The 144,179-nt window shown below is 35.9% G+C and overlaps 2 long non-coding RNA genes and 1 pseudogene across 2 annotated transcripts in view; 1 reads left to right on the top strand and 2 right to left on the bottom strand.

Annotated features, from left to right (window-relative positions):
• Window positions 1-2,602, bottom strand: part of LOC116471815 (uncharacterized) — a 28,648-nt gene extending 26,046 nt beyond the window's left edge. The window contains exons 1-2 of the long non-coding RNA XR_004248880.1: window positions 2,547-2,602; window positions 1-57 (exon numbers count right to left, since the gene is read on the bottom strand). The exon at window positions 1-57 is cut by the window's left edge and continues 7 nt beyond it. This is a non-coding gene — a long non-coding RNA (uncharacterized LOC116471815). The remainder of the gene's footprint in view (window positions 58-2,546) is intronic.
• Window positions 2,603-5,478: 2,876 nt separating this feature from the next.
• Window positions 5,479-71,660, top strand: LOC116471816 (uncharacterized). Its single transcript, XR_004248881.1, has 4 exons — window positions 5,479-5,668; window positions 22,595-22,663; window positions 70,750-70,936; window positions 71,522-71,660. It is a non-coding gene; the product is annotated as an uncharacterized LOC116471816 (long non-coding RNA).
• Window positions 71,661-129,573: 57,913 nt separating this feature from the next.
• LOC116471814 (small ribosomal subunit protein uS19-like) lies at window positions 129,574-130,039 on the bottom strand (annotated as a pseudogene).
• Between the last annotated feature and the right edge of the window lie 14,140 nt (window positions 130,040-144,179).

Below are 144,179 nucleotides of genomic sequence, written 5' to 3' on the forward strand. Positions count from 1 at the left end.
CTCATTAATTCCTCAGTGTTCAAGCCCTCACCAATATCTTCTGTTAAAGTAAAATTCCTGAAAAACAAACAATAAAAACACATTGTGTTTATAATAGAAGAATTCTATCAAAACTGATCATGGTATTAAAAAATGCCATTAGGGAGAAAATATAGCACACTAGATGGAAATATGGACTCTTGACATTTAATAGACATGGATAAATACCCCATCTACTAATTTAATAGGTGTCTTGTATCCCAATCTAATCTAATTCAAGATCCAACTCTAGTGCTTTCTTATCCATGAAGCTCTCATACAGAACACTACAGACCAACTTCTTCCCCAGATAAGTTTTTCTCTTTTCATTTTTATTTCATACATAATATTCATCTCTATAGAATATATAATTACATATATAATTTAAGTTTAGGCTTCCCATCTAGACTATGAGCAACTTGATGCAAAAGGGGTGATATTCCCCACAGTGGTGCCTGGCACAGTGCCTTGCACAAAGTTTGTATTCATAAATATTTCCTTCCCATGTTGCTAAAAAACAGCCATCTAGGTTCAAGATAGAAGATTAAAATTTTGATCTCATAAGTTTATGAGCAGCAGAACAAAATGTAAGTTTTTAATCAAAAACAATTTTAACATTTGTTTTCATGATTGCTAAAAACAGTATTTAAATCACATTCAAAAATAAGCAAGTTTACCAAAAAAGCAAATAAATGGAACAGAGGAAGGAAAAGGAGATGAAGTTTACATAAGAGCTACATTAATCAACATAGGAGTGGTTATTTAATCTAGATCAAATAATCCTAACTATGTGTGTTTAATTTTAAGACCAAATCTATTTCTACCCAGGACTTTAGATGTATAAGTTATCTTTCTTTTGTCTCCAGGTAGAAAGAAAAAAAGAAGTACTATTTTCAGGCAGAGAAACATACAATTTTAAAAATGGTCTAGCATTTTCAAATTATTTATACCCTACCTACTTATATTGCTTGTGCCAGATGTACAGATTTTACATCTGAATAATAAAACCATGTGTTCTTGTCTGTGAAGCTGAAATTTTACTTCAGCAGTAGGAATTTGAGACCATTAGTGACCACTACAAATGTATCTTGCACATTTCAAATAAACTCACAAGCTAGAATATTCTGTTCTCCCTACTGCCCAGGGATTTGTACATGCTACTTCTTTAGCCTAGATGCTTCTTCCTTACGCAGTCCACAACACGTACCTGCCTTTTGCCTCAGCAGCATTTATTTGTTTTTCAGCTCCCTTTAAATCTCACTTAATCAGAATAAAACCTTCCTCAATTTCCTCTACTCCTAGGCCAGCATCATTTATGATGAACTCTCCTAGTGATTGCTTCTGATTTGGAATTCTTATCTAGCTGTTAAATGTAGGGGTCATTGTGTGATAATTTCATTTACTCCTTGCTTCCTCTATTAGACTGAAAGCTAGAGAGGTGATGATCAGTCGTAGATGCTTTTATTCACAGTGTCAGATACACAGTAAGGTAGGTACCCTTATTAAATAATAAACTGGAATTATTTACTTGAAAATATCAATTCATTTTTAATGTACTGTGCAGCCTCTTCACTTCAGTGTGGCATGAATACCAATTATTTTGGGATCAAATTATATTAATAGAATTTTTAAAAATTGTCTACAGCAATGATTTATTTAATGCATTTGGTCTTTTTTCACTTACTCACCTCAGATTATGGTGTGCTCTTCACAAATCACCTATTATCAGGATGATGGAGTCTCACTCTGTCACCCAGGCTGGAGTGACATGACATGATCTCGGCTGCCCGCAACCTTCACCTCCTGGGTTCAAGCAATTCTCCTGCCTCAGCCTTCCGAGTAGCTGGGACTACCGGCGCGAGCCACTATACCCAGCTAATTTTTCTATTTTTAGTAGAGACGGGGTTTCAACATGTTGGCGAGGTTGGTCTCTTAACTCCTGACCTCAAGTGATCCAACCACATTGGCCCCCCAAAGTGCTGAGATTACAGGCGTGAGCCACTGCACCCCGCCCAGATAACTGTATTCTTATTTCTTCCTGTCTTCTCAAAACTACATTTTTGCCCAAAGCTTCCAATAGACCTTTCTCTCCCGCTATTTTTAGCACTGATTTTATCGAGGCCAGTCTCTTTCGGAGTCAAGAGCTTGTGGACACTATCCCTGCTTCAGTTGGTCACCGAAAATACTCAGTACCCTCAACATCCCCTCTTCCTCATTTAGCCAGGTTCTGCTTATTTTAAACATTCAACTTCCATCCCTCCTTCCCGCTGACTACCCACCACACTCTGTTCATTCGCTTCAACTCTCGATTGCTATTGTACTTTTATGTTGTTCCATGCAATTTAGCACTTACTCATAAGATGTCTTGTATTATTAATGGATATTTTACACATTCTAGCTTGCATCCCCCAACTAAAACACAAGCTTGCAGAGTCAGGAATTGTACAAAAACACTTCTGTATCCCAAGGCAGTTCCAAACACATCATGGCCAGAGTCCAAATCTCCATCAGGGCTGATCGCCATTCACCTATCAAGTCTGGGTTTCAAATACATTCGTGAAGCCTTCATCTTCTCTCAGTACCTGGCACATACCTGTATTATGGTCATTTCAGCCCATTGTGTTGTCGTCTTTTTCTGCTTTTCTTTTGTCTCCCCACTAGGAGCAGAGCCTGTGAGGTAAAGGATTATGTATCTTATCACTACTATATCCTTAGTATTTAGCACAATGCCTAGTGGAGGATAGGGGCTCGCTATGTATTTGCTAAATGAATAAGTCAGTAATCTTGGTCTCCTTTCATTTATGCAGGCATAAGATATTTTTCCTTTATAAGAAGATTCAGAAAATCTGGATAAACTTTGAAAAAATTACCTTCTTAGATCTTTAAAACCTAGGTAAAACCAAGTAAAATTTCTTATTGACATTTTGTTCTGTGCACAGAGTGTAATATAGTGGTTAAATAGACTTGAGCTTTGCAATCAAACTTGTCTGCATTCTGATTCTGCATGACCTTGAGGAAGTTCCATAGCCTTCATAAGTCTCAGTGACCTCATAAAAAAGTGAGAATTGACTGACTACCTCACAGTGTTGTAAAAATTAAGTAGTGTAATGCATGTAGAACTCCTGGCAAATTGACTAGCACAGAACGAGCCTTCAGATCATTTTAATCAATTATTCTTTGTTAAGGCAATTTAATAGGAGAAAAGACTAAATGTTATTCCTTGTGCTTCACAGATGTATTCCAGATGAATATACATTTAAAAATATACAAAGCATAAACACAGACAAGTAGAATACCTTTGATTACACAGCTACAAAAATCTGACCACCTTGAAATACTATGTCAGGGTTAGCAAACTTTCTCTATAAGGCCAAATAGTAAAAGTCTCAGGCTTTGTGAACTATATGATTTCTGCCACAACTCTTGAACTCTGTCATAAAAGTAGCATAAAAGTAGCCACAGACAACACATACACAAATGAGCATAGCTATGACCCAATAAAATATTATTTACTAAAACAGATAGTGGGCTACATTTGCCAATTATTATACTATATAGATACACTTTCTCTCACAAGAGAATTCTACCATAGGTAATAATTTTATATTTGTATATTTGTGCAATGATGCCAAAACTTAAATGAACAGAAATGTTTTAAAAACATGATGTTTTTTAAACATTGTTAAAAAAAACAAGACCAAAACATAATGTTTAAGAAGCATGAATGTATATTTCCATCTTTAAAGGCATTTGAATACAGTACATGAAATTCGTAACCTCAGTTGTGGATTCACTATTTACCAATGACAAGGTTTAAGTTCTTCAGTGGCCATGAGTAAGTTAAGTTTGTCATCACTTTTTGCCCTGGTGTAGTATTTTCCAAATAGTAAATGCTCAATTCACATATACATTAAAGCAAATACTAAGAAAACCCTCACATGTAACTAGACACAATTCTACTCATGTATCTTTGAAATCAACTGGAGACATTATCAATTAATGCAAAGATCTTGGGCTTTCAATCCAAATGAGCTTACCTCTCTGCTCCAGATGCTCATCTTGCTGGCTGTGTGTCTCTCCAGGTAAGTTCTGTAATGGAGCAGAAATAATAATATTTGTCCTAAAGCAATGGTTGTCAGCCAGAGTGCAGTTTTTCCCCCAGGGCACATTTGCAATGTCCGAAGACATTTTCATTTTTTTTTTTTTTTTTTTTTTTTTTTGAGACAGAGTCTTGCCCTGTTGCCCAGGCTGCAATGCAAGTGTGCAGTCTCGGCTCACTGCAACCTCTGCCTCCCAGGCTCAAGAGATCCTCCCACCTCAGCCTCCTAAGTAACTGGGACTACAGGTGTGCACCACCACACCCAGCTAATTCTTATATTTCTTGTAGAGATGGGCTTTTGTCATTTTGTCCAGGCTGGTCTCCAACTCCTGGGCTCAAGTGATCCTCCTGCCTCAGCCTTCCAAAGTGCTGGGATTACAGGTGTGAGCCACCGCACTCTGTCTCATTTTCACCATTTGGGATGAGAGACATTACTGGTTTCTAATGAGTAGAGGCCAGAAATTGTGCTTAATATCTTACAATACCCAGGACAATCCCTACCCTGAAAGAATTATCCAGCCCAAAATGTCAATAGTTCCAAGTTGGGCAAACTCTGCTCTAAGGTTTTTGTGAGGATTAATTCACATAGTGCTCTAAAGGTTTAGCAGAATGCTGGGCTCAATAAATCTTAACTGTTAATAAGACTGATTTCCATCGACTGGTAGGAAGTATACCTTTATGCAAATTTCGAGTGAACACAAACGTATAAAAATAAATGAACTCTCTATTTTGGGGACTAGAAGCTTATTGAAGCATTTATTTAGATTAAATAATAAAATTAATACCTAGTCATGTATGTATTGACATCTAGAATCCATATGCTCTTTGTGAGCCTTGAAAGGTTTTGAATGATACTTGACTATTCTGTCATTGCCATGGTAAATGTTTTATCTTGTTGTTAATATCTGACTTATTTAAAATTCATGTGGGAAATCTGAAAGTTCTATTTCCTATCTTAAAAATCAATGACAACTTAATCAATGCTGCTAAAACAAGCCCCAGTTCTTATTTAGTGGAAAAGTAAATAAGCTGGAGAATTAAAAGTGACAGAATCTTCACATCAAGGACAGAGAGCATATTTCTATCTCATTCTTCTATGTCTGCAGCCTGAAATATTCCATCTGCTTGCCTCTTTCCTCGGGGAATTGAAGCACCTTGAAAAGGATAAGAAAACTTCAACATTACAACAATGTTTCATATCATTAGGCTCAGATTAAGTAAATAACAGAATCCTAAGCTGATGACACATCCTGAGTTTGCACTAATCATAATTTGCAATCTCCATCATTGTCATCAGAACCTGTTTGCCTAGCAACATCCCTGCTACTGCTTCTGTTCCGACCCTCTGGGTGCAACTGAAGGAGGAGGCAGTCAAAAGGAAAAACACAAATACCCCCAAGATGGCACTTACAAAAAGCAACAACAATGACAAAGTATAAACACAAACACACACCTTGAAATTTATGTTCTTACTCAAATGCAAGCATCAACAATGGCCTACTGTCAGCAAGTTAAATGGCTGGGGTTGTGTCAGTCTCCCATTACATGAAGGTATGCAAACTCATGCTAATACCTATCAGTTGGTACCAAATGAGCGAGTGAGTCAGGAGTGATGAGTGAAGTGTGAGGGAAATTGCACTGTTCCTGTGCCATCTAAAAGGGTAATGGATATTCAGTTCTGCTTATTTTTGGTCACTGCATATGAGTGCAGAGTGGTTAAGTCTTCCAATTTTTTTCTAAGACAGAATTCTGGAAAGGTTGACATAATTCCGTCAAGGAATGAAATTGAAATAAATATATAAACAATTAAAAAGTAATGTAAAATAGTACAACCACTCTGGAAAACTGGCATTTTCTAATGAAGTTAAATGTATACCTACCATAGGACAATTCTACTTCTAGATATTTACCTTAGATAAATGGAAACATATGTCCATGAAAATGATTTATATAAAAAATTCACAGCGGCTGTTTTATCATAATAGCCCCAAACCGGAAACAACTACCACTTCTCTTCCAGCCATTATTCAGATGACATGCTTCCCCACACTTTGATTACTCTCCTTTGAATACATTTCCATTTGTCTGCCTTCTATTCATAATGTAAGATTTTCAGTGTTGTTAGACAGTACAGAGCACAGTGAAGCTGGTCTCTGCTTTATATTACTTTCCATATTTTCACAGACGTAGTCAAAGAAAATGCTAGGTATTTTGTTACATGTTTTCATTGATTTATGTTTTTTAATAGATTCGTATTGAATATAGTTACTTACATGGTTCAAACACTTATATATCTGCCTCTAATTATCTGCCTTTTTTATTCTATTCCTGTGTAAAAACATTACTTGTTCTCTTATACTTTTGCTCAAATGGCATATTGCAATTCATTTTAATCTTGTTTGATTTGATTTATCCATTTCTGTAAGCTATTTAACTTTATTGAAATGCTCTCTGGTTGTGAGAGGCAGTTTTATTTGGAACACCAGCATTGTAACTATCTCCATCCTGATGGGCATATACTATATGCTAGGTGCATTTATGTTAGTTATCCCACATCATTCATACAATGGGTAGATGGCCTTTCCAAATTATAGTTTTATAGACGAGGAAATTGAGGTTTAGCATAGTAAAATCACTTGACCAAAGCTACACATCTGATAAATGGCGAAGCCAGAACTCTCTTCCGGGTCTAACAATTTCAAAATCCATATGCCTAATCATTATGATTTTATTTATCTGTAATTTGAAAATAATTTCTTCTGATCATTCTATCCTTTGCTAAAATTTATAGTAAGACTTGGGTCAAAGTTCTAATGCTTTAAAAACATGATTCTTGAGTAACACACACATTTCTCACTTAGCTCAAGTAAGATAACAACCAACTAAATTTACAAAAATTCATTTCACCCACCCTGTTTCTAAAACCTAGTCCAAAAGGATATAATTAAAGGCTTGAATGAACGCACCTGGACTTCAGCATAACGATCATGTTTATTCATAGTTTCCAATCTTGTTCTAGTCAACTCATGCGTGTTTAGCCTAAGACACTTCTCTTGCTTGTACACACTGTCTTATTTCTGAAACCAGATTGCTTCTAAAAATTGATATATATATATTTAATGCAACAGCATTTCTAAGAGTGATGTCCCATTGAGGAGCTAGGGTAACCTCTTGTGAATCTTTTGAATGCTGAAGGTTATGTTCCAGTCTATAGCTATCAATATTCTTCTTTTGAAAATGAGATCTACCTTTTTCTTCTCAACTTTCTTGTGCCTCTCCTATTGGTCCTTTATTCTCTTTGATTAACTCAACATCAAGTTTTCAATCTCATTGGTAAGTTTTCTCACTTTGGAACTTAGACACCCAAAGCCTGGCCACAAAGCCATTTATTCAGGGCAGAATGGTTCTCCCCAACCACTTTACCTGCATGGTACCTCAACCACTTCTCTCAAGTGTTTGTTCCACTCTTGAGATGCTATGCTTTTGGATGGATAAAAAACGTGGCTTGTTAACCACAAGCACTTTTTTGTTTTCTTCTTGTAAATGTAAAAACCTTGAAAGATGTTTTGTTTGTCCTTGTGTCCTTATAAACATCAGGTCTTTGAATTTCAGCTTTCCTGAATTTATTTGTAACTCAAAACTTCTATTTGTCTTTGTTCTTTATATGCATGCTTTAAAAAATCTAAGGTTAATATAGATTTCCTTATTCAACAATGTTTAAGAAAAATAAAACCTAGAATTTTAGAGTATTTATGAATTAGACATTCTAACTGTCTTACAAACTTACCTAATATAAATCTTCTAAAAATTGTAAACAGTTACCTCCATTTGACAGATACTGAAATTGAGGCTCAGAGAGTTTAATTTGCTCAAGTGACATAGCCATAAAATTGTAGAACTAATCCATTTAATTTTAAACCCCATGCTCTTAACTAACATTCTTGACAAAAGTCTCACCTTCTGTCAAGTCCTGTATTCTTTTCTTACCATCTTGCTTTCCATCATTCTCATCATTGCCACAGAACAATGCCTACTTTTTCTCTCAACATTTAAAATTATTTCTAAAGACTTTAGAATTATATCTTCCTGGGCTGGGTGTGGTGGCTCACACCTGTAATCTCAGCACTTTGGGAGGCCGAGGCGGGCGGGTCACAAAGTCAGGAGATCGAGACCATTCTGGCTAACACTGTGAAACCCCGTCTCTACTAAAAATACAAAAAATTAGCTGGGCTTGGTGGCGGGCATCTGTAGTCCCAGCTTCTCAGAGGCTGAAGCAGGAGAATGGCGTGAACCCAGGAGGCAGAGCTTGCAGTGAGCTGAGATCAGGCCACTGCACTCCAACCTGGGCGATAGAGCAAGACTCCGTCCCCCCCCCCGGCCCCCCCCCCCCCTCCAAAAAGAATTATATCTTCCTTATTTATCCAGGTCATATTTGTCATAAGGAAAAATTCAATCTAGCAGAATGATACTTAATAAATATAGGAAAGTTTATGCAAAATGTAGGATTTACACATACTTTTTACCATTCCTCTACTACATTGATCTGATTTACGTACTTTGGAATAAGTCAGACATATATTACAAAGAAATAGGATACAAAGTGGAATATTATAGTTTACATAAGAGATACATGTTCAAATAAGAGTTGGCAGGAGGGAAGCATGACTTCCCTCAGGGGAGACATGGAGGAACCAGACTCTTCACTCTGTAGCACGTATCAGTTTTCTACTAAAACCCGTTACCTTCTTCCCTGTGGTAATAGGATTTTGCTGGATACCTGATTAGAGTACGTTTCCCAGGCTCCCTTGCAGTTTTTTGGGGGCACTGGGGGGACTATGTAACAGAGTTTTCTCCAAGGGAATGTAAGTAAAAATGAAGTAACCTCCAAGCAACTTTTTAAAAATCAAATGAGTCTCTTGAACATTCTCTTTTTCCTTCTACTCTCTGGATTTGAATTAGAAGGGCCTGGTACTATAACAGAGCCAGGAGGTGGTAGGCAGCAGGGTCCTTGAATCAGTATGGATGAGAGTTACCAGTAGACCAGAAACACCAGCCTTGTATTATAAATGATCAAGAGATAACCTTCTATTATGGTAACCCACTGGTATTTGGAGAAAGGAGTCTGTAATGGCAGTTTCTCTTACTTTATAACATATTTTCCAAACATCTAACAAAATATATCTACCACCTTTCACAATTTTGCACCTGGAAGGGTTAGGGAAAAGTATATCCTGGGGCCTCAGGGAAAAAAAAAAGGAAAGAAAAAAATTACAAATGGCTTAACACAATAATTCTGTAGAAGATATAGTCAATGAAAGCACACATGAAGGGGTAATCAGTTCTGCCTAAGAGAGTGTTTAAAAGATTCATAGGGGAGGAAACTTGAAGAATGAAGATATGTCTTCAGATAAGTTGGAAAATAACATAGGAAGTGAGAACAGCATGAACAAAATTTAGGGATTAAAGAATGAACACTGGCCACTTCATGGGAAATTTAGTTTAGCCGAAACACTTGACACAAAAGAAGTGAGAATAGACTCTGGAAGGGGCTCAAGGATGGAAAGTAAAACTAGGCCAGATCTTGAAGCCCTTTGGATACCTTGTGTAGTCAGCAGAATAATGACTTCCCTAAATATGTAAGTACGATAGGCTACAAGGCAAAGGGAATTAGGGTTGTGGATGGAATTACAGTTGCTAATAAGCTGACCCAAAGACATTAAGATAGGGAGACGATTTTGGATTACCTCAGTGGGCTCAACGTAATCACAAGGGTTTTTAAAAGGGTTAGAGAAAGATGTGACTATGAAAAACCAGGGAGATGGCAACAGGACAGGAGTTGGCCTGATAATGTCGGCTTTGAACACAGAGGAAGGGGCCACGAGCCAAGGCAAGCAGGTGGCCACTAAAAACTGGAAAAGGCAAGGTAATGTGTTCCTCCCACAGCTCCTGAAGGTAATCCAACTCTACTAATATTTTGATCTTAGCTCAGTGAGATCCAAGTCAGGCTTTTGAGCTACAGAAAATATGTTTGTATTCTTTAAGCCGCTCGGTTTGTGGTTATTTATCGTAGCAGCAATAGGAAACTAATTCTTCTTGCTAAACCTGACCTTGGGGAACAGATGAATATTGGGATCAGAATTGCCCCCAAGAGGGTCCACCTGGGAGCAGTGTGCAAAATGGGTTAATTGGGCAGGACCAGAAAAAGAAAAATAGTCAGAGACCTATTTTTAACAGATTAGACCTCCAATAAGACGTTGGAAGGCAACTAATGAAGCAGAAGTAAGGAAGCCAAGAGAAAGAATATGCTATGCAGTGAGAATAAGCTTGTTTGCTGAGTCTGTGCTATCCAGAAAATTGGGGATTAGGGCGGATGTGATGTATTGTGAAAGCAATGTATTCTGTGAACTTATATAGATATAGGAGAATAATTCCAGTTTCATGATACATTTCAAGACATTATTACAAATATTGAAAACAAAACCAAGGTTTTTTGCTCCTTTTCATATTTCTGAAACATTTGTAAATCTTGATGCTTTTCCCCTCGCATACTATTTGATTCACAATGCCGATGTAGCCTTACCCTGCAAATGCAGGCCTGTGTAAAAGTGACATCTTGTGTTGCCTTGATGCATTGCATTTCTTGTTCTCCCTGTCACGATTCCTCTGTTTTGGAAATTCTTTTACTTTTATTTTGCTAAAGAGCAAAGAAAGACTAAACTAAAATTATTGCAACATAAAGCGTATGACTCATGGTATTAAAAAATTACATTGTTCTCTACGTTATTTATAAATTATACAATAGTGACAGGTAAATCATTCCAATGACAGAATTTATATCTGCCCTAGTACTGGATTATAAACCTGAGAGAGAAGAGTTTGATTTTTTTAATTAAATTTAGTAGTTATCATTGAAATGCCTTAGAACAAAAGAAATCCACTGATTTGAAATGTCTAGAAACTAGCCTGTTTTCTATTTTCAGGAAATGTTACTTTTCATGGCTGATGAGGTCCTTGTGGTTTCAGGTGTGAGTATATTATCCTATCTCTTGCTATAGATTCACTTCACTGCTAAGTTTAAGGTTCAATGGCAATTATATCAAAACTTGCCAATTCATTTTAGGCCACAGATAGGATACTCACACACTTGAGTAAATAAAAAGGTATGCAAAATTCTGGAAAAATATCTATGTGATCAATAAAATTAATTATGAGGATGTCAATTGTTCCCTTCTTCCCCATGGTTAACAGGCTGGTATCAGAAATACTAGAGATGGAAAATCTTTCCAGCAGGTTAGTAAGGATTAAGGTGGTATGATGCAATCTAGAATAATGGGGAACAGAAAAGAATATGTGGTTGAACACGAAAAAGAAAACTAAATGAAAGAAACAGCATGCCATATGACCACCACAGATAGAGAGAGAGAGAAAAGCCCAAAGCTTAAAGCTAAAAGAGAAAGGAAGGTCTAAAATCTCGAATAATAAAACTAGGGGACTGCTGGGAAGAAACACTCTGGAGAAGAAAGAAAAGGTGCCTAGATCAAAGATAGATGAGACAGAATCTTAAACGAAGAGGAATAAATGGTTGTCAAAGGCAGAGAAAACCACAGAAACTAGAAGCCGGCTGTTGGAGAACATGATTACAGATCTCACCCTTAGATGGGAATGAGACCGAAGGGTATAAGGGAAGGACATAGTTTCACTTGTATCATTAAACGGTAAGTTGCAGCTGGTACAAACTCATCATTCATTCAAAGTTTACAGCCCCCGCAAAATGAAGTGAAATAACAACTGGTAGATGTGGTAAAGACAAAGTGGTTTGTCAAATCAGACACCTAGGTTTGAAACTTGGATTTCATTTTTTTTTTTTAAACTTTGCAAGTTCCCTAACTATTCATCTTGTTTCCTCATCTGTAAAGTGAGGCCAACTGCAGCTTTTTCCTGAAGCTATTGTGAGGGAGAAGTGAGATAAGAAACCCTCCTTGGACCTAGTTGCCAGGAATCAGTAGACACTAAAACTTCAATTAATAATTGGTTGAGAGATTGGCTTTAGCTCTTTCTTTCCTAGGTAAATCATAATGATACACACACACACATGATCAGTAAGAGAAATAGACTTCTAAAATTGTTTTTGTATTACATGTGCAGATGAGGAAGACAATTACTCCCCTTTCTTGGTAAAAAATAAAAATAAAAAAAAATAAAGAATGAATCAGAGACAACAGAGAAGTTTGGGGCAGGCCACTTGTCAAAGGTAGAAGTTTTAATCTCTTTGCATATTGTTTCCCACATTAGCATATAGAAGTTGTGGTGGGAAGAATGCTATACAGTTGATCTTTGAATAATGCAGGGGTTAGGGGTGCCGACCTCCATGCAGTTGAAAAATTTATGCATAACTTTTAACTCCTCCAAAATTTAACTATTAATAGCCTACTGAGAAAGCAAGAGAAAAGACAGTGGTATTGAGAAAATCAGTATCATTTAAAGAGTCAGAATAGAAAATATATTTACTATTCACTAAGTGGAAGTTGATTATCATAAAGGTCTTCAACCTCATCTTCAACATTGAGTAAGCTGAAAAGGAGGAGGAAGAGGAGGGGTTGGTCTTGAGGGGTTGGCCTTGCTGTCTCAGGAGTGGCAGCGGGTGAAGAAAATCTGTGTGCAGGTGGACCCCCGAAGTTCAAATTTGTGTTGTTAAAGGGTCAGCTATACAGTTGGTTTTGTTTTATCCCCATAAGATCAAGGATAATTTACCTGGGATAAAGTATGGTCTGTGGGCTGCCTGCAACATTACCCACCATGATGCCTGTTCAAACTGCAAAGTCCTGGAGTCATACCCAGACTTTCCAAAACACATCTCTAGGAGTGGAGCTCAATGACCTAATGTTTGTAGCAAGATCCCTGGGTAATTCTGGAGTACCCCAAAGTTTGAGACACTTTGCTAAGAGAGCTTGCAGCACCAGTTTACATGGAAATTATCATCTTTTTTAGTGTGATTAACATACCAAATATTTTCTAGTTGATGAAAAACAATCTTTAATTTCTCAGAAACTTTCCCAAATTATTCCATTGATAGCATCTTCCTTTTCCTGAGCATTATTTTGAAGTTCAGTTAGCAATTTTAAGTTTATCAAGCTGCATTCATTGACTTTCTGAAACATTTAATATTTTAGGAGGAGTAGGTTTCAATGGTGATTGGGTGGTAGTTTTTTAAAACAGGGAAGTTGGGTTGACCTTGTGCCACTTGATGATTTATCTCCCAGTGATTCTGATAACTGTACTGCCTCTGTCCTGGCTGAGAACATTGTTTTCAGCAGCCCTTACATCCTATAGCAGCAAACTGGATTTGGGTTCTTGGCACGTTTCCTCAACTCATGCAATTATGTAAGTTGGTAGAGGAGGATCTACTTCAGCACAGTCCAAATACCTGTTTGATGTGGCTTATTATGGCACTTCCTATTGGAAATAATGCAACTACTACAGAGCACAGGGCAACCAGGGTGAGTCTATAGAACAGTGGCGAGGCCTACGTGAATGAATTGGGTAAACTGTAGTGTGGAAACGCAGTCAACAGTAGGAGAATCTGGATAGAGGATCTGTGAAAACTTTATGCAGCATTCAGAAAACTAAAGAGAAGTAAGAAATAGAGTTTGTTTTACCAGCTTCAATTTTGCCAGCTGCATTAAGATCAATTCAAATAAGTTGGTTAAATGGAAAGAACTAAACATCTACCATGTCTGTAAAATCTCCTACCCATCTCTTAAGCATTTTACTTAATTGTCTCTAATCATTCTAATATCTTTACTCACCACACTAGGCCCAGAGACGATCATTTATTTCTTCAACCCATCACTGTGACTTGTAAATACCTCCAGTATAACATCTGCTGTGTTATTCTACAACCATGTCTTTAAGTGTTTGTTTAATGCCCTGGAAAACGATGACCTACTTAAGACAGAGGCTAGGTCTCCTTTAGCTTTATACCCCCAGTACTTAGCACAGGGCCTGGCACATGATAGGAGACAAATATATATGTGTTTCATAACTGAAGTTATAGTAAGTGGTTGAATTTGTTTTTCCAGGCTTTAAGGAGGACCATTTTAGTAAGAAGGTAAAGGCAAGCATACAAATTACTATGTTGTAAGGTAGAGTAAGGTTAGAGTCATCAGAGATTTCATCTAATTAAGAGGATTTCAAAAGGCTTCGCAGAAAAGATGGTGCTCAAGATAGGACTTAAGGAATTAATAGATTTTCAACAAATGGAGTGTGTTTGGAGGAAAGTAGCTTTTTCAGATAAATGAAACAGCACGAACAAAGATAGAGGCAAAATCTCAGGGAATATTGAGTGAACAAAGCGAAGGCCATCCTGAATAGAATTCATTGTAAGAATGGCAATTAGATTTTATCTCATAGGCCATATATGACAACTTGTAGAAGCTGCCTGTATTGAAGATCATTCCTGGGCCCAGTCTGAGTTCAGCATGCAAGAATGTCATAATCAAAAAAATTGTGGCAATGGATGCAGGAGAATACTATCTCTGATTTAAGGCCCTCAGAACCCACCATTTCTATATAAATGGAAGAATCCTAATGTTTTTCCAAACATTTATTTTGGCAGATACTACATTGACTATGTGCCAAACTCCAAACTGGATGCTGAACCAATATAACAGTAGCAAAGGCAATGATGACACCTAAAAAGATTAAGCTTCCGTAGGAAATACAGTCATTAAATATTTTCACAAATAATTGTAAAATTACAATTGTGATTATCATCATGAAGATCAATTATCAGGTGCTATATCTTTGCAAGGGAGACTGTCCTGATAAAAGGGCCCAAGAAAACTGCCCTGGCAAAGGGATCTGTAAGCTGCTACTGGGAAGATCCCTCTCCCTAGGTGGGATATAGGGAAATCAGTGCTCCTTGATATCTGTTGGATGTTTCAAGTTTTGAGAGTCTCACATTTTTCCTTATTAATATAGCATTCTCACAATTAGTTAAAACATCTTAGAGAAGTGGACAAAAGAGGAGCATATTTTCTTAAATTAGTAGTTCTCATACTGTGGGCCCTGGACCAGCAACATCATCCTCACCTGGAAAATTGTTAGGAATGTATATTCTTGGATCTTACATCACACCTACTGAATCAGAAGTTCTAGAGGTGGAACCTAGCAAGATGTGTTTTAGCAGGCCTTCCTGGTGATTCTAATGCACACTAAGGTTTGATAACCACTGCCCTAAACTAAAATGCACACTTTCAAACAGAAGGAGGTTTTCAGGAAAGGGAGAAGTTTCTTTTAAAGAGTTTCTTTCTCGGTAACAACAACAAAAAAAAACTTACAGATATAAATGAAATTCCTTACTGAACACTTACAAGGCACAAAGAGTTTGATATCAAGACATTTAGATATTTTGATATTCTAAGAAGGGACATAACAATTTGTTGGTGTCTGGTGATCCATTTACTTCTTGTAGGATCCTAGGAAATATGATTTGTGTTTAGGAAAAATTGATCGTGACTGCTGTCTGTAAGATGAAATAGCCTTTTTCCTTCCCAAGGAGGAAACATGTAGTATGTTTGTGTATGCTCACTTTCACAAAAGTCTCAATGTGGATTAAAGAACAAACATATTTGAAGAACTTCTGACACAGTGGAACAGAATGAATCACCACATTGCCCTGGACTGAGCCTCCAAAATGCTTTGGTCAAATGGCAAACTAAGACAAAAAAATTACAAATATCTTACAATTTACAATTATAAATAGAGAAGACAGTGAAAACTCCTGAAAACATCTTTCCAGCTTGGAAAGCTGTATTTTAGGAAATCTGTATTTTAGGAATGTAGAAAGAGAGATTTCTGTTTTTACTGTGGTATGCTGGTCCAACTGAAGGTGCAATTTATGAGTAGAAAACTCTGGTGTCTAGAAAATCTGTGAGAGTTGCAATTATTAAAGACATCATGTTACAGTTACTCTTGGATTATCAATGTCATCTAAACGCTTGCTACTCAAAGTAGCATCAGCATCACCAGGAAGCTTGTTAAAAATGTAGAATCTCAGACCCCACCTCACATCCACCAAATCACAATCTGTGGATTACCGTGATCTGCCAGTGTATTAGTTCACTCTCAGGCTGCCAATAAAGACATACCTAAGACTGGGTAATTTATAAAAGACAGAGGTTTAATGGACTCACCATTACACATGGCTAGGGAGGCCTCACAATCTTGGTGGAAGACGAAGAAAGAGCAAGGGACGTATTACGTGATGGCAGGCAGGAGAGAGCATGTGCAGGGGGACTCTCCTTTATAAAACTATCAGATCCCGTGAGATTTATTCCCTATCACAAGAACAGCACAGGAAAGACCTGCCCCCATGATTCAATTACTTCCCACCTGGTCCCTCCCACAACAGGTGAGAATTATGGAAGCTACAATTCAAGATGAGATTTGGGTAGGGACACAGCAACACCATTATTCAGATACCCATTAAAGTTTGAGAAGTACTGATGAGCTTACATCATCCAAGTTTGAGAAGTACTGACAGACTTACATCATTCTTGAGTTGATGCCAGATTTCCATCACCTATAGGAAAATTTTCCTGTTGGAAATTTTCCTGTATGGAATTCTGGCATCAGCTCAAGAATCTGTTATTGCATGCTAATCTAAAAATGGTTAATTGCAAATACTGGCAATAGAAGATACTCTGAGTTTCAACATAAAATAATGAAGAAAAAAATTTTAAAAGCCAAATCAATATAAATAAAGGTATTTGAAAATTGTTTATTGAGGAAGAGTAAGTGAAAACCAATTGGTCTATAATATTGCAATAGCTCAGTGATAAGGTCTATTTTTTATGACACTTCCCAAGAGATTCCATTAGAGCAGAAGTCAAAGAAAATCCCTTTTGCTAAAAAGAAAAGCCTTAGAGGAAGATAAAAGATAATTAATTATACCTGAAACCTGCACAATGAACTGAGAGTAATATACCATTGAAAACCAAAGGATTATTGCAGCCTATTAACGGTAAGAATGTCTACTGTACTAGAAAAAAAAACCTTAATTTTTATAGTTTATGACTATGTTAATTCCCCAAACAGACACCTGGGCGACATTTATGGTAACTCTGGAAAATTTTCCCTCACTTTAAACACTGAAATTTGCACTTTCTAATGTCACATACATGGTAAAACATTGTCATGGAGGGAGTAAGTTATTCAGAAGTAGATTTACCCTACAATAATATCAACACTTTCATTTCCAAGCTCATTGATTTTTTTTTTTTCACCTTAATGAGTACTGGAATTAGTAGAGTACAAAAAGCCCTATATCGGTTGAAAATCTTCTCACAACTCAATTTAATTTAATTTGAAAATAGCTGTTTTACTGTCTCTCAAACTAAATTTAAGAAATCAAACAGAGCATTAACATGTTAATTAATAAGAGGTTCAGTGGGAAGGTAGGAAATGATTAGTTGCATTACGATTCCTTCAGAATTTCTCTAGGAAACTCATTAAAGGGCTCTTCAGAAGTGCTTTCCTGAAAAGATGACAAACACATGGCACATGTTCTTCAGGAATCTCGAGGTGCATGTAAAGCCTGTGTCTGGCTTCTCTCCACAGTGTGGAGGCTCACAGCTGTGTTCAAAAGGGGACACTCACCACAGTGGCATTTAATGAGTGACACACAGCATGTCCTAGGTCAGACATATGCACCAATTTGGAAGGCAAGAGGTCAAACTCAATGTTTCCAATGCAAAGGGGAGCAGTTTTCTTTGGGTTGGCCAAGGAAGACATGTTCTATGTTTTTCTTCTAGGAATCAGAGATGAGATGAAGAATTCTCTAATTAATCTACATTTTATAGCTCTTTACATTTAAATTTTTCATAAATATTAACTCATTTTATCTCAGCCACTCTGATAATTAGATATGGTGGGCATAATTCCCAGAGGAAGCAAAGTATTGTTAAACTCACTTTAGGTGCCCTGTTCCAGGCGTTTAATAAGCTTCTCTTTCTGTCTCTGCCTCATTACCTTTCTTTCCACATCTAAGCAGACAACTTTCCAAAAAAGTATTTTAGATGCTTAAATGAATATATGCAATTTCAGATAAAATATGATTTAGGTATCAGTATAAAAAGGTGGAGGTTATGAAACTAGTACTGATCATACAAAGTCTTATATTCTTGCTAGAGGAAAACCCCAGGATTGGATCTCACCCTTGTGCCAGCCAGTGGAAGTAAAAAACCAAATGTCCTTTTAGCAGTGGTTCTCCAAAGTATGGTTCCCAACCCACAGTATCAGCATCACTTTGGAACTTGTCAGAAATGCACATGTTGTGGCTCCACTCCAGACCTACTAAATTAGAAACTCTAGATGTGGGCACTCGTCCTCTCTAATTTAACAAGTCCTGCAGGTTATCTGATACATGCTCAAATTTGAGAACTACTATATTATGGAATTAGCCATAAGAGAAAAGTTGAATAGTTGCTTATGAGAGGATTATCTTCATGAGATGGGGTCTTTTCTATTTTGTTCTCCTTTGCATTTTTACCACAGAAACCATCGTATAGCACACATTATATAATTTCTTGAATCAATACGCCATTCCTCAAAATATGTTCCGAAAGTTCTTTTAGAGTATGTACCGTTTAATGTAGCAAACAAATTTTTAATAATAAACACAGCAGCACAGTTCACAGGATTTTTATAATAATGATAAATGTAGTCATGACTTAAACTAATTGCATAAGTAGCCAGTACTACATAAGCTAAAATGGCTGTTCTCAAACTTAGCTATTCAGACCTGGCCTGATCATCAGAATTACCTGGGGTGGTCCCAATAATTCTGATACCTTCAGTAGGTCTAAAGTGGACCCAGAAATTGGAATTTTAAAATGATGCTCTCTAAATCCTTTTATGGGCATATGTGTGTAAACACATACGCTCCCATATACCTATATAACTGTTTTCAAGAATTTTGTTACTGTTTCAATTAAACATATAATTAAATATACACACACACATTTTATTGGAAAAGTGGTGCTTGCTCATTTGAAAGCAAGCACAGAAATTTATAAAAGTGAAACTCCCTCTGTCCCATCTCACTCTTCAGGAAGAACCACAATTTATAGTCTGGTAGCTTTTTCTGAGCACAAATTTTTGTCTGTGTTAACTCAAATTAGATGTGTTTTCTTTGCAGAAAATGAATAAGAGAATTATTCTACTGTCTATCAACTTGCAGTTTTCATTTAATGTATTTTGGACAACATTACATGCTGATACAAAGAGGGCTAATTTATTTGTTTTAATGACTGCACAATATTCTAAAACATAAAGTAAGTGTACTTAGTCATTTGTGGACAGTGAAAACTACAAATAACATTACAATAAATATCATTTAGAATTTTTTACTGGAGAAATCTTAGAGATGGAATTTGGAAGTGAAGGAAACAAGTATGCACATTTAATTTAAAAATAAAATGAATTGAATTTAAATGATTTTAAGTGAAGGTATATTAATGAGAACGACTCAGAAAATAAACGACCTAAGAACCACAATGTTTCTGCAGTTGGCCCAGGAGGGTAAAGGGAAGGTAAGTTTTCTGGAGGTTGATCATGAGTGATTTCCTCCCATCTCAGTTTTACCCACGCTGTGAGCCGCTGTGTTGCAGAATCTACCTGCATAACCTTTTTTAACATCCAAAATCCCCATTCAACATAAATGTAAAGGCAGTATGCTTACATTTATTTTGAGATAACTAAAAATTTTACACAATAAGTTTTAATATTATAAAGTCTTGTGTTGACTCTTCTATTTTCTATTTGTGTATAACAAGACAGAAAAAAACAATGAAAGAGAAAAGCAGAAATAGAATCTGGCAATCCTTGAGAAGCAAGAAACTAGATTACTCGAGTTATTTCACCCAACATTTTCATAATTTGATTTATAAAATTTCTTCTTACATCTTAATACTATGTATTTTGTGATTTTTTTCTGTAAATTTAATAAAAATTAGTTTAATGTTCATAAACTGTGTCACTTTACAGATTTAAACTTACTGTAATAATTCATTTTTAATAAAACACAGAATCCTCAATGTCTTTGTGTAGGGTAGTTTAGACAATCAATTTAGAATTAATTTTAGTGTACCTTTTTGTGTTCTTAAAAAGTCAATAATTGATATGTTCTTTTATTGTTCTTTGAACCATGGTTTAGATAATTTTTTCAATTTAATTATCTCTATCAGAGAGACACATATACAGTTATAAAGACTGGCAGAGTTTGATCATAAATATTTATGTCTCACTTTTACAACTATAGATCATACTAATAACAAGACATGGCCTTTCTCAAAGTTTTGAGATTGAGCTAGACAAATGTCTACAAGATAGAGTTACAGTAAATTGATTACACACATCTTTGGTGTTATTTATTAGATTATGTAAATAAATTCCTTTAATTTTTAGGGACTTACATAGTACTAATTCTGTGCCATGCTCTTTCAAAAGAGATTAATCAGTCAATGTGTTCCTCCTAACAACACCATAAAATAGATGCTATTATTAATCCCACTTTATCAATGAGAAAACAAAGAAAATATGTTAGGAACATTGTTGTTGAGCAAATATCAAATCTTGATATTTTAAAAACATATTAGAAAAAAAATTCTCAACAGATTACCTAAATGGTTAAAGGGATAAGAAATAGGGAGGAAGGAAGAAACCCCAAAGAGATTGGAGCAATTTTGCCCAGGAAAAAATGTGATAATCTACATAAAAAGGCATAGCACAGAATAAATAAGATCCGATGAATGGTTTAATGACCCATAATCACAGCATAATCCCACAGTTTGAGGGAAGATTTATAAAGATGACTTGGTTAGAATCAACAATGTTAAAAGTTTCTTTTAGCTCCATGTTTTATGAATGGTTTACATGTAATAAACTAGATTAGCCCTTGTTGCGAAACACATTCTTTTTCCACCTTCTTTGGGGATGCCATGACATCAACTGCAAAACATATCATGCAAATTTGGAATATAAACAAAACACTCCTTTTTGACAAATTTAATTTCTCCTGTTTATATAAGTAGGAAAACCAGCAAGAGCTGACTTTTCTGCCATTATCTTCCACCACATGTTAGAAAGCTTTGTCCATTTTGCTAAGGAAGTTTCAGCCATCTATCCTCTGAAAGTATGAAATTACTGAGTTCAAAGTGGAGAACAGTGTTCAAAGCAAACATCATGGTGTTAACTATTTTCTACCTAATAACCTGGAACAAACTTCAAGCTTGAGGTTTACCTAGTTTGGAAGGTGTTTATCAATATCTTGAAGTTTTAAAATAAAATATTTCCCCACAAACTGACAAGCTTTCCATTTATAAACAGCCCAATAAGATAGGCTGCTCTTTCCTGTTTATCCAAACCGGCAATTTTGGTGTAAAACTTTCACTTGCCACGAATGATTGGATTAAGGACAGGTTTAAAACCTCCTTTCTCCAGAAACTGTAGTTGGCTCAAATAGAACAATTTGATGCTATCTTATCAAGAGGGAAACGTCAGAAATTAGGCCTAAGGGGTAAAGACAAGTGAGTATGTGGGCAAATAGAAGCTTTCTGAAAACCTTGCCTTGTATAACCTGTATTGGTAAATAGTGTGCCACACTCCAAAAAGGAGGACATGGGTTTCATCATTTTACACAGATGCAAAATTATGAACACCGATCAAGGGACACTTTCAAGTATTAGATAGTAAATTAGTACCTTTCACGTTTTGACCAAGCAGCACAACATGATGCAGCTGATCACTCTCTCCTCCTTGAAACTCCTCCTTCACCTAACTTCCAAGGCATCACATGCTCCCAGACCTCACTGGCATTACCTTCTTCATCTCCTGGGCTGCTCACTCCTGATTCCCCCAACTTCTACAGGTTGGAGTTCCCCAGCCCTCAGTCTTCTCATCTTTCCTCTTATAAACCTAGCTTAAAACCAGTCACACTAGTATTACATGTATTCTAGTTTCTGCCTTTTATTCTACCATGATTTCAGAAATGTATGTGAAAGTTAGTTAACTTGCCTTATGTATTAGGAGACATGAAACCTTTAGTAGATAACACTTTAGACAATCAATTATAATTTCAAATAAGAATTTATTATCCGAATTATATATCAGACTCTGTACTAGGCACATAACATACATTGTTTTATTTAACATCAGAGCAATCTTTTAGGTAGTGAATGTTGTCCCCATTTAACTGATGAGCAATGGTTCCAAGGTCACGTACCCAGGCATACAACAGTGCCTACTCTGTGCTCTCTGCTACCTTAGCTTCCTAACTTTCCCAATAATCCTATGAGGTAGCTAGTATGATTTTACAAGTGAGAAAACTGGTTTAGAAGGATGCCAAAACTAATAGGTAGAATATTTACAGTTTAATTTTTTAAACTCGGAAGTTACTATCTCTTCATGTCAGCACAGTGTCTTCTGGAGAGGGGAAGAAGAAACCATGTCTAGACAAGGTGCTGGAAAGACCCAGGGAAGACACAGGTGAGCTAAGAAAGCAGTAGAAACTGGGTAATTAAAAGTCAACATAATGGCTGGAAACTTGTTCAAGGAGATGTAAAAAGAAAGAAAAACCAAAAGAGAGACTGTGTAGATGAACTTTGTCTATTTACAATTTTGTCTAAGGCCAAATCTGTAGGCTGGTCCCACCGCATGTTATCTAAGTTGTTCGTATACCAATACTAAGAGCTACTGAAATTCTTCCATAAAAATGAAAATCATTTCCCTTTTGATTTGCTAGTTTTTCCTCTTGGTAAATAAAGATTCATTTTTTAGTAATAACTGACCTGCCCTAAGGGTTCACCGCTTTCCTCTGATTTCAAATCTTGTGCTAGGTCTTTAGGTTACAATTCATGAAACTAAAAAATAAACAAAAAAAATTCTCTTACTGTGGTTTCTACTTTTCTCTTTTAAAGATATATTTTTAAGGTCTAATAATATTAACATGATGAGCTTAGCTAACTGTATAAGATTGATTCTAAAAATTGTACACTGAAATTATCTTTTAGACATCTAAGAAAGCTCAAGTTCTAATTTCTTCATTTAGTCATTTTATTAGTCCACTCTCATGCTGCTATAAAGAACTACCTGAGACTGGGTAATTTATAAAGGAAGAGATTTCATTGATTCACAGCTCTGTATGGCTGGGAAAGCCTCAGGAAACTTACAATCATAGTGGAAGGGGAAGCGGGCATATCTTACATGGCAGTGTAGGGGGAGGGGGGAGAGAGAGAGAGAGAGAGAGAGATTGAGAGAGAAGCAAACGGGAAAGAGTCCCTTATAAAACTGTTAGATCTCATGAGAATTCACTCGCTCTCAGGAGAACAGCATGGGGGAAACTGCTGCCAAGATTCAGTCACCTCCTTTCCTCAACACACAGGCATTACAGATCCTTCACTCGACACATGAGGATTACAATTTAAGATGAGATTTGAGTGGGGACACAGAGCCAAAACATATCAGTCATTAAATGTTTATCAAACACCTATATGACTGACTCTGACCTAGATACAAAGATTTTCAACATCTGATTTCCTGGTTTAGAAGTCCATGGCCAAACCATAAAGGACACAGATAAATAAGAAACTCTGAACCAATATATAACACACACACACACAAACACACACACACAAAAGAAAACTAACAGAAAAACATAAGGAAATTTATAATTTCTCATGAAATGAAGTCCAGGATAACAAGTTTAAATGCTGGTTGAATCAGCAGTTACAAGATGTTGCTCATTAGAAGGGCAACAGACTTCAACACTCATGCTTGGAAATAAACTTTACTGGTAGGATGAGACAACAATTCTAGGTGAAAGGAAAAGTGATGGTCGAGAGACAGGACACGGATTGTAGCCAACTGGTCACAAGCAGCCAAAGACTTTGGGCATGAGTCACTGGTTTTCACAAAGATAAATATGACTCTTTAATTTAAAAAGCCTGTTAGGGGACTTCAGATAAGAGAGTGGATACTGTCCAAGAGATCATTCAGGCAGCTTTTGTAGAGCAGAAAGAATACAGGCCTGGGAAAAGACTCATTTAGGTACATTAATATGTAAGGGGCAAATCAATAGGTGATGGACGTGAAGTAAAAGGCTATTATGAGACAACTGGAGGTATAAAAGGTAAATCAGGAACAAACACTGCCCTTGAAGGTAGAGAGCAATGCTTCAAAAAGGAAGAGGTGCTCAGCATTGTTTAAAAAATCATTTAGCACTTTGGGAGGCCGAGGCGGGCGGATCAGGAGGTCAGGAGATCGAGACCATCCTGGCTAACACGGTGAAACCCCGTCTCTACTAAAAATACAAAAAATTAGCCGGGCGAGGTGGCAGGCCCCTGTAGTCCCAGCTACTCGGGAGTCTGAGGCCGGAGAATGGCGTGAACTCGGGAGGCGGAGCTTGCAGTGAGCCGAGATCGCGCCACTGCACTCCAGCCTGGGCGACAGCGAGACTCTGTCTCAAAAAAAAAAAAAAAAAAAAAAAAAAAATCATTTAGATAGCAAGAAGATGTAAATAAATAAATAAACAAACCCTTGGATTTGTCAGAAGGCCAGAGGTAAACTGTTTGAGAGGCCATAGGTCATAGCAGTGACAGCAGGGCCACTAGAGCTAGATTTCTTGAATTAAAATGCTGGCACCACTACTCGCTAACTGTGTGGCCTGAGGCAAGATGATTTAATCTTTCTGTGTCTTGTGTTTAGCATCTATAAGAGACTCCGATTCAAAAAAAAAAAAGGTGTAACATAGTACTTACTTCAAAGGATTATTGTGAAAAATAAGACAATATTAAAGCTCTTAAGACACTGATGGAAGACTTAGCAAGTGGTCGTTAGGGTTCGATAATAAATACAGCACATATTTAATGTTGAATGATGGTAGCAGAAACCAATTGGCAGTGAGTTGAAAAGTGAGTAAGAGATACAGAATAGGAGAACAGAAGACAATGGAGCTTCAGGAAGTTTTTCAGTGAAGGGTAAGGAAGAAAAGACAGCAGTCTGACAAGACAGAGGCTTACAAGAAGTATGAGCTTTTGTTGTTTGTTTTTGTTTATTAAGGATGACAAAGATTTGGTCATTAAAAAAGATCCTAGCCCTCCACAGGCTCACACCCAAACCCCTGCTTGTGGAAGAGGCCCCTGCTAGAACATGGACCCTTCCATGCCAATGTGACCGGGTTGCCCGCCTGGACAGAGGGCTAAGATCATTGTGGGGTGCCTGGGCATGTGAGTGGGGATGTCAGGCAAGGCCAGAGTTCTAGGGGGAAGACATGGATTACCAAGAGCATAACCCAGAGATTCACACGCACATGAGCTGAAGCTTCAAGCCTCCAGGCACAAGTCCCATCCTCCCATTGAATTTCTTAAGAAATAGTTTCAAAGGTAAAAGTGTTAAGAATCTCAAGGCAGCCATCACAGAGCATGGAACCCCAAATATTGGGCCTTTATGAATAGAGGGCCCTGTGCTACTGCTTTGGTGCCATGGCTGTGAAGCCTGCCTGCCCTGGCAGGTAAGTATATTAATTGCCCTCCTCCCTTTCACTATTGGTGCCATAAATAAAGTGGTAACCAGCTCTACACTGAGCCAGGAGTACCACAGTGTGCTTAGTATGGGGCCTCTCACTCACACCTGAACTGGGTACCAAGTGGGTCCAGTCATGGAGATTCAAGACCTTGAAGGTTGACTCTCATCCTTGGGTTGGGGCAATGGCTTCCTTGGAATGGGAGATTGATTTTCCTGCCCCCAGCTGGGGGCTCACATTTTTATTTTGAACTGGGCTATGAAAATTCTGTAACTGGCCCCATGTTAAAGGCTGGGCGAGGGAAGTGAACTGTAGCTTTTCAAAACCATTGGAAAATCTCTTATGATGGAATAGAGGTGGCAAAGAAGCAAGCTCATATGTTCATGCCTAAGGCATGCAGGGGCATTTTGCCAGTGAGGCAGGGTTTTAATATTCTTGTCTTAGTCCATTCGTGCTGCTATGACAACATACCTGAGACTAGGTATCTTATAAAGAACAGAAATCTATTTCTCACAGTTCTGGAGCCTTGGAGTCCAAGATCAAGGTCCTGGCAGGTTTGACATCTGGTGAGAGCCCAAGTCTCCATTTCCATGATGGTGCTTTGCTGAGGCATCATCCAGAGGGGAGGAATGTTATATCCTCACATGGCAGAAGAGATGAAAGAGGCAAAAACAGGACCAAACTCCCTTTGTTAAGCCCTTTTTAAATGGCTTTAATGCATTAATGAGGCCAGAGCCCTCATGACCTGAGCATCTCACAAAGTCCCCAGCTCCCAACACTACTGCATTGGAGATTACAATTTGGTGGACACAATCAGACCATAACAATTCTTTCACTTAAAAAAAATGAAGACAAAACAAATATGACATAATGAGACCAATCATGAATTACAGTTGGTGATAGGTGGAGTTTTGCTAAGTTAGTCTCTGTAGTTTTCAGTTTTCTTTTTCTCTCTCAAAATTCTCAATTGAAAGAGTAATAGGACATGAAAGCATTTATTTAATAAATAATTTCAACTAAATCTCTAAGGAGCTTGCAGTGTATGTATTCATCACATTGACTTTTGGCTTTGCGTGGTATGGGCCCGCCTCTACCTCACTGTTTTTTTCCAGTGTCTTACCATAGCTAATGAATTGCCAAAGTACCTTTCCAAAGTATCGGCTTTCATTCACCCATTCATTCATTCCACAAATTATTGAGTTTCTGTACATGCAGATATCATGAATAAAGAGATATTTTCAAAACCAAGATTATTGTTTCTAAGTGCCTAAAAATATGTAAACTAATGCTTACAAAATAATATGGTAGGGGCAGAAAATTCCAGTATGCCATGAAATTAGAGAGGAGTATTCCTAACCCACACGAGAGAATACAAAAATTGGTCCTGGAGAAGACAGTGATTAATGGAGCTCTTAAACTTCACAGGATGAAATAGCAAATAGTTGTGCATAGAGAAGAAGGAAGGACATTTCCAGTAGAAGGAATTACATGTGCAAAATGAAATGACATGTTCAGAATGTTGCAAAATGTCTGGATTATAGGAAGGGTAAATTCCATGCAGCAGAACAGTCGCAGGTAAGTTCGGAGAGGGAGGAAGGCAGCAGAATACGAGAGGCTTTATCTATCCTTCATGTATATATATAAAGACTTTATTTTTTTAGAGCAGTTTCAGCTTCACAGCCAAATCAAGAGAAAGATATGGAAGATTTCCCATCTACCCCCTGCTCCACATATGCATAGCCTCCTTCACTATCAACATTCATCACCAGGTTGATACATTTGTTACAACTGATGAACCTACATTGACACATCCTTATCACCCAGAGTCCGTAGCTTAAATAAGGGTTCCTTCTTGGGGTTGCACATTCTTTGGGTTTGGACAAATGTATTATGACATATACAAGTCATTAAAGTATTATACAGAATATTTCAGTGCCCTAAAAACCCTCTGTGCTGTCCTGAATATTTTCATAAGTCCTTTTCAATCTCCTTGGCACATAAAGCCTGTCATCACATGCTGGCAGAAAAATTATAAATGGAAATATTTTTCTGGGTAATATATAGGCTGATATAATGAATTCACCAAAGAACATTCATGCATGCTTTATTCACAAAATGGAGGAAGTCCAACTGGACTTTATATAAATCTAAAATTTTCCACAGTTTGAACAGGAAAGAATCAAAGTTAGTCCGCTCTATCTGGATTGGATCAGCAATCTGGATGAAATACTTTTTATTAAACTTCTCCCATACCAGCCTATCTTCTCATGATGAAATGCTCCCGAGTTACTGGGAAGGGCATTTCTCCAATACACAGAATGAATCTGGGAAATCAATCTTCAACGTATTTTGCCCTTGAGCTACCCACATAATGTGTATGTATTTATAAAAGAGAGAGTATTAGAGGTTTTCTTCAATTGTTTATACCCATGGGATACACCCAATGTTGTGGCGATCATACGTATTCTTAATAATTTCCTGAATAATTCCCTTCTACTTTGATTGTTTGCAAATTTGGATTGTGCTATTCAAATTTCCTTGAAACAAGGGGATAGGCTTGTGTATCTTACAAACACATACGCTTACACAAAAATATTTGAATATACAGATTCGTATCCATAGTGTCGATGCAAATTCAAAAAATATGCCAGAGTGAGAGCTTGTTTTGAGAATGAGAAGCTGTGATTATCAAATATAGCATACACAACTTTTAAACGAAATAATCACTTGAGCCTTAAGCAGTAACTACTTCTATTTGTCCAAATGTGATAGGATGATTTTTAGCTCTCAAAACATACTCTTTGAAAGAAAGGAAACAAATTTCTGTAATCATCTTAAATAAGCATATTTGTGAGAACAATTGCTTTGTCTTCTCAACACACTGTTACTGAAAACCTAAAAAACCTTGATTCTCTGTCTCCTAATAGTCCTTTTAGACATCTACTTTACCAAATAGCAGTAGCTTCAAATGCTGTCTTCAGGACTGTCAAAAGAAAAAAAGATAGCATTAAGTGTTTATGCACAAAAATGATGGTGTATGTTTCTTTCATTCTTAAAAATAAATTCTGCTGGGCATGGTGGCTCACACCTGTAATCCTAGCACTTTGGGAGGCCGAGGTCGGCAGATCATGAGGTCAAGAGATCAAGATGATCCTGGCCAATATGGTGAAACCCCGTCTCTGCTAAAAATACAAAAATTAGCTGGGCATGGTGGCACATGCCTGTAGTCCCAGCTACTTGGGAGGCTGAGACAGGAGAATCTCCTGAACTCGGGAGTTGAACTCACTGCAGAGGTTGCAGTGAGCCGAGATTCTGTCATTGCACTCCAGCCTAGTGACAGAGCGAGACTCCGTCTTAAATAAATAAATAAATAAATAAAGTTAAATTATTTGGCAATTTTGCTTGGTATTCCGTTCAGAAACACAACTCTTTGGTCCCATGTCACTGGCCAAAGTAAACCACAGTCCATTCAGCCACCAACAGAGTAGGGAAGCACAAATCTACCATGTGCTGTAATGACAACTCGAATCCCCTTTTAGATTAACTGAGTCCGATAAGGGGAAAATAACTGTTAGGTATTATGAGCACATACATCCCTGTTAAGTAGAAGTGGCTTAATATTTAGGGAAAAATTTGCTACCTATTCTTATAAGAATTATAAAGTTCCTCATAGATGAATAAGGCTAAAATTCAGATTTATAATTCCAAGGGAATCCTAAATGAACTGAGGCTAAATACCCAGTTCCTTTCCTCCATTTTCCAGGAATTCAGGAAACTTAGGAAGGACAAGATGCCACAGCACATCAGTTTGATAATAAGGTTTGGAGAGATGTGATTTTCAAAGCTTGAACCTATCAAACTGATTCTAGTGTTTGCCACCTCCAGTCTCACATATAATTTTTCAACCAGGACAGGATGACAAAAAAACTGCAGAAATGTGTCTGAGGTGTTAATATAGAATGCAGGTTCAGATTGCAGATGGGCTTTGTTTTAGAAGCAATGAGATTGCCACACACAGAAAGACATTTAAAACATTACCTTAAGCTAAACAAACACCACATTTTCAAGGTGCATCATCATTAACCTTGGAATGTTGATATGCCCAGGGACAGAAAACAACACAATGACAGGCTATAGAAAAGGCAAAGAATATTTGTAGAGGATGGTGTGTGTGTGTGTGTGTGTGTGTGTGTGTGTGTGTGTGTGTGTGTGACAGAGAGGGAAAGAAAGAGAAGAGACGGAGAATAGCATGACAGAACGGAAATGCATGTTTAATCTCAGATTTTCTATAGCATATGGCGTTCTTAGTAATACGATTTGAATGGGTAGGAAGATGCATTTTCATGTCACTTTATACTAATTATCCAAATCAAAGAACAGAGATAGGTGGACATAATGGGGGAGATATAGCCGCCCACTTAGTCCTCACCTAAACACCAACACTGATGGTGATTCTATAGTTTCTGTTTCCTATCCCAAACAGCAAGGTGGTTATTGTTATGACAGTCCAGATATTGCTCCAGTTTTGTTCTAAAATGTTCAACATCTGGGGCTTTTCAATTTCAAGAATATTTTGCATTATTTAGAGGTCGTAAAGTAGCTGAGTGCTGTCTTTTCACGTGAAAACTAGTAGCATGTTTGTTCCCACATGCGATATTGCCAGCAGGTCAGGCAAGTCAAATACCATTGCAGTGTGACCGTGCTGTCCTGCTGTATATTACATCAACAATTTGTATATAACAAAAACAGATTTCCTAGCCTTGGCTGATAGCCCATTTACTCCAAGTAATAGTTGATAAAACACAATTGAAAGACAGCAAGAGAATTTGGACAGTCCCTTGGAGTTTGCTAAAATGGATTTGGCCTGTGGCTCCGCTCCTGATAGCCAGCTGTCTTTTCACTACTACATTTCTTCTTCGTGAATGTTATTTATAGCTTTAAAATGTTTTCAAGGATAAAGTGGTAGCACACACAAGGCATTTTCTGTGCTTTGCTGATGATGGAAGCACTCAGAGAAATAACTGTTGTAGTAAGATAATCACTTTTTCATCCTTATGGAAGCCCATTGTGAATGAGTGAGCTGCCACTTCTTCCTGGCTGTTACACATTGCTGACAATGCCTTTTCTTACTGTTCTTTTAAAGCGGACCTCAAATTAAACCTGTTACACCTTAGATCCCAATTACATGGAAATCCACAACCTTTCCGAAATGTGTCTAAGTGCTAACATAAAGACCCACTCCATTCAATATTCCTACTAACTGGTTTAGGGTCTTGACATTGCCTAGTAAGAAGATTATAGAAATGCCTGAAGGACAATTTTGGGTATAAAACCAAATGTCCCCCTGTGCATTACAATTGCCCAAAAAAAAAAAAACCTTTCATCTTTTTATTAATTGTATAATTAATGCATTCTGTGTACTGATAAGAATAATGCCATGTAATTAATTTTTAAGAATTAAAAACTTTCCTTTATCCAGACTCATGGTCTACTTTCATGTTTATAGCTATGAATATAAATCCTCTTATCTAATTATAACATGACTGGTTTCATTGTTGAAACAAAGTGGTTCTTTGTCATTTTTTATTTGATTATGTAATATTTATTTTATTATATTACAATCTTTCCAGAAAAAAAAATAAGACCCTAGGACTTAAAATTTTAAGTCTTCCAAAGCTTATCAGAAAAATGCCATGCTGCTTTGGATAAGGTATGATATGTCATTTGTTTTCTGTGTCTGTTTTTGTCTTCCATGATTACCCATTCTGTTTACCAAAAGGCTCAATTAGCATTTGAATAGTGAGCCAGAGAGCAGACAGGTTGAGAATTCTTATAGAACTAATTTGGCAGTCCTTCTCATTTTCCCCCTTCTCCGTTCATAGGCTTTTCTTTGCCTCTAATCAAGCTGCAGTTATTAAAGCTAGAATAAAAGACCTGATTTTCCATTACATTGATGCATGCTGAACAGAGCCTTGATTTGCTTTTTCTTTCAGCAATGCTAATTGGACTCAAAGGAAATATTTAGTTTATAATAGCAAATGAAGAATTCATTTAATTTTAAGGAAAGGGAAAATCAGCAATGGAACTAGCCTACACACACACACACACACACACACACACACAAAAACACACACACACAAACACACGCACACACACGTATATGTGTTTTTTCCAACTGTTTCTTCCCTTTAAGAGTATTTATCTTAATGCTTCTCACACATAACAGAGTTATTTAATTACCAATGCTAAAAACCTTAGGCTGGAGAAGTTTATGGCTGACAGAAAAATTTCTAATCCTTGCTTGGAAGAAAAAAAAAAAGTAATATATTGGGAAATCGCGCTTCAAATATACCTGATCAATATATAAGAAAGAATTAATGTAAGCATAACTGTTTTCGAGTACTATTTGCACTTAAGATCATTGGATATCTTCCAGACTAAGTTTTCATCACCAATCCTATTTTCATCAGATAATGGACTGGTATTTTTCCCTGGACCATGCTGTTGAATTAGAATGAGTGCAGGACTTTACACATGAAGCATGGTTAATATTACATTCAAATGTCATATCATGTGCTGGTACTCATCACCAGAAAGACTGTAAAGGCTCACGCTGAGGAGGGAGTTCTTTATTTAAAAGTGGTAATCAACAAATTTTAACAGAGTTGCAGCTCAAAAGAAAAAAAGGAAATTGTCAAGGGAGTAGAGGAAAATTTTGATATGCCAACTTATGTATAATGTGCTATTATATCCTACATGAAGATTCAAAGCAATTTCATTCAGAGAAATGTTTTTCCCTATGTCAACGTGCAAACCTTTCAGGAGTGTTGAATCATTATAAAGGTGTTTTTATTTGCATTTGATGCCTCCTTTCCAACTCCTTGCCAACGATTTAAAAGGGGCAATAGAAGATTTTATTTGAACATTTATGATTTAAAATTCATCCACTTCTTGAAATGAAGCATTTCACTCACTCCAGTCATATCAAAGTGCTTTTATTTCCGAGAAAGCATCATGGTCTTGACTCTGGGCCTTTGAATGCACTCTTCTATGCTCTTGGAATCCTTCCTTTCCATGCTATGCTTGGCTTCCTCCTATTCAATCTTCAAGACTCTGCTTAAGTATTACTTCCTCTACAAGTCTTCCCTGAATCCTTCTGCCAAATTCATTAAAATATCACACAATATCATTCCTACTATATATAACTATAGGTTCCTTAACACATGCAGTCTAGTGCTTCCTCTACTCTGTGGTTACACTTTTACTTGTAGAATCTCTAGCTACAGCCCCTGGGAACTGGTTGGAGCCTGTCTTACTCATCCTTGTACTATCAAGTATGTGTAGAATAAATTGATTTGCAGCAACCTGATTCAAGACCTAGTCCAATTGGAAAAGGTCAAAAATATAGGAAGAGAACTTTTACTCCATGTATTGATTTACTTTAAAAAACGATTCAGGTTTTGATAATTTATAAGGTAAAATCATCTTAGGATTTTAAATCATATATTTGGCAAATGATAGTTAAAAAAATTAGTTGCCATTATTTATTAGCTATCTAATATTGGCATATATTTTAATCCTTAGGTCTCTCTTCTTTTTTGTGTAGTTGCTAGAAATGATCTTAATCACATTAATAACCCCCATGTTAGTAACTCCAATCTAGACCTTTCTTCTGAACCCCAGATCCCTTTTCCCAGCTGCCTATGTACATATTTAACATGGCCCAACTCTTCCTTACAAAAAACTGGTCCCCTTCCCATGTCCCTTTTTCAGTCAATATTGCTCATATCCAATCCTATGGATTTCACCCTCAACATGTTTTCTGGTCCAAAGTACTCACTTGACCTACTCCAGCGGCCCCTCAAATTGGTTTACTTAAGTTTATTTTTGCCCTGCTCCAACTCAATTGCAACAGGAAGGAACTCTCCACTGCCAAATCTGAGCATTTTATCTTATTGCTTAAGAAGCTTTAGTGCCATCCTATTGTTCTTAGGTTAAAAATAAAAGTTTGAGACCAGCCTGGCCAGCATAGTGAAACCCTGTCTCTACTAAAAATATAAAAAATTAGCTGGGCGTGGTGGCAGGCACCTGTAATCCCAGCTACTTGGGAGGCTCAGGCAGGAGAATCACTTGAAGCTGGGTGGCAGAGGTTACAGTGAGCCGAGATCGTGCCACTGCACTCTAGCCCGGGGAACAGTGCAAGACTCCATCTCAAATAAAATAAAATACAGTAAAAAATAAATAAATAAAACATTAAATAATAAATTATAATAAATAATTAAATAATAAATAAAATTCATTAAATAAAACTCACCTGCGTGACTCCACACATGAGGCTCTTCTCTACCTCTTGAGCCTCATGTTATACCACACTCCCATTGCTTTTCCCTCTCTAGTCATACTTTTAAAAGTCCTTCTCATGCGCCATGGGTCGTCTTTTGCCTATGCATTCTGTTCCACCCATAGCAGGATTCCTTCATCCTTTTCTCCTGGTTAATTCCTTTTGTCTTTCAAGTTTATTGTCAATGTTTACTTACTTAAGGAAACTTAGTCTGCTAGTTCTGAGTAAGTCAATATTACTCCTAGAACACAATTAATTCTCTTGTGCTATTCCTTGTCATGCCCAGAGTGCTACATTTGCATGATTATTTTATTAACTGTTTCCTTGACTAAGTGTGGCTCCATGAGAGCAAGGCCCAGGTCCAGCACAGTATTGGCACATAGTAATCATACGATCCATGTTTGTAGAAGGAAAAATAAATACATGAATATATGCCAAGTACTGTGCTAAGAGTTTTAGCTGTTCAATAAATATTTGTCAAATAAATGAACTGTTCAGTAAGCTGGGTGTTTGGTGACGTGGAAAACAAGTAGATATTGGACATTTTTTTTTCTGTCTTCGAAAATCTGTTAGCATAATTTCTATGCGGCTATTCTGGATAAATCATTATTATGATGATGCCTGAAAAACACTCAATGTTATCATTGTGTGATATAACAGCAGATATTTGTGTGCCCTTCAAAAGCATGAATGCATTTCTGTTGGAAGAAAGAGACTAGTACTTGAAGAAGTGAAAGAAAAGAGGATAAGTAAATTAATATTTATTGTGTCCCCTTCTCTGCCCTTTGCCGCCACATGTCCTCTGATAATTCCAAAGACATCATTATGAATTCAGTTTTGTAAATAAACACATTCCCAGAAGGAGTAAATAGCCTACATTGTACCGCCAATGTGTGGTAATGCTAAAATGCCACTAATAACACTCAGTCTCCATACAACTTTTCTTTCTGTCATAACAGGTACAATTTGAACTGTACAATTCTAATGCAGTTATCCAAATGAAATCATTTGATCATTAGCGGTCAAATGTGTCAGCCAGTTTGTAAGTCAACTTATTGGTGTAACCACTAACTATTTTTAGTTCTGTTTCAACTCCATTAATAAATAGTATGGGCCAGGCGCAGTGGCTCACCCTGTTATCCCAGCACTTTGGGAGGCCGAGGCGGGTGGATCACCTGAGGTCAAGAGTTCGAGAGCAGCCTAACCAACATGGTGAAGCCCCATCTCTACTAAAACTACAAAAACTAGCTAGGCTTGGGGTGGGGGTTGCCTGTAATGCCAGCTACTCAGGAGGCTGAGGCAGGAGAATCACTTAAACCCGGGAGGCGGAGGTTGCAGTGAGCCGAGATTGCACCATTGCACTCCAGCCTGGGCAACAAGAGCGAAACTGTGTCTTAAAATAAAATAAAATAATAAATAAATAAACAGCATGTAAGCCCTTGCTGGGAGCATATTTGTATTTATTTTCCTAAGTACTTTCTTTTTCATGTTTTACATCTTTAAGATCATCACAGTTTTACTAATTTGCCTCTATTGTTTCAATTAAAACCAGTAAAAAGAATCTTCATTTACCTTTACTTTTGTCTATAATGGGTTGAACAGTGTCCCCCCAAAATTCATGTCCAGTTAGAGCCTCAGAATATGACCTTTTTTTTGGAAATAAGGTCTCTGCAGATGTCATTAGTTAAGGATTGAGATGATATCATCATGGATTTGGGGTGGGCCTTAAAACCAGTGATTGGTGTCTATATAAAAAGAGGAGAGGACATCGTGACGTAGAAAAGAGGGTGATGTGAAGATGGGGGCAGAGACTGGAGCAATGCACCCAAAATCCAATGAATGACAAGGATCACCAGCTACCAGTACAAGCTAGAGAGTAGCAAGGAAGGATTCTTCCCTAGAGCCTTTGGCAGAACACGGTCCTGCTGACTACAACTTGGTTTTGGATTTCTAGCCCACAAACTATGAGAAAATAAATGTCTGTTATTTCAAGCCACTCAGTTTGTTAGTAATGGGTTACAGCACCCCTCGCAAACTAATACAGTGTCCTGAATTATAATAAATCATTTCGGTTTAGAGGGAGTTTGCTTGACAGATGCCTTTTAGATATAATTGTCCTATGGGCTGTCACCCCTGCTACCATTTCCAAAGGATACTGGGAGTCCACTCATTAGTAATGTCTTAGTAGCTTTAAAAGAAGATGGGCAGGTTTCTTGGTGTCCAAGTAATTTTAAATAATGGTGGATCTAGGAGATATAAGTTCAGTTCACTGTGCCTACACCTAGTCATCTATTTTAGGTAAGAATATAAATAGGAATAAAATACATAGTTGACCAGGTGCTGCGGCTCATGCCTTTAATCCCAGAACTTTGGTTGGCCAAGGCCGGTGGATCACTTGAGGTCAGGAATTCGAGACCAGCCTGGCCAATGTGATGAAACCCTGTCTCTACTAAAAATACAAAAATTAGCTGGGTATGGTGGCAGGCGCCTGTAATCCCAGCTACTCAGGAGGCTGAGACAGGGGAATCACTTGAACCCCGGAGGCGGAAGTTGCAGTGAGCCGAGGTTGGGCACTCCAGCCTGGGCAACAAAGCAAGACTCCATCTCAAAAACAAAACAAAAAAACCCCACATAGTTATTTTCAGGAGGCAGCCTAAACAGCTAAGAAACTAGTTGCTTATGGGAGGTAGGAGGGCACGTTATTATGGAAGAGTTGATGTGCACACATTCACCTACTCTGCCACTTGTCAGTTACATCTTTGCCAACTGAAACTGTTTAAAAAAATGCTTGTATCAACAATTAAATACACCACCTCTGATATTTAGATAACTTTCCTTAGCTTCCTTCTTGACATTTTGCACATTTTCTCCCACAAAGCAAGTTTCTCCTATCAGTTATCCAAAGGCAAGAACGATTTCTTTCAAAACTCAAACCTATACATTTAGAAAGAAAAACACCAGCCCGTGGGTAAATTCATTCACACCAGTGAGTAATACAGACCACTTCTGTCCAAAGCCCAGGAAGTGCTGATCACGCTCCTGTCCTCAGTAGAAGATACAGATCATTAAAGCTCATTCCAGTGTCTATAGCTAGGTTGTTTATTACGAAAGTAAGAATCACTAACATGTCCTCTTTGCTAGAACCATAAATCTGAAACTTCTCTTTATTAAAACTGAGATTTGACAACTGCAATACCATAGCTCCCCCTGCTGTTCTGATGCATATTGTCAGCTGCCTTTGGCAAAATCATTTTATGCCATTCAGCCCTCCTCTGAGCTGTTTCTGATATCTAAGTTTCCGTTTGCTTCTTAATTCTTCATCTCACCTCCCTGTGCTATTTAGCAACCCAATGGCAATTTGGAAATCGATTTTTTATGATCCTCATGTTAATATCATCTTTCACACTCAGGCAGTGTTGGAATGATTCTACTTTTATTTAAGATCATTTCAACTGCTCTGCTAGAGCAGCTTGGAGCCTCGGAAATGGAGTTTCTACTTGCATGGACCCCTCATACATACCTCCCTGCACACACGTACAGTAATTTAAACAAACTGGAAACAAAAGAAAGGTACGTAACAGCCAAAAATGTTACTAAGAACTTTATAAAGCAACGACAGAGCAGCATCAAAGCATTTGCAAATGCTTTCTCTTTCTCCAAATTAATACTCTGTCAGTATAAAGGAGGCCACTCACCACTGGCTATATTTTCATTCTTATAAAGTTTTTTTTTTTTTTTTTTTTTTTTTTTTGTGAGACGGAGTCTCGCTCTGTCACCCAGGCTGGAGTGCAGTGGCGCAATCTCGGCTCACTGCAAGCTCCGCCTCCCGGGTTCACGCCATTCTCCTGCCTCAGCCTCTCCGAGTAGCTGGGACTACAGGCGCCCGCCACCACGCCCGGCTAATTTTTTGTATTTTTAGTAGAGACGGGGTTTCACCGTGGTCTCGATCTCCTGACCTTGTGATCCGCCCGCCTCGGCCTCCCAAAGTGCTGGGATTACAAGCGTGAGCCACCGCGCCCGGCCTCTTATAAAGTATTTTTATGACTGTTTAGGGAAAGCCTGTATACAGCCATTCCCTCCATTTTGTGTATGTAGTTTTTTTTTGCTCTGAGCCAACATTCCATCACCTTGGCCAAAGTAACATATATATACACACACATATGTATGTATAATTTATAAATGTATTTAATTTTTATATGTATTTAATTGATATATTTAAGGTATGGCTTGACATACATTTTGGAAGGTACCTGGAGTATAAGTCATGGGTGACTGCAGAATCCTTATCTGGTAGGCTCTAGATCCTGAAGGCATTTTTCCTAAGTTAAAATTATGCATATATACAAGATAAAGAACACGTATGTACCCCTTGTCAGGCATAGATGGCAGGCTAAGGAACCAATCTTAAGAAGACCAAGTGGACCTGCCATCTGGTATTTGTAATCATCAACTTCCATGTATGCCTTACCACTGGACTAGAAGGTACTTGAAGACAAACATTGTAAATTGTTCTCCAGCTGTTTCACCATCAGTACAGAAAGCATTTTATGAATCTTGTGTGGTTGAGAGAATTAATGCATGAATGAACACTGCAGACCTTTAAAATCCTGTTAGGTAATATCGTTCCTTTCTAGACTCATCTTGCAGGCTCTATTCAAAAATGAAGCCAAAGGAAATTAGGACTTCAATCATTAGCTTTCCATGGCATATTTAGTTTTTGTGTACATTTTCTCAAGCAATAGGCATTGTGTACGCCTTTGCTTTTGTAAAATATCCTACAGAGTTATTGGGAGAGATATAAGAAATATGTTATCAGATTCAAAAAGTACGTAAGATAACCTGGAAGGCAAAACCAAACCACAAAGGAAACCATATATAAAACATTTAATTTCCAAACTGTACTTTACAAATAAGCATTTTACAATTTTGATTAATCAGTATTTATCAGCCAATCTTTGTGGCTTGTTTCCTTTGAGCAAAGCACAATGCTGATGTAGTTTTTAGGAACTGCATACCTGGGTGGATGAAATAGTAAACCCTGGAGCTGCTGCTATCAAAGGGCTTGTAAAACAGCATTTTCTGGATAGCCCATCATCTAATACGGTGCAATATGCGAGGTCTGCTTTCAGCTAGAACGAAATGTAAAGATTATGATTTTTATCAAAGAGCAAGCATGCCAAAGCCCTCTTCTGCTGCTGCAGCACCAGGCAAATGCAGGCCATGAGACCAAAAGCCAATGACCAAGGAAGGTTAAGGAAACACAGAACAGAACAAAAGCAAAGGCTATGAGACAGAGCAAAATCACATTGACAAATAGTTAAAGCCTGGAGCCCTCTTGTGTGGTAATACCTGGAGCACACTGAAGGAACCTGTGCAGTTGTTAGAGCACGGCTTTAATATGTACTTTGCAATCAATGCAGATGAAGAATGCATATTCTGCTGTAATTTTGTTCTTTGTCAATTTGTATGTCAAATATAGGATGATAGTAAAAAAAAAATTAAATGCCATATACCCCCATGCTTTTTTATTATCATCCCTAGGTAGAACTGCTGAGAACAATGTCATACATTTAATTTCAAATCATTTAAAAAATAAGTTTAATGAGCTTAAAAACATAGAATCATTATGTAATCATTTCTCTTGCTCCCTCTGTGTGCGTACATGTGTAGACATGGTTTTTTAAACACAAAAGAGAATTTATGACATTGATATTAACATGCATAGAATTAAGTCACCATTCTTACAGAGGGATAAAAGACAAAAATATTGATTATGAGAGACACAAAGAAGAATTAGCAGACCCTAAGTTACAGAAGATAGCAAAGAGGGAGCATCTGGACAAAAATTGAGATAATTTCTTTACTGCGAATGTGATTAGGAAATACACAAATTCCTTAGTGAATAAGACTTTAAAATGCATATTAGATTTAAAACTCTGTTGGCTTTATCTATAATTTATCTGTTTTATTTTCTTATTGTATATCATATGCTATATACACACATACACACTTACTCCTTACTATAAATTTAGTCAATCTCAATCTGAAATTCCCAAGTTGAAATATTCTTTAACATAGTATTAGACTCAGAAAACGCCACCTGATCACTACTGTCAACATTCTGGTTCCTAATGTGTTGCAAACTAGGAAACCCTCACCTGTCACAGAATGTTTCTCTAACAGAGTTTATTCTTGTATGAATGTGTTTGAATCATAATTATGCCAGCATTTTCTCCATTGTTGTTCCTTGGAAGATTTTACCTGGGGATATTAATAGGGAAACTATGGGGGAAAAGGTGTTTCATGTACAAATAAGTTTGGGAAAGAGGGGTGAAACAAATGTTAACAGTGGTTCAGGAATTCTGAACCTCAGTATGATACTAATACTCATTATACATGCCAAATGTTTATTATGCATGCCAGAGGAATACATAATATACCTGGTCTTCAATGTGATTATTTGTTCAAGGAGCCTTATTTTGAGCCATGGACCTGTTTACATCATCTAGTGCTTGTGTTTGATGGAATCCAGTTTTGGAAATGTTGTTTTAGTCCTAATAGTATAGGGTGCACTACGTTTTTAAGACTGGGGCAATCCATCAGGGAGTGTATTCTGGGAAAATTCAAGCGGAGACATATTTTAAAGGAAGTAAGAAAAGTTCTGTAATTTATATATTTATAAAAATAAGACCATCTTTAAGTTGTAGTAAATTTTGTTGTTTGTTCCAATAACTTTTACCTTCCGTATCAGTTTGGAGACAAACCGCTAAAAGTTGCGAGAGTTCATAATGTAACTTGGCAGTAATGCTAACGATGCAATGCCTGTTGCACAAAGTTTATATCTATCTTTGTGAATCAAAATAGCTTTTGTATGATTTTCTTATTTCAAAATAACTAATATTTTTATTTCATTTTAAGTAGAGCTTCTTCTCTTTCAAATACATGTTAGCTTCAAGAAAAAAGCTCACAGCTGAGCCTAGATTTAGTCATTTGAATCCTTTCTGTCCATCAGTGATAGAAAACTTTCATATTTTCACAATATATGTAGTAATAAATATTCCTCTGAATATTTTGGACCGTTTCTATTTGGTGATTATCCATCTAGCAGTACTCGTTAAGTGGATGTGTTTTTACACCTTTGTCCATGATTATGCTAAAAAGAGAAAATCTGTTAATTGGCAGCAAATCTACTTAGGATAAAAATATGTTGCCATTAAAATCTATTTCATTGATTTCAATGGATAGTATTTATTTTTATTTCATAAATTCCACTAGAATTGAACAATTTGTCAAGTACAAAATGGTAAGGAACATGGATTTATTTAAAGGCTACATTACAAAAATTAAATGTAATCCTTTCTCAAAGTCATGAAACTCACCATTTTACTCGATTAAATTCTAGACTAATAAAAATGACTTCTGAAAGAAAAAAAAAGTTTGTTTTCCGTTTGTTTGATAATAAATAAATGAATGGATGCAGAAAAACAGAACCAGTTTCATCATGTTGTGCTAATGACCTACTTATCTATTAAATGATTTAACATACATAAAGCATTAAAATTTCTCATGCAGTAATATTATTTCTGGTCCTCTATCTTCATCCTGAAACAAAAACAAATTCTCAAAGCTTGAATTCACAAATCTTTTTAAAAAAGTGTCAATAACACCAGTAAATCATGATTTGTGTGAATAGAAACAATGGTACAATACCAGTAATAAAATGTCAGCTGACATCTATTGAGCACCTACTATATATTGACAAGTGTAACACCCTGTTTTTCCCTTGTTCCACAGTGAGTTCTAGGATTCACATTTGTAGCCCAGGGACATTTTTACATCAAGCCAGAGTGTGTGGAGCCAGCCCAACCTGAGTTATAAGGATTAAAAGGGCAGATAGGTTGTTTCCGCAAAAGAAATATTGGGAGTCCATTACCAAAATGAGGGTAATTTATACTTTGCAGGAAAATCATGATTTTACACCTGCCAACTTTTTAGAAAGAATCACTAACACATGTATTTAACAGAATTTTATTCCTCAGTCTTCTCCCACTTACAGTAATGGTATGCTACTTTATTTAATATCACTTTTCTTGAATTCTCAGCTGCTCTTGATGCTCTTCCCCACCTCCTTTACTAATTTTTAAATCTTACATCTACTATTAAAGGTGGGTACTTGCCAACTTTCTACCCTCTTACCATTGTCCACTGTCTCTTTCTCTTAAACAACTATTGTGGGGCAGTCAGATTGCTGTTGATGACAATACGGAGAGTGGACTGAAATCTACAACAATTTTCAAAATAAGAGCAGTAAATGTTCTCTCCAGTTGTAACCTTTGAGAGGAGAGTTCTGTTCTGGGCAAAATGCCCAGCACAGAATCTGCATCAGTGTTCTCTGAAATTGGGCAAATAATATTATCAATTGATGTTAAAATGTTTAAGGAAAAATAGACCATCAGGAAAGTTTTATTATTAATTAAATGTACAAATGCATCAATTAATTTTTAACCTGACAGATTTTCTGATCACTGGTTTGCAGCAAAGATTAATGATGATTCTTTGCACGTAGATATTTTCTCTTACAAAAACAAAGTGAGAAAATCTAGTATCAAATGGTTCCTGTTTAAAGGTTTTCAAAGAGCCTTACTTAGATTACCAAGTGAAATTAAGTTAATATTGTTATTTTCTGTTGTCAAAAGAGCAACTACTCGTACAACATGTTTATTATAAAATTCAATGAAAACAAATTACAAATAAGAAAGAAAAGATGGAGATTTGTTCTGGAAATGTATTTTCATTGAATATTGTCATGCTATTTTGACATTAAGTAGTTTTATTTTACCAAGCAAATGAAAATCAAGAAGTTCTGAAGAAAGTAGATGCTCATGTAAAGTTGTACTACATATGTAATATACTTTGAGCAGCAAGGCAAATTTTAATATATTGAGCAGTTTTTACATCCACAGCAATATTCTTTCAATGGCATATTCAAGTTTGAAATCCACAGATATCAGGAAATGCTATTTAAAAATATTTCAAGTATTTAAATAAAATAGCTTGTGGAAGAACTAAGAAAAAGTATTGAGTCAACATTTTTTTAATTAAGAAGACAAAAGTAAGCACCTTTACATCTAGCTAGTAGAACCACCCATCAACGGAACACGTAGTAGCTACCTGTCCTTGCAATTGCTGCATTATATGAGGATAATTGAATTTTGATCTCCTGGAACTTACAATTAGAGACCAGTAATGATGAAGAGAAATATGGGTTACTGTTGAATATTTAGGATGACATATTTTATGTCTCAGTGTCCACTCTCTAAGAAAGTTATAATACGTGTATTTTTTATAAGAACGACAGATTTCTTAGGTTAGTAATTGTTGCTACTTGTGTTTCTATTTTTTTCAAGTGCAATTATTTCTGATCTATGTCCAAAAATTATTAAATTGATAAATATTTTCAGTCAATGTACCGCCATTGACAAATATGATATAAAAAAATTAAGATTGCCAAAGGCTCTTAGCCTATAATTTCTTCAATAGATCTTAGAGCTAGTGAGTTTATTTGGCTTTCTACTCCTGCCTTTAAAAGATTTGCCATTCTGGGCGATCATTAAAAAGTCAGGAAACAACAGATGCTGGAGAGGCTGTGGAGAAATAGGAAAGCTTTTATACTGTTGGTGGGAAAGTAAATTAGTTCAACCATTGTGGAAGACAGTGTGGCGATTCCTCAAGGATCTAGAACCAGAAAAACCATTTGACCCAGCAATCCCATTACTGGGTATATACCCAAAGGATTATAAATCATTCTACTCTAAAAACACATGCACACGTATGTTTATTGCAGCACTATTCACAATAGCAAAGACGTGGAAGCAACCTAAATGCCATTAATGATAGACTGGATTAAGAAAATGTGGCACATATACACCATGAAATACTATGCAGCCATAATAAAGGATGAGTTCACGTCCTTTGCAGGGACATGGATGAAGCTGGAAACCGTCATTCTCAGCAAACTAACACAAGAACAGAAAACCAAATACCGCATGTTCTCACTCATAAGTGGGAGTTTAACAAGGAGAACACAGGGACACAGGGAGGGGAACATCAGACACTGGGGCCTGTTGGGGGGTAGGGGGATAGGGAAGGGATAGCGTTAGGAGAAATACCTGATGTAGATGACGGGTTCATGGGTTCAGCAAACCACCATGGCACATGTATAGCAATGTAACACACCTGCACGTTCTGCACATATATCCCAGAAATTAAAGTATAATAAAAACATTTTTTTTAAAATGATTTGCCATTTCAGACTCCCATTATATGGATGAGGTTAGTGAGGCCTAAAGGTGTTACATGATATGCTTGGTAGCATGATGCTGGTAAGTTTCGTATAGTAAGATGAGAAAGATTTTTGTTTTAGTTCCAACTAGCATTGCACTCACTACATCATGCTCTAAAACAAAAGCAAAGAAAAAAGAAGCATTATGCACTATTTAATTGTGCTTTCTAATAGCAGAGCTAACAAGTAAAATTCTACCTTTACCAAAGCCTTTAAAAATGAACAGGTTGCATGTAAGAAATTTAATGCTCTTTGAGCCATGTTACTCATGTAATGTTGAAACTGTTCATGGTACATCTGGTACCATGATACACCTGGATAGAAGAAGAAAACAGATTCTCTTTGTGTGGAATTATTTGCGACAGAGCCTTATGTTGAATGAAGCATTAGTCTCACTTTCTACAATATTCCTTATTTCATTTTATATCTATCATGAATCTTAAGTAAATATTTAACTTGTTTTTACAGTTTTTATTATGTAAAAATGCACAAAGAAATGAGGAAGAAAACCAATAAAATTATAATGAATTAGGATAAGCCACTCACAGATTGTCATATGGGGAAAAAAAGTCTCGTCAGAAAAACAAGTAGGGATTTTGAAAAAAACCTTGCATTTCTTTCCTAATTTTTACTTTTAAATGATACTCAGACTTTTGAAAGATTTATTGGCTGACTTTTTTGACTGTGTCAGAGGAAATGTTCCTTGTAATGATAAATAATATTTGCCATCTTTTAAATAACTCCTCTGTCCTCAATATTATAGCATTGAGACTGCCCTGAGCCATAATAAATACCTTCAGTGTTTCATCCTTGTCTTTAGATTTTCTTAAGAATATGTCATATGTATAAGATTAATCAAACAGGCCAGGCACAGTGGCTCATGCCTATAATCCCAGCACTTTGAGAGGCCGAGGTGGGTGGATCACATGAGGTCAGGAGTTCAAGATCAGCCTCGCCAACATGGTGAAACCTCGTCTCTATTAAGAATACAAAAATTATCTGGGCGTGGTGGTGGGCGCCAAGGCAGGAGAATCGCTTGAACCTGGGGGTTGGAGGTTGCAGTGAGCCAAGATCAGGTCATTGCACTCCGGCCTGGGCAACAAGAGCAAAACTCTGTCTCAAAAGAAAAAAAAAAGATTAATCAAACAAAATATTCTTGTAGAGAAATATAGAATACGAGGGAAAATTCTTTTTTATAAGAATAAGAACATAATTGGTTGTATACCTGCCATCTTATTGGAACACAATATTTCAATATGAGAAAAGCATGTGGAAATAGGGCCAATGGTTTCTCTTCTATGAAGGATAACGTGCATGCTTTCTATTTTAAATTTTAAATGTTGTGCTGTTATATAGAATTTTCTCTTTTTCATTTATCACTGATATTTAGAAAGCAGAGATGGAATTATTATAATTATTCATAATTACATCTTTTAAAAATTATTCTAAAAAATGTTCAGATAACTTTTTAAAGTCCCACTCCCTATTTTAAGCCTCACCTACATGTGATTATCTTCCTGAGGTTAGCCCATTTTCTCACTTTCAATAGAAGCAATATTTGAAAACAACCATGAACCAGATCCCATTCCACAATGCTTTAAGAAGAAATTAGTATTTTATTGAAGTACTAAAGGGAGATTCAGCCATGAGGCAAAACTTCATAAAAATCACATTAAATTTCTGTATTCTCTACTTACTACCCAGAGTTCCCTTGCCCCCCAAACTACCTCATCCCCCACCTCCCATCTCCCAGTTTGGTGTAGAGGGTGGATGCAAGGACAGAGTAGGAAGTGTGAGAAGCTCTCAATTTCATGTGCCCACTGAAACTGCTCCACAGAGGGAGCGAGCTTGGCAGTTTGTAAATTGCATCTTACAATGATATGGACAAGGGTTCAAATCCCAGTCCTGGACATTATCAGTACTAGGAACTTTAGAATGTATTTCATCGGTGTCAATTTCTTTCTTTTTTTTTTTTTAGTATTGTAAAACTGGTATGAAGATTAAATGAGATGAGGAAGATAAAGTGCTCAGCATATGTTAGACTTTCAACATAAGTTAGTTTCCTTCCCCATTTAGATTGCAGCAAGCAGATCTCTTTTTTGTCTCTACATCCTGAGGATACATGTTTCCTGATCCTTCTTGAGAAGTGTGTTGTGGCCCTTTACTCTTTCTCTGGTCTCAGTGAGTAAGCTTCTTACTCGTCTTGCAGATTCTGTGCCAGTGAGGGCTGATTGCATTCAGCCCTCCAACACAGATGCAGAAATGTTATCCCCTGCCCTATAGTGCCAGACAAATATTTGAGAATCATAACATAATGAAATTGAAGTTTTAAGCATTTGGCATTCCCAGTCAATTAGGAATTAGGAGTTGAGTGAATGTAATTTACAAGTTATTCAACAGTGTCTGGGAGTATGGTAATAGTAAAGTTAGTGGTTTTCACTTGTCTTAATTTTATTCCATCAGTTATAAAATCCAAGAGAAAGTTTAATGCAAACAGGTCTATTCTGCCCTGTCTTTTCTTTCATATGTGTACTTTTTATAGTGGAGCATTTCTCTGTTTATTTGTTTGTTTGTTTCTTATTAGCATTTATTTCCACTTATTTTTATCAAGGCATTCAATTTTCCTTCTAGAGATTCACTTCTCCCTCCCTCTAAATTCATGGATTTGAGTGATGCAAATCCCACCCATGTATCTAAGAGCTGGTGATTTAAAGAATTATTGCACTACAGAAGCCACCATGGTTGATTCAGGGATAGGCATGTTATCTAAGAAGAACTACTGTAACTGTCGTAGGGCTAGAAGAAAAAAAGTCAGCCTACGAGTCTGGCTTCTCTTGCTTAGCATAACGCTTTATTCATGCTGTCTACCCTGAGATGATAGGAAGCTGGAGATATGCTGGCAACTTTGTTGCCATGGAATAAAGACAGAACACAAATTTAAACAATGAAAGACGTTAAAATTCAACCCCAGTGGCATTGTTTAAAGTCTTGGATCAAGCTGTCGGTGAGGCTGCCACTTGACTTTTTTTGTGAGCCAGTAAATTCCTCTTTGTTTTTCCTTAAGCCAATTTTAGTTGGATTTTCACAACTTATGGCATAGACATTCTTAATTAATACTTTCTTATCTCTATTTTTCTTGTGTGAATAGTGATTTCCAACTCATATTTTTCTGCTCTGTTCTTTTAATTTTTTTCTCTTCTTGGCTCACATACCATTTTCCTCCCTCTTTGTTACTTCGCAGTTTTAACTTGAATAACATTATGAAAACAGACCAATATGAACCAAAAAAACCCTAAAAATCATTTATTTATGATGTATTTCCTTCCTTGAGGTATTACTTGCCCTTTATATCTGATTTTCCTTCAAGGCCTTTAATTAATTTCTATCAAGCTTCTTATGGGACCCGGCATGGCACCATGCTCCCCATATACACTCAAAGTATTAATTGGAAATAATGACAATGATCAACCTCATGAAACATTTTTAACGCTGTCCTTGTTCACCTGGCAAGCTGTGAACATGAAAGACGGGCAGAGAACTAGCCACCAGGAAGCAGAATTAATGAGCAGGGACAATATCTAATTCTATATATGTTTAATCACATCTATTACAGTTAGCACTCAATTTAAATTAATAACATTAAGAGCAGAATTGGCAGTTCCCTTGTAAGATAAGTCAGTGGGCTCCATCCTAATAGGCAATGAACCATTAGGTCATGAAAGCCGTATTTTTATTTGTTCTTTTTTTCCACTTTCGCTTTACACATAGATGTTCTGAAGAATTCTTTTAAATACTCTAGAATAATCACCATATTCTCATTCCTTGATGCCTTTCAAAAGCAGGTCACATATTTGATTCTCTTCTAGGGCATTTAATTTGGATTTATAAAGCCATTTTCATATAACCTCCACCAACCATCTATAGTTTTATTGTGAGAGGCTTCTCACCTCTCTGAGATACTCCTTCACTTGCAGAAATAAATGTGAACCAGAAACAAGCCAATGGAGTGAAAGGGAGTGTGCAAAGTGTGGACATGGCATACAAAACTTTCCAGGATCCGTCTGAGGGCTCAGAGTGGGGATCAGCTAAATCTTTTTGTTTTTTCCTTTTCTCTTTCAGTCTTTGACAAAGCGTATAAATGCGCATGAGGGATAAAAGTAGTGACAGAGTTTGCTTTCTTATCTTAAGTGGGTTATCACAAGGAGATCGGGGGAGATGAGATCTGCTTAGATTTTCTTAAATTCTACTTCAGATCTTAATTTTCTACACTCCCCTTCCCTAGGCCAGTTCCACTGATGTAAACTACTCAATATAACTAAGATTTCTGCTTTACTGTATTCTGTATTACCAAATTATGCTTGTTTAAATAAAGAAATCACACAGATATATGGAGAAGAAAGACCAGAATAAAATATGCCAGATTATACATTTGGTTTCTCACCATGCTAAGCTGGGTAATAGTTATTTTTGAAAATTTACTCACTACTTTCTATATGTCTATATTTAGTAAGCATAAATTACTTTTTCATGATAACCAAAATTGAAAGCGGAAAACACAATTTTCTCTCTGGTTTTCCAATATGTCTTTCTTTTGTGTCGTAAGATTTCTAAATGAGTGTGATCAAGTTATACACAGAATGTTTTCCTGAATTAACTATAAGAATAGCACAGAGAAAAAAGTTTGGTTTAAAGTTACAATAATGTTACATTGCTCTCTGCTAAAGCTATGACTTTTTTCTTTTTATCAAATAAACTTGATAAAAAATAAACATTTTTCCATATCAAATGAAGTTTATTTATGTGAAACAAGCCTTGGGCAAGGCAGAAAAGGAGTGAGACATAAAAATAAAGTAAGAATTTTAGAGTGTGGGAGATTCCTAAAAAGTGAAAGGATGCGACCTCACTTCCCTTAGAGACAAAAAAGCAAAAGATGGGAAATGAGAAGGACTGCAATTTTGTAGTAAAACATAGAATATAAACTACACCCTCTTTTTTTTTTTAACTGAAATGCACAAAGGAGAAAATAACATTTTATACTTGGCTACTAAGAAGGAGAAAAGCAAAAATAGAATTCAAGCAAACTAATATCCTTGCTTAATTGTTTCTCCTTTGAAAAGAATAAAGTAGGTAGGTACTTCCTCTCTGCAGTGAATTATAAACTATAGTAATACCATACAATCTGATTGACATACAGAAGTATGATAAAAAATAAAATTGATCTAGGTAAACATACATCATATCTTTACTGCTTTGTTAAGGTAAGCATTCTAGTGAATCAACACTTGCTAAAGAACACATCAGTCTGTATTGGTTGAAGCTGTGCTGAAATAACAACATGCATTTGACTTTAGCAACCTGAAATGATAGAATGTTTTATTTTGCATTCTTTTTTTTTATAAATAATTTTTTTTAATTTTTTTTTTACTATTATACTTTAGGTTTTAGGGTACATGTGCACAATGTGCAGGTTTGTTACATATGTATCCATGTGCTGTGTTGGTTTGCTGCACCCATTAACTCGTCATTTAGCATTAGGTATATCTCCTAATGCTGTCCCTCCCCACTCCCCCCACCCCACAACAGTCCCCGTAGTGTGATGTTCCCCTTCCTGTGTCCATGAGTTCTCATTGTTCAATTCCCACCTATGAGTGAGAACATGAGGTGTTTGGTTTTTTGTTTTTGTTGGTTAATAGAATTACCTCACAGAAGCAGATATCACATCATAAAAAATCCCAGAAAAATGTGTATTCTGAAAAAGAAGCAAACAACGCAAATCTTATTTGATGATTTTTTTTAACCTTTGTTATAAAGAAAGGCTTTCATGACTCTTTATTTAAGCTGTAGGAAAAATGTTACTCCTAGCTTCCTAGTTTTAGGAAATGGAATCTAAACCAGTGAAAGCAAGTAAGACCTATTAATGATAGTAATATATAACGGTGAGACCATCTGATTAAAAAAGATCCTTTTCATTTATCATAAGATATATTGAGACTCTACTTTAATCCTTGGTATACACATAGGAAGTTACTGTAAGACACTTTAGACATATGTAAGACTAACTCTTATGTTTTTAAGCTCTTGTTACTACAGTAATGAAGTTCAAATACATCAAATAGGAAAGATCAGTCACAAGCTTACGGACTTAGAAGTTTCTCTGCTAGGAGCAGGGACTGGACTTGTAGGGATACTTTATTACTGGTCTGTAGGGAGAATCTCCTCTGAAAAAGGATGAAATGTTAGACTTCTCTTTCTTTCATGTATTAAGGTAAAGGAACCATTTCAGTGAACCATGGAGTAAGTGACTATCCCCTATAGGTCACTAAAATTTAAACATCCCTGTGCTAGCGATCCTGGTCACTTTTGAGCTTTTAGTTTCTTAAAAATTGAATGCATTAACATATTATGCCTTAGCAACAACAACACGAAAAAGAAAAGAAAAGAAAAAAAGGCTATTTGCATTGCTCCTGAGACAAAAAGGACAACTCCATACTTAAATATGTCTTTAAAACAGACTGGTAGTGGCTGAAGGAACTACTACTAATCAGGAATGTTCTTTGGGTTTTTTTTTTTTTTTTTTCCTTTCTAAAAGCCACATCAACCATCAGTTATGCTATTAATATTCATGATATTAAGAAAATAATCAGGTTACTCAAAGTACCTATTATACGCCACTCTGATTCTTTGGTAGGAGAAGGTAAAAACACCTTCTTTTGTGATATGCACATTTGTAAATTATGAATAGTAATTGTTAGCAAAGAATGAGAAATGTAGGGAAGAGAAGGAAACTTTTCCATTTGTTCTTTTAAAAGAATTTCTGAGCCCCCCTTTTTTTTTATCCTGGCACATCAATCAGGAAATGTGATTATAATTCAGAAAGAATTATACACTTAACCATATACTTAAGTAAGAGGTTTGACTGGGCCACTGGCTTTGAGGTTCAAGTGGCAGTTACAAAATCAAAATCAGGAGACAGAAAGAACAAGGTTACCATTACAGCGGGCACTGAGAGACTCACACAAGTGCCCGAGGGGAGTTAATATGGTTAAGGTTACCCATGTTATGCACCATCTCATAAAACATTCTGTCTTGAGTATTACTTCTATTTACAAGAATGGGCTAATTCATTTATGTCACATGTGGCTTTTGGATATTCAATTTTTTTAATGTCACCAAAATTATCTCAGAGGAGCAGCTCTGACAGGTCAATCATTGCAGATGGTAAGTGCTTTGTTAATTATACAGAAATTTAGAAACCATTGTAGAATGTCTTGCCTCAGGAGAAATTTCTCTCTTCCTGTTTGAGAGCTGCTTCCCTCTCCCGAATTAATTTTATGTTTGTGAACAGATAACAATCTCTGCCGCATGGCAGAAATAACTCCTTGTTCCTTGCTCAAATATGCAAGTGTAAATAAGCAGAGAATATCACAAATAAACAATGCCATTCTTTTTTAAATAATGCAGTGTGTGTAATTAAGAGTATGCAATTACAGCAGTGTACAGCTCTCAGTGTAACGATTAGGTTTTCAGTAAAATGTAATTTGTTCCAATGTAAATGTTTTTCCTCAATTCAGAAGATTCCCTTGAGTTGTTTCAATAAGCATATTTCTGCAAGTACATGCAGTTGTGCACTATGTTCCAATATACAAATCAAAGAGGACAGCTATATCATAATAAGCTACTGAAATTTTCAAAGTACGAGCATTCCAGTGCTATCTTGAGATAGAAAAGCAGAAGTGGCCACTTTCTGGGAACTGTTGACGTACAGGATGCAAATGTGGGGGATTGTAAAATATGACTTATTCCTGTATACATGCCCCTTTCAGATATGACTTTGCCACTCCTTCCATAAAGAGAGGTAATCCTTGAATCTACGTTGGCCTTGTGATTTTCTTTGACCACGTAAGAGATGTGTAAGAGACATTATTTGATGTCCAAGGCTAGGCTTTAGAAGACTTTGTTGGAATGCGGCATAAGACTGTCATGTAAAGAGGCCAGACTAGACTATGGAGAAGGAGAGGCAAGGAGGGGAAGAACCGAGGCCACAGTGACAGTCAACACCAAGTGCCAGACACACGAGTAAGGCCTCTTGGGTCTTCCAGCCTCACTGACCGCTAGCTGAATTCAGCCAAGTGAGCGAGCCCCAGTGAAATCTATAGACGAATTATGTAGGCAACTAATAGAATTGAAAGAAACAATTTTTGTTTTAGCCTCCAAATTTTAGCCTGGTTTGCTACACAGCAAAAGCTAACAAAAATAGTTCTTCTAGTGTTTGGTGCTACAGTTTTATCAATTTTGTTTCCCCAGAAACTTAAGACAATTTGTAGTTTCCTCTCAATTCTGATGTGTGACAATATTATCATATTTGTAATAAAAAAAGAAAAATAAGAAAACAGAATTTAGTACATTAAACCTTAAAGTAAATTAGATTTTAGACCATCTAGTTTGAGAATTTGAAAAGTGTGCTTCTTGGATTACTGTGCTGGGGAACATGAGGAAATTCTGAAATTGCTATGTTGGAGGGGATGGTCTGGATTTCCCATATTTGCCTCTATCATGCCAGACCCATTTTTATTTATTGCACTTCCATGTGCAAAAATAATCCCAGAAACAAAAAGTGTAAACCCACTGCAGGCCAATCATTGTATGTTCCAGAGGAGTATATTAAGGCTCAGTGTTATAATGTATCCAGTTATAATAAAATACCTCATCATAATGATGATACTGTGTCTGCTGCACCATGAGTGGTAACTACAGTCCCTTCATGATCTGACTCCTACCTACTCCTTAGCTTCCTGTCTGTCTCAGATTCATGGGCCATTAGACTCCAACCCTGAACATTTCCTTCCCCTGACTCAAACATGGAGCTCTGCCATCATGCACAAGGCTCTTCCTCCCCACCTCCCAGCCATAGAATGTGATATACTGCTGCACACTGTCTCCATTATCTGTATCAGGAAACCTTCCAAGGACCGCGCACCTCCCCATCAACCCAGGCCTTGTTGGCTGTCCTCTTCAATATTTCTTTCTTTTCTTTTTTTTTTTTTTTTTTTAAGACAGAGTTTCACTCTTGTTGCCCAGGCTGGAGTGCAATGGTGCAGTGTGATCTCAGCTCACTGCAACCTCCGCCTCCCAGGTTGAAGTGATTTTCCTGCCTCAGCCTCCTGAGTAGCTTGGCTTACAGATATATACACACCACCACACCCAGCTAATTTTACTTTCAGTAGAAATGAGGTTTTACCACGTTGGCTAGGCTGGTCTCGAACTCCTGACCTCAGGTGATCCACTCTCGGCCTCCCAAAGTGCAGGGATTACAAGCATGAGCCAGTGTGCCCAGCCCTCTTCAATATTTCTGTCACATGCAGGGTGTACTAGCCTTGAATATGCTTTTCTATGGTCAAAGACTACAAGGATTTGAGAGTAAAGAAAACAGGACAAATTCATCTTTGTATCCCTGGGCTCTAGCATAAATAGAAGACATGCAACAAATGCAGGTGGGAGATGAATCAAACAAAATTAGTAAACTGAACAAGTGAGTTTTCTTTTAACTCATCAAATAAAAGATTAGCTAAAAACTACTAATGTTGGTAGTTCATTTTCCTTTTCTTTCTTTTCTTTTTTTTTTTGTGGCTGCATAGTATTCTATGGTGTGTATGTACCACATTTTCTTTATCCAGTCAACCACTCATGAACACTTCTAGTATTCTTCTATCCCAGTGTTTGGCAATGCCATATAACCAGCTGCCCATACAGGAACAAACTTGAGTTTTGTTCCTGACTTCCTCTCTTAGCCATGACATTCAGGTAAACTATAAGGCTAGTCGCCTCTCCCTAGTATCTGTAGAATTCATCAAGCCCTCTGTAGACCCATTGGTTCATTGGTTGATCATCATCTTTTGTGTGAATCATTCTGAAGCCCCCTTACTAGGCTTCTTGCCTCTGTCCTTTATAATTAATAATCTACATCACAACAAAAATAATTTTTCTGAAAAACACAGCTGATTATGCCACTCTCATTGCTGGAGAAATTTCAATGGCTGGAAGATCAAGTTTAAACCTTAATATGGAAAAGAATGAGCTCTGTTTATCCATCCTCCCTGTACCTCGCCACATACAGTCTTATCCAGTCATAGACAGTTACTGAGAATTCGTTCATTTATTTATTCATGTATTTATTTATACCTTCATACCCTAGTGTTTTTGTGTGCTCAGTGCTGTTTTAGTTGCTGTGAATTTTTCATTAAAGAAGATAGAAACATTTTCCTGTTTTCATGACATTTTCCTGCCTTGTGTAATAAGGAGGCAAACAAGTAAACAAACCCATGCAATCATATCAAACAGTGATGGATGGATGAGTCTGAGTGCCATTTTAACCAGAATAATAAGGGGAGTCCTCTATAAGGTAGTATTTGAGCAGAAATTTGAATGAGAAGGACTGAGCCATGCAAATGTAGGGGAACATGGCATTCCAAGAAGGGAGAAAAATGAGTCCCAAGACTTGGAGGCAAGGCCAGGCCAGCAGGAAGGATTTTATGAGTAGAGCATACTGAGCAAGAGGCAGAGTCACAGTAGCTGGCACTGCAAGGAAGGCGAGGGACAGGACTTTTACACCAAATGTAGTAAGAAGACTAATAAGATTTTAACCAAGGGAGGACAATAAGAAGTATACCTTTCAAAAGATCCTTCTGGCTGCTCTGTGAAATATAGATCTAGAAGGTGCAATATTAGACATAAGTCACTTAGGAGGCTGGAATATTTCAGTTATTTTGCATAATTTCACCAGCTTAAAAATGCTGAGTAAAAGAAAACTGATTTTTGGAGGCAGAAGATCTGAGTTCAAATCCTGGTAGTGATTTTTACCATATGCTCTTGGGTCCGTTGTTTCCTAGCTGAGATCAATGAGGTCTTCACTTATGAAATGATTATAATTCAGTTTTAACAGGAATAAATGATTAAATTTAAAAAATGCATTAAACACTACAGTGTGGCCGGGCACGGTGGCTCACACCTGTAATCCCAGCACTCTGGGAGGCCTAGGCGGGCAGATCACAAGGTCAGGAGTTCGAGACCAGCCTGGTCAATAGGGTGAATCCCCATCTCTACTGAAAATACAAAAGTTAGCTGGGTGTAGTGGCGGACACCTGTAGTCCCAGCTACTCGGGAAGCTAAGGCAGGAGAATCGCTTGAACCCAGGAGGTGGAGGTTGCAGTGAGCCATGATCGTGCCACTGCACTCCAGCCTGGTCAACAAAGCGAGACTCTGACTCAAAAAAAAAAAAAAAAAAAAAAAAAAAAAACTACAATTCATTAACTATTAGCTATTAGTTATATGAGTAAAAAGAATATTTTCCACTTTAAAGCTGCTACTTTGCTACATTTTTTACTCAAAATTTCCATGAACTTAAGTTTTGGCAATAGACACACTCCCACTAACATAAATTTGAGTAGTTCTCACTACACCACAACACTAAACTCTTCAGCAAAGGGCACAGAATTTCAGTCAGCTGGAAGAAATAAGCTTTAGTGATCTATTGCAAAGAATGGCGACTATAAAAATTATGCATTGCATATTTCAAAACTGCTAAAAGAATAGCTTTTAAATGTTTTAACAAGAAAAGATAATAAGAATGTTAGGTGATAGATTTGTTAATTAGCTTATTTAATCATTCCACAATGTAAACACATATCAAGGCATCATCTGGTGCTCCATAAATATATAATATATACAATCACTATGTTTCAATTAAAAATAAAATAAAAAATAAGAAAAAAAAGTAAACTGAAAAGGTCTTCCTGGTCTTACTTTACTGGAAAGCAGAGAGAAAAAATGGAAACTATCCCTGTAAGTGGAAAAACCCTTTCGAAAAGTAAACTGCCATTTTCAGCCTCTGGCCTGTGTAGCTTTTAAAAATATTAGGCCATTTGGCAACTATATGCTTAGGTAACTTGAATGAGAAAATGGTAAAAAGAAATATGGTCCTTGGCTCCTAAGCCATACACAATGAGTAGAAGAGGAGTAAATTACTCCTAAGGCTGTGTAAGAGAAGATAATACATGCTCTAATGTGAGAAAGAAAGTGTAATTGATGGGTGAAGGGATAGTACTTGCTTTACCAGGTGTCTTGAAGGGTGAAGAGAACTGGAATACGTGGAAAAGGATGCGTGTGTGGCAGGTAGATACATTCTTGGATGAGAGTGACAGTAGGAACAAAGGCATGGAGGCAAGGTTTTCACAGCAAATAGTGGCCAAGAACTTTGGGAGAAAAAAGTACATGTTGGAAAATAATGAAAAAGAAAGTTGGCAAAGTAGGCCTGGGCTAACATGTATATAAGCCCTGAATAATAAGCTGAAGATTTTTGACCTAATTTTGTATCTGATGAAGAGGCACCGACTAGCAATTTTTGAGGAATGAAGAGATATTGAGAAGGAATCCTGAGTCAAAAGTTCAGGATAGGCAATATATGAAACAGAGCTTTATAGGCACTGTACAGTAATATTTAAGTGATCAGGGTATGTGTGTCACTGAATAGTATTCAGTTATCAAGTTCATTTGAGGACTATATTTATTCCAAGTGTCTATTGCAGTGCAACAAGCTACCCTGAAATTTAGTGTTTTAAAACAAGCATTTTATTATACTTATGGTTTATGTGAGTCAGGAGTTTGAACAGAATACACCAAGAATGGCCTCTCTCCATGATGGCTGGAACCTCAGCTGAGGACAGTCAAATATCTGGGGACTGGAATTATTTGGAGACACGGTCACCAACCTCTGGGCCACAGACTGGTACTGGCTGCTCTCCATCACTTTATTACCGCCTGATCTCCGCCTCCTGTCAGATCGGTGGCGGCGTTAGATTCTCACAGGAGGGTAACCCTATTGTGAACTGTGTGTGCAAGGGATCTGGGCTGCATACTCCTTGTAAGAATCTAATGCTTGATAATCTGTCACTGTCTCCCATCACCCTCAGATGGGGTCATCCAGTTGCTGGAAAACAAACTCAGGGCTCCCACTGATTCTGCATTACGGTGAGTTGTATAATTATTTCATTATATATTACAATGTAATAATAATAGAAATAAAGTACACAATAAATGTATGTGCTTGAATCATCCTGAAACCATCCCCCCACAACCTGGTCCATGGAAAAATTGTCTTTCATGAAACAGGTCCTTGGTGCCATATGTCTGAGACCTGGAATGGAAGGATGGGAAGGCTGGACACAGCTGAGACTCTTGGCTACCTTCATGAGGCCTCTCTATGTAACTTGGGCTTCTCTCAACACAGCTACCTTCAGGTAGTCGAACTTCTTACTTACAACAAGACCAGTGTTCCCGTAAACAAAACAAAACCTGCATGGACTTTTATCACCTGGCTTTGGAAGTCACATGGTGTCGCTCTCACTGTTCAATATTGATTGAAGCAGACAAGCCAATTTAGACTCAAGGGGAAAAGACAAAGACCTCACCCTCAGTGGGATCAATATCATTAAATTTGTGGACACATTTAAAAACCTTCACATGTTTCACTAAGGTCACTGAATATATACAAAGTTTTAGTAAAACATACCCTCATAAACCACATACTTTTTTCATGTGAAAGTCATGGGAATGAATGTAAGGATTTCCTTTGGACTTTAGTTTCTATTTTCGGATTAATTTTTCCCCAATATCCTTCTAGAGGTGAAGAAAAAAATATATTTGCCTGCAAAATCAAGTATCCTTATTCTTAAAGATGCATGTAATAATTTCATTTTGGAGTAATAGTGCATTTCATAGTGGTTGAGAAGGTAATAGCTAACACTCTTAAGTAATGACTTGTTCAAAATAGTGTATCAATGATTTATATTGATTACAGATTGAAAGCTCACATCTTTAAAATGTACATACCCTTACTATCTGTTTTAGAAATAAGCAGAGTGATGAAGCTGGGAGATGTACCCCTGCAAAAAAAAAAGAAAAAAAAAAGAAATGAAATGAAAGAAAGAAATAGGAGAGGAAGTTGGGACACCTATGTCCTAGATATTAAACCAGGTGATCCTCCAGTTGTTGGATCTGAAACTGAGGTAGAGAACACCTTTCCTTTCGGCTGCTTTGTGTTTATTATTAGGGCTGGGTTTGGAGTGATAAAATTGATCTTAAAGAAAATGTATTTCTATGAGTATAATGATTCTCTGTGCAAAAATGTTGATCCTAGACCAATGGCCTTCAAACTTTTCTGGATTTTAAATAAAAATTAATGGTAAAAATAAAATAGAGCAAGCAGAAGAATGCTTAATAGGATACAAACAAAAGCTGCTTTCTTCTTTCCTATTACCTGCTCTGACCCAAAATGTCCAAGCTTTCTCAGTAATTTTCAAGGTGTTCACAAATAGTCTCATTAAAAACGCTCAGTTCATATCATTATTTCATGGTGTTAATATCTCATCCAATTTAAACCTTCTCCACACTAGGTTGGGCCCAACCGAAATCGGGGTGAGTTTGCTGTGAGAATAGGAATGAGAATGAGGACCTGGGGGAGGCAAGGAGAGGGAGGTACACAGTTACCTTTTCTACCCTTTCCCCAACTTCCTCTTCCCATCTTAGCCTACTCACCGTGCTGCCTTTTGGTGCTCCAGGAATGGGCAGAAGAGCAAAGGGAAATTCAAGTGAAGAAGCTCTTGAATAAGAGAGTTGTAGCTTTTATTAGTGCTCTCTGGGTGAACTGTAATTCTCTTTTTTCTTTTTCTTTTTCTTTTTTTTTTTTGACATGGAGTTTCGCGCTTGTTGCCCAGGGTGGAGTGCAATGGCGTGATCTCGGCTCACCACACCCTCCACCTCCTGGGTTCAAGCAATTCTCCTGCCTCAGCCTCCCAAGTAGCTGGGATTACAGGCATGTACCACCATACTTGGCTAATTTTTTTTTTTTTTTGTATGTTTAGTAGAGACTGAGTTTCTCCATGTTGGTCAGGCTGATCTTGAACTCCCGACCTCAGGTGATCCGCCCGCCTCGGCCTCCCAAAGTCCTGGGATTACAGGCGTGAGCCACCGCACTGTACCTGAACTGTGATTCTACATTACTGTTCTTTTGTCTTTTGAGCACTTTTGCAGGTTTCCCGGAGCTTCCTCCCGCTAGTGCTCTGTGAATGCAGTTTGCTGATACAGGCAGTGCTCTCTTGGGCTGTCTATTTAAACTTTCCTCAGTGTCTGCTGTCCTGTCTTCTTCACCTTACATGAAGCCCATGTGGATAAAGTCTAACTCAAAGCTCCCCAAACAAAAGCCAGAGGGAAGGAAAAACTCACATCTGGGCTGTCATGGTGGGAATGTGACTCATTCCTAATCCGGGGACGCTCTCTTCACTCTGCTATCAAAGGCCACTCTTGCCAGCTTCACCTTTATAGAATTTTTTTGACTTCAGCTTCTATGTTTCTTAAACTTTCTTTTCTTTTTTTGAGTCGGAGTCTTGCTCTGTCGCCCAGGCTGGAGTGCAGTGGCGCGATCGCGGCTCCCTGCAAGCTCCGCCTCCCGGGTTCACGCCATTCTCCTGCCTCAGCCTCCCAAGTAGCTGGGACTACAGGCACCCGCCACCATGCCCAGCTAATTTTTTTATTTTTTTTGTATTTTTAGTAGAGACGGGGTTTCATTGTGTTAGCCAGGATATTTTCAATCTCCTGACCTCCTGATCTGCCCGCCTCGGCCTCCCAAAGTGCTGGGATTACAGGCGTAAGCCACTGCGCCTGGCCCTTTTAAACTTTCTTAAAAGAGATGCCTAGAAGCCATCGAGTGTGTTTCTTTGAAATCCTTCTCGTTGATTGGAGAACACGAAGGAAGGCAGGGAAGACACCAGTCTTTCAATATTTCTATCCTTAAAGAAATCCTCTCTATAATCTCACTAAGTGGATTTCCCAACTCCCCGTCATATATTCCTCACCTGGGTAATGAGCCAATGGTTACTAGTCAGGTTTCACTATCTCTTGGCCTTGTCTACAAACATATCTGATCTGGAATCTACTTTTTCAGCTTTTTGAGTCTAGGCCTAAAAACGTTTGAGACTGCACTTAATATTCTGATATATTTACTTACATATTCACTAATGTGTTAGCTATTATAATTCTGTTTTAACTTATTTGCTATGAGAGCTTTCCTGATGATTCATCGAATACATTCTATGTGTAGCAATAGCTCTTCAGCCTTATTCTACAATCTCTCTCTCTCTCTCTCTCTCCCCCCCAATTCTAATTAGATAACCTGCTTCATCAGTTATTATCCTTGCAGTTTTATTCTCCCACACACAGCTCTTATTTTTCTTCCTTCACATACTAGGTTAAGAGCTTTTGTTGTTAGCTTCCTTTTTTGGATATGTTTTTTCTTTAGTAGCTCCTTCAGTTGTTCTTCTTACATCCATTATTGAAATGCTATCCAGAAAATTCATATTTAAGCTAAGAAAGGTTGGAAAAAAATCTGTATTTTATTTATTCAATAGTGTAACAAAAATGGCTTAATTTACTCTAACACATATTTCTTCGAAATTTCAGCATTACCTTCTCTGTGCCTGACAACACTATTTACAAACAAAATAATGCATTTTAGGCCAGGCGCAGTAGCTCAAGCCTGTAATCCCAGCACTTTGGGAGGCTGAGGCGGGTGGATCACCTGAGGTCAGGAGTTTGAGACCAGCCTGGCTAACATGGCGAAACCCCACCTCAACTAAAAATACAAAAATGAGCTGGGCGTGGTGGTGGGCACCTGTAATCCCAGCTACTCGGGAGGCTGAGGCAGGAGAATCGCTTGACCCTGGAGGCAGAGGTTGCAGTGAGCCGAGATTGCAACACTGCACTCCAGCCTGGGTGACAGAGCAAGACTCCGTCTAAAAAAAAATAATAATCATAAAACATTTTTAGTTTGTCACCAAATCATTTGCCTCACATTATCTCAGTCATTTTTACTATGACAGAAATAATTAATGTTCCCTCAGAAGGAAGTATTTTTGTCTTTCACAAGTAAAAGACTTCAAGAAAGTATCTGAATGATTGTTAAAAATACCTCGCTGGCTTGGTGTGGTGGCTCACGCCTGTAATCCCAGCACTTTGGGAGGCCAAGGTGGGTGAATCACGAGGTCAGGAGTTCAAGACCAGCCTGGCCAGCATGGTGAAATCCCATCTCTATTAAAAATATATATAAAAAAAATTAGCTGGGCATGGTGGCGCACACCTGTAGTCTCAGCTACTTGGGAGGCTGCGGCAGGAGAATTGCTTGAACCTGGCAGGCAGAGATTGCAATGAGCCGAGATTGTGCCATTGCACTCTGGCCTGAATGACAGCACTTTAGGAGGCCGAGGCGGGTGGATCACGAGATCAGGAGATTCAGGCCATCCTGGCTAACATGGTGAAACCCTGTTTCTACTAAAAATACAAAAAATTAGCCAGGCATGGTGGCGGGTGCCTGTAGTCCCAGATACTTGGGAGGCTTAGGCAGGAGAATGGCATGAACCCGGGAGCTTGCAGTGAGCTGAGATCGTGCCACTGCACTCCACCTGGGTGACAGAGCGAGACTCCGTCTTTTAAAAAAAAAAAAAAAAAAAAAACCCTTGCTAATTGTGATGGCTTTATTTTGGTATTATTACTCATATCTCCAGGCAAAATAAACACGTAAAGGAAATTTCATCTGTATTTCAAATGATCTCTTTCACCAATTCTTATTAAATCTGAAAAGATGGTATTTAACCTAGTATTGTGGTTAATAACACTTTTATACTTAAAGAAGAACAGACGAAGTGTCAGATTGACCATTCTCTTGTTTTCCAACGGGGCTTTCATAATTAATTTTATCTTGAGTTTAAGGATATATATAATAATATTTTGTAAACCACATCACCAGTTTAGGGAGGTTGGTTTGTTTAAACTTTAGACCGTTATCTATATAAACCCACCTAGCATAGTTCATATAAACTTCTATGTTTCCATACGCTAAAAATGAGGGGAAAAAATGAAGGTGTCACTTGACCTCTCTGTCCTGTGAAACTCCCACACTTCCTTCAGGGTCACTTCATAGCACATCTCACATAATGGTCTGCCATGTGGACCCTATGAGGGACCAGAGTCATTGCATATCTTCAATATCAGTAAAGCCTTTTTCCTTATTTTTGGGATTATATTCTTTTATATTTTCTTTGTGCTCACCACACATTTGTGCATTGCCCGATGTACACACATCCCACATTTAAGGGTTCTGTTCTGGACCAAACTGCATCCAGAGATGGGGAATTCACCTCCAAAGAAAAGAATTATTCTAACAAATTTGAAAGCTCTAACTGCTACTAATTCCATCCTCATATTAATCCAAAATCTATTTACTCTTTTGTTCTTTGAGATGGAGTCTTGCTCTGTCTTGCTCTGTTGCCAGGCTGGCGTGCAGTGGTGGAATCTCGGCTCACTGCAACCTCTGCCTCCTGGGTTCAAGCAATTCTCTTGCCTTAGACTACTGAGTAGCTGGGACTACAAGCGTGAGCCACCACGCCCAGCTAATTTTTGTATTTTTAGTAGAGATGGGGTTTCACCACGTTGGCCAGGATTGTCTCGATCTCTTGACCTCATGATCCACCCACCTCAGCCTCCCAAAGTGCTGGGATTACAGGCGTGAGCCACCACGCCCGGCCTATTTATTCAATTATTCACCCGCTGGTCCTAGGTTAGCCAAAGATGGTAGACAAGGAAGAAGAGCCCCTTAAAAATTTGATTTTTCATTTTCTAATGCAGATCATTTGGGTTGCCAAATGATTTATATGGTCAACACAATTGTAAACCTCAATGAAACAGAGACTGGTTTCAACTATTTCCTAAATCATGGTCTAATTAGACAAATAGAGTTCAAATACTATGCTACTATCAAATCACAATTTGTTGACAAAATCTTTTGCATCACCAAATTTACCAGTAGAGAAATTTCATAATTCTCCAGGGCATTTCTCCTGAACTGACTCACAGATATTCTGAAACTTACATCTCTTTAGCTCTTTTGACTGAGTTGGAAAGAACTCACTTCTTCCCTGTACAGACAGTGCTTATACTAAACATTCCTTATTTCCATGACATGGATTGATGCTGTCTTTGAGGTAAAAGTTTGCTCTTGTTCCATTTTAAGTTAAACTGAGATCAGGGAAGAGAATCGGTTGGAGAATTCCGTTATGAATACCAGGTAAAAGGAAACACCTCAACCTATATCATCTAAAAAACTCCCCAAACTGGCCATCATGTAATAACAGAAACAACCCGTGAAAAGCTTGCTACTGCTGGTGGAGTGATTTTAGCCTCTGAACAATACATATGAGAACGGTGAAAAGTGCGTAGTGAAAAACCCCACACATTCAGCAAATGTGATCCTAGAGTTAGCATTGTTAGTGATTTTCTCCGTATTAAGAGTTTGTTTGGGTCTGATAGACTTTTCAAAGCACAAAATATTTCTTGTTAATTTTGTCTTTTCTTTCTTAAAGAGTTTGTTTGGGTCTGATAGACTTTTCAAAGCACAAAATATTTCTCGTTAATTTTGTCTTTTCTTTCTTAAAGATAAATTCTCAGCACACTGGATTCTCGTTGAGTGGCCTGAGAGTGAAATCCCCAGTAGGTTTTCAGTAGCCATTTTAAAAACAGGGTCTGTTTGCATGTTAGCAGCAAGGCCACATAAATGTTATGATTATACATCTTTTACACCTCACATAAAATTAGAATGACCTTATAAAATTCTCCAAGACTGGACAGTTTTAAGAGAGAACCGGTACAGTAATAACAAGAAGGTAGGAAAAGAGGCATAAACTCGAACTGTCCTGGGCAGACCTGGAGGTGTGCTCTTCCCATGTAAAGTGTGTGACAGCCAGCAACACACAGCCAGTGGGTCCCAGGCTTTCTACAAAGTGTTTCCTCCAATTATCTGTGCATCACAGTCCCCTGGACTGCTTGTTAAATTACCCAGGCCTCACTTCCTAGATGGTTAGTTTATCCACATTTTCAAGTTTCTGTCTGATTTTGATCACAACATTATTCAACTCAAAAGTCGTGTAGGCTACTTCCTCTGAAATTCTTCTACACTTGTGGCACACAATGGACTTGTCCATATGCATATTTAACCTATTCACCCTTTATATATATTGAAATTTAAGATGCATATTTTCACATTTTAACATCTTGAAAATCCAGATATATCTTACAATTGATGACATCTTAAAATCAGAACATAATTTTCAGTGCCCATGGCTTCAGGTACTTGGTTTGTTGTTCCTGGAGGCCTGACTGGACAATTGTAGACCATCAATTGTTGATGTTTAAGTCAATCAACAGTTTGAGAATCATATGAGGAAAGAATATGATACCTAGTTGTTATCTGATGATTTTTTATTGACACCTTCAGATACAAGTAAGAAAACAGAAGCATCAAATTTTGCATAATGGGTGTCAGCAAGTTTGAGAAAAATTTCCTGGAGGCAATACTGCTGTGTTTTTACAAAATATTTCAGTATGTGTCAATTCAATGGCACAGCATTTTCTGTGGAAAAAAACTCAGGCATTGATGTCTGAGAATTGTGGAATGATTCAGAACAACTGGACAAAGGATGAAGAAGTTTTAAGAATATCTTAACACAATTATTTACCTTAATCTTTCCTTTTTATGTGCAAGAATGTTAGGATAAATATCTAAGTCTAAAAGAGCTCTTTCAATTAAAAATAAGTTTGAAGTGACAAAAAGTATATGCTTTTGGTTATTTGGCAGATTTTAAAACATTTTCTAGTAGTTCATTAAAATATTCTGTTATAATTAACAATGTCTAAGACTTGATGACACATGGTGCGTAACTACTCAAAAAAAAAAAAAGTTAAATTCTTTGGCAATTTTGCTTGCTATTCCATTCTGTCAACATGTGCCCTAGAATGAATATATAACAAGGAACACTGATATCAGTTAATTTCAATTCCTCTGCACTGCTCGTAATAGAACATCTCCCCACAAAGTACGTGAATTCAGTGTTAAATAATTTTTAAAACATGTTCCTTTAAAATGAGCAAAGTAATTATCTGAAGCTCTAGCTAGAGTGTTCTATGTTAGAAAAAAATTAGCTGGATGATTCAATGAATTTTTAAGGGCAGTTTTGAGTCTGCACAATAACTAGAACAAGCCAGTGCCTGTTTAAGATGATCTCCTCAGCACAACCATACAACCACAAGCACACAAAAGAAATAACAGCACTCCCTGTCAGATTTAGTAGGATGTTTGCAAAGTTGTTAACTACCGAAAGCATCCAGGAAGAAACGATCTGGGCCTGCATAGGTAGTAGGAGTTTTGAACTGTGCCCCCCTCTTCCACAACTTTTCTTTCTAGTTGTGTTTCTTTTCAGCCTGTACAGGGAAGCCCAGCTGCCAACAGACAGCAGGCTGAACAGTAGCCAGCTGCTTTATAACTGTGTTAGCCAGAAGCCCTCATGAGAAATATTTTTCCTGGAAAATAAATTATAACATGTCTAAGTGGTGCCTGACAAAGCTAAACAGGAGGCATGCTGCTCTATTGCAAATTCATCTGCAGTCTCTGGGTAGAGAGACAAATAAAAGCACTTCATCAAAATCAGTCACAGAAACCCAGGAATACCCATAGGAGACCACTAAACTCTAAATACCAATCAATTTCTCCAACTTTTTTTGTCAAACTTGCGAGTCCTTTTAAGCAGTGTCCTCTTGAACTGCCAGGCAGCAGCTGGCTGGTATGGAGGGAGATCAGAAGGAGTCCAGTTTGGGGGCCTTCTATGACACAGCGGTTTATCTAGCTGAGGACACTTACTGCTGAAGGGCTTATTTGGCCTTAGAGCATCAATTAAGGTTAAAGCTAAAAGCCTGCTCTTACTTCTTTATATTCATAATGTCTCTGCTTAAAGAAGTTTACCTAAATATACCAGGAAACAATATAAATAGTGTATTAGGAAGCTACCCCTCTCTGACCACAAGTAAAAAACTGCAGCTCTGAAAGTAACTCAGTACATAGCCTTTACTTAGTGTTAGATCATTTAAAAAATATTTAACTGAACATGTAATTCAAATTTAACTGAACATGGCATCTGCGCTTAGTGTTTGATATTTGATTATTTGCTCGTCCCTGACAACCACAACCACAATTTCATTGGGGCAAGGTATTAATGCTAATATCTTAGCTAATCCATATTGACCTTGGTATAATTACTATTTATGATGCACCTATTCTTTTTTTTTTAAACAATGTCTCGCTTTTTCGCCCAGGCTGGAGTGCAATGGCGCAATCTCCACTCACTGCAACCTCCGCCTTGCGGGTTCAGGCGATTCTGCCTCAGCCTCCCGAGTAGCTGGGATCACAGGCACGTGCCACCAAGCCCGGCTAATTTTTCTATTTTTAGTAGAGATGGGGTTTCGTCATGTTGGCCAAGCTGGTCTCAAATTCCTGACCTCAGGTGATCCATCTGCCTCGGCCTCCCAAAGTGCTGAGATTTAATATTGCAGAGATGCATGATAATCTCCACCCTTGGAGAATTCATGATTTTATTCAGGAATCTGATAGTCATAAAGGATGGCTTTGCTCCAGGCTATACAATTGACTAGTTGTGTAACTGTGGGAAAGTCACTTAGCTCTTATTATTAAGGTGGGTTTGGCATGAGAGTTACATATAAAGAAAGTCATTATGGTCAATACACTGGAAGAGTAAAAGAATGGAAGAAGGAAAGACAAACTTGGAACCATCGAAATATAAGAAGCGCGAGTCAAGGTGAGATTAAGGATGGAGAAAGATGGGTGGATTTATTATGTTTTTTTGAGAAAGACTGAAATGTTCTTCTAATACCTCACTTGCCAGGCTAGGGATGTCCTACTAAATTTACACTGATTCTGTGGAGTTAGTGAGGTTATCAGCTGAGGGACTGAAATATATACAGCTCTTTTGTAGCTAGGTGTGTGACCTTCAAATATCATTTAATCTCGCCAGAGACTGGTGTTCTTTATAACGAAACAGAGGTAATATTCCCGTGACCCACCTCTCTCTTAAGAATATACAAATAAGGCCAGGCACAGTGGGTCACGCCTGTAAATCCCAGCACTTTGGGAGGCCAAGGCAGGCAGATCCTTGAGGTCAGGACTTCAAGACCAGCCTGGCCAATATGGTGAAACCCCATCTCTTTTAAAAAATACAAAAATTAGCTGGACAGGGTGGTGGGTGACTGTAATCTGAGCTACTTGGGAGGCTGAGGCAGGAGACTCACTTGAACCCAGGACGTGGAGGTTGCAGTAAGCTAAAATTGTGCCACTGCACTCCAGCCTGGGCAACAGAGTGAGACGCCATCTCAAAAAAAAAAAAAAAAAAAAAAAAAAAAAAAGAATATAATTGCTGTAAAAATGGTTGGAAAGAAAAATTGCTATTTTGGATGTACAAGGCAATGTCATTATTTGCTAAAAGGTTTTAGGTACTAAGGATTCAGGTAAATGGTCCACTCAGCATTTACATATTTTCCTCTAATAAATAAATGCATGCATAATTAATAGAAAATTAGAGACACTAAATTAGAAGAGCTAGAAAAATGTGACTATTTTCTTAAATGCATCACATTCAAATTAGAGAAATCTAAGGCCCAATATCACAAGGTCAAAGTAATCTTACTCAAGCCTGACTTCAAATTGTCTTAATTTACAAAATAGGTTCATCCATGAGAACCTTTCCAAATAAGGCAATGCTAGAGAAATATCTAGGAAATTGGATATAGTGTTTACATGTTGATAAACTAATTTTGCCTGGATTGTAATGGATTTATTCATTTTTCTTCATAGCAAATAAAAAGTAAAAATGTTTTATACTATAAAGTAATGTGGGTGATAAAGGACAAAATATATGTTCTTAACATGTAATGTGAACCACTTCGCATGGGCAACATGAAATAGACTGAGAGGTTCTTGTTATATGAGCATAATTAATTAACAACAATAAAAAATAACAAAAGTTATTTCAAGCAGTGAGAAAACATTTTGATTCCAGTTTCATCTTGATAAATAAAGCATTAAGTCATGAAAAAGTTGCTTTTTCCTTAGATATAAGTTAAAGAGGAAATTGTAGTCTGGTTTTCAGGAAAATGTCTCAATTGCAGATTTCTTAATTAAATGGTTTATTTCTTAGAAAGTAAAAGTTTATAAACTCCATCAGTTATTTAACATGTATTTTATGACTCACATAGCTGTCTCATTTTAAAAATTCATCTATTCCTGGTAAGATCAATAGTATGCGTCTCTAATATATCTTACTTTGAAAGAGCTCGTAGTTAAAACTGACTTAAAAGTAGGAAGCTCACTGAAAGTTTTATGATTAAAACAAAGTTTAAGGAAGCTATTGAAAACACGCTTCATAGATGGTGGTTCCATGGGTAATCCTCAAACCCACATATTCTTTTCCTTCATGAAATTCATTTGTATGAGTAGAAAAATATACTATTGTAAAAGCCCTGGAACTCTAGAAGAATTTCCTGAGAATTATGGCACAGAATGGGTTTAACATAGCCAGTTGCTTTATGTTAATAAAACTCATTTGTTTCATAGATACAGGAATGTTTCCCACTACCTAAATTAAAAAAGCATGGTTTAGATTGAGAAGGATTGAGACCAGCAAATGGAAAGTCATTAGTAACCCTATAGCATCCTCCAAATCTCCGGTGTTTGCTGTCTCTGCTTTTTATTGTTATATCACCATAGAGTGGGTTTCTCTTTTTTGTTTTCTGTTGGGTTTGGTTTTGCTTTGTTTCTTATTTTTGTTTTTCCCTAATGAGCTTGATTGCTTGTTCAGCGCAGGAATTTTGCTGCTTTTAGCGCCATCAGCCAACTGAATTAAACCCCAATGACCTAACTCAAAAATATCTGAAAAGGAAACTTGGTTACTCCAGTATGGGTTAAGTATCAGTTGCACGTAATTGGTTTTGGCCAGGTAGGTGAGCTTATGTAGTCCAAACCTGTGAATGTAAATGAGAAGAGGGGAAATTTCTTAAAAGCCATCATTGGGCTGGACAGGTGTCGTAGAGGTTTTGTACTGCATTGTTAATTCACCAAAGCTTATTGTCATGGGATGTCAATATTAAATTGCTGGTGGCTCAGAGTCAGGGCTATTTCCTGGTCTGTTTTAACTTCTCTGTGTTAAGTGCGTTATGCATATGAAAATGTGCACTTCAAAGCATGAAAGGCAGTCTTCCCATTTGGGACCACATTTGAAATGTAGCCAGTCAACAATCAACTAACGTTTGTTCTTATACATTGACTATGGTTCATATCTGGAGATAATAATCAAATACAGCATTTCAATTAGCAGAATAAGCAGGATGAATTTGACTCCTAAATAATTGCAGCGCATCTCTAAATAAGAAATTCTGTAGAGAAAGATTGTGTGAGGAAGAAGGGAGAATCTTTAATTTTTGTTATAGTACATATTTCAAAATGCTTGAGTATAAAGAAATTTAATTCAGTTCTAAATATTTGTAAATCATTTCCCAAGTCCATAATATCCATTATAGTTATAGCTAACATTTAGTGAAATTACACCTGTACATGAAGTAAGGTGCTTCCTTTTTCATGTATTATTTCATGACATTCTGAGGTAGGTTCATTATACTTGTGTTTAATCAGAGCATTACAAAGTTGCCTGTGAAAGGCCATGAAACTAGGGGATAGAAAAGCAAAATACTAGCCTAATTTTATCTGAGACCAGAGTTCATGGTGTTTTGCTTTTGTTTTAACTACTTACTGATATTAAAAATAATTAGATACAGAGTTATATCCAATTTTTTTCTCATTAGATTCTTTCTGTTAATTATTTCTAACATAGTATTTAATTTCTAACATTTTGTCATATGTCAAAAAATTATTCAAATAGCTTTTACTCATTTTTTTGCAACTGTGTTTTTCCTATGAACCCAAATCTTATCATAACTAAAGATTATGTACATCAAGATTTGTGGAATTGATGGTGAATTTAAAATTATGAAACTAGAGGTATAAACACTAGTAAAATGTCTCCTCTCACATAGAAATGTAAAAGAAAAATGTTTTTAAAATTAGAGATGTGAAGATAGAGAAACAAATTATAAGATATTTTTACAGGGCTGGGCACAGTGGCTCATGCCGGTAATCCTAGCACTTTGGGAGGCTGAGGCAGGAGGATCTCTTGAGCCCAGGAGTTCAAGATCAGCCTGGAAACATAGCAAGACCCTGTCTCAATAAAATAAAATAAAATACTTTTACAGAATGCCTTTCATCTCCATGTATGTATGTGTAAGTGTCTTTCTCTATACCTTATAAATTATAGTTGACATGGTTAATACCTAAAGCTCAGTCACCTTATCAGTTTCTGTTTCTGGTCTTTAAGATTTGTTCCTTTCTCCACCATGCTTCACTATGTGTCACCAAACTTAATTCAGCATCAGTGCTCTCAAATACTCCATCCTACAAGTAGAGAAACCACTGAATTCAGATATCCTCCACCCAAATGGTAGTGAAGATTAGAGAAAGTGATGCCCATGCATAGTGGAGAAGTGGATTGCAGCTATACCAAGGTATACTAAAAAAAAAAAAATGCATAATGTATGTAAGCCTGGGCTAGTGGGGCATCAGTTATAGAGCCTCCTTTGAGAATTTTGCAGCTTAGTGAGGAGTTTACATGATTATTTATTTATTTATTTTTTTAGACGGAGTCTCACTCTGTCGCCCAGGCTGGAGTGCAGTGGTGTGATCTCGGCTCACTGCAACCTCTGCCTCCCAGGATCAAGCCATTCTCCTGCCTCAGCCTCCTGAGTAGCTGGGATTACAGGTGCACACGACCACGCCCAGCTAATTTTTGTATTTTTAGTAGAGTTGGGTTTTCACCATGTTGGCCAGGCTGGTCTTGAACTCCTGACCTCAGCTAATCCACCCACCTCGCCCTCCCAAAGTGCTGGGATTACAGGCATGAGCCACCTTGCCCGGCCTTAAATGATTTTTGAGGAACAAATTACTGAGACACTTAAAAAGAAATGAAATTAAAGTTGATAACATTACTTCAGAAAAAGCATGTTCTTTAAGTGGTATAAACTGTTTACTTACAAAGAATGTAAAATACAAATGTTTGTTTTTGATATTTTATATGGATTTCTATTATGCAGGAGCACAGTAAACTAAGATGTAAAACACCTTATTCAACAACAAGGATGCTGACTCAAAAGCAAAAGTTGAAGCACATTATGAATGAATGTCAAAAGGGAAAAATCTGAAGCTAACATAAAAGAGTGCGACTATGTCAAATTGGATAAGGAATAGTCTTTTATAGCCAATTAATGAATATTTAAAGGACATCAACCTCATCTCTTTGAAACACATATGAACATAGTTGAGCCAGAGGGTGACATGATGTATGTGTTTAATCCAGAGGTATTTTTGTTAAAATTTTTCAACAGTTTAAATCGCATCTATTTAGTGATTCATATAATTGCTAAATTATGATCTAACCAAATAACCAGAAGTAACTTTTATGTCATCTATTACGTAATCACAATTGGCCAGATTATTCCAAACTCACGAGTTTATGAATGATGACTGTAAAAGAATTTGAACTGGTCAATTATAAAAAACAATGCATCCCTTAGTTAGTATTTATTGTAATAAAATTCATCACTCCAGAAAGTTTGCCTTAAGCAACAATGTTTTCAAAACATCTTTTATGACATTTCACTTCCTGAATATGCTTATATTATAAACTTTTGAATAAGTGATTGAAAAAAATTTAGGACAATATGATGCAATATAATTTTTAGCTCCATGGTAATAATTTTCAAATTGGAGATAGAAGTGATAAGCTTATTTAATAAAGACTTGAATATGTATATTCTTCTACATGTCTGTAAAGATGATTCATGAACAACTTAGGGAGCCATCATTCCAACCTTCAGTTAAAAGATAAAGAGTAAAACAACAATATTTCTTTTGCTGTGAATTTAATATGAATATTTTAACCAATTTGCAGACTCATCAGATCTCACACTAATGTAAGATGGCTATAATATTTTTCTTTTATGAATATTATTGGCTGAAGTTCAGGAGAGACGCCCTTCTTCTTGCCAAATACTACATTAATTAATGAAAATTTTTATTAGGCGTTTGAGTGAATAAAAGTCAGACTCTCAAGAGACAGACATCCATCAGTATTTTTAACAAAATTTTTAAATATTATAGATATTAATGAACACCGGTCACCATATATCCATTTTTTCCCCATCTGTGTTAATGAAAATGTCTTGAAAGTTCAAATGCTACTGATTTTGGTTTACCACCACCTGCCATTTTCTTATTAGATGAGGCATTCACAACAAAATTTCCCTACTAATCAAGCTCTGTGGGTGCAGGGAGAACCCCTGAAACTATCGCTGCGGAATAAAAGATGAAATGCTCCTGATTATTGTAAATACAAAATTGCATGCAGGATTGTGTAAAGACAATGCCAGGTTAGACTGCCAGAATGAGCCAACAGCGCGTGATGTGCTTCCCCCTGCAGAGAGCCTGTGAATGGATGTGCAGTCAGGGAGATTTCGCATCACCAAGGTTCCATTCCCAGAAAAGCAGATGTTCATAGCTCTGGGAATGGAATGCGACCCTTGTGGAGAGCCTATAAATGGACGCATGAGGGGCACCTGTCCATATGGATAAGATAGGGCTATAAATTCCCTCATCTTGCCACAGCTCTTCTAGGCTTCTTTAGGGTTCAGGCATACTCCCTTCTGAGAATTTCTGGTCTAACCGATTGTGTAGCTTCACATCCTGTTTCTATGGATTGCTTGTAACCTGCTTTTGCTGCAACTGTTACTGCTGATTAATATCTGCTATGGAAAGATTGTGTTTCTGTTTTAAGGCTCTGTTAGAAATTACTGATGCATACACTATATTGTAAATTCTTATCTCTGTATACTGTACTTCTGCATACAGATGTTATGTTGAAGAATTACTTCATCCCCATGTGACCATCTCACTTCATAATCAAATAACCCTAAATCCCTCACTAACCTATCCCTGCCCTCACTAAACTTAATAAATGCTGGCACATCCAGTGCATTGGCGGCACCATGGGACCAGAAGGCGGTGACCCCCCTGGACCCAGCTTTCACTATCTTGTGTGTGTCTATTATTTCTCAACCTGCCGATGTGCCTGGGAACAAAGAAAGAGCCCCATTGCATTGTGGGCTGCTGGCCAGATCCCGCAATACGTGGGCATGATCTGGACATTAGATACACAGAACAAAATGACCTGACACACTCTTTATGCCCAAGATAGTTAACAAAATGCTATCTATCTCACATATTTCCTCTCTTCTTAGGGGCATTGAGAGGTGGTCTCTTCCTGTATATTATTTTTTTCTTTAGGGTAAATATCAGATTACTTTTTTCCTTTTATTTTAAGTTCAGGGGTACATGTGCAGGATGTGAAGGTTTGTTACATAAGTACATGTGTTTCATGGGGGGTTGTTGTACCAATTATTTTATCACCCAGGCATTATCCTAGTATCTATTATTTATATCTTGTGATCCTCTCCCTTCTCCCAACCTCCATCCTCCAATAGGCCCCAGTGTGTGTTGTTCCCCTCCATGTGTTCATGTGTTCTCATCGTTTAGCTAGCATTTATAAGTGACAACATGTGGTATCTTGTTTTCTATTCCTGCACTAGTTTGCTAAGAATAATGGCCTGCAGCTCCATCCATGTTTCTGCAAAGGACACAATCTTTCTTTTTATGGCCGCAGAGTATTCCATGGTGTATTTGTACCACATTTTCTTTATCCAGTCTATCCTTAATGGGCGTTTGGGTTGGTTCCAAGTCTTTCCTATTGTGAATACTGCCGCGATGAATATACATGTGCATGCATCTTTATAATAGAATGATTTATATTCCTTGGGGTATACACCCAGTAATGGGATTGCTGGGTTTAATGATATTTCTAACTTTAGGTCTTTGAGGAATCGCCACACTATCTTACACAATGGTTGAACCAATTTACATTCCCACCAACAGTGTAAAAGCATTCCTTTTTCTCCACAACCTCACCATCTATTATTTTTTGACTTTTTAGTAATAACGATTCTGACTTGTGTGAGATAGTATCTCACTGTGGTTTTGATTTGCATATCTCTAACTTTCAGTGATGTTGACCTTTTTTTCATATGCTTATTGGCCGCGTGTATGTCTTCTTTTGAGAAGTTTCTGTTTGTGTCCTTTGCCCGCTTTTTAGTGGGGTGTTTTTCTTTTGTAAATTTGTTTAAGCTCCTTGTAGATGTTGGATATTAAACCTTTGTCTCAGGCATAGTTTGCAAAAATTTTCTCCCATTCTGTACATTTTCTGCTTTTTCTGTTGATAGTTTCTTTGGCTGTGTAGAAGCTCTTTAGTGTAGTTAGATCCCTTTTGTCAATTTTTGCTTTTGTTACAATTGCTTTTGGTGTCTTTGTCATGAAAGCATTAGCCATGTCTATGTTCTGAATGGTATTCCCTAGGTAGTCTTCCAGGGTTTTTATACTTTTTGGGTTTTACACTAAAGTATTTACTCCATCTTGAGTTAAAGTGTAAATAAAGGGTCCAGTTACAATTTTCTGCATATTGCTAGCCAGTTATCCCAGCACCATTTGTTGAATAGGGAATCCTTTTCCCATTGCTTGTTTTTGTCAGGCTTGCCAAAAATCAGAGAGTTGTTAAGTGAACAGTTTTATTTCTGGGTTCTTTATTCTGTTCCATTGGTCTAAGTGTCTGCTCTGCACCAGTACCATGCTGTTTTGGTTACTGTAGCCCTGTAGTATAGTTTGAAGTTGGATAGTGTGATGCCTCCAATTTTGTTCTTTTTGCTTAGAATTGGCTTGGCTATTTGGGCTCTTCTTTGGTTCAATATGAATTTTAAAATAGTTTTCTCTATTTTCAAATAAGTATATTACAAGAAACATTAATGCAAAATTTCTCATGATTTAGTGTGAGATATAAAGACTGCACAATAGATTATGCTTTAATTTCTTCCTCTTATTGTGAAATAAATATTTAAATAACCTCTCAGACATAAGAGGGTCAAAGTCTTGGAGTAATATGCTCTTCTAGAGATAATTTATTTATTTTATCCTTTTTAAATAAAGCAAAAAATTTGATATGGTAAATGGCCAAGAAATTTCCAAGGTTCATGAGGCAGCATCTTTCACATACATTTAGCAGATGATCAAAAATATAACATCAAAATAATTGAATAGCACTAGAAGAGTAGTTTGGAGATACTAATACAATCATGTGTTGATTAGCAATGGTGATACATTCTTTTTTTTTAATTATACTTTAAGTTCCAGGGTACATGTGCACAACATGCAGGTTTGTTACATATGGATACATGTGCCATGTTGGTGTGTGCACCCATTAACTCTCATTTACATTAGGTATATCTCCTAATTCTATCCCTCCCCCATCCCCCCATGCCACAACAGGCCCCAGTGTGTGATGTTCCCCACCCTGTGTCCAAGTGTTCTCATTGTTCAATTCCCACCTTTGAGTGAGAACATGTGGTGTTTGGTTTTCTATCCTTGTGAAAGTTTGCTCAGAATGATGGTTTCCAGCTTCATCCATGTCCCTACAAAGGGCATGAACTCATCCTTTTTTATGGCTGCATAGTATTCCTTGGTGTATATGTACCACATTTTCTTAATCCAGTCTATCATTGATGGACATTTGGGTTGGTTCCAAGTCTTTGCTATTGTGAATAGTGCCGCAATAACCATACATGTGCATGCGTCTTTATAGCAGCGTGATTTATAATCCTTCGGTTGAACAATGGTCGAACTTGTTTACAGTCCCACCAACAGTGTAAAAGTGTTCCTGTTTCTCCACATCCTCTCTAGCACCTGTTGTTTCCTGACTTTTTAATGATTGCCATTTTAACTGGTGTGAGATGGTATCTCATTGTGGTTTTGATCTGCATTTCTCTGATGGACCATGATGATGAGCATTTTTTCATGTGTCTGTTGGCTGCATAAATGTCTTCTTTTGAGAAGTGTCTGTTCATATCCTTTGCCCACTTTTTGATGGGGTTGTTCTCTTCTTGTAAATTTGTTTAAGTTCTTTGTAGATTCTGGGTATTAGCCCTTTGTCAGATGGGTAGATTGTAAAAATTTTCTCCCATTCTGTAGGTTGCCTGTACACTCTCATGGTAGTTTCTTTTGCTGTGCAGAAGCTCTTTAGTTTAATTTGATCCCATTTGTCAATTTTGGCTTTTGTTGCCATTGCTTTTGGTGTTTTAGTCATGAAGTCCTTGCCCATGCCTATGTCCTGAATGGTATTGCTTAGATTTTCTTCTAGGGTTTTTATGGTTTTAGGTCTAACATGTAAGTCTTTAATCCATCTTGAATTAATTTTCTTATAAGGTGTAAGGAAGGGATCCAGTTTCAGCTTTCTACATATGGCTGGCCAGTTTTCCCAGCACCATTTATTAAATAGGGAATCCTTTCCCCATTTCTTGTTTTTGTCAGGTTTGTCAAAGATCAGATGGTTGGAGATGTGTGGTATTATTTCTGAGGGCTCTGTTCTGTTCCATTGGTCTATATCTCTGGTTTGGTACCAGTACCATGCTGTTTTGGTTACTGTGGCCTTGTAGTATAGTTTGAAGTCAGGTAGCGTGATGCCTTCAGTTTTGTTCTTTTGGCTTAGGATTGACTTGGCAATGCGGGCTCTTTTTTGGTTCCATATGAACTTTAAAGTAGTTTTTTTCCAATTCTGTGAAGAAAGTCATTTGTAGCTTGATGTGGATGTCATTGAATCTATAAATTACCTTGGGCAGTATGGCCATTTTCAAGATATTGATTCTTCCTATCCATGAACATGGAATGTTCTTCCATTTGTTTGTGTCCTCTTTTATTTCGTTGAGCAGTGGTTTGTAGTTTACCTTGAAGAGGTCCTTCACATCCCTTGTAAGTTGGATTCCTAGGTATTTTATTCTCTTTGAAGCAATTGTGAATGGGAGTTCACTCATGATTTGGCTCTCTGTTTGTCTGTTATTGGTGTATAGGAATGCTTATGATTTTCACACATTGATTTTGTATCCTGAGACTTTGCTGAAGTTGGTTATCAGCTTAAGGAGATTTTGGGCTGAGACGATGGGGTTTCCTAAATATACAATCATGTCATCTGCAAACAGGGACAATTTGACTTCCTCTTTTCCTAATTGAATACCCTTTATTTCTTTCTCGTGCCTGATTGCCCTGGCCAGAACTTCCAACACTATGTTGAATAGGAGGGATGAGAGAGGGCATCCCTGTCTTGTGCCAGTTTTCAAAGGGAATGCTTCCAGTTTTTGCCCATTCAGTATGATATTGGCTGTGGGTTTGTCACAAATAGCTCTTATTATTTTGAGATACGTCCCATCAATACCTAGTTGATTGAGAGTTTTTAGCATGAAGGGCTGTTGAATTTTGTAGAAGGCCTTTTCTGCATTTATTGAGATAATCATGTGGTTTTTATCTTTGGTTCTGTTTATATGATGGCTTCTCTTTATTGATTTGCATATGTTGAACCAGCCTTGCATCTCAGGGATGAAGCCAGCTTGATCGTGGTGGATAAGTTTTTGATTTGCTGCTGGATTCGGTTTGCCAGTATTTTATTGAGGATTTTTGCATTGATGTTCATCAGGGATATTGGTCTAAAATTCTCTTTTTTTGTTGTGTCTCTGCCAGGCTTTGGTATCAGGATGATGCTAGCCTCATAAAGTGAGTTAGGGAGCATTCCCTCTTTTCCTACTGATTGGAATAGTTTCAGAAAGAATGGTACCAGCTCTTCATTGTACCTCTGGTAGAATTTGGCTGTGAATCTGTCTGGTCCTGGACTTTTTTTTGGTTAGTTGGCTATTAATTATTGCCTCAATTTCAGAGCCTGTTATTGGTCTATTCAGGGATTCAACTTCTTCCTGGTGTAGTCTTGGGAGGGTGTATGTGTCCAGGAATTTATCCATTTCTTCTAGATTTTCTAGTTTATTTGCGTAGAGGTGTTTATAGTATTCTCTGATGGTAGTTTGTATTTCTGTGGGATTGGTGGTGATATCCCCTTTATCATTTTTTATTGCGTCTATTTGATTCTTCTCTCTTTTCTCCTTTATTAGTCTTGCTAGCAGTCTATCAATTTTGTTGATCTTTTCAAAAAACCAGCTGCTGGATTCATTGATTTTTTGAAGGGTTTTACATTCTAAGAAATGCACCGTTAGGCAATTCCATCATTGTGCAAACATCATAGAATATACTTACACAAACCAAGATGGCGTAGTCTAGTACACATGTAGGTTATACGGTATAGCCTACTGATCCTTGACTATAAGCCCTGTACAGCGTGTTAGTGTACCAATACTGTAGGCAATTATAACACAATGGTGAGTATTTCTGTATCTAAACATATCTAAATATAGAAAAAGTACAGCAAAACTATAGTATAAAAGATTTTAAAAACTGTACCACCTATATGTATGTGTATAATTAGTTACCATGAATTGAGCTTGCAGGTCAGAGAGTTGCTCTGGGTGAATGAATCAGTGAGTGAGTGGTGAGTGACTGTGAAGGCCTATGACATCACTGTACACTACCGTGGACATTACAAACACTGTAGAGTTAGGCTGCATTAAATTTTTTAAAAAACTATTTTCTTTCTTTAATAGTAAATTAAGCTTTGCTTACTGTAACCTTTATATTATATAAACTTACTAATTTATTAAAAAACCTTTTAACTCCTTTGTAGGAACACTTAGCTTAAAACACAAACACATTTTAGAGCTGTACAAAAATTATATCCTTATTCTTTCAGCTTTTTTCTATTTATAACTTTTTTCATTTTTAAAACATTTTTGTGCAAAACTGAGACACAAACACATACATTAGTTTAAACTACACAGAGTCAGGATCATACATAACACTGTGTTCCACCTCCACATCTTGTCCCACTGGAAGGTCTTCAGGGGCAATAACGCGCATGGAACTGTCATCTCCTACAACAGTGCCTCCTTCTGGAATACTGCCTGAAGAACCTGCCTGAGGTTGTTTTTCAGTTAACTTTTTTATAAGTAGAAGGAATACATGCTAAAAATAATGATAAAAAGTATAATATAGTAAATACATAAATTAGTAACATAGTCATCTATTATCTAGTATTATGTACTATACGTAATCATATAAACTATACTTTCATATGACTAGGAGCACAGTAGGTTTGTTTACGTCAGCATCGTCATAAACACATGAGTAATGCATGGTGTTTATGATGCTTGTGATGTTAAGATGGCTACCATGTCATGAGGCAATGGGAATTTCTCAGCTCCATTATAATCTTAGGTGGCCATCATCATGTGTGAGGTCCATCATTGACCGAAGTGTTGTTTTAAGGTGCATTTCTGTACTCACAACATGATTACTTCTAGTTTTCTCAGGACACCAAACCTCAGAGGAAGGAATTTCTATCTAGATTTGTTTGCCTCCTATCTAAAGAGGGTTATCTTCCTCTAAACAGACTATTCTTGAGTTTAACTAAAAAACACAATGGCAAGGTATTTTTACAGGTAAAAGTATAGGAAACATAACAAAAGTAGTTTATGATATATGATATGTAGAGTGGGTGAGTTTTCCAAATACATGTTCAACAAGCCTTTAGAACAGCCAGCCACATATTAGGATGTATAGATAATCCCCTGAGAAATATCTTCACTAAGAAGAAAAGTCAAAAGTTTGACAGATATTTAACTATAGATGTCATATATGTCCCTGTCAGTTGTAAAAAGTAAGAATGTTTATTGCAAACACAGTATCTGATGAAATGTTTGAAAAATGTTTGAAAGACTAACAGCTGACAAACAAAGCGATGTGCAAATAAGATCTGCTGCTGAAAGGACAGTAAAAGAAGTGCTATATTTGAACACCATAAGCGAGAGAGTTGGGAGAATGAGGAAATATAAAGTATCTACAATCACAAGGTACCTATTAGGCCTGATTCTGCCATTTTCTAGGATTGGGTCTTTGCCTCAGTCATTAACCTCTCTAAGCTTATTTCTCTTTTGTAAACAAACAAATAAATGACAGAAAATAGTCGTATTATACTCAGGGACTGAATTACTTAAGAACATGTTTTTTCAAAACTGTTGCAATTCAAAGTCGAACCTGGATCAATTCTCTAGACATTTCTGTTTACCAGGTTCAGCACCATTGTCACTACTTGATTCATCACATGTAAATGGTTAAACCCTCCAATTTCTTTGGAAAATATTGTCTACCAAAGCCCAAGTTAAAAATAGTGAATACAAATAAACTTTATCAACATGAAAATATAAACAGTAGCAAAAATCACAATGTTAATGATCATTGTAAATGTTTATTGGGGGCTTAATATTTATCAGATTTTTAAAAAATAAGCTTTACTGTGTGTACTTAAGGTACACAACATGATGTTATGGAATATATACAGACAGTAAAATGATTAGTATGCTGAAGCTGATTAACATACCCATCATTTCAAATAGTTATCTATTTTGTTGTTGTTTTGTGCATAGAACAGCTAAAATCTACCCATTTAGCGTGAATCTCAAATACACTACAATTGTATTACTTATAGTCCTCAAGTTGTGCATTTGATCTCTGGACTTGTTCATTTTATGTATCTGCTTTTTAGGATTCATATGCATCATCTCATTAGGTCCTCATAACAGCTCTATGACTTAAAGGACTGTTGTCTTTATTGTCTCAACCTATAAAGAAAGTGACAAAGACAAGATTTGGATCCAAAAAGCCTGACTCTGGAGTTTGGAATATCAGCCATGATACCAGCGACCTTTCATACAGCCATACTGTGGTCTTGAAAGCCTTTACCACGTTGCCAAACTTGTTTTTCTTAATAGAAGCACCTGTTACATGGAAAGGCCTCATGTATTTCTGGTACTGACACTATTTTTCTCCTCTTATGCCTCTCTAATTATGTGCCCATCGGAATAAAATCTTATTTAGGTGCGATCATATATTTTCATTTTTAGAATGCCCAAAATATTTTTCATAGTGAATCTTGAACAATATACTTAACAAATACTAAAAACATGATATATAGTGTTCACCTCTATTCCAAGGGACAGAGTACTTAAGTGTATGAAAATATAATTTTCCCATATTTGCTTTATACAAAATCTACTTGCCTTCAGTGAATGACCATCTGAAAAACTAAATTAGAACAAGCTTATTACATTACAAAATTATTTTTGAATATATAAAAGCAAGCAGTTCTCAGGGCCATTTTATATAATACTCCTTGTACTATTTAACATTTCTAAAACAATCAACATGCTGAGAATATTTCTATGCTCGGTTTGTCTCAGAACGAATGGTCTTTCAGAATATTAGAGAACACTTGGAGATGTGCTTTGCAAAGCAAATGCAAGCTTTGAATTTTCAATCTGTCCTTTTAACCTCTGATCATGTCACGGATAACAATATACTTAACACTTCAGTTATTGTCCTAGATCAGTAATAACTGTCATTTGAATCATTAAAACATGTTAAGTCATTACATTTCATTATAGGAGTTCTTTTTCTTTCTTTCTTTTTTTTTTCTCTTTGAGATGGAGTCTCACTCTGTCACCCAGGCTGGAGTGCAATGGCACGGTCTCTGCTCCCTGCAACCTTCACCTCCCAGGTACAAGCTATTCTCCTGCCTCAGCCTCCTGAGTAGCTGGAACTACAGGCATGTGCCAGCACACCCGACTAAATTTTGTATTTTTAGTAGAGATGGGGTTTCACTATGTTGGCCAGGCTGGTCTCAAACTTCTGACCTCGAGATCTGCCCACCTCGGCCTCCCAAAGTGCTGGGATTACAGGCGTGAGTCACCACACCCAGCCCATTATAGGAGTTCTTGCTAGAGAGTTACATTACTTATCAGACTTTTTGCATCAGACATAATAGAAGATTAATTCTCAACCACTCTGTCTTTAAGTTTGCATGATTCCTTATCTACAATGACAAACGAATGCCATTTTCAGTGGGTCATTTCTCATTTTGGAGGAGATTAAAAGGATGAAAAAATAGCAATAAAAGCTTTTGTTTGGAGAGTTCCATAATATGCAAATGGATATGGTGAACACTACTTTTTAATAAATGAAGGACCATCGTGATGGTTTGGAGGAATGCTAGCTGTACTTAACATATCCATCCATCTCAGTGTTCTTACATTTATTCTGTTTAGAAGATGGCTAAATCTCAGTGGAGAAAGCTTTAATTTCCTCTCAAATGTCATTAGCTTGGAATGCTTTGATCGTGCTGAGATACGTCCAACCCGTCATGGCAATTCTCTGATGATTTCAGACTGATTTGCTTTGTACGTCAAAGGCATGGAGAGACCATTCTACAACACATGATTTTGGCTCCACATTTTGAAGTCTCTTGAATACTCATGAGCTATATTGTTATAAGAAGTGGACCACTGTTACACACTTAGAAAATATGGTAACTAGTTGTATCCCAGACATTATCTTGCTATTTCTGAAAAGCAAGGATTCTTATGTCTCTTTCTTAATTATTTTATTATTATGTTCAAAATAAGTAAGCTACTTTAAAAATATTACAAAACATGCTTTCTAGGTAATGTTTGGATAACATCAAATTTTGATATCATATTGTCATAACATAAAACTCCAAATAATAGAAAATTGAAACTCAATGGCTATAATAAGAGTGATGATCACAACATTTATAAATCCACCAGTATCAGTTCTTACATTTTGAATACTGTAGTAGATAGTATTCTAGGAAGTAGTAATAACTCTTGGTTACTCTAATTCTTTTCTTTTATTTCAGGATGTAAGTTTCCTGTAGATCTTTGATACTTTACTTTTTGCTCTTGGTCTTTTGGTCAGTTTATTCAAGGTGTGTTTAGTGACCAGGTAATTAACAGAAAAAAAAATAGAAAAGTGCATGAAGTTAAAATTAGCCAACTAATATCTTCTTTTTTTCTTTTTTCTTTTTTTTTTTTTTTTTGAGACGGAGTTTCAGTCTTGTTGCCCAGACTGGAGTGCAATGGCACGATCTCGGCTCACTGCAACCTCTGCCTCCCGGGTTCAAGCAATTCTCTTGCCTCAGCCTCCCGAGTAGCTGGGATTACAAGTGCCCACCACCACCCCCAGCTAATTTTTTGTATTTTCAGTAGAGACAGGGTTTCACCATGTTGGCCAGGTTGGTCTTGGACTCCTGACGTCAGGTGATCCGCCCACCTCTGCCTCCCAAAGTCCTGGGGTTACAGGCATAAACTAGTATCTTTAAAAGAACAGTAAATTTACAGAAACTTTCATCTATTGATTGTGATAATAATAAACCAGAATTCTGGAAAATGCAATACTTCTACTCCCTATCATCACCATTATCACCATCATTAGAGATGAAAGATAAGCAGTGTTAGTAATAGCAGTGTTAGAATATAGCTGTGTGCAATAGATTATCGAAACAGAAACAATGGCTGGTATTTATTGGGCACTTCCAATGTAGTCGGTATTTTTTTAATAAGTAGTTTTCAGAACTGTCCTGCTAATTATATTGAATTATTATCATGATATTACAGATGAAGAAACTGGAAGTCTGATAAACTGTCTAGAGTTCAATGGCAGATGATCTTCAGAGCCTGTATTTTTTAACTTTTGTGCTCTATTGTCTGCTGTGTAGAATATTATACCTTCACTAGTATTGAGCTATCTGACAATATAATATTTTTAAAGTTTCCCCAATAATACTTTATTTTTTCCTCCTGAAAAATCTGTTCTAATTATGGAATAATCTAGTCAAATATTTAAAATTTTCCTTACTGTATCTTGGGGTGGGAGGTGCACAGTTGTTTTCTAAAGATTTTAAAATGGCTATAATAAAACAATGATTCTATTACTTTAAAAGTATGTAAATATTTACTACTGGTTTAATTTGGAGTGTTTCTTTTTAAACCTTTTTGTTTTTTTTCACATCAGAAATATATATATGTTTTATGACATGCGTCAACTGATAGAATGTTATGAAATTTCATGTGTGAAAATCTCAGATGATTACAGCATATTCCCAAATGCAGTATGATAGCCACCATGAAATCTTATGTATATTCCAGTCACTGATGAAAGCCTGTAAACCTAATTATATGTTGTGATTCTTTAGTAATTCATTAGAAAAGGAGTATTTTAAATAGTATTTGGTGAAATGCCTATAAATCTCATGTCAGTTAATATTCAGCAACTACATTTACTTATTCAGTGAGTCATCTTCAGATTTCAGAACTTAGCAAACTACAGATATACCAATTGAATGTTCGTGTGTGTTGGTTGAACTGAATCATAAGCATTGGAAAGACTAAAAGAGATAAGATATACCTACATATTTTAGAAATATGAAAATATAATGCAATGCAGTTTTAAAAGTTATGTACTACTTATGTACTGCTATTTTTTATTATTTTGGATTCAGGGGGTACATGTGAAAGTTTGTTACATGGGTATATTGTGTAATACTGGGATTTGGGCTTCTATTGAACCCATCACCCAAATAGTGAATATATTATCATTATCCAATAGGTAATTTTGCAACCCTTTCCCCCCTCTTTCCCTCCTTTCTTTGGGAGTTACCAGTGTCTATTGTTTCTGTCTTTGTGCCAGAAGCAATGAGTACCCAATGTTTTAACTCCCATTTATAAGTAAGAACATGTCATATTTGGTTTCCTGTTCCTCTGTTAACTTGCTTAGAGACCCCCAGCTTCATCTATGTTGCTGCAGAGGATATGATTTCATTCTTTTTATGGCTGCATAGTATGCCATGGTATATGTGTGCCACATATTCTTTATCCAGTCCACTGTTGATAGGCACTTAGGTTGATTCCATGATTTTGCTATTGTGAATACTGCTGGGATGAACATACAAGTGTGGTTGTTTTTTTTTATATAACAATGTTTTTCCTTTTGCTAGATACCCAGTAGTGGAATTGCTGGATCAAATGATAGTTCAACTTTTAGTTCTTTGAGATATCTTCAAACTGTTTTTCATAGAGGTTGTGCTAATTTACGTTTCCACCAACAGTGTGTAAGCATTCCCTTTTTTCTGCATCCTCACAAAATCTGTTATTTCTTGACATTTTTATTTTTCTTTTTTTTTTTTTTTTTTTTTTTTGAGACGGAGTCTCGCTCTGTCACCCAGGCTGGAGTGCAGTGGCGCAATCTCGGCTCACTGCTAGCTCCGCCTCCCGGGTTCACGCCATTCTCCTGCCTCAGCCTCTCCGAGTAGCTGGGACTACAGGCGCCCGCCACCACGCCCGGCTAATTTTTTGTATTTTTAGTAGAGACGGGGTTTCACCGTGGTCTCGATCTCCTGACCTCGTGATCCGCCCGCCTCGGCCTCCCAAAGTGCTGGGATTACAAGCGTGAGCCACCACGCCCGGCCTATTTCTTGACATTTTTATAATGGCCATTCTGAGTGGCATGAGACAGTATCTCAGTGTGGTTTTAATTTGCATTTCTCTGATGATTCGTGATGTTAAGCATTTTTTCGTATGTTTGTCGGCTGCTTGTATGTCTTCTTTTGTGTGGTGTCTGTTTATGTCCTTTGCCCGCTTTTCAAAGTGGTTGTTTCTTTCTCGTTGATTTATTTAAGTTCGTTATAGATTCTGAATATTAGTCTTTGTCACATGCAGAGTTTACAAATGTATTCTCCCATTCTCTAGGTTGTCTGCTTGTTCTCCTGATTGTTTCTTTTGCTTTGCAGAAGCTCCTTAGTTTAAGTCCCACTTGTCAACTTTTGGTTACTTTGCGTTGGTCTTCGAGGTCTTACTCATAAATTCTTTGTTCTGGCCAATGTTCAGAAGAGTTTTTCCTAGGTTTTCTTCTAGGACTTTTATAGTTTGAGGTCTTACATTTAAGCCTTTGACTCATCTTGAGTTAATTTTTCTATATGGCGAGAGGTAGGGGTCCAGTGTCATTCTTCTGCATATTGCTAGCCAGTTTTCCGAGCACCATTTATTGAATAGGGTGTCCTTTCCTTATTGTTTATTTTTGTTGACTGTCGAAAATCAGTTGGCTGTAGATGTGTAGCTTTATATCTGAGTTCTTTATTCTGTGTCCATTTTTATACCCGTACCATGCCTTTAAATGCGTTAGAAAATGAGTAGAGTGGTTTAAACAAAGATAATTGGGTATAAAGATGTAATATTTTAATACTAAATTCTATTTATAATAATTATTGTAATTGTTCTTAAGCCTTATGAAACATGAATGGTTAAAGCTGCATTTTAAGGTTTTATTTTAGAGCTTGTTTTATTATTATCAATTCTATTTTGCATTTGTAGTGTGCTTCAAAAATAATTTAATAAAATAAGGAGGCACCTGTTAAAGTATATAATAAGAATGATCTGAAAGCTAAATAAGTGAACTCTTCAGACATTACTGGTGAGAATTTACTGTTGTGAACTAGTTGATTACCTACTCTGAGTATATGAATGTGATTGGTTATAGAAAATCCAAACCACAGAGCTCATTGTCAACTGTGTTTCTTTAATTAAACTGTTATGAGATTATTAAAGTATCATGTTGTATAGACCTTCAGTGGTGCTGAAAAGCAATGTCTCACCCATTTACAAATTATACACAATATGCATTCTTTATCTTACCTGTATATTACTGTATTACATTTTACATATATTTAAATATATGCTTACATTATGTGTTATTCATTAACATAATGTATAAAACATACAAATATATTTATAATACATTATACATGTTATAAATTTGATATCTAGTATATATTATATATATTTAAAATCACAATATATTTTATTTATTTTATTTTATGATATTGCTGAATTAACAGGTATTTGAGGAAGGAGAGGTGATGCCCTAGATGTGTATATTGTAATTTCAGAAATATTAAAATATGGAAAAAAATGTTCATCTTGGAAGCCAGGTACATGAAATATATTCCTCCAATTGCAAATCTGAGCCCAGATGTAATTTTTTGTGAGATTTTGGAAACTATGCAATCATGTAAGAATTCCTTGGTTTACACTGCTTCTTTGAAATTAGTTTGTTATATTCTATGAAAAGCCCATGATCCCCATGAGTGGCGTTATCAAATCTTAAGAATGTTATCAGAGGCCGGGCGCGGTGGATCACGCCTTTAATCCCAGCACTTTGGGAGGCTGAGGCGGGTGGATCACGAGGTCAGGAGATCGAGACCATCCTGGCTAACAGGGAGAAACCCCGCCTCTACTACAAATACGAAAAATTAGCCGGGTGTGGTGGCGGGCGTCTGTAGTCCCAGCTACTCCGGAGGCTGAGGCAGGAGAAATGGCGTGAACCCGGGAGGCGGAGCTTGCAGTGAGCGGAGATCGCCCCACTGCATTCCAGCCTGGGTGACAGAGGGAGACTCCGTCTCAAAAAAAAAAAAAAAGAATGTTATCAGATAGAAAGCATATGATTTGGACTAATTTCAAAATGAAATTATGTATTTAAGCTATGTGTGCTTGCTGCACATTTCTACATTGTTAACAATAGTTTTATAACAATCGGTTTCTTCAACAATTTACCAGGAAACAGCCCCTCTTCATTTCACTCTTGGCTGTATGGAAACGGTCTTTGTATGAAATCTGGAATCCATTCCCAGTATAAAGGCAAGCTGACTCGCACCAAGGCTATGAAGTTGAACATTTATTCAGTATACTCAGCCAAAACAACTCACTTATCAGGGAAAAACAATCATCTGGGACTGCAAATAGGTTTTCCATGTTGATTATAGTGACATTAAGTAGAAATGACTTCAGTTTCCATCTTTAATTGTTATCTAGTCCCCTCCTGATCATAAGTAGAAATTATACCAACTCTTATTCAAATATCAAGAAAAACCTTTTTAGAAATTATTAAAGGAAGTGTCTACAAGTACACAAGTAGATACAATCAAAAAAGACAAAAAATTACATTTGGACATTGCTATTTGACCTATTTTCTTCATCTAAATGGTACCCAATACAAAAATGTAAATTTATGCTTCAAGATAATATTGATGGCTAGTAGTGTATGTTACTTCTTGCCCATAGAGCTGAAAAAATCCTCTTTTAAGTAACCATTTAATATATCTATTGTATTGTCTTCTTTAGTGAAGGCTTTACTACCATGTAATGGTTCTTTAAGTATCACTTAATGAACATATATTTTGTATGCCTGTCATAATTTCTATTTGCAATATATATACATATACTATATAATAGATATTATATATAAAATAGAAAGTATGTATAACACTTGGATTAACTCATATTACAGCATATGTATTATATTTCCCATTTAATAGATGGAAAAACTTAAGATTAGGGAGATTCTTTGTACATTTATTAATTTATCATATAAATATTGAGCTTTCTCTTGCCAATACAATTCGCTAGTAAATACATTAGAGATAAAAAGCAAATGAGTTTGTTTTAATTTCGATATCTCTGAGCCCGGTACCTAAGGCAGTTGGTTTTTTAACATGCCCAATAATATAATACCAAATTGAATCCAGCTTCCAAAAACTGTGTGTTTGTATCATAACTTGTGCAGGAATGAAATATACTGACAAGTTAACGTAAATCCACAGAAAAGTCTATGTACTTTCAAAATATTTTTCTTGTAATTTTTATCTTCAGACTACTTAAATAAAAACTCATTCAATTTGATTTAGGGTATATATTATTTCCATACATGTCTATGGGAGATGTTTACAAAGATGCAACAAATTGGTATTTGGTTTGGGCCTTGAATTGCTCTTGGATTATAAAAGGAGAAAAACCTTGTGTTGCTTTAACATATAACAAAGGTTTTATTAATATTCTGAGAAGCTATGTACAATGTGTAAATGGAAATCTCTCTTTGCAGCATTCTTTCGTGGTTCTAAATTGTGCCATGACTGAGGTCATGCCATGATGTTTAGCATGGTTTGTAAAACTGTAATAGCTTGGCTTTTTTGACAGATTTTTCATTTAAATATTTGGCTCCACTTACATAGGAGGTTGCCATCATTTGTAAGCTTCCCTCTTTTTCGTCTTGTAATCTCTGCAGGTTGAAAAATGTTCTGATGCTATGGAAATTATTCTAGCACAGATGCATTTAGATTGTGGAAATTGCTTTGGGTTGTTTAAAGCAAGACATTTTTTGATTGTTTCCATGATGATTGGATGCTTCATTAACCCCTTTATCGTTGACATCCTATGGAGACTCGATATGTAGTCTTAATTATTTTAAAAGACAATTCTTTGTTATTTAGCTGGTGATTAAAAACACATTAAAAGATGGCATAGAAAGACTATTTTTGTTCATTACCCGATCTAAAAATCTAATCATGTAGTAAGAGACTAATTTTCACATAATTCTTAAAACAATAAGTACACTACTGTAGGAATTATTTGTGCTGCCTATATCAGTTAATTAACCAAACTGCACCAGAGAGAGTGAGAAAGTGATTTTTTTCTATTAATCAAATGGAAAAGTCAAGAGTAGATATCTCTATCAGTGCTTTTAAGAAAGTGTCTGAGTGAATTTGTGAGATGAACCTAAATTATTTGAATGTAAATATAGCAAATTCAAGGAAGAAAAACAATGCACTGAAAACATATGAAGTCAACTTAAAAGAAACAGCCCAAGGGTGGTGACTCACATCTGTAATTCCAGCACTTTGGGAGGTTGAAACTGGAGCAGTGCTTCAGCCCAGGAGTTCAAGACCAGCCTGGGCAACATAGCAAGACCTCATCTCAAAAATAAGAATAATAAAATAAAAAATTTTTAAAAAGAAATCGATCGCCCAAGAATAGCATTACAGGTTTTAGAGAAAAAGCTTGAGGATAGAGATACTGTGTCTGTCATGGAATGTACATTAATACGTTGGAATGGGATCTATATTAATACATTCTAATGCAAAAATATTACACTCAATCTTTTCATAAATATAACCCAACTTACCTTTATGCTTGTGACATACAAACATCTTCTTTAAGTGTTCACTTACTGGAATATTCCACTTCAAATAATCTTTGCAACTTTAATAATAAAGGAAAATACGATTACTATAACTTCATTTTAGAAGACATTGTATATATTACACCTGGAATATGCAATTATTTCAATTGTGTACTAATTGCTAAGCTTTTAAGAGGAATAAATACCTTTTGCTTTAATGTCAAGATCCCCTCTAGACCATACCACCAGTAGTTTTTGCTTAAAAATAAGCAAATCTCCTATGAGCAGGTTTTTCAGCTAAAAAGTTTCCCTCCCATAAAGTTAGTAGTTATGCATATACTATCATTTTAACCCTTAGCCAAAATTTTACCATATAGATATTGTGTCCATAATATAGATTAAGAAACTGAGACATAGAGAGATTAAGGTTGACAGGTAATAGATGATAATAGATGACAGTTGTTTTACACAGATTCTGTTGAATTCCAAAGCCAGTGACCTAAATACTATGCAATACTACTTACGTATCAAAAACCCCCATGCCATTTTTTTTTCGGTCGGTAAGAGGTAAGAATCTAATAATCAGAGTATTTTTTATCCAGTGTAAACTATTCACAAATATAGTTTCATTTTAATCTCACAAAACAGAGTCTTCTTTTCTTGAGAAAAATATTTCCATGTTCCATTGACTGTTATGCATTTAAACAGCATTTATTATGTTATTACGCGTAGTGACCAAGGCTCTGTGGTAGGGTCTGGCATTGACTTCTGTGTGGGTAATTACACGATTCTGGATTATGTTAACATCTGTAATACGTCATATATGTCTGAAGTGACACATGCTCTTGAATTATTAATAAGGAAAGGGAAAATATTAAGTTTACAAAAGACAGTTCACCCTTCTATTTTAGCATTTCCAATTATGCATATAGAAACAATCTGACTGCTGCCTACCACTGAGACTTTGCTTTAATTATTTAACCATTTAAAGGCAGCTGTAGCAGTTTTTAAAATCTCTCACATGTGAGTGATATCTAATTTTAAATTTAATTGAAGACATGTAAGACAACTGGCTTCTGCTAAGTTTCAATTGGGTTTCATGTAAAAATAACAATCGCCATCAATAAACTGACCAGATGGCAACTTGGCTACGGAAAAGAGATAAATGGGACTGTAAAATGAGGGAGGCCCCACATAATGAGGGTCACTTAAGAGGTACATGTGTGATTTGTTTTGATGAATAATAAATTCATGTAAGTTACACAATCATGATGCATGAGTTTTCACTATAAATTCCAAGAGCATCAGTCTCACATGATGGAACACAGCTGCCCTTCCCGAGCAGATACTTTAATCTATCATATTGGAGGACAGAGCATATTAAAGGAATGAGCAAGGCCTAGGGTGGGGAGAGCTTACATTTTGAATTTTCTTACAATGTACTTTCTAAACACAGACTAGAAATACTACAATAGAGAAAAAATCTCCCCCTCCTCCCACCTAAGATTTTGTAATAGCCATTTCTGCAGGGTTAAGACTTCTATTTGCCAGAGAGGCAGAGAGAAAAAAAACAACATTCATTTCTATCCTTGATGACCAACAATACCAAGGACTTTAAACCCCTGTGGTGCTCTGTTGATGAATATAAACATGAACATAGACTAGACAAATACATGCACTATAGGTTTGGCCTTATTTTAGAACATTTTTAAAAATGATTTTCACTAAGTAATGTGACGTTTTTATTAGCATTAAAAATTGTAATCGATACTTTAAAAGAGCTTATTCTTTGAAATTATCTGAATCATGAAGCTGTTTTGCAGCTGTCTTCTCATGAAGAAAAGATATCTTCAAATGGATGAAATTAGAGCTGAAACAAATAATGAACTGAAAGAAGGAATTAGTGACTAAGTAAAGTCATTGCTTGTCCTACAGAAAATGCAAGAATGTGTTTAACCTTCAGATAATTAAAAATGTAAACATGGATATTACACATTTTGGCCATTAAATACATTTCTTCTTTTACTAGAAAGATAGAAGCCAAAAATAATATTAAATAGAAAAATAATCTCAACTCTGAGAATTAACTTAGTAGGTCAGTCCTACATTACAGAAAATATAATGAACAGTTGGCAATCATCCAAGAGATTTGGGTGGTACTCATCCAAATAATCTAATACAAAGATAATGCACTAATCCTGAGGATTCAGAAATGACAGACCTGCTATCATCAAGACAGCATCTCATAAACCTTTTAAGCTGACCTTCATGAAATTTTTAGTTCTTCAGTCTTACTTCAGATGACTGTAATAACAGAAGCTTGTGGTTCATGGCAACTCCATTGAACAATAAGATAAATGGCAGTGTGGCAAATACATGCAAGAGGAAACAGTAACTTTCTAGTTTTGCTTCAAGTTCTAAAGAAAAGGAAAAAAAGTTTACACCTAGGTAGTATTTCCTTACTTGGACAATCACTATATTTAAGATATTTTCTTTTCAATTGTAATATATTTCTTTGGACACAACCAGTAATGAAAAATGAATATAATAATCCACGTTATAAAACTGTAAGTTTCAGGTGTTCACTTTTCTTTATTTGCATTTAATTTTTACAGAACAGAAACAGTTATGGAAATACTAATTTTCATGTTGCTTAATGAATTATCATAAAGCAAATTTCTGGGTCAAGAAATAGAACTTTGCCAGCCACCCCGGAAGCCCCTTATTTTATCTGTTAACAAAAGCAAGTACTATTCTGACTTTTATGGTAATTACTTCCTTGCATTTAATAATTTATGATCAAAGAATACATCTCTGGATGCTAATATTTAGTCTTGTTTAATTTTTAAAAACTGGAATGTTTTTAATTATACAGTTTTCACCATCATCCTCTTTTGCTCCTTTTTATCTGTTGAAGAAAGCAACCATTTGATCTGCTTTATCTTACATTACTCATAAAATATGCTTAGAATACTGATATTACAATACAAATATTAACACCAATAAGATAATTGAAAATGATTTATATTTTTGTACACAATCTTTTCTGATGTCTACATCATTATAGCATATACTCATTACATATCTTACTCACTCAATTTAAACTTTCCATTTAGTTTTTGCACTACGTATGATTCTATATTTAATGTTCACTACTAGTCTTTCTGCTGGTGTCTTTCCAGTCATCGTTGTTGTCTGAAGCTCATTCTCTAGTAAATTCCTAAGGACACAGTGATGAAACCAAAGTTGCCTGCGTTCTTGCGGGTTGTCAACAGTTATCTGTGCTCTTTACGATCAAAAGTGAATTTTTCTGAATATAAAATATTTTTTCACATTTTTCCCCCACAGTATTTTAAACATATTGCTCCATTTTCTTCTGTTATAAAATGTTCCTGTCAAAAGTCTTATGATAGTCTAATTTTCATTTGCTATTTTTGCCTAGAGCCACTAAAGTTTTTGCTTTGTATAATTTATCTTTATATTTAAGTTTACTGATTTTACCAGAATATATGGCAGGGTTGATTGTTATAAGCCAAAATTAAAAGGTATATAATGTGCCCTTTTATATCTGCTTTTACTTATTTTTTAGCTTGCAAGAATTTTTTTTTTTTTGAATTAGACTTTTTAGTATGCAGTCTGTTTGCTGGCTTCTGGCTTTGGTTTTATTCAAAGATTCTTTTATGTATGTGTTGAAAATTTTTAATCTATTTTTAATATTTGTCATTTTTCTCAAATAATTTTTATCTCTTTATTAATTACATTTTAATTCTTACACTTTTTCTCCTTTTCAATTTCTACTTCTTTGAAGGTATTTTATGCCTTTTTTTTGTTTGTTTTTCCAGTTTTTTTCTGTCCTCTGGTTCTGTTTTATTTCTGAAATGAGCTTTTTCTTGTGTCTGGAATTCTCTCTGGAATTCTGCCATAACATGTTGGAGGTTTTCTAGTTATAACTTATGTGGTTATTTAATACTTTATAACATTTTTTCAAGGCTTTAGCTCATTTTGAAGTAGGTTTGAGTTGTGATCTATGTTACGGGCATTTTTTCTGGTTATTACATGTCCTAGATGGATGCTTTTCTACTCAACATTCTCTTTCTTCTTTGTAATTATTCCACATTGAATGTGACCTCGATACTTTTCAGAAGTTCATTTTTAATTAAAATTAGTCTTCTTGAGGTTTTAAAGGGTATAAATTAGTTTAGCCTTCTTACTTCACAGAGTTCCTTCTTCTGCTTTTGTGAGAGTTTCAAAAATTTGGTAACTTGCTTTTGGAGATTTTTTGGATTCTTTGCCCATCCCCACTTCTATCTACCTTCTCTTTCTGGCATATCTATTGTCCCTGTCCTGTTGAATTTTGGTAGTTCTATCAGATGTTTGCCCTCACTCTCCTGGAAAGAAGCCCTGGCTCATGAAATTGCAGAATTTATAAAAGACTTTTTACACCCTGAGTTTTCAAATTAGCTCACAGTGAGTTCCAGTGAAAAATACTGCCTATTTCTGGTTTCTCCCCTTCTCAAGTCCCTCTGACACCGCGTTGTTTTCCTCTGCTTTCTTTAGCACTCCTTGTTGTTATTCAGATTGTCTTGTGGTTTTCCTATCTGCTTGTAGTTCATGGCTTAGTATAATTGTAAATGTTGTCTGTGAGCTTTGGATTTTCCATTAGTAGCTTTGTCTGCTTTTAAATAGAGATTCAGGACATCTAGATTCCACTATTGTCCCAGAATCTTCTCAGTAATATTAATATGAATAGTAAAAATAACTCCTATTTGGGTTTTTAATATATATATATGCTACGCATCATTATTAGTAGTTTATGTTAAATTACCTCATCTAATTCTCATAGTAACACTGTTGGGCACTATTATTAATACTATTTTACAAATGATTTTTATAAAAAGTAAATAATTTACCCAATATCTTATATTTAGAGAGTAGTAGAGCCAAAAGTTAAAATGCCTGTTTAGTTAATCCCAAAGTTATTTAGACTTCTGGTGTTAATAACATGTTAAGAATCCTATAATTTATAGTATGTGACAATATATTTTTAAAGACAAACATTTTTTATGTTTTTGTTTTAAACAAATAGTAATTTATTTTCTCATTAAAATGGGTAGTGTTAATAGTCGTAGTATTATCCAGAGAGTCATTTCATTTTTCTCTGTGATACTACTCGTTGTATGTACAATTGTTAGATGAAGTTCAAAAGAGTTTTTTTTTTTTTAAACTTCACGAAGCTCCCTCTTGTTTTTTTATTTTTTTATTTTTTTGAAGTATTCTGAAATATATCTTGGTTTATAAGGGCTTTGGTCATTTTCTTATACTTTTACAAGTGAGATAGAAAGATAGGAAGTAGCTTTTCATAAAATATAGCCAAGCCAAACACTCCAAATTTCATTTGCTCTAGCTCCATAGGACTGAGAGACACAGTCACAAAGAAGTTATTAACCAAAATGCCAAAATATCCTTCCCTGATAACTTTTGGTAATAACAACAGCCCTTCATAAAAAGAACAAGAAGAAACTCCTTGCTGTAGATTTTGTCTGGGATCCTTATCCACTGGCATTTTGTAGGTTATGTCACCACTGTGCACACTGTAGCCAGATATCTTCAGGTTCATCGAATATCCTTTTGCATACTGATTCTATTTCATAGATAAGGGAAGCTTATTCTTTCCACCTTCACTCACATGTACCTTTGTCCAAAATGGGCATAAATGCTCACAGCCAAAAAATTATCTGGAACTCTGCAACAAAGTGATTAGCTAGGAACAAGATAAATAACACAAAAATCCTTATAAGTATGTAAAAATACTTGGTTTGGAGACAAAGCATTATTTGTTAGTGAATAAATTCTAATAAGGTCACATTAAATAATCTCTATCTATTTTATTCTGATTCTATTTCAATATCGTCTCTCCTTTAGAATTATATTTATATTATAGCAACACACTTCTGACATGTGAACCCTAATATGTCTCCACAGAATGCCTAACATTCTGATATATCGAGTCAAATATTGTCATTCAAAGGCATACTAAAACCGAACTACCTTCTAATTAAGGGACAAATAGTCTTCATTACTTTTGTTAAGTACCAAACTTATAAAGATGTTTATTTTCAATAGCTTTGTGTTTTACTTTCTTTCTTGAATGCAATTTCATGTAAAGTGACCATATTCTGTTAATGAAAATTCAGGTCATGTGATATGATAAGTAGTAGAATACCTAAAAGTAGAATTAAACAAATTGTGGGATATGTGGTCAGTTCAGGAGAATACTTTGAAGAGTCTTGCAAATAGAATATTTATATTTCTTTATGGAAGAGTTACTGAGGACTATAGAATCACTGAGCTATGAACTACCATTGCAATTACTTTCAAACTAAGAATGTTATATATTTGCTAAGTTCTGAATGCTTTTGTCCAACCCCCACCCCAAATTAATATATTGAAATTCTAACTTCCAAGGTGTTGTTATTAGGAGGTGAGGTTATTGAGGGTTGATTAGGTTATCAGGGCAGAGCCCACATGAATGGCATAGTGTCCCTGTGAAAAAGAGACCCAAAAGAAATCCTTCACCTCTTCTGCCAGAAGAGGACACAGCAAGAAAGCTTATGAGCAATCATGCTCTCACCAGACACAGAATATGCTAGTGCCTTGATCTTAGACTTCCCAGTTTCCAGAGCTGTGAGCAAAACATGTCTGGTGTTAATAAGATACTCATTTTATAGTTCATTTTGTTACAGCAGTCTCAATGGACTAAGACAGTGCTCAAGGGATTTCCCAAAAACCTTAGATCCATTGGTAGTCCATGCAGGAGTTATGCTGAGGACACATTATAAACCACTATGCCCAGAGCATCCCCAAAAGTGCATGTTTCTTGATTGAATTACAGCATTCATAACTACTGGACTATTGCTATTAGGCAGTTAAAACTATTATACATGTGCTTCCATGTTAATTTTCACCAGTCATGTTACCTTTTATAATAAATAATGTCTTCATATTTCTATCACAAAAATTTGATAACAAGGCTGGTGCAATGGATCCTGCCTGTAATCCAGAACTTTGAAAGGCTGAGGCAGGAGGAATGCTTGAACCTAGGAGTTCAAGACCAGCCTGGGCAACAGGATGAGACCCACCTCTCTACCAAGAAATAAAAGAATTAGTCAGGCGTAGTGGCACACACTTGTGGTCTCAGCTAATCTAGAGACTGAGGTGGGAGCATCGTTTGAGTCAGAGAGATTGAGGCTGCAGTAAGCTGTGAGGTGCCACCGCGCACCAGCTTGAGCAACAGAGCGAGACCCTGTCTCAAAACAAATAAACACATAATTTGAATACAAAATAATATTATCAAATTTACTTTCCTCTGACAGCTTAGCCACTGTTCAGGTGAAATTATTCATTTTCGAGTCATTTCATACTCCCAAGAAGTGGCTAATTTGATGTCTCCTTTAAATTTCATAAGGAATTTGGCAATGTGATCAGCCAAAATGAAATTTTGTTTGGTAGAACGCTCAATTTTCACTTTGCTCAAATCTTTCAGCTAAAGTGATGTTCTTTTCTTTCTCTTTGGTGGATCTTCAGCAGTAGCTCTGTCATTTCTTCATTCTCGTTTAATTAACAGATATTTCAAACATCGACTTCTGGTCTGGCAGTATCATGATACTTTATAAACATGGTTTTAGTCCTCTTGGCATTGACACCCAAGTGGTAAAGATCATTGTTACATTTTTATTGTGCGATTATTTGATTTCAATTAGAATTTTAATGGAGAATATAAAGAAAAGGTTCAGAGTCCAGTGAGAGTTTAAAATAATTTTCTCTTGTTAAGAAGATCAAGAAACCTGTATGATTAAAGAATATGTAGGAATTAACTAGGGGAAGATGAGTGGAAAGAGAATTCCAGGAGAAAAGAAAAACAGTATTTATTTAAGATCTTTTGGAATCTATAGGCTCAGCCAGATTCCACTTTAGAAATACTGGACTTGCAACACAATTATAATATTTAAACAAGGCTTCAAGTAGCTAGTAGGGTATATGAATCTAAAGCTCTAGGAAGATGTATATTGATGATAATGACATGAGTGCAGGTGAAATTCTTAGGAGACGAGTATAGAATGAAAAGAAGAAATGCTTTGGGATAGAGCCTTGAGAAATTATGCCATTAGTGTCTTGGTAGAAGTAGTTGAACTTGTGAAGAAAAGAGAGAAGAGGTAGAAAGACAGTAGCATGAGGATGTGAGTGCATTGAGAAGAAAAAAGAACTCCTTTCCTCCACAAAAACATGACATACCAAAGCCCTGCTTCATGTGTTATTCCAAACATTGTGCTATGCAATCAGATAATTTTGAAGTGTAATTAATGGCAAGATTGCTAGAAATATCCCCAGGCTTCAAAACCCACAGTTGCAAGGATAGAGCAGGTGTGCAAATGCAATTAGTAGAATTTGTACTGCAGATATCAATACAGCGATTCCATTTGAAAACACTATATCCTAGGATTATAAATTAGTGTGGGTTTTCTGTTACCAGGAAGTATGGTCCTAACACTCTTTTCCTTTTTATGCCTCTCATGAGGTTGGGCTTACTTACTGGTACTTATTATTGCATTTCATCTCATCTGGGTTGTCCAGACTCCACATAAGATGGCAGGCAGCTGAATAATTGAAAGCCCATAAAACTTGTACACTGTCAGGCCTTCCTTTTAGCATCTATTCTGACAAGATGATTCAAAAAATATAAGTTGATAAATCCTTAGGAAGATAGGAGGAAAGTTCTCAGGATTGAGGCTTTGAGATGGTCAGAATCTGGTACACAGGTCTGTAAATAATAGAAATCCTCACTGATGTGATGAACCCCTTACCATGATGTGGTGACAAACACAATTCAGCCTAGAAGCTCAGAATTGACAAAATGTTTAAATGCTTTGAATATTAAAATATTTTTATTAATTCCTCAGAGATGATAACAATTTCCTGTATACCAAAAATTTATATGGTAAACATGAGTAATTCAAATTTTTCTTTTTAATGAACATCAGAGACTGAGGTCAAGTAACACTTTCTATTATTAAAAACTGTGTTATAATTTTGTTTTCTTGGTTCTAGTTTTAGCTAATTCTGGCTTGAGAAAGTTTGGTTTATGATATTGATGCTAGCAAGTTTCACCTTTATCTAATTATTTTCTTGCAAGAGCTGACCTTTGCAGAAATACACTCAGAAAGTTAGGAAGGTTGGAATTAATCTAAATGACACTACTTTATTCTTTAAAATCTCCCTATTGATTCGAACTTGAACATGAAGGCTGTATCTTTAGGTTATAAACTTTTATACGCAGTATCAAATTCTTCAAGTTTTCCAAGTCATATGACAGGCACATTTTTTTTTCTGCAAGCAAAATAAGAACAAGAAGGATGAAAATAATCCCACACTATACAGTTAAAAATTTCAGTATTGTAAAACTTTCCAAAAGAAAATGTTTGTTCATTAGACTTTGGACACTATTTTTGTAACTTCAAATATTGCTTTTTAAACATTAATTGCGGTGAAATGAATAGTCTTCAAAAAACAGAAAAACAAACTCAATTATGTTGAATTATAAATAATTTGTATCTGCATTAGTCCAATTAGCTATACATAATATTCTCAACTGGCCTTCTCAGCAAATATGAAACATTGGTTACCAGAAAAGGAGGGAGCTCTTCAAAAACCATCTTCACTAATGTTACACATCTTTTATAAACACAGGAGGTATGGCCTATATTCATTTAAGATACAAATGGCATCTTCTCATTATTATATGTTTTCATATTTCTGCACTAAGTTCCTGTACTGTGTTTATTAAGGCAAATAAATGTTTGGTGAATAAGGAAAAATAAAAGCACAGTGTACTGATCATTTCTAGTTAGAAACTATGCAAATTTTAGAAAATCGAGTTTTTAGGCTAAATCAAAGTGATCATTTAGGTTAAAATGATTAGCCTAATGCAGAGAATCTGCAATCCCATTTCTTTTCTTTTATAAGAATGAGACTAGGACAGGAGTGAAAAGAGATTGGAAATTAGATGCTGTGGGGTTCCATCCATGTTGTTGCACATGACAGATTTCATTCTTTTTTATGGCTGGATAATATTCCATTGTGTTTATATACCACATTTTCCTTATCCATTCATCCATTGATAGACATTTAGATTACTCCAAATCTTGGATATTGCATATAGTGCTGCATTGAACATGGGAGTGCAGATGGGGTCTTTTTAAAGATGGTTATTAGTGGAGAAGAGAGAGGTCAGGTGACAAGATGAAAGACACTCCTCTTCACAATCAGGATCATAAAGAAAAATTTTAAAACTGCATAGAAAGAATATCACAAAATGTTAGGCTTAGTTAAAGAGCATAAAAAATTTTGGATACAAAATAGCCCCTATCAAGGACCATGGAGAATGGAACTTGCTTTCAGAGACTACACACACACACACACACACACACACACACACACACACACACACACCCCATATAGATAGATACAAATACATTCCATACATAAAAGTGGACACATGCTCAAATACACACTAATATTACCTTACATGATTTAAAGTACAGTGATGGAAATGGTACCAGCCACTATCCTGGCATCTTCCTTCTCTCATAAAATATGGACACAGTTATCTTCATTCAACTACACAGAGTTCTCCTTACTTTCTTGTACTGCTAGTCAGGTTAGGGATAGAAATCAAAGTAAAAGGAAGCAATATGAGGGCTGCAAAACAAACGACAAGATCAATCTTGACTTTCTTTTTAAGTCTAAAAGGAAAAAGAAGCCTTGATCAATCAACACGTATTTATTGAGTGAAAAATCTCATTAAAATCTTAAATGTTAATTTTGACCCAAGAATATTTTTACATCCTTTTAATTAGACCTCTAAGAAAATATATTCTATTTGTGTGCTCTTATAGGCTAGTATAACATTAATCGCAAGTGTCTTGGTAGATGATCTTATGCAATATGTGTTTTTCTTCTTGATAGAAAATAGCACTTTTATGTCTATTATGAGTAATTCAGTATTTGACTTTTCTAAAAAAAAAAAAAACTTTTTAGTATCGTAGGTAAGAATAATAAATGAGTTCTAAAAACTCCAGAACAAGTTGAGAAGGGAATTAAGCAAATTATTCTTGAGTCACTTTCTTTTTTGTACTCCAGTTACATCTTAATCATTTTAAGTTATTTTGGAAGTGTAATTTTCTTCTGTAAGCACTAGCACCCCAAATGAGAAAGGCATTTATAAATATATAGTCATTTATTTCTGTGTGGTGACCACAGTTAATACTAATGTATTTGCATATTTCAAAATAGCTAAAAGAATTTTTCCCACCCTCACCAAAAAAAAAAAAGATAAGTTGGTGAGGTGATGGATGTGTTATTTAGCTTAATCGAATCTTCCTACAATGTATAAATAGATTGAAACATCACATTTTACCCTATAAATACAATTATTTTTGTCAATTAAAAATAAATTAATAAAAAATAAAAGTTAACAAATAATAAATAGACATTTTTGTGGCTTGAGGTTATTCAAGTTTTCCAAGATGTTTAGCCAGTAGGAAATTATTTAGCTATTGAAATAATTGGCTGTTATTTCAAAATAGAAATAGAGATTGTATAAAATTGACTAACTTGCTTACTCTGTTTTGACTGTTTTATTCTCAAAATATGGAGGAGCTCCTCTGAGAATAGGTTAAGACAAACTATGGACATAGTCTCTTCTGAAGCTTGAATTTGTGTGGGGACTAAGTTCCTACTTTAAAACTTAGGGTAGCAAATTTTAAAAAATACAATCAATATGAAGAAAAGTGTGGTATAAGCAAAGGAAAATTGCCTGGTACTGGTTAGAGAAGCAACAAGAATCATGAAGTGATCAGGAAAAGATAGGCCAATATTTGCTAATATGAATAGTGTACTAGGCTTTCAAAAACAATATAGAAGTCCTGTGTTTCATTTAGTGAGTTAAAACCCTCTCAAAATGTCATAGAAACAATCTAACGAGGCTTCTCTTTCTCTGGTTTTTCATAGTAACAAGGTTAATCTAACCATGAAATAACAGTGAATGCTTTCACAATTAATGTTGTAAAATACATAAACCAACAGCTAATTAATCAGCCCTCAGGTCACTATATTGCTTGCGGTAAATTAGTAATAGCGAAGATTCATGGTAGAGAGAGAGAGAAATGACAGGTCATGCTCTGTGAGTTTCAATTTTAACTAGCAAAGACTGTCAGAGTTATATCTAAGCTGCAGTAGACATTTTTTTTTTCTTTTCAACAGCAGTGGAAGCTTGACTAGCATGAGAAACAATTATATTCTGAACATATTTAGAAAGCTCAAGTAACGATATCCTTTGTAGTTTATAAATATGAGAAGAGACAATAAAAAAAAATTTTACTTGGGTTTTGAATTTCTCTGCCACATAGCATTTCATCAACTTTTTCATGAAAGAAAGGCTGACTTAAATACATGAAGCAAGCTTACTAGAGGATTTATTTAACCTTTAAAGCATTGTGGCATAAAAATTTCTTACTTGCCATATTTTTATGCATGCCCACTTCCAATTAACATACTGCTCAAGAAAAAGACAGATGAGAATCAGAAAGAGAAAGAGGGAGAGAAGGAGAAAAGAGAGAGAGAAAGATAGTAACTATATGAAATGAACAATATGAATATAATTTTGGAAATCTTTTTGTTTTAGTTATAGAAGCTGAAATTAATAGTTGCAAACCCTTATTTCCTTGAGGGAGCATACATTTGGCATCCTAAATTAAAGGAAAGAAAGATAATATTTCAGATGTATTAATGTAGTCTTTTTAATGTTACCATTGTATATAGACATATATATATACCATTGTATATATGTATAGTGTACATTGTGTGTGTGCGTGGGTGTGTATCCCAAGCACAATACTCCCCCACAAAAAGAAAGAAAAAAAATGTGAAAGAAATTGCCAAGTTACATATTGTAAATAAAGTTAAATATGGAACAGTGGCAGGGCACACTGGGGTTATTGATAATAAGAACTAATCTCTAGAAGACTGTTGGCTATTAGTACACAATACGAATTTTGAAACTGAAAAGAGTTTCCAAGACTGAGATCAAAATACCTGTGCACATTATGGTATAGCCGTGCTTTAGAATATCTGGTGATTGTCAAAAAGAATTGGGCAGCTACATGGATATACATATGAAAAATGTTGACCATACTTTATTAAGCAAAATGACATTGTTAAAAAATTATTATAGCATGGCTCCATCCATTGAGGAAACTGGAAACAGTAAGCAAACTATAATAAGACATTGATTTTTTAAGATCAAATTAATGGGAAAAGTAAAGAAATTAGAGCGTCTAGAGGGAAGAGATTTGAGTGCAACAGAAATAATGAAGAATCTAAGGCATTACAGTACAGTATTTGCGGATTTGGCAAGGGAGATAATACATCCTCAAAGGAAGAGGAAGAAAAACACACATAGCCATAACATACTTAATTTTTAATTTAGTGAATGATTGCTTAGTTTGTTAAATGGTAGAATCACAATTAGAATTCAGGGGTATTTTATAATCAAAATTAAGTGTTGCTTTCTAATCAAAATGTAAAAGTTATTCCAGATATCACCTATAAGGCATATAAAATTTTTAATATTAAAAAGAATAGGAGAGAAAATAACAAACTGACTCATAAACCCAGATAATTTTCTGATTATAATTGAAACAAAACAAAATTTAAAATAAGATGACAACATTTTAGAAATATATCAAAAGAAACGTAAAAGCATCTTGAGAAGCTGATTCTCAATTTTTTATGGAAATTTAAAGAACCAAGAAAAGAATTTTTAACTATTAACTTCATTTCTTTTTAAATTTGAGTATTTAACTTAAGAAGTTAAGACTACTGGAAGCACAACAAATTTGAAGGGGTTGATCTATCAGATAACAGAATTCTTATAAAGTTTGAATAATTAGTATAATTGAAACAAAGATAGTCTAACAGAAAAATTATAAGGTGTACAGAAGCAGATCCAAACATAGAGACACTTAGTATTTGACTTAGGTGGCATTGCAGATTTATTTGATTGATTGTTTTTAGTTTATTTTATTGTTTTGCTTGCTTTGTTTACTTGTTTGATAGGAAGGAAGGAGGAAGAGAGGGAGGGAGAAAGGGAGAGAAAGAGGGAGGGAAGGAGAAAGGAGAGAAAGTGGAGTGAAGGAAAAGGGGGAGGGAGGAAGAGGGAGAGGGAAAGTCAGATAATGCTAAGTTGCTGAGGATGTGGATCAATGGGAACTCTCATGGATTGTTGGTGAGAGTGTAAACTGGAAAAAAATTAAGTTATTCGAGTTATAAATAATGTATATCTTAACACCTACACACCTAAAGATATACCCTAGATTGAAGAAATGCACGAGTATGTTTGTGTACAAATATACTTAAGGCAGCTTTGTTAAAGTTTTATCCCCAAACTTGAAACAACAAAAATATTTCTCTGTGTTAGAAAGGATAAATAAACCGTCCAATATTCACATGTGAATCAATAGCCATTACAATGGGTAAACAATATCTGTCTACAAACAATATGGATTAATCTCACAAACATCACGGTACATCAAAGAAGCAAGGCAAGGTAATACATTTCACAACTGATAACATTGTAAAGAAAAGTAAATGAATTATTTTAAAAGCTAGGTTAATAATTACTTCTAGAAGGGAAATAGAGATTTAAGTCAAGAAAAGTGAGATGGAACCTTCTAAGTTAGTAGTATTTTTAACTTTATTTTTATTTGGATGATGAGTTATTTGTTTTATAACATTTGTTAAACCTTGTATTTGTTATATACTTTTTCTGTATGTACATTACATTTTATAAAGAAAGAAAGTGTTAAAAAGAAGAACATCTATCTGCTATTTCCTAGCCCTTCAAAGTTAACTGTTCAGTTTCATTGTGGTCACTGCAAGGTGAAAAGTTATAACCCTTATTATCTTTTTTCTCTCTCTCTGTCTTCTTGAATATACACACATTTTAATTACAGAAAACAGATTAAACTTTATGTACTGTTCAGTACCTGAATTTTGCCTTCCTTAGATATCTCTTAAGGCATTCCATATCAGGGCATACAAATTTTGAATACAAAATTATATAAATCTTCATGTAGATGTAGCACAGTTTATTTAACCACTTCTGTATATTTGAGCATTTTCGTCTTACTCGGGTATTTTTCCATCAAATAATGTTGCCATTAGTATAGTTTTATATAAAATTAGGTGACACTTCACCAGTGTATTCATGGAGTTTGCACTGGAATTACTGGGACAAAATTTTATATTGTCATAAATGTTGCCAAATTGGCTTCTAAAAAGGTGGCAGCAATGTCCTTTTCCGACCAGAAAAGGATAAAGCAAATCCATGAAATTTTTGGAAAATTTCCTAGAAACTCTTAATCTTTGAAGAGTTAAAAGACCTTTGGAATTTCTTTCATATTTATAAATACAAAACATTTTAGATTTTCAAACTAACTGACAAATTATTTAGTTCCTAAAAAATCATTATCAGATTAAACATATTATAGAAATATTAAGATAATTAAGTAATGTTTAGCTACAGTTTATAACACTAGACAAGATTTATGATTCCCTTGGGTGAAAGATAAGAGAAATGGTACTCTTACACTTCTTAGCTTTTCTCTATCCATAACCTACTCTCTTATTATTGTATTAGCAATTGACGAGGTTTAAACTATGTTTGTTCTACTTTATAATTATGATGATTTTCAGAGGACTTAATTATATGTACCACGAATCTGTTTTTACCATGGCATCTTCATTCTTCAGGCCCTTATTTTAATTCATCATTTGGATGCTTGTATTTTATTGTTAAGCAGTGTTTCGCAATATGGTACTATAAGTAATTCTACTTGCATTTAAGGAAAACCTAAAAGTTGCAGCACATATGGGCCAATGGAATCTGACACTATAGTTGTGAATTTCTCAATAGGGAGTGAAAACTGCAATGAAAATAAAAGCTAAGCTGTCAAAACATTTAAGGTTGATTATTATATCTATATTTGAGGGAGTTAAAAAAATACCACTAGTTATCCACAGCTTTCTCTTCTCACCTATTCTCTTCTTTTCTTTCCTATTACTGTTTTCCTAGTCAATATATGTTACATGTATATATTCATTTATATATGACATATAAAAATAAGTCATTTTGTGTAGTTTTTATTATTAAAAGGATTGTAGTTTTCAATGATTTCATAATTCTGATTGACCCTCCTACTTTAGATATTTCTTCTCAGTTGAACAGAAAAGATACAATGATCAAAAAATAATAAAAATATAATTTAACAAAATTCCAGCTCTAACACAAACAAAATCTGGACCAACACATAATTATGTCAAAGGATAAAGCCTCATTTTGTGTGAGTGTGTTTTCCTGCCTAAGGGCCAGCAGTAATTGCTGTCATACATTTAGTTAGAATGTTATGCCAGAGAATTCTTGTGGGACAGTCCTAAAATGAAGCTAAAATCGTTAATAAACTTGCAGTACTCTTTTGCATAAAGCTACTTGAAGTACTGTTTTGCATAAAGCTATAAAGCTGAGATATATTGGGCAAATGTCTTTCTTACCCAGAGAAACTGATTCTGTTTTATTTTTATACATGTCATGGAGTTCAGGTATTTACACACTCACACACACACACCATCCCAATGTATAACTAAATTAGAGGTAAATCTATCTCATTAGTAAGAGTAAAAACAGTTTTGCTTGGCTTCTGTTCACCTATATAATGTGATTTCTTGAAGAATGAGATCTTAATTATTATGATTTATTCAGCATAGGAGTTCAAAGTTGCAGATTTTACATTTTGGTCTGAAAATTCAAAAAGCCCTTTGCTGGGGAAAAAAAAGTCATTTCTATGATTATGACATACAGTTCACCTGAAAACTGAGTATATATAGCAAGTAAATTTTTGACTTTAAAAAGTGAGCTTGCCTTCCTTTCTAACCTCATTCTTTTTTACATTTGATCCCATCTTTTCGTCCTTTCCACAGCTTTAATAAAATGGGAGATGAATGAAAGCTGTTTGCAGACCTGATTAGAAAGCAGTGAGCATTTCCTGTATGGGCACACGCACATATGAATCACTGCACAAATGGATCTTTGATTATGCCTACGGCTTTATGCAAGTTATGATTTGTGATATCAGTGAGGCCCAGAAATCGTTTTCAATATTTTCATTGCAGTGCAGATCAAACCTACTATGGAAAAACAAGTCAAGTGTTGTGCTAGCTGGTTGCTCTCCCTATCATTACGGAGCACTTTAGGAGGTCCCCTTTTATTCATGTCAGCTGTATGGTTTAATTTAAAAGTAATTCCAAGCATTTAACACGCTTCCTTCATTTTAAAGAGTACTTCTTAAAAATGAAAAGGATTCAATCCCTTTTTGGAGGCAGACAGAGGGTACAATATAAATGTAAGTCCCATCAGTGCAGGTCTGATGGTTTCTGATTTAAATAGTTTTTATTAAATATGAAATGTCCAAATTACCTAATCATTGTCTCCTGTAAGATAAACATGGTTTTCCCAGGCCTTTCTCCAGAGTCTTATCTCAGAGCTGCAGGATGTCAGTTGATAGCGTTGCCTTCATGTTAGACAAGCAGACAAAATAATTTGATTGTACTGCTTGCCATGTTGTTCTAAGCTGTTCTTTAAGAACTAAAACCACTTTGTTTCTGGTGGCATGACAAAGCCCATTACTTTCATTTTTTTGAACTCCTTAAAAAGCTTCAACATCAATAAGACTGCTTTCAGAGCACACTGGTATAATGTGTCTAGTCTTGTCTACTCTATCCATCCAGAGGTAGACATAAAACAAAAGTTAGGATGCTAGGAAAAACGTTTTTCATGCTGCAAAAACATGGCAAAATTACAGGTAATTACTTTTTAAACTGACAATCGCTGAACAGAGTGTTTAAAGTTAAATTTTAAATAAATTATTCAAAAACCTATAAACCTATATCCAGATGCTGGCAGTAACTTCTGTTCTGTTTGAATAATACTTTGCAATGGTTATACAAATAGGAACAATGAAAAAATGATCAAAATAATCTTTACCACTATCTTCTGTGGGTAAGAGTGAAATGCTTTAATTTTTAAAACCTTAAATGATGTCTTCTAATTATTTAACACTTACTGGAAAGGAGCACAGAAAATGTAAATAATGAACTTAACATAATGAGACCTTTGTTTGAAGTAGCAGGATAAGTTAAGTGATTGAGTATATCCACAGGGTATGTGTGAAGAAATAAAGGTCCTGGCATAAATTGATTTAAATACAAGTTCAAGGTCAGTGGACATCTATTTTGTGACCATGTACAATCTATACTTTCTAAGTCTCTTGTTTCCTAATTCATAAAATAAGAATTTAGAATAGCTACATGCAGGTAGGTTTGAGGATAAAATTAGATCATCCAGTCATCTAGCTCTGCATTAACACTAATGGACAGAAACCAGCATGGTCTCTGTGTTCAGGGAGCTTAGATTCTAGTTGAAAGAGAACAAAAATCAAAATCAAATCATTTTATAGATAACTATAAAATCATGACTGTGATAAGAACTGTTAACAAGAGCCACATGATTTCGTGAAAGTTTGTATTACGGATAGTTTGATGCACTTAGGAAGATTAGAAAATATTTCCATGAGAACAAAACTGTTTTGCCATAGTTTGATTGAATTTATTGGGTAAATAAAAAAAAGAAAAAAAAAACATTCCAGGTCGAGGAACTTCATAAATAAACACGCTGTATCAGAGGTCCCTGAAAGACCAAATAGTATAGAAAAAAGGGAGAATATAGTGAGATATGAGATAGAAAATGAGTAGATGGCACAGGGCTCCAGAGGATGCTGTAAAGACTTTTGTCTTGATCCCTTCAAGAGAATCCTTTGAAAGGATTTAGAAAGAGAGATGGTTTCCGATCTGCTGTTAGAAGAGACCAATCTGAACCACCATAGAGGAACTGAACTTGAACTTGCATTGTAAATGTTCAAACACCACTAATGCTAGTTGTGCAATTCTAGTTTTGCTCATCATCCTTCTCATTGTCACACTCTGCAGAAAATTTTACCTGTTTTCCTCTTTTTACGTACTTTCTTTTTCTTTCTGAGTCAGGGACAGGACTAATGTAGTCCTGTGATTAAAGTAAACAATTTTAAATTAAGTGTCAAATTCTTGGTGCAATGACAGGATACGACCGATTTTTCAAGAAGAAAGATCATTAAATGGTTCTTAGATTTAGTATAAATATTCTTTAAGGAAAAATAATTCTTGTACTTCAACACAATAGTAGCCCTACTCTTATTATGAAAGTGCATTATGATAAAGCAACTATGAAGTAATATGTTTGAATGAAGTTGTATTTAAAATTTAAGATAAGAAAAAGATACATTATGCTTAAGATTCATTACTTACTTTGTTTAAGCTACACAGAATCTTAGAATCTCTATGAATTCATTTAACCCTCTGGGTAACTACACACACACACACACACACACACACCTCAATTCTTCTGGCCTCTGCTTCAGGAACCAATGGGAGAATCATTGTAGACTGTAGATTGAACCATTGTAGAAACTAGCCTTCTCCTTTAGAAATCTCTTTAGTGTCCTCCTTTAAGAGAAATCTGCACTGCGGCCACTAAATAACTGTAAATGGTGAAGTTACCCAAACCTCTGGGATCCAGAATCTTCATCTGAATAACGAAGGCACTCAGTGGAAATGGCCACTAAGGTCCTTCCAACGTGGTGCTATTAGAGACCCTTTAAATTGGGATTATGAAAAGACTCTCAGTGAACTGCTGTTGAAAGAGCCATCAAAACCATCTCCTTCTGTTCATCTGAGTGCCAAAATTATAAAACAGCACTTCAGGGAAATTGCGACCAAATTGTATCATAATAAATATACCTTTTTCCTCCTTAGTAGCAGGTACCTCTTCAAGTTTAAATTTTTCAAGGTATATCCCACAAAACTGTTTATATTCATCAAATTACAGTTACCAAGAATAACTGTCTTACTTTTTCACTACTGTTGATGTATGCCTTTTATAATAGAAAACATAAGGTGGGTTTTGTGTTTTTCTTTTTTTTTTAACCTGAGTTGATGTGGACATCTGGTTGAAAGGTGTTTCTCTTGCTTCATCTCAGAGTACTTGACTAACTTCTTAATTCTGAGGGATCAACACTAATTTCCAGTGTTTACCAGCAATCATAGATGACTAGCAGTTAAAAAGCCATCAGCCCTGTCACATTTTTCAAAGAACAGAATCCCTTTCCAGATGGCCCTTCATTTGGCTAATGGACAGCCTAAGGGGATATAAATGTCACCTGTTGTAGCTAGTCAACAGTATTAATAAAAACACAAAAATAGACCATTCAGCAATGGCAGCAACCCAAAAATGTATTCATGAGTTTCTTTATTGAGTTAATTTGCAATAATCAACATTTTAACATTTTAAAGTTTCAATTCTGTCTCTTAATTTTCCCAAGCTATTGTTTACAAACACCAGAAAATAGACGTTAGAAACTTTAAAAAGTTGTTTTCAAAGGGTCAGACATTTTAAAACATTTGTACCCCAGAAAACAAATAAATAGTATTTCTCTTGTGAAAGATAACCGTCACATAAGTAAGCATTCCTATACAGGTATATATTTTTTGAAACACTGGTTAAGATATGAGCAATTTTACCTTTGCTAATTCATCTTCTACTAAATTACATCTCACAAACTATAAGGCAATACAACTCAATTGCTGTTTCTCAATAGGCTGGGTTTTCTTTTCCGCCTTCTCTGTCTCCAGAGAAATGATGCCATCTACTTGCAATGTGTTCTCAACTTGGTAAAATTTCTTCAGATTATAAAGATCCAGATCACAGGTCCCCATTATCAAATTACCATTGTCTCTATATGCCAGTGACTGACAAGGCCACAGGTGCTCAAAAATGAAATAAATGGATGACTCACCCATTGCAAGGGGATTTTATTGAAGTCATCTTTTCAAGTCATCTCCTGAGATGACAGTGTGGAAGATGTTGTCTAAATTATAGGAGGACAAACTAAAATCATAAACGTATATGTTAAATTAAATTATTACTTTTTCTTTTAATTTATATGGAAAATTTATATTTTAATGACCATAAAATAGAGAAATGTAACAGGCAGTATGCATTTAAAAAGTCTGCTAGAAAGAAAACAAGCCAGAGCCTCTTAGCCTACTCTACATTTCTAGTTATTTATTTCAGTGAAGTCAAGACATGCACATTCCATAATTTCCATGTTTTATGGCATAAAATGTATTCTAAAAATTTCATCTTACATATTTCAAAGAATCAAATTATCTTTGATTTCCTAGTTTTCTAGTACATTTTTTTCTTAAAAATCGTAGAGTAATTTGAAAACAAATGTCAACAATATGCAGGCATAATATCATTATCTCTAGCACCAGCCTTAAGGGACGTGGTAAGAGTTCAAAAAGTCTTCATAGCTCACTGAGCAAGTCACTAGCAAAGAAGTAAAGTAGCATTTTTCTTCCAGGCTTGATTATAATGCCCATGTCCACTCAACCACCTTTAATCATCAAAAGAAGCATAATTAACAGTGGGAGATGGTCTTACCAATAGTTTCACATGTAAGGAAAAACCCACAAGATTAAAAACTAGTTCAGATAGTCACCCAATTATATTTACTGTGAATTCAAACAGTGCTTTATGAATGTATTTCTTTCTTTTTTCTTTTTGTCTAAAAATATATAATAAAGGACTCAGAGACAATTTTAAATATAATTTGAACAATAGGAGCTTTGCAGAGAATGTAAAATTGTCTTAAAGTAAGATTTCAAACGTAGTATTACACAGGCAGGAACGTGTCTCTTAGTTGAAATCAAAAAGAAAAAACAGCGTCTATATTGGCATTTTATTTTGTGTATCTTAGAAGCAGTATAGTCCAAAGTAATTGACCAAGAGCCTTTGTCCAATTTCTTACTGCATTCTTAGCAAATTCAGTAAAAACATTTCAAATGATAATATTTAAGCAGTTTTCCAAAAATATTTATTTTGGGTCTTGTAGTCCATCAAAATAACAGGTCCTGAATTGATTAGTTATTTCTTTTCTACTTTTGTCTAAAATTAAAAAGAAAAGCCTGAAATCTAATTTAATCTTTTTTATTGTTATATAGCCAAATAGTTATTAATGCACTTAACTGAAACAGGATCCTAGAAAGTAGGCCTAACACAATACCTCAAATCCATTATTTTCCATGTGTATTCAAAACAACTTCTTCTGATGCATTTCTTTTTTCACTCAACCTTTTTTCTTAAAACCATAATTATCTTTGTGTGTTCCTCTTCTCCCCCACACCTTGTACATTCAGTCTGTAAATACGTCATGTTGATTTTGCTTCTTTGGAATTCTTGTCTGCACAATTCTTTCTTTTTATCACCACTGACACACTCATTTACCTGGTCTTCCATAACCAATCTTGATTTCTTTGTTTACTATTCTTTTTTTATGCCCTCAGTACTTATTTTTACTTTTCATAATGTATATATAACTGATTATATTTATTCATTAGTTCACCTACCATGTTGTAAACTCCCAGGGACAAAGCATACATTTCAATTCATAGCTTACGTACCCCATTAGTAACAAGCACTTTCCTCCACACATGTTCAATACATGTTTTTCAGGGAATTAAAAAAATGAATAATCAGTGATACAGAAGCAGCTGCTTAATCCTGCTTTATGCTTCAAGATCAATTTGATTATTAAAAGATATTTATTAAGCACCTACTGCATCCAGGCGTTAATGCTGGGGCTGAAGATTCAGCAATGAATATGGCAAATATGTTCCCTAAACTCAGGTAACTTACATGTTGGGGAGAATACCGAAGATCAACAATAACGAAGTATTTGACAAGTATTTAAAAAGACATATAAGAATTTATTTCCACATATTTAGAAAGTTAAATCTAAAACCAGGTCATTACTGTATTACCCAGCTAAATTAATCAATTAGCAACAAGATTGATTCTAGAAGGCAGACTATAAATTTCACTTGTGATTCACAGTGACCTTGGACAACATCCTTCGAATATCTCCATTTGACTTTGTTAAATGAGGATGATTATTTTCATAATTGACTAATCCCATGATACTGATGGTAGTTAGTGTGTTGCTTTAACTGATTTATAAGAATTTAAATTTCACGTGGTAGTGTTTTGTTACACAGATGTTCTCTTGTTAGTCCCTAAATTATTTAAAGAAATACGATAGTAGGAAGGTGTAGATGAAAGGCTAGATAACTGAGATTTATTTTAATGGAGAATGAGGGTTCATATTAGCATCATATTAAATGCTATGCCGTTGAAATTCATTATAGTGTTACCAATTATGTGATACTAGTAAATGTGATCATTTGACCTGCATTTAATTGTAGGTAATAATTCTTGAGTAGGTGATAAATTTACTCCCTTATATCAGTATTTGACATTAGCAGGAAATGTAAGTATGTATACCATGAACTATATGTTTAAGCATTGATACATTATACATTGCAAAATTGCAAGTTAGCTCCTACTATGAGTGAGGGCTGACTAGGGGCCAAGAGGAGTCAAGAGTAAAATTAAGTTCACCCTTTGAGAAAGAGGCAGATACTTATTTAATGAAATGTAATCAATTTTTTTTTTGAGACAGAGTTTCGCTCTTGTTGCCCAGGCTGGAGTGTAATGGTGCGATCTCTGCTCACTGCAACATTTGCCTCCTAGGTTCAAGTGATTCTCCTGCCTCAGCCTCTGAGTAGCTGGGATTACAGGCATGTGCCACCACACCTGGCTAATTTTTTTTTTTTTTTTTTTTTTTTTTTTTTTTAGTAGAGACGAGGTTTCTCCATGTTGGTCAGGCTGGTCTCGAACTCCCAGACTCAGGTGATCCGCCCGCCTTGGCCTCCCAAAGTGCTGGGATTACAGGCATGAGCCACCGTGCCCGGCTATAATCTAATATTTTAAGTGCTTCACCAGTTTAAACAAATTACCAACACTGGTCAATAAATAGAGTGTTATTTTTGCTAGGTTGAGAAGGATTTAAAAGCCTTCAGACAGCATGGTTTCACTTGAGATATGCCTTGAACATTGAGTAGAATTACAAATAGAAAAAAAAAGGAAGAATATAGAAAGAAGAAATAAGACAATGCATAAATTATGAGAGGATTCACAGATATCATATGTTTAATGAATGGGAAGTATTAAGAAGGAGCTTAAATATTACTTGGGTTTTGTTTTGTTTTGTTTTGTTTTGTTTTGTTTTGTTTTTGAGATGGAGTCTCCCTCTGTCGCCCAGGCTGGAATGCAGTGGCGGGATCGTGGCTCACTGCAACCTCTGCCTCCTGGGTTCAAGCAATTCTCCTGCCTCAGCCTCCCGAGTTCCTGGGACTAAAGGCATGTGCCACCACACCCAGCTAATTTTTTTGTATTTTTAGTCCAGACAGGGTTTCGCCACGTTGGCCATGCTGGTCTCGAAGTCCTGACCTCAAGTGATCTGCCTGCCTTGGCCTCCCAAAGTGCAGGGATTACAAAGCCGCAGTGCCTGGCCTTGAATATTGCTTTGAAATAGAAAAGTTGAAAGTGATGTAATTGTTTAAGTGAGGTATATAAGTTTAGTTGGGCGTAGTCAGATATGGTATAGTGAGTGACACTCACACCGGATTGCTGAACAAATGAAGTTTATTATCCACACATCTCAAAAAGAAGAGGACAGTATGCCTCACAGGGCCAATGGGAAGTGGGGGTTCCCCAGGATTGCATGTTTAACCAGCAGGTGTGGGGCAAGAGAGAAAGAGAGGGACCTGTGGGCCAAACCCTTTCTTGGGGTCCAGGGTGTTACCTAGGAGGGCTTTCCCATGGCCTGATTGGATTAATTTAAATGGAACATGAGGCTAAGCATGGGAACTCAGGAATTACATGACTGAGTTCATTAGGATTAGAGCAAAACTAAGATGGGGAAGCAATTCAGGAGAATGGGGCCTTATTCATCTAGAACATGAAAATAGGAAATGGGTGGAGACAGCCTCAAAATATGTAAGTCAAGCCAGAGACAGGACAACAAGATGGGTGCAGAGGCAGCTTTGACATAAAAGAGAATTACGAGAAGGAAAAACATTGTAGATTGCACTAACAAAGTTAGGCTACTCAGTAGGTAAAAATGAGTTATTCTTCAGACAGGAATAAATAGTAACAACACTTGACCCTCTGGCAGTCAACAGAAAAATGCTCACTCTTTGTGCCTTAGCCATACGTCCCACCAGCCTAGTATCTACGTAGGGGCTTCAACAAAAAAAGGGTCATATTTAAAAAGCCTAAGAAACTTTAAAATTCACTTTGGGGTTGTACCTTGCCGAGGGCCATACAAAATAAATTAGTAGGATCAACATGGTGCACTACAGCCTATAAAACTCATTTTACTTAAAGAGGACATGAGAACATATACAAGGCAAGGAACCTAAGACATGCTTATTATATATTTTCTTAAATATGTAAAACATACTCAATAAAGACAAAAAAATCAACAAATACCAGAAGGGATAAAGTGTAAATAAAAATATCTCTATGCCCTAATAGTACTTCTCAGGGGTCAACTTGACACATATTTTGTTGGTTATCTCTTTAAATTAGTTTTTGTTTTCCCAGCTAAATTGCTGCTTTAAATTTTTAAATAAATACTGTTATTATACTCTCTCTCTCCCTGCATATAAAAAATATATAGTATATGCATATATAGCCACCTCCCCATACGTATGTAGATACAAATATACAAACAAATGTTCATGTTTGTACATATGGATTTATTATCTGTATCTGAAATATATTCTATGCAATGTTATATGAAATGATTTAACTGTTTCCATATGGAGCATTTTGTTCAGTTCTTAACACAGTGAATAATATAATAAATATTCTTTTACATATAACCTTGCCTACATTGATTTTTACCTAGAAAATATTCTGACATTTAGTAGTATTTTCTTTTAATCTCATTCTCTTAAGTTTAGGTAGATGTTAATATTGTTAGCTAATAATTACTATTTTTTTCTTTCTAGTATTTATAATTTTAATTATTCTTGAAGTTTTAATATATTGTAAAGGCTCTATAAAGTAATTTTGAATATAGCAAATGCCCTTGTATTGATTATAATTTTAATAGAAATGCCCTTAGAGTTTGATAATTCTGTATATTTGCTGTAGATTTCCAATAGGTGACATTTGACAAGAAATATTTCTTTAATCTTATAAATGTGAAAAATTGAAGAATAGATTTTTGAATTTTTATCTGCTTTTTCTGCATAGATGATTTAAGGTTTTTTTTTTTTTTCTTCTTTTAACTCTTAACAGAGTGAATTCTATTAATAAAGCTTCAAGTGTTGTCTCATCTCTTAATTTCTGGAATAAACTCTAATTTGTACCTTGTTAATTTAATATTTTGGGCTATACAAACTACTGACACTTGAATCTAATTTATATTTTAATATGAGTGCTGTGTGTTCAGATGTGTATTAGTTCGTTCTCATGCTGCTATAAAGAACTACCCGAGACTGGGTAATTAATAAAGGAAAGAGGTTTAATTCACTCACGTTTTTGCATGGCTGGGGAGACCTCAGGAAACTTACAATCATGGTGGCAGGGGAAGAAAGCATGTCCTTCTTCACATGGTGGCAGGAGAAAGAAGTGCCAGCAGGGGAAATGTCGACGTTTATAAAACCATCAGATCTCATGAGACTCTCATTATCACAAGAACAGCATGGGGAGAACCACCCCCATGACCTAATCACCTCCCACAAAGTCCCTCCCCCAAGACGTGGGGATTACAATTTGGATTACAGTTCAAGGTTAGACTTAGGTGGTGACACAGAGCCAGATCATATCAAGATATATTTTGTTTGAACTTATTTCTCTAAAATGAGGAGTTTTTCTATAATTTAATGTTCCAGCTTAATAGCATGGATTTTAAAAATTCTCACCTCTAATAATATCTCCCTCTTGTACCAGGTTTGAAATGTACCCAAATTTTCTCTAAGTTAATTTGGTAACTTATATTCTTATACATCTGTTGACTTAATTTCACTCATTTGATTTAGATTGTTAAATTTATTGGTATAAATTTACACACTTTTCCCAATTTCTTTTTTTAAAAGCCTCATTTATGGCTTTATGATGGTAAGATTCTAACAAGTTATTGAAACTCATGGACTTATACAGCTCTTAAAAATTTATCATTACTTCTCTTGATGGCAAAGTCATGGTTCACTTATTATCTCAATCCATTATTTTGCATCAGAAAGAAAATGCTGTTTTTCAAATAAAATAATCAGCATTACTTTTTAGAGTGAAGTAGAAATTTTGCATTTTTTTAGGAAAAAAAAGACAAAATTAAGAGACTTTAAAAAAGCCTTGCATTAGAAACTTTGGGCCATTCTCTCAGACCTTGAATGGATACTCACTCATATTCTTCCTTCAGATTTCAAGTAGGAAAGTAAAGCATTTAGACACATAGAAAAAAGCAATTTGGAAGGAGAGGCAGAAAATGTGTGTTGGGTGTACTATTGTTTCTCTTTCTCTCAAATGAGAGAAATTATTAATCAATTGATTTCCTAGATATTTAGATATTCCTGGTGTTATATGTAGAGGATTACTATAAGCAGCAGCAATGGAATAGTATTTTTGCACATAAAGTCAAGAAAGATAGTTTCAAGATTCTACCGTGATCTTGACTGTGACTTTAACCTTAGGTAAGTCACTAACTTATAGTTTAGTCATCCACATCAGGAGGTGATTAAGTTTGTCAATTGGAATTTGGTGGGCAGGCTCTTCAGGCTATTACAGGAGGCTGCAATAAAGCAGTAGAAGCACAGGATATCTAAATATATTACCATGCCCCAGGTCCCACAAAATCTAACTAAAGAGCACACCACACAATTCTACCACAAGCCCTTCAAGTATTAATGGGTTCTCTTTAATTAATAAAGAGAGAAAAACATATTGCAAAAGATACGTGAAGGAGAATAAGCTTGTGATGACCACAGACTTTATCTAAAATCAAATTTCAAATCAGGTAAGAACAGTAAAACCAAACAAAAAGCAAACAATAAAATTAAAGTATATAGGTAAAGCCAAAACATAAAATAGGTCATGGTTTGGTCCTAAAACACTATAGTATTATGTCAAGTTCATTCTCCTTTATTCTAATTTTTTAATCTGAATAGCTTCCTTTTTTCCCCTACACCCTTTGCAAGGTATTACATAGTTTCTCCATGTATTTAATGTTATCAAAATCTATAATGGTTATGATTTTTACTTGGCATTCTATATATTTTTTCTTATGGTTTTCTTTTCCTGGTGGAATTTTTCTAAATTATTTCTTTACATTTCTTCACTTTTTAAACTTTAAAAACTAGGAAGAGCGAATAACTACATTGCAATATCTAGGTTAACATAACATGAAAGCTCTATACACCTTAACATCAACTATTAAACAAAAATAAAATTCCAGAGTGGAAAAAAAGACTCACTAAAAATAGTTGGAAATTAAAATTAGATTTTTCAGCCTGTTAATTTATCATATGGAGTAAAAATAAGCCATAGGGAGGAAATGGAAACTCTATCAAATGTCTCTGTGTTGCAGTAAACTTAATTATATACAGCATACCATAAAATGACAGTAATATTAGAGAGGAAACGTAGCAATTTCAGATGTGCAATAACTGCTTTTTACAAGGAAATAAATTACATCAAGTACATATACCTATACAGTCTAATACTATTTTCCAGCAAGAGCTGGTGGGATTCACAGTCAAGGGGAGGCAAAGATTTAACTAAGCTGAAATCTGCTTAGTCCAGGAAGGTTTGCCTATGAAAATCACTGCATGTAAGTGTGTTCTCTTTCTAATATATAATAAGCACCTAACATAAAAATTCACATTCAATCTTTAAATATATATGTATACATACGTATGTAATAGCCTCAATCAAAACCCTTATTAACAGTTTAATTCTTGGCTTTTAAAGAAACTCTGAAGTGCTTTTTGCTACATCTGACCTATGTGTACATAACATAGAACTACATCGTAGGAACAGCATCCCATTATGAATTTAAGAGAATTAATTGTAATGTTTCTAAAGAAGCTTTGATATATAATCATGCTGAAAAATCTTTCATTTAAAACCTGAAAGGTAACAATTGACTTTTTAAATTTTAATTGGAAAGATTATCAAGAAATATCTGCCTTCTATGATTATTTTCTTTAATTTAAGAAAAATTGACCGGGTGCGGTGGCTCACGGCTGTAATCCCAGCACTTTGGGAGGCCGAGGCGGGCAGATCACGAGTCAAGAGATCGAGACCATCCTGGCTAACATGGTGAAACCCCGTCTCTACTAATAATACAAAAAATTAGCTGGGCGTGTTTGCAGGCGCCTGTAGTCCCAGCTACTCGGGAGGCTGAGGCAGGAGAATGGCCTGAACCCGGGAGGCGGAGCTTGCAGTGAGCCGAGATCGTGCCACTGCACTCCAGCCTGGGCAACAGAGCGAGACTCCGTCTCAAAAAAAAAAAAAAAAAGAAAAATTAACATAATTATATTTATTGGTATGTTGGTAATTTCTTGTTTATTAGATCATTATGTCAGCAATTATAGCCGTGTGTGTATATATATGTGTATATATACATTACATACATACATATACATATATGTATATTATATATACATATGTATATGTATATAATACATATGTGTATATATATAATACACCTGTGTGTGTGTGTGTGTGTATGTATATATATATATATATATATATATACACACATATATTTTTTGAGATGGAGTCTCCCTCTGTGGCCCAGGCTGGAGTGCAGTGGCACCATCTCGGCTCACTGCAACATCCGGCTCACTGCAACATCCGCCTCCCAGGTTCAAGTGATTCTCATGCCTCAATCTCCTAGGTAGCTGGGATTACAGGCATGTGCCCCATGCCTGGCTAGTTTTTGTATTTTTAGTAGAGACAGCGTTTCACCACGTTAGCCAGGCTGGTCTTGAATCCTTGACCTCAGGTGATTCGCCCACCTTGGCCTCCCAAAATGCTGGGATGACAGACGGGAGCCACCGCACCCAGCCAGCCTTGCATACTTGTAATATATCTTTGCCTAAAGGTTTTTATAAAGTAGGTTTCTTATCACACAAATCATTGTTCAAATGATGGTTTTTCCACTTACTATCTGAATGACCTTAGGGAAATTCTCTAAAACTGAATCTGATTCTTTTTCTATAAAATTACTGTATTAATGCCCACAGTTTTATAGTTGTTATCCGTGATAGAAATAACGCATGTAAAGTTTCTACTACATTTCTAAGCACATAGTAGGCAGATAACATACTGATAGCTGTTATTTCTTCTATAATCATGCACATGGTGTGGTATACACTAGACTGGGGTTCTAATTTCATTATTAAGTTTATCTGTTGACCTTGGGTAACTCAGTCTCTTTGGAATATTCATAATACCATTTATGTTTATGAGATTTTTGCAAATTCTCCAGATTTTATTAAAAAGAATATGTGCCTTGGTGCTTTGTATGTTAGATATTTATTATCTTACATTAAAACAAAGAGATATAGGGTTGCGTTTCGGGAAACAGAGAAGTATAAGTTGTGGCATAGAATGACAGATTACTAGGTAAAAATGTTACCTGACTGAAGATATAAATCAGTGCTTCTGAAGCTAAGGGAATTGGAGAGGAGGGGTTATAATAACAGGAAAGTGAGTGATTAGAGTGTCCTAATTTTGTGCTCATTGATAAAATAGAAGGATGAAGGGATAGTTTGAGAGGAAGGAGACAAAGGTCAGCTTTGAGAGGACACAATAAGCCTCCAGATAACGATGAGAAGTGGACACTGGTGGATGGACATAGTCTGATGTTCCCAGGGATACTGACAGGATGTTACTGTCAGCTGGTGCAAAAATTATCTCCTTGTTTGTTATTGCCTAAAATTCTTGATCAAGAATTACATTTTTTATATATATCACCAGTGAGGTAAAAAGTTCTATGCTTTTGATTGAAGATGTTTTAAAATGATCTGTAAGCAAGTTTATTAAATTATCTCAATATATACACAGATGTATGTCATAGCTTATACCTAAAAACTGCCTGTTTATAATATCACTACTTTCCCTTTTTCCTTTCTTCCCTGTCACTCACCTGCCTACTCACCTAACTTCCTTTCATCCTTCTTACATATTTACCTGGAGAGGGAGTGTTCATCTCCTCTCTCATGACATATTTATATCTTTGTCTAAAGCCTGTGAATATTAGGACTAAAGACTACATCCCTAATTTCTTGATTTTCTCTGGGGATATTTGGTATAAAGACAGAAATTTAGTAAGCAAATGACATTGTAAAATTTATTAAATAGAATTAATTCCTTTCCATAAATATGAATAAGTGGTTCTTAAAGATAAAATGTCAACTATTCACTCACCTCTTTGATAGGTCATTGGCCACACATGCCATATGGCAAATGTGGTGAAGTTAACACAGGAATAACAGGATATTCTTCTTTGAAGACGCAAATTATGACAAGTTAATTCTAGAATGGCTAAGATAATTAGTAATTGCCTACTCTGAACCTGACAATATATTATGCTCTTTGTATACATACGTTAAGTCTTAAGTTTAGAGCAACTCTGGGATAGTAAATGGTATGTGGTCCATACTATAAAGAAAAAAGAGAATTAAAAAAACACAAGGGTTCAGTCCACACACAATAGTAAGCAGCAAACTGATTATTAATGTAAATGTAAGTGATTCTTCGATAACCCCAGAGCCAGCCAATGGAACAAATGTTTACCATCCTACTTCAAAATTTTTCATCATCATATAAACAATGATCTATTATATACATCTGTAAGAATTATTACAAAAATAAAGATAAAACTCCAAATACATGAAATCGGTGTTTTAGATACCAATTTATTTTTTATTTTCAAAACTGGAATTTATAATTTTTACACTTACAGAATTTGCATAATCAACAGGAAGATGCTGAAGATACCACTGTGTCATTGGAGAACTATGCAGTGCTTTTCAGGTTGAAGGAAAGCATCTATCACCAGCTGCATGAGCTCAGGGGAAAAAAAAATATGTTGCAAGAATTCATTATGTTTCTCCATTTCTAGCCCCTGTTCCTATTCAGGTACAGCAGCACAGATGGTGTTGTGGTAAAGACACATAACACTGTCAGGAGCTGTAATATATGACACAAATCTGGCGTTCCACATTCCCACAAGTTTCAAGGTTAAGATAGAAACTGGTCACTTTTCTGACATTCAATTAACTTCTTTTCTTTGAATTTGCATTAAAATATAAAATTATTTTTATGAGAGAATCTTCCCTAATTCGTTCATTTCTATGACTCTATGAGTTTATTTTACTAACATAGATCCAATAATATTTTGAATTATTTTAGGGTATCTTGTGTTGTCATAAGTATGCTCTTAAAAGGTATTCAATTAAAAATTGAATTATACCTAAATTAATGAGAGAAGCTTAGTAAAGGGGTTAATGGATAGTGCTTTTAGAAATTCAAAGCTATTATACCTTTCTTCTCATATATATACAGTTTTCATATATATGGTTTACTTGAAGTAAGAATATGAATATACTCTCTTTTATCAGTAAATAACAGGTTGTTATAGATTATGTATATATGAGAATATTCTTTTCTAGAGACTATAAATTACAAAGTTTCATAGGATTACAATATTTTCAAAAACTAAATGGTGAGACAATATCCTACTAAGTGTGAAAAGGCAGTAAATTTCAGGGAATACAGAAAAACATTTGGTCTTCTATAAAGCACATATAGAAATAACCCTAAAATTATAGGCTCTTCATACCAGATTTTTCCTTTGAAATTCAAACACAAATTCATGTTCTCTCTCTCTCAAGTCTTCATCCAGATGCCACTTCATCACAGGGAACAGAACAATGAGCCATCTTCCAGTTAAAAAACTAAAGAAATTAAAATATGTATCTGAATATAGATGGTATTTAACTCAACAGATGTTAAAGGATATTGGTTAGTGTGCCTTCCCATAAAAGGCTGAATAATTTTTCTCTTTTGGATGTACAAAGTAGAACTTAACCGAAAGAGTGAATATGCTTTTAAAAATGAGCACCACTGGGCCGGGTGCGGTGTCTCATGCCTGTAATCGCAGCACTTTGGTAGGTTGAGGCGGGTGGATTACCTGAGGTCAGGAGTTCGAGACCAGCCTGGCCAACATGGCGAAAACCCATCTCTGCTAAAAATAGACAAAATTAGCCAGGTTCGGTGGTGGGTGCCTGTAATCCCAGCTACTTGGGAGGCTGAGGCAGGAGAATTGTTTGAACCCAGCAGGTGGAGGTTGCATTTAGCTGATATACCATTGCACTCCAGCCTGAGCAACAGAGTGAGACTCTGTCTCAAAAAAAAAAAAAAAAAAAAAAAAGAGCACCACTGATGTAGAGGCATAAAATTAAGTTGTTTGTCTTTGGAAAGGTAGCTTTAGATTCCCAAAACATTGAATCACAAAGGCTAATGTTGATAAGGAGCTGGAGGCTGTGTTATATTTAGGACAATATAAAAGTCTTTAAAATATTTCTGGACCAAAATGGATTACTGGGCAAATACACTGTTCCTCAAATTCAATTTCTCAAAGGAAACTAACAAAATTTACTATATTTTTGTGGATATAAAAGGAAATTTAAGGAGAAAGCAGTGAGTATTTTATATATATATATATAGAGAGAGATATCTATAGAGATATCTATAGAGATATCTATAGATATCTCTCTCTCTATATATATATATATGTATAATTACGAATCAGGCTCCAAAGATACCCTGAATGACAGAAATGATGGGAGTAAATCTAGGAAGTTGGAATTGATAATTTTCCATCTACATTCCCAACTAGCATATGTGGAAGTACAAATAAAAAACAACATTAAGTTCTTTCTGTGGGACATAAACCTGAAATCAACAGTGCCAGAAGTGTTATGTGGTCACCAAGAAATGTATTTGATATTACTTCATATTAATAGAGCTTTGTTGTTCAGAAAAATACCTTGATAGGCACTAATAATTGGGGTTGTATTACTTACACGGTGTTCTCCTTTACTCCCCCATTTAGCTTGCAGCATGAGATCCAATCATACTAAACCTCAATCAGTTTCTCAAAGGCAACGTGTTCTCTTAGGAGGTGGAAAATAATTCTCCCCACTACCTTGGGTTGAGGCTTCAGATTTTACCTTCAAGACCCCATGATCAAGTCAGCTGTCCCTCTTATGTCTTCCCATTACACTCTCCTTGACAATTCTATCTCTGATCACCCTACTTTGTAGTTGTTGGCTGGCTTGTTTGAGTTCTCCCATTAGACTGAACTCTATGGAGGCAGGGCCATGTCTATTCTGTGATCATATTTGCATCTTCTATTCCTAACAGAGTACCTGGAACACAAATGGCTGTTGAATAAAAGTATTTAAATAAGAAAAGAGATTGTTCAGTCCACTCTGCCTGTGTAGACAACTGTAAAGAAGTGCTCCATTCTGAAACATTGCATGTAGTGTTAAGTACCTGGCTAAAAAATGTACCTGGAGGAGAAGCTACCAATAGGGAGAGGGAAAATATTCTATATAATGACAGAGTAGGCACCTTCAATAAGAGAAGCACTAGAAAGAATACAACATGCTTTTTTTTTTTCCCCTCAGATGACTATAAACTGTAGCATGGAAGAAAAAAGATGTTTCCTATGTAGCATGATCAGAGGACGTAGCTATTATTAATGGATAGAAGTAATAAATGGATTCTACTTCAGCATAGGCAAACATCGACTAATGAATAGCCCTGTCATAAAATGACACTGGATCTTGCGGCATAGAATGTTGTTATCATTAGGATGGCTACTTTTGAGAGGAGGAATGGAAGGAATTGATGAGTTCATGTATTAGAAAGACTAGAAGGTTTCTCAGGCATATTTAATGTTATGTGGGGTAACTAGGTTAAAGGAAAAAACAGAAATTGGAGTGACAGTTTGGTGACTGCTGTTGTATTTGGAGGTGACATTTGCCAAGCACTTACTGAATACAGGCACCTCGCTAAAGCTTTACCATGAAAATATCAGCGTTTTCTAATATTAGGACTTGATATCTGCTAATCTTGGAAATGTTTGAATTCCCTATTACTATGTGACTCTCCAGATCTGTTTCTAATTTTGTATTTCATTTGAATACATTTTTTTAAAACTTAAGTGTATTTATTTAATAAATCCTTACACAAAGCTATGTGTCAAAAACATTTCAACACTTTGATAAAAATGAAATCATTTAATCCACATGGTGTGATTTTTATCCCTAATTTGCATAACTGAAGCATAGAGAGGTTAATAGTTTCTGTGAGGTCACACAGGTGAAAATAGACAATGCTAGGACTCCAACCCCAGTTCTCTATATGGTTGGGATCATCTGAAGGAGCACCTCCCAATCGAATGGCCACGTGGGGCGCTAGTTCATTCTGTTTAACTATTATATACTATTGTATGAACATCCTGATATAAAGGTTCCAAAGCCTTTATTCCAATTTGTGCTATTTTGTTTTAGGCGTATGTCTTAGAAGAAACATATCATCATTTGTAAACAATATCAACATTTGTAAACGTATCCAGTCTGATTATGCTTTTTAATTAATGAGTTTAGTTTGTTTACATTGATTTTCTTTATAGGTATATTTGAGTGTATGTCTACAACCTTATTTCACATTTTCTATTTGTGCCATTTTTTTCTTGACTGTGTTTTTTCTATTTATGCATTTTTTTGAATTAAAGGTTTCCATATTCCTTCATTTACATATTTTTTTCTCTCCGCAGATTTAGAAAAGACTGATTCTATATTTTAGTGATAACTTTAAAGTTTAATATCCATGCTTAACAATATATCTTGATTTAATAATTTGATGACCAGGTAATACTGATATCTTTCCTTGAACATAATAACTTCGGTATGTGTAAACTATTTGGTAATCATTCCTCAACAATTTATTGTTTATATTTTTCCTTAAGCACCACATACACAGACATGTAGACACACACATACATAAAATCATATATACAGGTTGTTAGCTACTGAATATTATTAGTTCTTAGCTATTCTAAAAATATTTGTATTCACCATTATCTTTCTACCTAATGCTTTTCCTCTGATTACATTTTTCTTTTAATTAAAATTGATGCTTTAATAATTCCTTTACTAAGAATTTATTCGATGGACTCTTAATCTTTGTATGAATGATTTTAACTAGAGATAATATTTTAAGCTGACAGTTATTTTCTCTCTAGGTTTTGAAAGCACTTCTTGCATTTATTTCAATTGATAAGGACATTTTCCTTTGGTTTAATTATTTTTTTTTGCTAGTTAATATGACTTGTCTCTGGATTTTAAAAATTTTAGTTTAGCATTGATGTGTACAGTTTCTCTATTATGTGTTTAGGTGGGAATATGTTTATCCTCTTTAGTACTTAGAGTGCCTTCTGAATCAGAATCTCCATGTCCTACCTTGATTCTGAAAAGTTTATTACCAGGTATTTTTTCAAATATGACTTCCAGCTCATTTTTCTGAGACACTTATCAAATATATGCCAGAGCTCCCTATTTTATACTTTATATATCTTTAATTTTTTATATTTATATATTTGTGTTTCTGTGGTGTGTTCTGAGTAGATTCGTCAATATCATTTTGAAATTCAGTCAGTCTTCCCAATGGTGGCAATTGTGTCCTGAGTTTGGTCTGTCTACCAAGGGAAGTTTTTTGTTTTTGTTTTTGTAATTGTCATGACTACATATTTCTTTATTAAGAGTCCTTATGGGTTCCTTTTCTGTCTTCTTGCTTGTATTTGATCTCTGTTTCATTAAAAAAAATAGATGTGATTGTCATTTTTTCAGTTGAGCGTAAACTGTTAATTATTAATGAGTTTTACATCTTATACATATGAACATTTCATCTTGAGTGAATTCAGGTTCTGGTTGGCGGTTTTGCGAGCTACCTTCCCTCCCTCCGTCCCTCCCTCCCTCCCTCCCTTCCTCCCTTCCTTCCTTCCTTCCTTCCTTCCTTCTTTCCTTCCTTCCTTCCTTCCTTCCTGTCCTTCTTTTCCTTCCTTCCTTCCTCCCTTTTGTGCAGGCTGGAGTGCAGTGGTAGCAATCAGGGCTCACTGCAGCCTCGACCTCCTGGGCTCAAGCCATCCTCCTGCCTTATCCTCTCAAGTAGCTGGGACTACAAGTACAACTATCACATCCATCACATCCAGCTAATTTTTTGTAGAGCTAGAGTCTTCTTCTTTTCTTTCTTTCTTTTTTTTTTTTTTTTTTTTTGACAGAGTCTTGCTTTGTTGCCCAGACTGGAGTGTAGTGCTGTGATCTCGACTCGCTGCAACCTCTGCTTCCCGGGTTCAAGTGATTCTTGTGCCTCAGCCTCCCAGGTAGCTGAGACTACAGGCACGTGCCACCATGCCCAGCTAATTTTTGTATTTTTTGCAGAGACAGGTTTTCACCACGTTGGCCAGGCTGGTCTTGAACTCCTGACCTCAAGTGATCCGCCCACCTCAGCCTCCCAAATTGCTGGGATTACAGGTGTGAGCCACTATACCCGGTCTTATTTTTCTTACCATTCTTCAGCTGTTTTGGAACTTAGGTTGTCAGGTTTGTTTTGTGTGGGAGATTCTTTGTGGTTTTTATGTTTCCTTTATTTTTTTTTTTTTCCGAGACAGAGTTTCGCTCTTGTTGCCCAGGCTGGAGTGCAATGGCATGATTTCTCCTCACTGCAACCTCTGCCTCCCGAGTTCAAGCGATTATCCTGCCTCAGCCTCCCGAGTAGCTGAGATTACAGGCATGCGCCACCACGCACGGCTAGTTTTGTATTTTTAGTAGAGACAGGGTTTCTCCATGTTGGTAAAGCTGGTCTCAAACTCAGATCACTCAGGTGATCCGCCTGCTTCAGCCTCCCAAAGTGCTGGGATTACAGGTGTGAGCCACCGAGCTGGGCCTATGTTTCCGTTTTAAAATTAATCAGTTTGTTGGTTTGCCTCCAGCTTGCCCTCTGGTGCTTATTCAAGAACCGAGTTTTAGAGTAAAAGTTTGCTACTCTGACTCACGGGAAAGTAACAGAGATGGCCACTAAGCAAGCAGAGAACTCGTTTCATTTCTTAGCTTTGAAAGTGTGGCTTTCTGTTTTCATAATTCCACAAGTTCGTATCATCTGTAGCCCAAGAGAGCGCAGTTTTTTTGTTTTGTTAAGCCTCCTCTAATAAGCATCAAGAGCTCTGGGCATTCAATCTTTGCCATAATAAGCAGTAGGCCTGGCTCTATACATCCATATATGGGAGTACTTTTAATCCCAATGGCCCCAGAGAAACTGACCTCTTGTCACTGCCTGCTTTGGAGCTTTTAATCCCAGAAGGCCAGAGGATGTAGTCCTACTTATCTCATATTTATGGCTCATGAAAATGTCTGTCCAGTTTTTAAGGCCAGCTCTGTCTTTCACGTTTCCTCTTTTTCTATTTTATCTAAAACTGCTTTGTAGTGGGGGCAGGGGTTGCATCATAGCGTGATTTTACTGTCTTCCTGTCATGAAATGATGTCTTACTCATCAATTCATCATCTGTGCTTGCTTTTGTTTATGATCATGGAGACTTACTACTATATTTATGTTAGGATAGTGATAAAAAAACAGAATTGGACTTAAAACATAGTAACATGGTGGTGCTATTGAAAAGTCAAATACACATACACTATATAGATTGAATAGAACAGAGCAGTGGGGAAACAGTCATCATGGTGTATTCAAATTTGCATCAGCAAACTGAACTCAGTTTGACAATCACTTTCTAAATGGTGATTCGGTTTCAACAAAACACCTTCTGTGGTGAAAAAAAAAAAGCAGTATTGTTGATTTGCATACTATTGGTATAGTTGTTTTCTTTGTAGTCACTTTATAAATGTCTTTTTTTTTTTGGAGATATGTGTGTCTTTATTAGCGGAGCCACTACTTGAGGGGGATGAAGCGGGAGGAGTGGGTGGCCCCAATGCCAGGCCGGCTGTGCTTCACGGGCTTGTAGGTGATAGAGAACTTGCCCAGGTAGTGGCCGATCATCTCCAGCTTGATCTCCAGCTGGTTGAAGGTCTTGTCGTTGTAGACGCCCACCCTGCTGCCCACCATCTTGGGAGGGATGATGATATCCCGCAGGTGCGTCTTCACCACTTCCTGCTTCTCTATGGTCAGCGCCTCCTTCTTGGCCTGGCATACGCGCCTCAGCAGCGAGTGCAGCTTGCGCCTCAGCATTTCGCCGCAGGCCGTGGTTCAGCCGCCGCAGCTGGCGCGCACCGTTCAGCTGCCTCAGCTGCTCAAAGGACATGTCCAGCAGCTGGCCCAGGTCCACACCGCGGTAGGTGAACTTGTAGAAGGTCCGCTGCTTCTTCTCTACCTCTGCCATCTTGCCGGATCCTCTGAAAATGATTCTGTAAGTGCCAGAGTCCTTCACATATAGATTTTAACCTAATTCTATATATGATTTTAATTAGCTGATATATTAAAAACAATGTCAGTAAATTTTTCCCTTCAAGGAAGCCTCAACTTTGAGAAATGGTGAATTACGTGAGGTAAACCTCGTATTTATGTGAGGAAAGCTCTGCACTGGTTTTGATTCTCACATTTTAATTAGCTGATATATTAAAAACAATATAAGTAATTTTTCCCCTCCAGGAAACCTCAACTTGGAGTAACGCTGGATTACGTGAGCTAAACCTCGTAATTTTGTGAGAAAGGCTAAGTATTGGTTTTGTTTCCCACATTTACGTGAGGAAATTGAGGCACAATGTTAAGTGTCACAAGGTCAAGTAACTAGTAAGGGGCAGGCCAAGACAGAAATCTGTTTCTAGAACTCTTGTGCTTAATGACTAAGAAGCGTGCGCAGATGCAAGGGCCAGGCAGGGAAACGAGATCTATTTGTACCAATAGCATGAAAGATTGACTTTGTTTCAGGGAGTCGCGTTTTTTCATAAAAACTTCAGGATTAACCCACCTCACATATTTTCTCCAAGGTTATAGTTATGTATTGGATTTAAGAATAGACTGAACCTGGGCTCCCCACTGCACAAGATAAAAAACTGATAGAGGCTGGGCATGGTGGCTCACGCCTGTATTCCCAGCACTTTGGGAGACCAAGGTAGGCGGATCATCTGAGGTCAGAAGTTTGAGACCAGCCTGGGTAACATGGTGAAGAAACCCTATCTTTATTAAAAATACAAAATTAGCTGGGCGTGGTGGTGGGTACCTGTAATCCCAGCTACTTGGGATGTTGAGGCAGGAAAATCGCTTGAACCTGGAGGCAGAGGTTGCAGTGAGCCAAGATGGCGCCACTGCACTCCAGCCTGGGCGACAGAGCAAGACCCCGTCTCAAAAAAAAAAAAAAAAAAAAAAAAAAGAGAGAGAGAAGAAAAGGTAAACCAAATGATGTACAGAAGATATAACAACGTATAAAAAATCATTAAATATCATCAGTCACGCAAAATACATCCTGGGCTTAACATAGTAATGGTAAATACTCGAGGTGATGGACATCCCGAATACCTTGACTGGATCATTGTCCACTCTGTGCATGGGACCAAATATCACATGTATGCCATAAATATGTAAAATATTATCTATCAATAAAAAACTTAATGGACACACAAAATAATACATAATGTGGTTGTTCTTAAAATTGGTTTTACTCTATGCTTCTTTACTTTTTTTATAAAGCCAAGTATTTTTAGATCCAGAGAAATTTTCAACATTTCTAAGAGTAACGTTAGCAGTAGATGAGTATTATAAGTGTGACTCTTTATGTGTGATTTTTAAAATGGTTTAAGCAAAGGAATGACATTCTGATTTTCTGAAATTACATATTTATAAAACTACTGTAGAAAAATTTATGGTGACAATATTGTTTGAGTAGAAAGCTAAAATTTCATTGAGTATGAAGTTGGTATAATACTATTACAAGCTGCCTTTATCCGTTCAGTTTTGACTGTTATAATCAATTTAAAATGTAACTTTTCTTTTTGGAATTATAATAAATACAATTCTTATTTTAGATAAATCATTTGTCACACTTATAAGATCACTTCACAGGGAAAAATATTCTTTCTTCTCTGTTTTTTTTACTGGAAGAAATGATGTACTTTTTCAAGTTTTGCTAAGAACTCTTCAATGATAACAAATATTTCATGTTATAAGATTGACATTAAATGCTTAATATTATTAATATATAAAATACTGTGCCATATCTTGTGGAAGAGAGAGAAAAACAATTTGTGAAAAGATATTGCTTCTTGCATGTAACCATGTTTCTGCTCCTTAGTAATCTTAACTTCAATTTTGTAAACCTTGTCTTTGTTATTATCAAGAAAAGGCATAATCTAGACCCAGAATTTTGATCATATGGCCATTACCTCAGATTTTCAATCACTACTCTAAGAAGGCAGATAGATAACTGTTAAAATTTGGATAAAAATGGAATAAACAAAAATATAGTTAAGTATTAAGTTTCAGCCAAGGCACATGCCAAGAGATATATGAATCATTTGTAGAATTATTAGATAGACTCTAAAGAATATTCAGCAATGTTGTATATTCTACCCATTACTTGATACTCAGATATAAAGATGTTGATAACAATGGAAAGCAGATGGACAGCGCATGTTTACCTATCAAAATATATCTGTCGTGGAGGTAGCATGTTCACCTATTGATAAGTTTGCCAGACTTAGCAAATTAAAATACAGGAGACTCAATTCAAATCAGTTACATTTTAGAAAAACAATGAAAATAATTATGCGTGGAATATACTTACTCTAAAAAGTTTAATCATTGTTTTTCTGAAATTGAAATTTAACTAGGTATCCTGTGTTTTATCTGGCAACTGTAACTACCGAGAGTGGTGTATTTATTTATATGTGTGTGTTTGTGTAGTTAGTGTGGGGTGGTCTGTCTTCTATGGGAATTTGTGAAAGGTAGAGAAGGTTGGAGTCACCATGTACATGTTATAAAATACATTCAGCCATTCTCATTAAGTCTAAATTAAAAATAGTTTCCCCCATCCTCTTCAGTGACTTTTACTAAAAATTATATTGCTTGGGTATCTTAACTGTTTCTGCAAGATTGCCTCTTGACTTCAGAAATGAGACAAAATCTTTTTTTCTTTATTTTTTTAGAAGAAGGTAGGCAATATAAGGACCAAAGCTAAGAAACACTCATGATATAAAAAAATGTTATTGACAAACTAAGAAATCAGCAGTTTCAATCTTCAAATCTTCTGCTGACTATATGTTCAATTCAGTCACCTAAAAAATGCATTTCCAAATCAACTTATGATTTTCACTAGTACTGAGGGGAAAAACCCTAATGCAATATAAGAAAAGTTTAAAGGATCATTTTTATTTGGCCTACCAAATTTAATGTGACTGAAAATGTTTATTAAAAATGTTCAGAAATGTCTGGTTAACCCTGAATTAAGAGCAATAGGTCAACCGTAGCACATTTTCTAATAATTCTGACTTTAGTTAAGATTCAAACAAATTTGGCAGAGCATCAATATCAGTCACAACACAAACTCTGATTTAGAGGTTCTTCATTCTATTTTACAGTATTATCTGTGCATCTCGGAAGTAGTGATCCAGCATGGCAGACCCTAAATATGCAACAAGGGAAAGTGACTGTCAGTGAGTCAGTAAATTCTCTTATTGGGTATTGGCTTGAGGAGCTCTTTCATTCAAGACTTTTCAAATACACACACACACACACACACACACTTACACAATTTTAGGAGAGTGAAATGTTTTTTACTAAATATTTAACATTAGTAATATGCAAATACTAACAATAATTTTGTGGATATTTAATCTGTGCCAACTTTTAGCTAAGCACTTTAAATATATTGACTTAATCTATTCCATATGAAGTAGATAGCATTATAATTTTTGTTTTGTTTTTGTTTGTTTGTTTTTTGAGGCAGAGTCTCACTTTGTCGCCCAGGCTGGAGTGCAGTGGCGCGATCTTGGCTCACTGCAACCTTCATCTCCCAGGTTCAAGCAATTCTTCTGCCTTGGCCTCCCAAGTAGTTGGGATTACAGGCGTGTGCCACCATGCCTGTCTAATTTTCTTGTGTTTTTAGTAGAGACAGGGTTTTGCCATGTTGGCCAGCCTGGTCTGGAACTCCTGGCCTCAAGTGATCCACCTGCCTCAGCCTCCCCAAGTGCTGCGATTACAGGCATGAGCCACCATAGTCGGCCTAATTTTATTTTTGACAATGAAGAAAGGGAATCAAAAATTTTGACTAATGTTTCTGTGAAGTCAAAGCCTATGCCCTCAATGTATATTGATACACATGAGTAGAAACTGGTATAACAATTGGAGTATATTCATGAGCATATCTGTGTTTTCTCTTAAATTATGGATCTCTTTTCCACAGAGTTTGGGAGTTGTCCTTTGGTATGGGGCTAAGGAAAGAGCAGCAGAGCTCTGTCTCTAAAGTTACTGGCCACTCTCTCCTCATCCTACAGCTCTATCCTCTTTTGACTCCTAACCTTGACGCAGCCTTTCTTAGGCTCCTTTTATTTAGATATTGTACTCTTCAGAAGTTTGTCCTTCATTCTTTCTTCTTTGGTTTTATAAATCCCTCTTAAGAATGTGATGTAGTCTTGGTCTTCAGTGATGTTAAGACCAATAGATTTATGTTTTGAACTCCACTTCTTTCCAGAGTTCCATATGTGTAGGCAAAATGAATATCCTCTGAATATCCCATGTGCATTTTATTTTTTCATAGGTTATTGGGGTACAGGTTGTATTTGGTTACATGAGTAAGTTCTTTAGTGGTGCTTTGTGAGATTTTGGTGCACTCATAACTCAAGCAGTATACACTGCACCCTATTTGTAGTCTTTTATCCCTTGTTCCTGTCTCACCCTTTCCCCCAAGTCCCCAAAGTTCACTGGTCATTCTTACGCCTTTGAGTCCTCATGGCTTAGCTCACATATCAGTGAGAACATACGATGTTTGGTTTTCCATTCCTGAGTTATTTCACTTAGAATAATAGTCTCCAATCTCAACCAGGTCGCTGCAAAGGCCATTAATTCCTTTTTATGGCTGAGTAGTATTCGATCGTGTGTGTGTGTGTGTGTGTGTGTGTGTGTGTGTGTGTATTAGTTTCTTTATCCACTCGTTGATTGATGGGCATTTGGGTTGGTTCCATGATTTTGCAGTTGCAAACTGTGGTGCTATAAAGATGTGTGTGCAAGTATCTTTTTCGTATAACAACTTTATTTTCATATGGGTACCCAGTAGTGGAATTGCTGGATCAAATGGTAGTTCTACTTTTAGTTCTTTAAGGAATCTCCACACTGTTTTCCATAGTGGCTGTACTAGTTTACATTCCCAGCAGCAGTGTAGAAGTGTTCCCTGTTCACCACATCCACACCAACATCTGTTATTTTTTGATTTTTTGATTATGGCCATTCTTGGAGGAGTAAGGTGATATTGTATTGTGGTTTTGATTTGCATTTCCCTGATCATTCGTGATGTTGAGGATTTTATTTTTGTATGTTTGTTGGCCATTTGTGTATCTTCATGCGGTGGCTCACGCCTGTAATCCCAGCATTTTGGGAGGCCAAGGTGGGCAGATCATGAGGTCAGGGGATCGAGACCATCCTGACCAACATGGTGAAACCTCGTCTCTACTAAAAATACAAAAATTAGCTGGGTGTGGTGGCGCACGCCTGTAGTCCCAGCTACTTGGGAGGTGGAGGCAGAAGAATCGCTTGAACCCAGGAGGCAGAGATTGCAGTGAGCCAAGATCCCACCACTGCACTACAGCCTGGTGACAGAGTCCACTTTTTGATGGAATTTTTTGTTTTTTTCTTACTGATTTGTTTGAGTTCATTGTAGATTGTGGATATTAGTTCTTCATCAGACGTACAGATTGTGAAGATGTTCTCCCACTCTGTGGGTTGTCTGTTTACTCTTCTGACTCTTCCTTTTGCTGCGCAAAAGCTCTTTAATTAAGTCTCAGCTATTTATCTTTGAGGGTTGTTTTTGTTTTTGTTTTTTTTTCTTTTTGACAGGGTCTCGCTCTGTTGCCAGGCTGGAGTGCAGTGGCACAATCTGGGCTCACTGCAGTCTCCATCTCCTGGGTTTAAGCAATTCTCCTGCCTCAGCCTCCCGAGTAGCTAGGACTACAGGCGTGTGTGTGCCACCACACCTAGCTAATTTTTGTATTTTTAGTAGAGATGGGGTTTCACCATGCTGGCCAGGCTGGTCTCGATCTCTTGACTTCATGATCTGCCTGCCTTGGCCTCCCAAAGTGCTGGGATTACAGGCATGAGCCACTGCACTGGCCTTATCTTTGTTTTTATTGTATTTGCTTATGGGTTCTTGGTCATGAAATCCTTCCCTATGCCAATGTCTAGAAGGGTTTTTCTTATGTTATCTTCTAGAATTTTTATAGTTTCAGGTCTTAGATTTAAGTCCTTAATCCATTTTGAGTTTATTTTTCTATACAGTGAGAGATGAGGATCCAGTTTCATTCTCCTACATGTGGCTAGCCAATTATCCCAGCACCATTTGTTGAAAAGGGTGTCCTGTCCCCACTTTATGGATGGAAACACATCCCATGCTCATGGATGGTTAGAATCAATATTGTGAAAATGACCATACTGCCAAAAGCAATCTAAAAATTCAACACAATTCTCATCAAAATACTGCCATCATTCTTCACAGAATTAGAAAAAACAATTCTAAAATTCAAATGGAACCAAAAAAGTGCCTGCATATCCAAAGCAAGACTAAGCAAAAAGAACAAATCTGGAGGCATCACATTACCTGATTTCAAACTATACTCTAAGGCCGTAGTCACCAAAACAGCATGGTACTGGTACAAAAATAGGCACATAGACCAATGGAACAGCATAGAGAACCCAGAAATAAACCCAAATACTTACACCCACATGCACTTTAAATTAAGTGTTCAAATCTAACTTTATTTCCTAAATATACTCATCTTTCATGTTTCTGGTCTCAGTTAATGGCATTGATACCCAAATCGGTGAGCTGATTAGAGATTATGTTATTTGAGTTATTCCTCATATATCCTCAGCCACTAAACTTTGTCAATCTTGCTTTTAAAATATTTTCTTGAATCATTCATCATCAAAAAATCATATTTTCACATAAGTATTGTGTGTAATATATTTTTCTACCAACCCAAAATTCATCCTCTCCTCTGCCATTAAAATTATTTTGACAAGAAAAACAAGAAAAAATAATGTGTCCCTCTCCCTTCCTAAAACATTCTTAGGGCTGTGTTGTTTGAAGGAGTAGTTGTCACACTGGACTGAGGTATGGAGATTATGGACATAGAAAGGATCCAGACACCAAATATCACATATGCTATTTCCCAAACTCATCTGTCCATCTGTGGCTTAGGTGTCATGGTTTATCAGCCTTTACCCATATTTATTTATTTATTTATTTTCTTGAGATGGAGTCTTGCTCTGTCACTCAGGCTGGAGTGCAATGGTGGATCTTGGCTCACTGCAATCTCTGCCTCCCTGGTTCAAGCGGTTCTTCTGCCTCAGCATCCCAAGTAGCTGGGACTACAGGCCTTTGCCACCATGCCCGGCTAATTTTTGTACTTTTAGTAGAGACAGGGTTTCGCCACGTTAGCCAGGCTGGTCTCAGAATCCTGACCTCAGGTGATCTGCCTGCCTCGGCCTCCTAAAGTGCTAGGATTAGAGGCGTGAACCACCACACCTGGCCTGCCGTTTTCCTTTTTTTTTTTTTTTTTTTTTTGTAAGAAACGCATATTGCACCAGCAAGCAAAAACCTGGGGCTCAACTAAAGAGCCACTCAGAATGTTGTTAGTCTGAGAAAGTGAATCAACCTAATGACTACATAACAAATGCCTTTGTGAATTAGTTGGTTTTTCATATTTTGTTTTTAACAAAATTTGCCTGGTAGACCACTACAAATAATGTTAGAGATGCATAGTTGTGTGATTTTTGACATAAAACCCAGAAGAATTCATAAGAATTGAGTGCCAGGGGAGTATGTTTTTTTATACCCATTTACATGTTAATGATTAAATTCTCAAGACTTAAACCCATAAATGAAAAATAAGCATAGATTTGATGCTTATTCTAGCAATCCAACATTTTTATTCATGGATATATGAACTACTTATTAAAGGTCTTGGAGTTATTAAAAAATATAGCACAAATAAAATACTGCTACTTTGAGTAATTATTGATTGAAATTTTTAATATTTTACATTGCATACAAACATGCTAAAAATTCAGTCTAGAGGGAAATAATGTCAATGTCTTATGGATGTAACATTTTTTAGCAACTATTACTGTTATGTTAGAGCAAACTTTTAAAATATTCTGGAATAAAAATATAAGAAAAATAATTTTGTAGGGAAAGTGGAATGGAACTATGAATTCAAGAAGAAAAAATAGTGGTATAAAGTTTTCAACTATTAAAGGAGGACTGTTCGTGTATTTTCAAACAAGATAATAATTTGCATATTAATTATAGTAATTAGATTTTTCAGTATGTTTAAGTTTTATTTTTAAATGGAGTGTTATTTATAAATTCCTAGAAATACAGTTTTTGCTATTTAAACTTAATTGAAAAATTTAAGACAACATGATTTTAGGGGGTTTGCAAAAAACCATATAACCACTGAACCATAGAATCAAGTCAAAATTCCATATTTAGATACATGTAGTGACCATTTTAACTTTCTAATCTCATGTCCCACCACTTATATCATCTACTCCACCTACACCTGAGTTTTCTTTGGAGTGTTATTGGTCTCAAAGATTCTGTTTCTTCTGTTTGGAATCATCTTCCATTTCCTTTTTACTAAACAGAAATTGAGTGTCACGTTTATGCCAATTGACTGACACAGTCTCTGTCACATTGTAGATTCACATTAATAAGAATAGTTACAATTTATTGAATGCAGTGGGCAGTAGACTAAGCATTGTGCACGCCCCAGCTGTTTTAATCCTCCCAACAACCCTAACAATGACAGAACTGAGTCCCAGAGAGATCTGAAAACTTACCTAAAGTCAAGGAGGAAATGAGCCTAGTTGATTAAATGAATAACCAAATAAATGCTCGGCTGCTAATGCTTTTATTTCATTTCAACTGTTTCTATGACTTTGGATTTCTTTGGATGTACATTTTCTATAAACTAGTCCAGGCCCTGTGAACAGTTGTTTGTTGTTTGTTTTGCTTTTAATAGGAAATGTCATTACACTTTGTTGTAATTACCTGTTTAATGTCCCTCTCCTTGACAAATGATAAGCTTCATTGAGCCAGGGATCATGAATACCATATTCACCACGCCCAGCATTGTACACAGTGCCTGGCATATACTGTGTTCTCAGTAATACATATTGAATTAACAAATATTCTACTACATTTTAGAAGGAGTTTTTAATCAACCCTGATGGTTGTAGATCATTAGGCACATTATTCTCTAATACAATGCTTCATTTACTTTAGAAATCCTTGTGTCACTTTCTGATTCTGTCATAACCAAATATTCCAAAATTATTCTTTAATTCACATTTATCTTTATATTGACTATTCCTATCTCTACTTAATTTATTTACAAAGGAGACTCTGTCACCACTGCAGATGGCCTATATCACTGAACATAAATATAGTAAAAGTACATACCAAAACAAGTAGTGTTATTAAAATCCAGCTAACCATTGTCATCAGCTATGCTTAAGATTCCTTCTCCTTCTGTTAAAGAGAAAGATTGCCAACAATTAAGACAGACTAACACCAAATATTACTTTTGCCTATTTAATCATGATCGAAAAAGCATTAAAAATAGACTCATGTTTTTCCTTTATGTGATTCTACTTAGCTTAATGACATTCCGGTGTGCCCTCGGAAATCCTCTTGGACACTGTACTAGATGGGGCTTGTAAAATGTTTAGCCCAGTGTCTGGCACATCCTATGCATTCAAAAAAAAATTAGTTATTTTTATAAATATCCCACACTTTGAAAAAATGGCATATATAAAACTATCTTGCTTCTAATGAATTTATCAAATGGGACCTCAGTGTCAAGAGTTGTAGGTCATTGAGATTGCCAAACCTTTTAAAGTATTTCCTGTCTACTACCATGCGTGTGAATATTTATGAGATTTCTAGCAAAGAAAAGCACTGAACATTTCTTGAAAGTATTAAAGTAAATTGAAAAAAAGAGTCAGAAGGGGGACTACATTGAGTTTGATTCACTAAGAAGGCAGAAGCTACTGGATCAATGACTACCTTCAACAGAGTCAGAGTTAAGCTTGTCTCAAGATGTCACACTACTAAGCAAAGAGCAATGATGTGTAACAATTTCTGGAAACTAAAAGGAGAGACAGGGAATTGCACTTCTGGCCACTTTTTCACAGTTATTCCAGAAGTGCATATTCTCGATATTTAAGAGACTAGGGAATAAAAGTTTATTGCTTGATATAGATGCTGCTGAAAAATTTTATTTCCCATCATATTTAATATTCACAAATGATATGGTTATTAAAATACACAGTAAATTCCTTTAAAAGTGCCACATATTTTATACTAACAAAGTTGTTACACCTTCCACATTTTAGTAATTTCTTTGCATTAGAAGCCAAAACTCTATCAAGATCTCCCACAAATATTCTAATTTATGTGAATCTCATACCTAGACAAGGAGAAAACTAAGCAAAAATATTTGTGAATTCATAAAAGCAACTCGTTTATATGACTAAAAAGATGCATATGTAACTTTAGTTTGGTTAATTGACACCATCCATAGAAAAGATGCTGCCAGTACACTCTAGAATGTTCAGTTGAAGTTGATATTTCAAAAAAGATAAGGTAATGGAGTTTACTATAATTAACAATGAAAGAGTGAGAATTATTGGAAATTCACAAATTAAACCATCACAGTCTGTTTATCAACTTCCTGTTTGAACTGTGCTTCTCATTTAACATATAAATACCACCGGTGCCAGTGCTTTCCTCTCTAAAATTGCCATAACCTTGTTTCAGAGAAATGAGCAGTCTATGATATTTACCTTAAAATAATAGAACAAGGCTATCCATTCTCAAAAGAGCTAATGTGTATATGGAATATCCAGAAATCCTCTTTACTGAAGGAGTCTGTCAAATCCTTTGGAGACTAGTGTTTGTTTTGGAGGCCTTTGATAAACTATTAACAAGTTTAAAAGAAAGAAACAAGTATTTGCAAAGTTTGTTTCTTATATTTCCAAATATGCAGTTGCTGAAAATAGTTACTTGGTTCATGAGCTGGCTCATTAGGCTCATAGCTTATTTTTTATTTGATTTTTATTGTAGTAAAAGATAAGATAAAATTTACCATTTTTGCCATTTTTTAATGTACAGTTTGGTGGCATAAAGTACATTCACATTGTTGTGAAACCTTCATCACCATACATCTTGCAAAACTAAAACTGCATTCATTAAACAATAACTCCCTACTCCCTCCTCCCCTCAGCTCCTCGTAATCCCCATTCTATTTTCTTTCTCTACGTGCAATATATAACATATTTAAGTGGTACCCAGAGTAGTCAATATTTGTCCTTTGTGACTGGTTTATTTCATTTTGCATAAAGTTTTCAAAGTTCATCTATGTTGTAGTATGTATCAGTTTCCTTCGTTTTTAAGGCTCAATAATATTCCATTGTATGTATATACCACATTTTGTTTCTCTGTTTATTTGTTGATGGACACTTGGGTTTGGTCCACTTTTTGGCTATTGTGAATAGTGCTTCTATGAACATGGGTGTACAAATATCTGTTCAGATCCCCCTTTTCAGGTCTGTTTGTTTTTTTGTCTGTATCCAGAAATGGAGTTGATGGATCATATTGTAAATTCTATGCTTAATTTCTGGAGGAACCACCATACTTTCGTGTCTTAATTTTATCCAAAGGAATTCATAGCCTTTTTTCCTGTTGTCCTTTTCACACTCTGCACACACACAGACACACACACACACACACACACAAACACGCCCTTCCTCTCCTCTTTATTCAGATTGGCTTTAGCAGGGGAGAGTCATTATAAAGCTCATTAATCTTCATTTTTCACAGCAAGATTCATTTTATAGGACTGAAAGATGCAGAAATGGAACCACACAGCACTTTGTCAGCAGCTAGAATTTCTGAATGTGATGCCGAGTGAAAATTAAACACAAGAGATCAGACAGCAGCTCTAATAACTCAGTAATTTCTAAATAAATAGACTGAGATTGATGGAACTGAAAACAGTTTTCTCTAACAAGGGAAAGTGTACAGGGTAGTAATATTTGACTCAAATATGCTTTGCATAAGGGATTAGAATTCCTGAAAGCCTCTCATTTCCCCATCAGAGAATTTGTTTCTTCTATCAGTCAAATGGTGGTTAATTATCACATTTCAAGGAGCAGCTCATTAATTCATTAACTAAAAATAACTAGATATTTATGTAGGAAGATAACACACAATAACCAGTAACTCGAATAGCTCTGCCAATGTAAATTGTCTTCCAATTTCATGAAAGTTTCAGGAGGTGATTCCACACTAAAAGTTTATGCCAATTGTTAATTTCCACTTCAAGAATTTAAGAATTTTGGAATGAAATAAATTTAAAACTATATCACCAAGGGAAATTATTTTATCTCTGATCAGCTTTGTTTTCCAGTTTGATACTGACAAAGAAAGGTACAATTGGGAATAAGAGGTTGGTGAGGAAACAAATAACGTACTGTATTAAAATGCCAGTTAAATCAAGCACTTTAAGGAAAAAAAGAGGGGGGAAGCACTAAGAGAACTGGGAACTTTATTTTTCCCCATGTCAATTCTAAAATTTTTCCCAGTATCAGGAACAAAACTTTAATACGCATATATTTAGTATACTGTTTAAAAAGCTGCTGTTACAAAGTTAACTTTTTTACATTTAAAACTCAATGATTGAAAAGGTTACTTTGTTTCTCCTTGTTTCATTGTAAAATGTCTACTAAAGAGTATTATGATATATTTATGATAAACATATTTATGATAAATTAAGGAATAGTCATTAAACACAAACTGGTATCCACCACTCAACCAAAAATACATAATTTTAATTTAGAGAAAACTTATACTTTAAGCTTCATGATAGATGTTACTGGTATGTTTTTCTAGCACAGAAACAATTTCAACTACTGTATTTTATGTATTACATATAGGAACAAAGTTTTGGCCATTTAGAAAGGGAGATTTTTAAGGGAGGGGGTTTAAATTTAATCTGCATAACAATGTACATAATCCTAAAATCCTGCTTACCCTTATCACAGAAGGGAAGAGCAATCTCCCCAAAGATGTCTGACATCCTACACAGATATGAAGGGCTTCCACCTTTGCCCCAGTCCCTGCATTTTCCTGTGCCTAACTCAAGCACTGCAAAGATCTGTTCCCTGTTATAAATCTGTTTGGAGAATCTAGTTTAATTAAAAGTTTCCTTTTTATATCTCTGCAACTTTAACAAAGATAAAGACTTAAAATATGGAGGTATTACTATTGAGAGTTGGCCCTATGTCAGAGTAAAACTAAGTTTGACTTACGACAACCTTTCAGTTTTCACTGCTATACTATAATCCAGTGAAGTTGAGACGTGTGTTCTCCAACCTGTGAGCATATACACATGCTGTTTCTTCTGCTTGGAACATTCTTTATTACCCTTTTTCCAGGAATACCTTTTCTTTGTCTTTCAGCTCAGTGATCACTTCCACCAGGAAGCTTTTCTTGATCCTTTAAGTGCAGAATAAGTTGCTACTCTTCTGTCCTCATATTATTTCTTGTATTCCCCACTCAGTAACTACCAGTATAATATCACACTGTATTGTGATTGTCAGTGAATTCTTTACATTTCTCCTCAGTAGATCTACTAGCTTTGAAATGGCGGAGACATTACATGTTACAAGTTATGGCCCAATGACTTAGCACAGTGCTTGCCTTATAGCTGACATTTATTGCACAATGTCATTAATCTCTCTGAATAAAAACACCCATTCTGTATCGCACAGAATTGCCTACATTTGGCATTTAGAAAACTTAGCTTACATTTGTCAGTTTTTACAGCATAGCTTCTGAGTCTAGAAGCACAGATAGACACACTTTTTAAAAGTGTTGTATTGCCTCACCCTTGAAAGTATAGTCTTTTTGAACTAATGAATTTAGATCAGTGTTTCTCAGAATTTAATGGGCATAACAGTATCATGGGGAACCTGTTAATATTGACATTCAGATTCAGTAAGTCTGTGATAGGACCTGAAATTCTGTGTTTATAACAAGCTGTCAAGTGTTTACAATGCTATTGCCATTCGCCATTTCATCATCTATAGTTATTTCCTCAAGATAAAGATATAAGGAAATGTCCAAAAAGAATGAGAAGAAGGAAGAGAAAGAGAAGTAATAGGAGTTAGGGAAGAAGAAGAAAAAGAGGAAGAACAATCCAACTAAGCAATAAAAGTGGCAGCTATCTTTCCTTGCTTATATATCTATGTGGAATCTTTGCAGT

Source organism: Hylobates moloch, unplaced genomic scaffold (genome assembly GCF_009828535.3).
Source record: "Hylobates moloch isolate HMO894 unplaced genomic scaffold, HMol_V3 SCAFFOLD_6, whole genome shotgun sequence".
Classification (NCBI taxonomy): domain Eukaryota; kingdom Metazoa; phylum Chordata; class Mammalia; order Primates; family Hylobatidae; genus Hylobates; species Hylobates moloch.